Here is a 144,179-nt window from a genome sequence, read left to right as displayed (position 1 = left end):
TTCGGGAGCTAACGTCTCTGCCTGGCTGGTTGCTGGCTAACTAACGTGGCTAATCGTTCCGGGATCTAACGTCTCTGCCTGGCTGGTTGCTGGCTAACTAATGTGGCTAATCGTTCCGGGAGCTAACGTCTCTGCTTGGCTGGTTGCTGGCTAACAACGTGGCTAATCGTTCTGGGAGCTAACGTCTCTGCCTGGCTGGTTGCTGGCTAACTAACGTGGCTAGGCCTGCCGCGATAAGCAATAAATCGATTAATTGCCGCGATAATTAAAATGAATGCAATGATTTTGACGGGCGCGATTAATTGCTATTTGCGCGTTTGTTTTAATGAGGCGGAACCAGTGCCCCTTGCAGTCTCTCTCCGTGTGGGTTGGCCGCTGGCGTTACTACAGAGCACAGCACGGGAGCTCCGTGGGGCAGTAGCAACGCCACATATAGCTTAACTACATTTCTCAATAGTGTTGCTCCTTTTAACCAAGTAGCGTTATTTGTAGTGTAACGTTAGAATAACACAGAATAACGTTAATACAATTACATGCATCATTGTTTACAATGAACGGGTGGGGCTAGTCAAAGGACTGGAGACGGGGACAAGTTAAACATGAATTAATTTATTATAACTGGTCGTTTTCGAGTCGTGCTGCAGTGCCTACGCACCACAGCTATTCTATTATATACTGCTTTGACGCTTCCTCCTCATCGTTGATTGCCTGTAGTAGCTGCATCTAACGTTAGTAGCTAACGTTAAAACTAAAAAACACAACCGGACGAGACAAGTTGTCGGCTAGGATAATCACAACAATACTTCCGGTCCGGTCGGTGGGCTTCAAAATAAAAGTCTTAAACACCGGAAAAGACGGAGCGGTGGGCTTCAAAATAAAAGTTTTGGGAAATAAATTTCTCAAAAAAATTCTCTAACCGGTCGCAATAATATCGCTTATCGCGATATTTTCGGGGGCAATTAATCGCCCAGCAAAATGTGTTATCGTGGCAGGCCTAAACGTGGCTAATTGTTCCGGGAGCTAACGTCTCTGCCTGGCTGGTTGCTGGCTAACTAATGTGGCTAATCGTTCTGAGAGCTAACGTCTGTACCTGGCTGGTTGCTGGCTAACTAACGTGGCTAATTGTTCTGACGGCTAACGTCGGTACCTGCCTGTTTGCTGGCTAACTAACGTGGCTAATCGTTCCGGGAGCTAACGTCTGTACCTGGCTGGTTGCTGGCTAACTAACGTGGTTAATCGTTCTGAGAGCTAACGTCGGTACCTGGCTGGCTAACTCGCTATCGTTCTGTGATTTGTTTACTTGGTAACACGGGTTGCTAAGGAATTTAGGTGCGAGGTTGAAGAAAGTGCACTTTTAGGTTGAAAGAACGGCCCTAATGTCAACGTGTTTCAATATAAGCGTTATGTATGGTGATAACGAGTACCGGTATATTGTTAATTTCAATATAGAATATTTGTTGACGGCCCTACAAGTACAATTAGTTACTGCTAGGGGTGCACCGATATATCGGTCGGGTATCGGTATCGGCCGATAAGTGCCTTGTTGACTGCTATCGGACTATCGGCCGATAAGCTCAAATGTGCCGATAGCAGTCGCCGATAAATACCCATCAATTTGTGTAGCGTCAAAAGGCAAAAAAAAAAAGTTCACTCGCGACCTACCTGCACAACGCCCGCCGTCCCCCACACACACACACAAGCTACTGCATCAAAGTAACTACTTATGATTAACAAGGCATTCGTTTTGTGGCATTAACGTTATATAGTTAGTGTTACACTGACAATAACATCAGCATATTATTATTACCCATAGCAGCAAGGCATTACTCCGAGTCCGTTCATTAGCTACCGGGAGATGCAAGACTAACGTTACTGGTGAAAATGTGATTTGCGTTGGAATACTCCTTTGCCAACTTGCTGTACTTTGCTTGCAGGTCTGCAGCCATTATTGCTGCATTATGAATAGCCCCAACTTTAGCCAAGGTAACGTTATGGCTAAACCTTTAACACTTTGAGCGCCACGCCTGGTTTTCCGTTTTACCGGCTGAATGCCACCATCGGCGCCAATGTTAACGTTAATATCGCCTAATCTATGTTTTAAATTATGGCTATGTGTCTAATCTGCCCATCGCATTATCAAATACTATTTTCCAGTCAGTGCTGTGAAGGCAGATTGTTTTTTTATCGCGTCGTTTCCGTTTCAGAGCAGTTAGAAAAAAAAATTTGATATAAAAAACAGCTCATTCTGGAGCATTCTATGAAAATCGTCTTTTAGTGGAATATTCCACAACGTTGATATTCGTCTGCCTTTTTATGAATCGTTTTCAAATAAACGCTAGATGATCAATATTATACGTGCACGCAAGCACATTACGGCCGCGCACTGATAATCGCTCCGTTGATTTCCTCAGACTTTTACAGTGAAACCGAAAGAGGACATTTCACAAAACAGCTTATAACTTCATCAAACTTACTCTGATTATCCTAACACTGATAACATAGAGTCCTTACCTGACATCAGATGGTATCCAACTGGTATATTCCAATTCCTGATCACCATTCGGAAAAATCGATACGTGTATGGATCCAACGCTATACTGTAGATCTCCATGATCAACGGGGATCTGAGGTTCCAGAATGAACTGTGGTAACCCCGGCTGGATCAGTGAACTGGAAAATGTGGAGTACCGGATTTTTTCCCCCATTCTCATTTTCATTGAGTCCATTCCAAAATCACTTATGTCATCTGGGAGACGACAGGGGGCGCTTTTTTCCAGTGATCGCCGGCGCCCCTCGGCTATACTCGGGTAGGCTCGGGTGATGCAATCATTTTTCAGATGGCTAAAAAAAAAAAAAAAAAAAATCTCGTGAGTGGCTAGCAACCACCTATAAAAAAACCTGAGAAATCTCGTGAGTGGCACTCAAAGTGTTAGTTAGCGCTAGCTTTCGGTTAGCTGTTCAATGCTATTAATAACACAACTCCCCGTCAACACACTCTCTCGGGAAGATGGCATTTAAGAAAGTATCTGCTGTTAAAATGACACAAACATTCGTTTTGTGGCATTAACGTTATATAGTTAGTGTTACACGTTCAATAACAAGCATATTATTTACCCGAAGATAGCAGTAAACAAGGCATTAGTCCGTTCATAGCTCTGTTCCATTCCGTTGCTCATTCCGTACCCAACTACACATTCTGCAATCTGTTAATAAAGTTTTCAAAAAAAATTATTTGTTTTATTATAACATTTGTTGCAGTAAAATCATTATGTCTCATTTGGTCATGCTGTGGAGCGCTGGTCGGCGGGCCGGGCAGCTAACGTATTAGCTACGTTAAGTGTGTTGTGCTCTCGCAAACAGAACAATGGCGGCATGCCCGAAAGTAGAAAATGAATAAACGCTTGCCGATTGGTGGTAAGGACAGCAGGAGGTGGGTGCTAGCGGTGTGGCGTAATTGGCCGAATCGACTGTCAATCAAAATGGTTCCATTGCATTGGTTGAAAGCTCTGGTTGAGAGAATAGTATCCCGCTGCAGGCCGCCAGAATGGTTGCATTGGTTGAAAGCTCTGGTTGAGAAAATAGTATCCCTCTGCAGGCCGCCAGATGATACTGGGAGAGAGATGGTGATACCATAAACATATTTCTTGATGTTTCCTTTTTTTAAGTAAGTAAAGAGGCCTACAAATACAAACATACACATACAAATATACAGTAGTTTCATTAAAAAAATAAATAAATAAAAAAAAAATTACAAATACTTGTATACAAATATCGGTATCGGCCGATAGTGTTAGTTGAACAATCGGTATCGGTATCGGCGGCCAATTTTCATATCGGTGCATCCCTAGTTACTGCACACTAAATCACCCCTGAGTGGAACATGGAAAGCCAAACTTTCCGTACCGTACAGTGGTTTTTGTGTACCGTTACACCCCTAGTAGCTATAGTATATAGCTCAGTAGCTGTAACAGAATAATTGTATTAATTAACTACGGTATTATTCAATAGCGTAGAATAGACATTTGTCTCATTTACATCAGGGTCCCCCATTTTCAATTCATAGTGACATTTATGACATACACAACATGCATGACATGTATACATGACATGACAACAGCTAATCAGCAGGATCTCACTCTCTGTATCTCTCTCTCTCTCTATATATATATTTAGGTAAACATCTATCTAGCGTGTGTACATGTCATTGGAATAACAAAGGAACGACAGACTAGAAATTGGGCCTTTGTTCCACGTGTGAATTGGTCTAGTGACATTGATCACATTGAATTCTGGGAGTATAGTTCTTTCATCAAATAGCTGAATTCACTTGAATCCTTTCAAACCGCTGTGCTGGGATTTAGTTAGGATTTTACCAGAATGTTTCATAGGACATTGATTGAAAACTATCTGCGGAGGAGCATAACTGGCTAGACTTCAGAGGATAACAGGCACCCCCAAAAGTGGCAATTTTTTTTACTTTAACTTGAGGACTGCATACTTTTTTTGCAAACCAAATTACTATACTTTATACTTATAGCACATGCATGAGCCTGGTCTCGTTTGAAAGATGACATTCTGAAGTTTCTGATACAATAAAGAAAATTCACTTTTAGTGCTAAAGAAATGGAGAACTTGAGTTGTAGAAAAACGTGTTCCTCACGTTTTTCTGTAGTAGTTGGTAGTCCAGAAGTAGTATTTCCCCAAAAAATTGTATGGCTGAAAAAACACCATAGCCTTGAAGTCTTGTGTAGTACATGTCCAAATTTCATCTGTTCAGAAATGAGTGATTAGGAGCGGTTTAAAAAAAGGCTGCAGAAAACTATTTCCTCATTGACTCTAATGCATTCCACGAAAATGTCTCTTCCTGTTTGCGCTTGTGACTTTTCACCTAGATCCCTGATTCGCTCATTCCCACATGGGGTATCATTGGAAAGCCCATTGGTTATGACCCTGTACAATAATTTTCGAGATCGCCAAATGATTGACGGAGGTAGAGGCTCGAGAGTCGGGAGTGGTATTTGAAAAGAAAAAGTCTGCTGTGTACTTCGGCACACGCCTCTCATATCGCTATTTCGCCTGAAACGGCAATCGACAGGCAACAAATAGGGCTTTAATTCTATCTATATATTGTATAAAAAAATATGCACACCGAGCCGCTAGAGGTCGGCAAAGTGGCGCGTCGCGCCGGTGGGCAAATCATCCTCAAGAGGGGCCGGGCCGTTGCACGTTAGGTTAGCAGAGTTGCATCTTCACTCCTTTCTCACCCCTATTTTCTATCTTGTAGGGTGTGATTGCTGCCATGCGCGACGGCTTCGGCTTCATCAAGTGTGTGGACCGGGACGCCAGGATGTTCTTTCACTTCAGCGAGGTCCTGGAGGATAGCCAGCTGCACATCTCTGATGAAGTGGAGTTCACCGTCGTGCCCGTGAGTCCTATAATTTCGGTATATAAACGCTAGAGATGGGTAAAACTCACAAAATTGCTCTTCGACACTGGGAACTATTCGAATACTATCGAAAACCACAACCATAAAAGTGATTTATTTTAAGATAATTGCGAACGATAGATGATCAAACAAGCTAGCTAGCGACCTGTACCCAGCATGCCGTTCACCTGTGTAACAGTTAATAGGGTCCCATCTCAATACACTATACAGTGTAGGTGCTGGTAAAAACGAGGGAAAATATATTTGCATCAACTACTAAATTTATTTTATTTAATGACTCCGAAATCTATGCCCATCCCTAATAAACGCAATCTTTTGTCACATGATTAATAGGCAGGCAAGTCATTTGTTATTTTTCTTCATTTTTACCAGCAATGCCCCACCATTTCTGGAACGCCTTTAATTGTATGATACCACTAGGGATGCCCCCCGAAACCAGGTTCTAAATTAGAAAAGTATTCATAAGATCCGACGTTATTGGTTCTGCTATCTGTAGTCTCTCTCTGCCTGCGCGAGGAGCTGTGCTGTGCTCTTACACACACACACACACACTCACTCACTCACACGGGTGCTTCAGAACAACTCAAGTTGTAGGCTACAGACAGCTCTGCTCTCATCATGGCGGACAGAACGAAACGTTAGAAAGTATGGGTATATTTTACTAAAGTCGATGCCGACAACGGTCATTGCAACAAGACATTTGCCAGTAATGTATAAGCACTGGTACTCGTCAGTGTGGCCGGTGGGGGCTCCGGTAGTTGAGTCTCTCGAGTAGAGTAATGGCCGACATTCCGGAAGTAAAAAAATGAAGAGCTTCCGATTGGTGGTAAGAACAGCAGAGGTGGGTGCAAGCGGTGTGATGTAATTGGCAGAATCGACTGTCAATCAACATTTTTCTGTTGTGGTCTACCTACCTGACATGCATTACAAACTCATAACAAGTCTTGAGCTAAACAAGTTAGGTTATGAAAGCCACTGCCAGTGAGTATTGTTTTGACTTCAGCAATAATCATGAGCATTATAAAATAAAACACACATGGCATGGTGGAATACCATAAACATATTTCTTGATGTTTCCTTTTTTCAAGTAAGTAAAGAGACATGTAGCCTATTTATTTAATATTTTATTTATTAATTTTATTATTTTATTTGTTGCCATGCAACTGTTTGTTTGAACTTCTGTTAGCATTTTGCTGTAAAACTAATTGTTTAAAAAAAAATTAATCGTATTTGTTGTTGATTATAAAAAGTCTATAATTCAGACATTTAAAACATTGCTGCTGAAGAAATGATATTTATTTATATTTATATAAAGTTATATAAAAGAATAAAGCAATATCGATTCTGTTCTTAACCCTTTAATCGCCAAGGACGACTTTAGACGTCATTGCTCGCCATGCTTAATCTGCCAATGACGTCGTACAGCGTCTTTGAGATCAATATTTCAAAAATCTGTCATGGCAATCATATTTCACCCACGGAGACTTGAGACTTGCTGTTGATCTCCTCTCAACTCTCCAACGGTTCAAGACCGCCATCTGGTGGCCGATTGGCGAATTGCCAAAACCGCAAGTGAGCGGGCGGAAGTGGTGCTCACCCATATTTCGTCCGGCCACTCGCTATCGCTAGTGGGACTCCAGCTTGATACACTGGATAGCGATCCGTTGCCAATAACTCGATAAACAACATGATTTGGACGTATATAGTATTATACAACCTGGAACTGGACCAACTAGATCGACATCCCATAATAGCGAACGTTCTGCTCCACGCTGATCGCTCAACGCTACGAGGAAGCTGCGGTGAGTTTCAGCGTGTTTGATTATTATTATACATACACACTGCTCCGATCAACATATCACCCATACTAAATAAATGATTTAACGTTGGCCACGGACTTATAAACCCCCCCCCCCCCCCTCCCCCTCCGGTCACCAGCAGATGATGAGGCATGACTTGTAGGACCTTGTACAATTGACATTTTTTATCTGACGTCAATCGGTATCAAACTACCTTTGATGATCTAATATATGTATTTAGGGCTATAACATGTTCTGCAGAATGCTGCAGAAAACGATAAAAACATATTTATACTTTAGACCGTATTTTAGTATGAATATGTGAATGAAAAAGTAGAACGTTGCTACATCCTAAACGATGGATACTTGACGTTGAATGGGCCATAGTAATGTCAATTTAGCAATACAATTTAAAAAATTATAGCCCTGCAAAGAAGGGGAACATCTCCATAGACAAATAGAGCTGGCAGAGGATGGTATAAGGATGGATATAAGCATGGCAGAGAAAGGGTTAATTAATTGGTTTTTCTTGCAAAATCAAAAAGAACCGATAAGAGTATCGATAAGAGTAGTAGTATCGATAAAATCCTAACGACCCATCCCTAGATACCACCATCTTCACTCTATCCTGTAGTCTATAGTATCCATGTGTATTTGTGTAAAGTCTTTTAAATATTTTTTCCCAACATTATAATAGTTGTATAATGCTGTATTGTATGTATCTGTGTATGTGAGAGGGATATGCGCATGTGTTTGTGCATAATGTGGGGGGGGGGGGGGGGGGGGGTAATTTTTTTGTGTAGCTACCCTATATAGATAGGTTTAAGAGGGAAGGTCGCTTATAAGCCCTTGGTTTTTTTTACCTTTCCTGCACATTTTAACTGTTCTTCTATTTACTTATTTTATCTCAGAATGTATGTTTGTAAGTGTAAAGGAATAATAATAATAATAATAATAAAAAAAAAAAAAATGGGAATGAGTCATATGGCTTACACTGCAGCATATACTGGAACTGCCCGTGAACCTGGATCTGGATCGCACAATATAAATCACCATCATCCAGTAGCACTGCTACAAAAAATAAATGTAGTGTAAACCTCAACATTGATGTTTGAAGAACAAACCAGCTAAAGCCATATCTCTTCTCTCTCTATTTGCTAGGACATGCTGTCGGCCCAGAGGAACCATGCGGTGCGCATCAAGAAGCTGCCTAAGGGCACCGTGTCTTTCCACACCCAGTCTGAGCAGCGCTTTGTAGGCGTGGTGGAGAAGGAAGCTGTGTCAGCCGTCGCAAAGAACGCCAGTCCCACCAAGGGCAAGGAGAAGGTATGATGTCTCTAAAGATCATGTATCCAATGGCCTTTTTATTGTACACATTTTACCTTTTCTGCACCTTCCTTTTTGACCTTTTCTCCACCATCCCTGTCTGATCTCTTTTATTATCTTCCCATCATGATGCCAAAGCGCCACTACATTGTTATCTAAAGGGTTACTCCACTCGTTTTAAGAAGCACGTTTGATTTCAGTTCAGTCCACCCAAAAAGCACTTAACACTTTTTAAAGGAATTGCTAATTATTTTGTAGCAATACTATTGCAAATCAATGAGTTTGTAATAATTTCTCTAAGACGTCGCATGTCGTACCTTCCAAATGGCTTTCAACTGTTGTACAACCTAGTTGACTAAAATATGGTTTTATTTTTTAATAGTTTTGTTCTTCAGATATCCTTTTTAAAAGAGAAATGACTTAAGCCCTAGCCCTATTTTCTGAAAATCCGCCTAAAATACATAAGTAAATGGAATATTGCTCCACTTCTACAAGGTCCATTTGCATGTTATTGGTAATGGTATCTAGGGACATCTATGGATCTCAGGGATTGTATTCCCAGTGTCAGAAAATATTGTGTCCGTTACTAGGCTTCAGTAAATTGTGATTAAACAAAGGAGAATATGATTTTTCTTTGCATCTTTGACGGTGAATAACACCATGCTAAAAATTACCAGACTTGGGGCGCCCCAGTGGCGAACCACATAACGCGCTGAGTCGCGGCACGGCCGAACCGGGTTCGATTCCCAGACCTGTCGTTATTTGCCGAATGTCTTCCCTCCCGCCCACTGTCTCCCGTTCCTCCTCTCTCTCTCTACTGGACTGCCCAGTAGTAAAAAGCGATGAACGCAAAAAAAAAAAATCTAAAAATGACCAGACATGGAAAACTGAGCAAATGGACAAACGACAAAAAATCTAAGCAAATGAATAAAGGGAAGATAGATGATTAAAGTTTTCTGAATGGCCCTTTGAATTAAATGATGTTATATGGACCTTCCCACCATCAGAAACAACACGTTTGAAGTTGTTCCCGTCTACAGACTGAGTGAACGCAGAGTTGGATAGTTAAGTAGTTTATTTTTTACCCATAGACGGTGCACATTAATCATCTTCAGTTTCCTCATCAATGTAAATGTGCCAGAATTGGCTAATGAACTAGTTCATCTGTAGTCCCTGCCTACCATGCTTTATGGTGTGGGAGGAAACCCACGCGAACACAGGGAGAACATGCAAACTCCAGGGGTTCAAACCCAGGACCTTTTTGCTGTGAGGCAGCAGTGCTAACCACCGTGCCAGATAGCGCTATATTTCACGTTCAGAAGGAGCTGGATCGACAAAGCTATCATTCAACGTTATTGAAGACCAATACATCCTTAAGATTACTTCCCCTAACCATTTCTTCACTACCACAACCCATACAGATGCATTTTGCGTTACATTTTCATTTATTTCCGGTTATTAATCACGGCACATAATGTGTTTTTAGTGCGTAAAAAAAATCACTTGACAGCCATAGGAAAAATCCATTTACTTCCACTAGCATTGTGGTCAAATGCAAATAATTTTGATAAATAAAAACAAAATAAAGAAGTGCTTTTTTATATGGACTCAAATGCTTCTTAAAATGGGTGACATACTACTTTTAAGACCATTGGTTTCAATGATGGCCAGTTTTAGTTCTAATATTAATTTTTGCTTTCTCCAAACCTCCTCCGACCTCTCATCCTCCTTCTCTTCATTAGAAAAGAGAAAAGGTAGGACATTGGTCTCCTGCATGATGCCATCTCACTCCTATAAATAACAGAGATTCACATGTCTCATTGATAAATAAAGAGATGCACATGTCATTGATGAATAAGATGCACATGTCTCATTGATGAATAAGAGATGCACATGTCTCGTTGATAAATAACATTTAAAATGAATAACAATTGAACATTTCTGCTGAATGTGTGCTGGTATATAGTGCATACATGATGAGCCACACTAACTAGCATAATAAATTATTTCCCACATTATCTAGCACTAACCAATTCGATTTCATGATCTTAAGGTTCTAACATAGATTGAGAGGATATGTAGAATGTGTCCTAAGCTAGACTTTCTAATGGGTGTCTTGTTTCTCTCGTCTCAAGGTTAAAGTTATAGAGAAGGTCAGTGGTTGTGTTCCAGGCTTGATGGCATCTTGGGTTTTCGCCAATTAACCTCAGGAATAGGGAGTCTTGATTCTCAAGCCCCTCCCTCCACTTAAAAAACAAACTATGTATTCGGCCGTCAATTTGCATTACTGAGTCCAACGTATATTTGACATCTTAGAATCTAACACTGATTGCCGTTCGTAGCAGATCCTTTGCTGTGTAGATGAAACTAATGCCGACAGTTGACGCTAACCAAATACTAACTGGGTGCTACAGAACGCCATGGTACTAGTCGGTGTAGCCTAAAGGTTCTCTGCCAATAACCAAACCTTAATACACTACTTGCTTTGAATATGCACCCTGCCTGCCTGGCTTTTATTTGAAGTATCCATACCAGTTTGAGTGAAAACTGTTGCTGGTTTTATACCTGATCAGTCCAGCCAGATCAGGTATTCATTAAAGGGGAATACCACCCATTTTAAGAATTTGCATGTTCTTCCCGTGCCCCTGGACAGTTCAGTCAATATTCGTGAACATGCTCGACTCCTGAATCTAGAAATCTGTGGTTGCTCCATAGACAACGAATGGGGCCATGACTTTGAGGCCATAAAATGTTTGTTCACTGACTGAACTGGCCCGGGCCACAGCTGATGTACATTCTTAAAATGGGTGGCATTCCCCTTTTAGACCAAGGAATGACTAAAATAGAGCCATATGAAATCTGTTTTATTATTTCCCAAATTACATTGAATTTTTTCCCAAATTCCGTTTTAATATTTCAGAATTCTGTATTTACCCCGGTAGCTTTTTATGCTAATTTTACCATCAGAAATGGTGTCTAATAAGTGGGAATGAATAAATGTCCACAATTGAATAAGATATAAGTTAACAGTCCATTTAATGTTTTTAAGTGCTGCAACTCAGAAATACAGTTCAATTTTACACAATATATTTCAAATAATATTGTGACAAAATAAAAATACACATTTCAAGTGTAAACAATAGATACAGCTAGCTACTACTGATGTAACTGAGGGGTACAATTCCCTGACTGTATTAAAGGGTATGGTATATTAAACCACTACTAGTTATGTACTTTAATTACTGGCCATACAGTACATGAATATATATGGTGAACACCCACACAAGAATACGGCAATGACACATAAAGTACTATTTAGAGGGTATTTATTATTATCAAGCAACGTTAGGTTACAGATTGAGAATTATACTCGCGCTTGTATGGCGAAGAACACACGTAAAGTAAGTCAAGAGCGTAAGTCAATGAGAATAGTATGAATACTAGGATGGGTCTAAACTGACGCCACCTGTGGCATAGCAATTACATAGGGCACACTAGTACCAGCTGGAGACACTGGGGGGTTCCCTCCGGGTGTAAGGCCGGCCGGGGTAGAGGAATGTTCGGGTACAAAGTCTGGGTCAACGAGGAATAACGAGGTTCCAGATACAGGAGCCAGTGCATGTACTCCCTTGATCAGTAGACAAAGCAACAGCTATAATCCAGTATGCTTGACAGCATGGAAGACAGCTAGCCAGCCTCTTCCTAGAGGCGGGCTCGAGTGATGATCCTCACGGGGGGTAGATCCCAAACGATAGTGGGGTCGACGGTTCTCTGCTCCAGCAGTCACGGTACCAAAGCAATATAATCCAACCAGAAATGGTTCTGCAGTCGCCGGTGTAGGTTCTCCGGTGTACATATCCAACGGTTCTCGTCTAGGACTCCTCGGGTGGGGGCACGAGTTTAGGCCGCCCAGCCTGGATAAGTGCACTAGCTATATACACGACGAACCGGTGGTAATGCTGGTCACTGAAGAATGGTAGCCGCACGATACACTATAAATGATAGACTATTACTTCACATTAGAATAAGTCGAACTCAACGTTACTGCGTTAAACTCTGACACTTTAGCAATCTATTCGCACGCGGTTCTCAAGGCTCTATTTAGAGGCAAAGTTGCTCACTTCACTGCACGTTGTCTCGTGGTGAAGGCATCAAGGTTTTAGAAGACAAGTGCTGCTGTGTACACCTGCGCTGTATTTATACGTAAGGTGAATTATCTAGTGCCAACCTCAGTTCTGTCTCGTATTACTGCGCAGACCCTGGACATGTTGAGACATGCCTGGAGTTGCCTTTGAACTTGCCGTTGGGGGCTTGGCCGTTGGCGCCTAGGGGTCGCTGTCCAATAGGAGAGCGAATATCACTCTGGTTTGTACCCAGGCAAAGGGATATTCCGTGTATATATACAAATAATATACAAGGGATATCAAACGATATACAAATATTATACAAGGGATCTCAAGCAATAAATATATATATTCGGTTTAATCTGACCCTTTGTAACAACTGACATTATCACAATGACAATGTCAGTAGCCTAGCTATATCTATTATATTGTGATGAAATATAGTAATGCATAATTTAGCCACCTTTAGTTTATAAAGGACAGTGTGTACTGACAATCATTTGCATTAAACAAATGGATGGGTGCACCAGATTTAGCAAGAAGCTAGCATTTCCATCTATAGTCCTATCAGGGCTCCAGAGTGCGACTGTTTTGGTCGCATTTTGCGACCAAATTTCAGTGCAGTGAGACTGGATGTTTTCCAGTATGTGTGTAATGTGTGTAGTGTCTTTTTCCCCGTGGCCCAATAGGGTAGATGTTGGGCTTGCGGCTCTGCAGATATACCCTACTCCCGTGGCCATGTGCGTTCTCAAAAAAAAAAAAAAAATCTCTGCCTTTGATTGGCTATAATAGGGCTGGGCGATATGGCCAAAAACGTTATCGCGATAAAATTATAAAATTATTTTCATATAACTCTATCGATAATTATCGTCGATATAATGTCTGTCAAGTTTAATTAACTTATGCCCGGCGCTGATGGACGGGCTATTAATAGACTTGTTTTTCTGCTGCGAATGTCTCGAGTTGATGTTGTCATCAGTCCTCGCACGTTAGCAGTTAGCCAGAGCGAGCAGTGTATCCCATGACAATGTACTAAATATCCCTAAAATACTCTGTTCCGCCCCAATACATTGCAACGACGTCCACCGTATACCACACACTACTATAACCGTGGCATCAGAATTCACGCCACACACATACTCGGCACGTAAATATATAAAATAGCGCCGTGCAAGCTAATTATCCTAGCCAGCCAAACTATACAATTGCGCCGTGCAAGCTAATTATCCTAGCCAGCCATATTTCCAATGTACTAAATATCCCTAAAATACTCTGTTCCGCCCCAATACATTGCAACAACGTCCACCGTATACCACACACTACTATAACCGTGGCATCAGAATTCACGCCACACACACACTCGGCACGTAAATATATAAAAAAGCTCCGTGCAAGCTAATTATCCTAGCCAGCCAAACTATACAATTGCGCCGTGCAAGCTAATTATCCTAGCCAGCCATATTTCCAATGTACTAAATATCCCTAAAATACTCTGTTCCGCCCCAATACATTGCAACGACGTCCACCGTATACCACACACTACTATAACCGTGGCATCAGAATTCACGCCACACACACACTCGGCACGTAAATATATAAAATAGCGCTGTGCAAGCTAATTATCCTAGCCAGCCAAACTATACAATTGCGCCGTGCAAGCTAATTATCCTAGCCAGCCATATTTCCAATGTACTAAATATCCCTAAAATACTCTGTTCCGCCCCAATACATTGCAACGACGTCCACCGTATACCACACACTACTATAACCGTGGCATCAGAATTCACGCCACACACATACTCGGCACGTAAATATATAAAATAGCGCCGTGCAAGCTAATTATCCTAGCCAGCCAAACTATACAATTGCGCCGTGCAAGCTAATTATCCTAGCCAGCCATATTTCCAATGTACTAAATATCCCTAAAATACTCTGTTCCGCCCCAATACATTGCAACAACGTCCACCGTATACCACACACTACTATAACCGTGGCATCAGAATTCACGCCACACACACACTCGGCACGTAAATATATAAAATAGCTCCGTGCAAGCTAATTATCCTAGCCAGCCAAACTATACAATTGCGCCGTGCAAGCTAATTATCCTAGCCAGCCATATTTCCAATGTACTAAATATCCCTAAAATACTCTGTTCCGCCCCAATACATTGCAACGACGACCACCGTATACCACACACTACTATAACCGTGGCATCAGAATTCACGCCACACACACACTCGGCACGTAAATATATAAAATAGCGCTGTGCAAGCTAATTATCCTAGCCAGCCAAACTATACAATTGCGCCGTGCAAGCTAATTATCCTAGCCAGCCATATTTCCAATGTACTAAATATCCCTAAAATACTCTGTTCCGCCCCAATACATTGCAACGACGTCCACCGTATACCACACACTACTATAACCGTGGCATCAGAATTCACGCCACACACATACTCGGCATGTAAATATATAAAATAGCGCCGTGCAAGCTAATTATCCTAGCCAGCCTTGAGTCCTACCTCTACCCAGAGGTGCAGCGCGGGTCTCCTTCGCTCTCGGCCATCTCCTTCACTGATTGGTTGTTAGTGCGTGTGCTCATATCCAAGCTTGGAAAATCGATGTATCGAAACTGCGACCACGTTTCATGTTTATTTCGAGGAAATAATTTATCGCGATAGTTATCGTTATCGTTTTATCGCCCAGCCCTAGGCTATAACACGTGCAAAAAAAAATCTGCCTCTGATTGGCTCTGATCATCACCCTGAAATTCGCATGGGCTGAATGACAAATAAACAAAATAGCCATCCTGAGCATCAACTTTCCGAATTGAAACTATAAATAGGCACAGTGTCTCATACTGGTTTCACAATACAACGTTTCCGAATGGACGTTTGGATTAAACAAAGTGTATGCAGTCATGCTTTCCCAGCGGAACACAAGCTGCTTAACGTTACACAGGTAAGTTATACACGTTAATTAAGCTATGTAACCAGGGGCGGATTTAGGATTGTAGGAGATCCGGGGCTTGGCCCAGATAGGTGCCCGGGTTAGCGGGTACGGATTTTTTTTTACTTCGACAACACAACCTTTAACTTATACCACCACCTTAAAGCAGACAAAAGGCACTAGAGAATACTTAAATTCACACCCTTTAATTAATGAAGCAAACTATAATAATTTATAATAATAATAATAATAATACACTGTTTGTATAGCACCTTTCATACAAGAATTGCAGCTCAAAGTGCTTCACAGCAGTACAAAAAGACAGGCATAAAATGAGCACAACATTGGCAGATCAAGAGCAATGCATAAAGAGCAGACATAAAGCATAAAATAGATGGCAGTAAAATAGACAAAGTCAAGGTAAGACATAGAACATTAACACATCGTTTTTCATATTAGGATCTAAGATCTAGGGTTAACTCGCCGAACGTTGAGCGGCAGGACCCCCGAAAACCAGAGTATAGTCGGGTTTTCATCGTTGTTTCTTTTATTCGATATTTCCATTCATAAAGACATGCCGGCAGCCTGTGTTATCACATATCTCAAAAGCTATGTTTCTAAGGTGGAAGAATTATGTTTTTGTCAACTTGTTGATTGTGAACCTGTTCCACCCCACGGGGACGGTACCGACCCCTTTTTGACATTATTATCATATATTAATATTTTTATGAGTGATGCAATAAATTAACGTTTTTAAAATCAAACGTTTTCAAGTATTATTATCACTACTATGTCACATACATGTAGAATGTAAAACGTTAGGTTGGCAATAGTTTAGCAATAGGTTAAAAGTGAGTTTATATCATTTTAAGTTTTTATTTTTCACTTGCGTTTTTGACCCGGAAGCGGAAATGGAAATGTTGAACCATGGGAATTGTAGTTTTTTTGCGGCCATTTTGAAGAGCGCCTCGCCAGCTATCTGCCAGCGTCGTAATTTCTCCAATCTACACTTCCTGTGGTCCGCTATGGCGTTTCAAAGTTCAGCGTTCTGAATGAATCATATCAATAATTGTTATGATTCGCGATAATAAGCTACAAAAGGTAACGTTTTTGACAAATATTGAAACGCAGTCAGTTTCTCCACACTATTGTAATCGTGTAGGAATAATTAGATCTGAAATTAGTTACAAAATGGTTACACTGTGGGAGAAATAAAAAAGTACAGTCGATTACATTAAATATCTGTATATGTTATTATGCATGCCTGGTGATACTATATCCAAATTGAACTCGGCCATTTGAAAGATACTATATGTATATATATATATATAAATGTGCGAATTGGCTATAATAAGGTAATGTATAAGCATATATTCTATATTCTATAATAATATTTCAAATTGCATTGTTCCGGATGGGAGAATTCAGTACTGTATATACAAAACCTTCAATTTTATCATCTTCCCTTAATTAATTTCCTTAGATCTTTTGTACACATGATCTCAAGATGGTACTGAATGAGCTCAGTGGCAGTTTTTTTTAAGTTTGGTCATTATTATCATGGTTTTATTCACTGTCAAAGATGAAAAGAAAAATCATAATTCATATTTTCCTTTGTTTCATCAGAATTTAAGCAAGCCTAGTAATAGACACAATATTTCTGACACTGAGAATACATTCATTGAGGTCCATAGATGTTCCTAGATACCAAGAATATGCAAATAGCCCTTGTAGAAGTGGAGCAATATTCCATTTACCTAGGTATACATTTTATGCAGATTTCACCTGGGGTGGATTAAAGCTTAGGTCTGAGTCTACCATAACACCAAGACTTAACTCACTCAAATACAGTTAGCAGCTGGATAGACTACAGATGGAAATTAGCTTCTGCTAAATCTGGTGCAAACATATTTTCATGTAACAATGATTAATTGTAAAAAGAAATAAAAAATTATATATATATATATTTTTTTTTTTGGAAAATAGATTCGGGCCTTTCAGAAAACATTTGGGGCTTGAGCCCAAGTAGCCACCCCCTAGCCCCGCCCCTGTATGTAACGTTAGCGCGCAGCTAACGTTAAGGTAGCAGGAACCGTCGGCCAACAAAGATGTTTCAACAAATGGATTCACAAAATGGATTATCATTCAAACGTTATTGAAGCCTCCCAGTAAGTAGGTAGGACCGCAGCAATGTTCTCTGTGAATTGAAAATGGGGGACCCTGATGTAAACAAGACAAACGTCTTTCTCTGGTCTGCATTCCCTTAACAATTGTGTGTATTGAGCCGTACTGTATTGTACTCATTCTGCAATCTGTTAATAAAGTTTTCATTCATTCATTCGCTATGTGCCTACAGTACTGAACTCGAAAAAACCTGCGAGTAAGTCAAGTACGCTGGAGTGAGGCGCGGACGGAAGTGGCCATAAAATATGCGAGGGAGGTGAATGAATGAATGAGAACTTTATTTAACAGATTGCAGAATGGGTACAATACAGTACAGCTCAATACACACAATTGTTAAGGGGATGCAGACCAGAGAGACTCTCTTATTACTCGGGATAATAAACCACAAAACGTAACGTTATTCGTATATATTGAAGTAGTTAGTTTCTCTTCCCTATTTTTTTTGCATCTAGCAACAATTAGATTTGAAATTAGTTTCAAAATGGTGCCACCCTGGCAAAAATAAAAAAGCTACTGTACATACAGTAGATTTTATTATCTGTTCTTATGCACGCCTGGTGATACTAAATCCAAATTGAACTCGGGCATTTGAAATATAAGATTTGGCACATCCATAAATGTGCGAATTGGCTATAATAAGGTAATTTATAAGCCTGTTCTATATTCTATAATAATATTTCAAATTGCATTGATCCGGATGGGAGAATTCAGTACTGCATCTACAAAACCTTCTGTTTAATCATCTTCCCTTTATTCATTCATTTATGATTCAGATTTTTTGTACACATGATCTCAAGAAGGTACTGAATGAGATCAGTGGCAGTTTTTCATGTCTGGTCATTTTTAGCATAGTGTTCACTGTCAAAGATGCAAAGAAAAATCATAATTCATATTCTTTCATCACAATTTAAGCAAGCCTAGTAATAGACACAATATTTCTGACACTGGGAATACATTCACTGAGGTCCATAGATGTCCCTAGATACCAAGAATATGCAAATGGACCTTGTAGAAGTGGAGCAATATTCCATTTACTTAGGTATGTATTTTAGGCGGATTTTCAGAAAATAGGGCTCCGGGCTTAAGAGGTGGGGTCTTCAAGATGGAAAAGTTGGAGCTGCGCCAGGGAGACTGAAACATTTTAAAGTGACCCAAGATTCCACAATGATTTTGTGGGGACTGGATATGTTTTCAGAAACTATGAATACTACTGTTGGATAAAGATGGTGTCCCATGGATTCCTATGAAGCTGCACCATTTTTTTTTATTGCAGGTTTTGAGCGTTCTCTGGTTTAGAGAGCTGCTGCCTGCTGGTGATCACAAATATTGACTGCACAGTCTCACACCATAGGAGAAGAACTGCACATTCATTTTTGCGTTGATTGGTATTCTCACTGTGTTGGGTTACAGGCCCTAACCCTGGCCACTGATGGTGTTTGTAAGATCATCTAATCCTTTAGTTTGCTGTTGTGTGTCTGTTTCTCTAGGAAGCAGAGGAGGGAGTGGTTGCGTATGAAGACTGTGGAGTGAAGATGACTGTATTATACCACACCAAGGACCTGGAGGGAAATGGACAGCCACAGGTCGGAGATAAGGTATGGAAAATACCCTCAGCTGTTGACTGATTAATCCATAGTCTGAATAAAGAGTGGTTAGTTTGACATTAAATTAATCTCTCAAATCAGTTTTACCACTACAAAACCGAAACCGTGTTGGAAAAGGAGTTTGTTTCCTGTGCAGAAATGACTGCACGTTCATACAGCACTAAATGTAATGTGCTTGCTTGTCCTCTAGGTGGAGTTCTCAATCAATGAAGTGAAGAGGACTGGCCAGCAGAGCGCTGTCTCCATCAAGATCCTCAACCGCACCGTCACCAACTCCAAGAGGCTCCAAGGATTCGTCGCCACACTGAAGGACAACTTTGGCTTCATCGAGACGGCCAATCACGACCAAGAGATTTTCTTCCACTACAGGTAAGAGTTGCGTGTCCTGAACTGGTGTTGTGGTCTGAACTGGAGGTATGGTCAATTAATTTGTTTTAGGCACTGAAAGACATTCGTAACTCATTATGGCAAATAATTTATTATTTTACTTGGATACCATGTCTATAAATATTTATGTAAATGGATGTGAAATGTTTGCTTTTGATGCTCAACTCTCTTGTATAATACACTCAACTCTGTCTGAGATCTCTTTTGTCATGTATTGAAGGGCATTTTATGTCTGAGATCTCTTTTGTCGTGTATTGAAGGGCATTTTCTATGTCTGAGATCTCTTTTGTCGTGTATTAAAGGGCATTTTTTTTTTTTTTTTTTGTCTTTTCAACTACATTTGTACTACATTATTCCCATACATTGTGGTGAATTTTATTAAATCTTTATTTCAACAAACTAAAATAGGTAAAACAATATTAACTTAAGATGTCTGAAAAGGAGTAGGAAGACGTATAAACATATTAAACCTACCCTTTCTCTACTACTCTGTGCTGCTGACGACTCTGTGGATTAAAGTTCTTAGCTTATTCTTTGACCTATTCCAGTCTGTGTAATTGGCCTCGGTGTAAAGACGTGTCATGTTGTGTTCCAGTGAGATGTGTGGAGACCTGGAGAACCTGGAGCTGGGTGACACTGTGGAGTACACTCTGTCTAAGGGCAAGGGTAACAAGGTCAGCGCTGAGAAGGTCACCAAAGTAACAGCAGGTAAGAATGAGCGTTTACATTACAACAGCATTTACCCCTTAGTGCTGGTGTATGTGACTCACTGAATGCTAATTGTGTGCAGGGCTTTCTGGGGAAATAATTTGCCTAGCTTAGCACAATGAATGGAAGCGGACATGACTGGTTAGCCTTCGGAAAAGGTGTTAGTTGGACAATGCCTAGGCTAACGGGTCATGGCCGCTTCCATTCATTGTGCTAGGCTAACATGCAGCCAGATCGCTTTCTACTGAGAGGAAACTGGTATCTATCATCTTGTCTCTCTCAGGAGAAGACAAGCCAGTGAATGTTGGCGTGTTCCTTAAATACCTAGCCATATTTTCAGAAAATGTACATAAGTATATGCAAGATTGCTCCACTTCTACAAGGTCCATTTGCATGTTCTTGGTATCTAGGGACATCTATGGATCTCAGGTAATGTATTCCCAGTGCCAGAAATATTGTTTTACTAGGCGTGAGTAAATTGTAATGAACCAAAGGAGAATATACATTTTCTTTTTTCATCTTTGATGGTGAATAACACTATGCAAAAATTTACCAGACATGAAGAATTGCCACTGAGCTTGTTCAATACCTTCTTGAGATCACGTGTACAAAAAAATCTACCGTAAGCAAATTAATAAAGGGCAGATGATTTACAGGAGATTTTGTAGATACATTACTGAATTCTGCCATCCGGACAGTGGACACATGCAATTTTAAATATTAATATTAGGGATGTTCCGATATTGGCTTTTTTACCTATACCGATATTGTCCAACTCTTAACACTTTGAGTGCCAGCGACGCGTTTTGTCATTAGTTCATGCCGACCTTTGAATGCCACCAACGCTATATAGTGTGTTTATGTCTTTTTTTTATTGACGATTTGAATTCATATTTCATCAATCGAGCCTCACGCTAGTGTTTCAGAGTCTCTCTGAGCTCAATTGGGAAGATACCGCCCCCCTATCGGGGGGGGGGGGGGGGGGGGGGGGCAGTTTCCTCATTTTACTTTTCCGTCAAGCCAACTGAAGAGACCCGAGTTGATCGCCGGCCATCAGAACAGTGTAGATTATGTATTTCCAGCACCCAACGCTGAATCAATAAACGCGATCGATATTTGGAATGGCGATCAGGAATTGGAATAATCTTTTTGGATAACATCTGATCTGAGGTAAGGAATCTATTTTACCAGTCTTGGGGTAATCGGAGCTTTTTTCACAGATATATCAACTTGTCCCATATGTGTGTGTGTGTGTGCCCTGATCAGAAAATGAGAGAATCGATATTTCAGCCCGCTTCTAGCCCGATAATCTAGCGTTTATTTGAAAACTATTCATAAATAGGCCGAAAAATTACAGTTTTTGTGTATGCCAGAATATTCCAGTAAATGCCGTTTATCACTGAATCTATATATTTTCTTGAAAAACGAGGGCTTTTCAAAATGCTATAAAACGAAAATTAACAGATTATATTAAAAAAAAAAAAAAAAATCATTGATAAGCGACGGGCACATTAGACACAGCCATAATTTAAGACTGAGATTATGCATACTTTTGACAATAAATAAAATCTGAATTTGTTCTTACTTGCTTGCCTGGGTAAATGAATGAAAAAATATATATAATTTTTTAATTTTAAACGGATACCGATCATTTCCGATATCACATTTTAATGCCTATCGGCTGATAATATCGGACATCTATAATTAATATGGAATATAAGGCCTATAAATTACCTTTATTATGGCCAAGTCACACATTTATGGATTGGATAGTTCAATCTGGATTTTATACCACCAGGTGCCCCTAATGGGGCAGCAAAAACCGTGAATGAAATCTACTGTAAGTACAGTTACTTTTTTATAATGTTAATTGCTCCACCGTTTTTTGCTAGACGTTCACAGAAAGGTAGAGAAACTAACCGTTCTATTTTATGCCTAACGTTCAGGTTTGTTCCACCCGTGAGTGAGATATGATCTCTAATAATCATTAAAAAAAAGAGAAAAAAATAAAGCTTCACACTAGAAGAGGTGGGAAGTAGTTTTTTGAAATTCGAAAGCCCTGCGTCTCTTCTCTCAAAATAATGCATTCAAGTTAGGTTGCGCCAAGTCCTACACTTAATCATTGGTAAAAAAAAGAAATGTAGTGCTGAAAATATTTGACTGCTGTTTTGATAGGGTTAAGGGTCTTTACGCTTGGCTACATTTGAAAAAGAAACTCAAACGTTCTGTATTGATGGATTTATGGCGTGATATCAATCTCGTACCAGACCGCTCGGGCTTAAGAGGTTAAGTTAACTGCCTTCCAAAACTGAGCCGGGTTTGTGTAGGAACTTGAAATTAAATCTAAGTAGTAATCTGATTTTGACTTTCTCATAGCTGTGGTACATCTGTTTCTGAGCTGTTCGTTGCGCGCATTTGCTTCCTACTTGCCGGGCTAGGGAGCCCTGAAGTCTTTTTTTTTTTTTGATCCACTTTTTCTCCCATTTTTCTAATTTTCTCCCATCCCAATTTCGTATCATCCAATTCAACCCTCCCCTGTCACGAACGCTGTTTCTTGCCTCCCACAAGCCGGCTGCAATGTGGACTAAGTCATACATAGCACAAGTCCCCTCCGGTACTTGAGGTAACAGCAGTCTCATCTTTTCACCTGCGCAGCTCGATCTCTGTGTCGAGGAGTAGCGCGTGGGAGGCTCACGCTGCCCCCGACACTTCCTGATTCTACTGCGCAGGCGCACCAACCGACCTGTAGGAGTCGCTGTCCACAACGCCCGATCCCCACCCTTCAGTTTCCCTCCCCGTAATACGGCCAATGTGTATTACTGTGGACGACCAGCTAAACTGAAAGCAAATGTGGAGCGCTGGGATGGAGCCCTGAAGTCTTATCACATGCTTCCTCCGATACATAGGAGACAGCCAGCAGCCTCTTTTCACCTGGCAGCGAGGACTCTCATTGGGTGAGTAACGCGTGGGAAGGCACACTACCTCACCCAGATCCCTTCCTCGCTGTGCAGGCGCCCTGACTGACCTGTAGGAGTCGCTGTTTACAACGACCAAATTACCACCCACCGGCTTCCCTCCCGCTGACACTGCCAATTGTCAGTATGACGACCGGCCAAGCCGGAGGCACCGCTGACAGCTGGATTCGATACCAGTGTCTCTGCGGTGGTAGACAGACGCTTAGTCCGCTGCGCTACCCGGCCGCCTCGCCACTGATTTCTCAAAACGATTTGATTCTGATTAAATTAGATTCAATGCTATAAAATTTAAATGGTTCAAGGAACCCTCTAACATTGCATTGTTAAAAATATTGATTGATTTTTATTTATCTCAAACAAATGCGCATAACCATCACAACAAATTAATGAAGGCAAAAACAATATACATGTATATATCTATATACATACAAACAACATATGTATATGTACTATACACACACGCGCACACATACAAATAAAAATAAACAAACATAGAATTTGGTTCAAGAAGGGGCAGAAAGAAGCAGTGCTTATCTAGTCCTGCCCCTTCCTTACATCACACAATTCAGATTCTTGCTCCATCTATAGTAAATGATAAAAAGTATTTGCAAGGAATAGAATGTCATAATCGTAAGAAGTAACAGTACTCCTCTAGATTTTCCTCTTTCATGTATTTGTTTAACACTTTCTTTGCCAGGCTTATGTACATCATTATACCATCCTCTGCCAGCTCCATTTGTCTATGGAGAAGTTCCCCTTCTTTGCAGGGCTAAAACTTTTTAAATTGTATTGCTAAATTGACATTACTATGGCCCATTCAACGTCAATTATCTATCGTTCAGGATGTAGCAACGTTATACTTTTTCATTCACATATTCATACTAAAATACGGTCTAAAGTATAAATATGTTTTTATCGTTTTCTGCAGCATTCTGCAGAACGTGATTTATAGCCCTAAATGCATTATATTGATGATCAAATACAGTTTGATAGCGATCGGCGTGAGATAAAAAATGTCAAATGGACGTGCTTCTAGAAGTTACTACTTATCATCTGATGTTGACCGGATGGGGGGGGGGGTCGTTTATAATTCCGTGGCCAACGTTGGATGATTCATCTAGTGTGGGTGATATGATCATTAGAGCAGTTTGTATCGAACACGGTAAAAAAAAAACGCTGAATCTTACCCCAGTCTCCTCGGGCCGTTGGGCGATGAGTGTGGAGCAAAAATATTCCTATTATGGGATGTTGAAATATGCGATCCATCTCCAGGTTGTATAATAGTATATACGTCCAAATCATGTTGTTTATCGAGTTATTGGTAACGGATCGCTATCCATTGTGTCGAGCCCGAGTCCCGGGACCTATAGCGAGTGGTCGGACCGATTTTGGATGAGCACCAGTTTCCGTTTCCGGTTTGGGTGATCTGCCGATCGGCCACCAGATGGCGCTCTTGAACCGTTGGAGAGTTGAGAGGGGATCAACAGTAGATCTCAAGTCTCCGCGGGAGAAATATGATTGTGATCACAGATTTTTGAAATATTGATCTCAATGACGTGTTACGGCGTCATTGGCAGAATTAGCATGGCGGGGAATGACGAGGTAAGGCATCCTTGGCAGCCATAGTGTTAAGTGTTTGTTTATAACTGCTTTTACATTTTCTAATACTTTTACTCATTTGTAACGTCTCATGCAGGTTGTTCCAAAGTGACACCCCACAGACGGATGTGTTGCATGTTAAAAATATCAATGTTTACATTAAGAATTGACTCGAGCAGTTACATGATTGCACTTTTTATTGGAACATTAAGTGGTTTCGTAGATTTGTTGTATTTCCACAATCATTATCTATGTCTGTCACTATAGCCAATGGAAATGCTGGAAATTGTCACATAGGCTGGGATAACCAATGGAAAATGCCTATCCTGAGGCCAAACTTGATTGCAGACCCCTGGTCTACACCCTCCCCAGACTGGCAGTGGGGCAATGCGCGCAATGACCAGGAAGGGAATTGGCATGCATTTCGGAAAATATTACCAAAAACATATCAAACACTAGAAACTGAACGAATGCTATATGTATAACAACGTTTAATTCATTCAAATCAGTACTTGCTTGATCACCTCAAAATGGACGGTCCACACACTATTCCTGGCAAGAATTCAGGAAATGCTCCGGTCTCTCCAAACGTCAACAGACTTTTCAGACCAATCCCTAGCAGCCGTGCCTGGGACTTCCGGAAAACCAAAATTACCATATTAACTCAATCAGCGCCAGAGGACGCTGTGTACTGTGTGGTTAAAAGGCCAGCGTTCTAAAGTATAGGAATACATGGCGGTGTTTGCAGGGCTATAACTATTATATATTATAGCTATGGATACAATACTATTGCCCATTTGACATTGAGTATCTATTGTTCAATATGTGAAAAAAAGAAAATGTCATCCTTGGGGCGCCCCAGTGGCGAACCACATAGTTCGCTCAGCCGCGACAGTTCGCTCAGCCGCGACACGGCCGACCCGGGTTCGACTCCCGAACCAGTCGTTATTTGCCGAATGTCTTCCCCCCCCACTCTGTCTCCCATTCCTCCTCTGTCTCTCTCTACTGGGCTGCCCAGTAGAACAAATAAAGCGATAAAACGCCACAAAAAAAATATATAAAAAAAAAAAAATGTAATCCATACATTCCCGTTTTATACCGTGGTGAATATAAGTGTGGTTTTAGGGTAATTCATGGGAGGCTGGTAATGGTCCCCAACGTGTATTGTACTAAATGCATTGGCGTTCCGTCCCTACACACGCTACAATAAAAAAATCGAATGCATATGATGGGTATTATGTTCCATCATGAATGCATGAAAGGGGGGGGGGGGGGTCGTTTTTTTATGCTTTGATCGTCACCAACGGAATATGTTATGGACTAGCGTTACACACATACGCTTGGATGGCAGTGAAGGCATGCTTTGATCAACGCAAGATTGATATCATATAGCCCTTAGCTTGACTAGGATGTGCCCCAAAAAGAATATTCCAATTATCTGATCGCGAGTCCCAGTATTGGTGTCGATCGTGTCGCCAACATAATCCGCCATACATCATCCATCTGGAGCATTTGATGCTCCTCAAGCCGATTGGGAAGACCGTTCCCCCTTGCCCGACATGGAAAAGTCCGCCCGGATATATATAATCGACGTACAGCCCAAGACACAGAGTTTCAAAGGGTGCTCGATACCGCCGCCTGGTAGGATGCGGCCGGTATTGCACTTTTGCGATCTCAGACTCATTCCCTATGATAACACCAGGCTCCCTGGATGGATAATGAATGGAAATATTGAATAAAAGAAATAATGATGAAAACCCGACTTTTTTCTGGTTTGGCACTCAAGCGTTGGTCCTGAATGAGTTAACACTTTCAGTGCCACCAGGTGGCGCCAGAGTTAGCGCTTGAATGCCCATCCACTTTAATGTTAACGTTAATATCGCCTAATCTATGTTTTAAATTATGGCTATGTGTCTAATCTGCCCGTCGCTTAGCAAATAATCATTTTCCAGTCAGTGCTGTCAAGGCAGATTGGTTTTTTATCGCTTCATTTCCGTTTGAGAGCATTTTGAAAAGCACCCGTTTTGAGGTAAAAAAACAGCCCATTCTGGGCCATTCTGTGTTAATCGTCTTTTACTGGAATATTCCAGAACGTTGAGATTTGTCGGCCTATCGTTTTCAAATAAACGCTAGATGATCAATATTATACGTACACGCACGCCCATTCGAGCCGCGCGCTGATAATCAGCAGTGTTCATTTCCTCATGGATTTTACAGTGAAACCGATAAGAGGACATTTCACAAAACAGCTTATATCTTCATCAAAATTAGTCTGATTATCCTAACACTGATAACATAGATTCCTTACCTGACATCAGATGGTATCCAACTGGTATATTCCAATTCCTGATCACCATTCGAAAAAATCGATAAGCTCAGAGGATCCATAATGAACTGTGGTAACCCCGGCTGCATCAGTTGACTGGAAAATGTGGAGTACAGGATTTTTTTCCCCCATCCATTTTCATTGAGTCCATTCCAAAATCCCTTGTCATCTGGGAGACGATAGGGGGCGCTTTTTTCCACATCTGATCGCCGGCGGCTCTCGGGTAGACTAGGGTAGGCTCGCGTGATGCAATATGATTTCAGATCGCTTAAAAAAAAATTAAAATCCGAGAAATCTCGTGAGTGGCTTTCAACGTAATATTAATAATTCCGAGAAAACTCGTGAGTGGCATAGAAAGTGTTAAAGGGACTAGGGTTGCACGGTATACCGGTACTTTATTTTTATTTTTTATTTATGCATGCGAATGCCTTCCTATTGGAGCACAGCGCTGCTGTCAGTGGTGACGTTGCGCTAGTTTACCGGAAGCAACGTTCTGGAATGAAGAACAACAAACTCTAGTTGAGACGGGAGCTGGCATTGCTCGTCCGGCGAGTGTTGACATCGGTGGCATGACTACAGTACTGATGTGAGCTACTGTCTGTAGCGCATAACGTTAGTTATCATAACCATCGGCAGTCACAGTGGGGATCTTTGTTGATTGGCGTTGGCTGGCTAGCGCATTTTGCGTGGAGTGGACTCGGCTAGAGTTGGCTTGTATAGCTAGCGAGCTATGGTTCTGGTTGGGGCTGGCTGCGATTGTCGATGGTTGTGGTGGCTGATGTTGCGTGCTGCAGTGGCTCCCATCGGTGCTGTGGTCGTGTCGTTGGTGCCAACGTTCGTTGGATGGGCTATGCTAGCTCTTGTGACTACAGTTCCTTATAAGAGCATTAGAAAATGTCCACAATGCTATTCGCAAGAATAGAAAATAAATTGAAAAGCCTAATAATAAGCTATACACAGCCTAAACTGCCATGCTGAAAGCTAGTAAACACAGCATCCCCTGTTTGTTGCCTACCCACAACAGAAATTAATTGATGCACACGTGCATCTCATCTCTATGGCTTAGTCACAAACGTGATTTATACAGACATTTGACAATTGCCCATTAATGGTTCATACATACTGTATAAAGACAACGGAAATCTATTTTATTTTTGTTAAACAGCCTACAATATGACATAACCTAGTTCTAGAATTATGATAAGGCTATAATCAGTCTCACTCATCAAAATGTTTTCTATTTAACTTATGGTATCTCAAACAAATTAGGCCCTCTGCTATGACAAATGTATAATACAACACTTGTATGGACATCTGTATGGACCAAGTTCCAATATATATACAGTTGAGAAAGCTGGGTTCAGAATCCTTGTACAGCAACTGTTTTGAGTGCAAAAAAAGTTATCCAGCATTTTGAATGCCATTGCTTTTAATTAAATTTTATTTTATTCTTGTCATTGTTGTTTTAAAATAAAGAACAATAATGACATCTGAGAGATTTTTCCTGATTTTGAGGAAAAGTATCGAAATTAATATTGGTATAGTATCGAAACTAAAATGTTGGTATCGTGACAACCCTAAAAGGGACAGTTCTTACCTTTTTGAAATTCGTTGAAATGGCACCAATCAAACAAAAAATTAAGGCATGCTGCTAAATTGAATGACAGGAGTGACGATGATGTCTGTTCCAAAGAGTTAAGCAGAGTTGACATCTCATGCGAAAACCAGGGTGCTATTCTCTTTAATTCTGAGTCTCTTGAGGAGCTTGTTTATCTTTCAAGTTGGGTCTAGGTGGTTACGTTATCGCCTGTTAGGTTTAGGTTACCACTGGCTTCCTTTAGGTGAGTTCCTATTTAGCCTGTTCAAGTTAAAATCTCACACCACAAATAGTTCATAATCAGAAAAGCGAGAAATGAGGTTTGCTAGAATGTCTACAGTTTCTGTGCTACACCTATTACAACCAAAAAAATTATATTGAAAAAAATATATATTAAAGTGTTTACATTAATATAAATTAATATTGTGGTTTACATGTTGCAGGCACGTATCCCCTCCCTACTTCCCATTTCCCCATGTGGATTGTACCTGATTGGATAAATAACATGCTGGAGCTGTAGTGTGATATCTTGTGGCTGAATGTCATCTATAGCACCTTTTTAAAACTCTGACAAGTTCTTGTCCCTTTTCTTCCATTCTTGTGAAGAAAAGGATGTTGGAGTGACAGTGATTGTCTTGTTTTCAGTGAACGGTGCAGGGGAGGATGTTGGAGTGACAGTGATGCTGGGGAAGGTAGTTCGTCCTCTGCGCAGCGTGGATCCCTCTCAGACGGACTACCAAGGGCTCATTGAGGTCACAGAGGAAGGTGGGTCTGAAATACTCAAGGACCACTTAAGCAGATTTTCAACTAATTCTATGAACTTGTTATTTTGATTGGTTTCTAGGCGCGTTCAGCCTCATTCAAGTCGCCGCCATCTTTAAATCAAGAAGACGTGGGAATGGGAGAACCGTATTGACACCCATGTTATGACTATGAATTGCATTCATAAATGGCTTGGGGATGGGCACAAGTAATGTTTTCCCAGATCAAGTACACGCATGAATTACTCAAGTCATGGTCGAATAATTGTTTGGGGAAATCTGTTTTTAGAACACATCTTAAAAGAGTGGCAGCAGCAATAACGAAATATTGCACAGTCACACACACACACACGCATTTCAATTAGGGATGCACCGAATGGGAAATTCTTGGCCGAAACCGATACCGAAAATGGGAGACAGTTGGCCGAATGCCGAAAGCCTGAAAATGATTAATATAAATATATATATATAAGGAATTTTTATTTTTATTTTTTTGCTACCCGACTATGGCAAAATACATGATTATGGCAAAACTTGACTTAAATAATATTAATAATCACTATTATGGGCCCATAAAACATTTATTCAGCACTTTTGAATGCATACATTAATTCCAGACTGACTGCTGAAAGATTGTACAATTTAAACATTTTCTCTTTGCATACAACAAAATGTGCATTACAGTCAAGTGCATTTTCTTTTCTCTGTAGGATAACTACAACAAAATGCATTCAGAACAAAGCCAAGGTGCTTTAAAACTGCATAAAGATCTGCATAAAGACACACACACACACGAGAGGTGTTGATGTACTTGATGTTTGTTGTGTTGCATATTTGAAATAAACTTCAATCAAATCAAACCCCCCTTCTTAAAAACGAAAACCTGTGTTTAACCTAGCCATCTATAAAACATCATGCTAAAACTGTGAAACTAATGTCCTACTCCGCTAAAGAAAGAAATACATAGCAAACATGACTCAGTTATGCAATAGTGCTGCTGCTTTTTATTTTGTTAAAATCTTTTAGTTAATGAGACTAAAAGACTACAACGATTTGATGACGGCTTCCTGTCCTCACATTTCCATTTCCGGTTTAACGTAAAATGTTCAACAACAGATTGCTGCTATTTAAACACTTCATGGAAACGGAGTAACGCTAACGTTATGTCGAGTTCATACGTGTAGTGTAGTATGAACTCGACATAACGTTAAGGTTACTCCGTGTCCACTGTTGCTGCCACCGTTGCGTCACAGATGGATGGTACACTGTTAGCTCCGTAGCTAATCCGCTCCTAGAGACTACCGATAGCAGTACCGTTAACGTCGGAGCTTATCACCGGTTTTTCTAATTTAGTTTAGAACCGGGTATCGGGGGGGCATCCCTACTCCCAAGAGGAGTTAGTTATCACAGGCTGTAGAATGCAGGAAGAGCTGCCAAGCTGCTCACGTTACACGTTGCGCATGCTATGTCTGTAGTCGCGTTTTGATTACGTCATCACAACAACACGTTATTTGACATTCGGTCATATATTTTCTGTGCTAAAACCCTTTCGGCCGAAAGAGCCTTTTTAACCATTTTCGGCCGATAATTTTCGGTGGCCGAATTTTTGGTGCATCCCTAATTTCAATGATTCAGGCAGTCATTGTATATACGAATTTGTCAAACTCAGAGAAATCTGTAATTTGGTCTTGTAAACTATTTAATCACTGCAATATTTGTATCTGCAATTTTTTCTATTCATAATGATATGGGCAAAATATATCTATTTTTACACATTTTCACTATCAGTCTTTTGCAATTCGCTTTTTTGTAGCTATTTCTTGTGTTATCATTTCAAAATATTTCTTTCAATAATTTGAATGAATTAAATCCCAATAGCTTTGTTTTTATTTTAAACTACTTTTCATCCTTTTATTTATATCATAAAGATATTGTTTTGTAGCAGTTGCTACAAATGTTTTCAATGCAGGATAGCTTGATCATTTTATCTTGAAATATAGCTGGGATTGGTCAAATGTTCATGGCGTTAAAAATATTGCAGGATTTTCTGTGAATTTGTGTTAATAATATCTTAACATGAATAGGCACTTCCTTATCGTTCCACCCCATCAACAAATATGGTGGCCGTGTGAATAAGGTGAATGGCTCTCAAATGACCCCTGTTCTCTCCCTGCTTGTATAGGTGGAACTAAGGGCCCAAGTTATCCCTTTGGCATCATGGGTATGTCTAATAAGGCAGATTGTCTTCAAAAAGGAGAAGTGGTGAAGTTCCAGATGTGTACGGTGTCTCAAACGGGGCAGAAGATGGCCTGTAATGTGGTGCCCCAGCGCAAAGCCTTGGTGGAGTGTGTCAAAGACCAGGTATTTTAACACTGATGTTCTCAAAACGTTCTTATTTTGGAAACTACTTTCAACATGGAAATTATACAACGTTTTGGTGAAAAGGAATAATATTGCTGTTCAGTCCAATACATGGAACTAGATTACACCTTTGTACATTTGTCATTTCACATAATCTTTATTAACCTCTTAAGCCCCATTTTCTGAAAATCCGCCTAAAATACACAAGTAAATGGAAGACTGCTCTACTACAAGGCCCATTTGCATGTTCTTGGTATCTATGTATTCCCAGTGTCAGAAATATTGTCTATTACTAGGCTTGCTTAAATTGTGATGAAACGGAGGAGAATATGAATTATGATTTTTCTTTGCATCTTTGACAATGAATAACACCATGCTAAAAATGACCAGACATGAAAAACTGCCATTGAGCTCGTTCAGTACCTTCTTGAGATCACGTGTACAAAACATCTAAGGAAATTAATTAATGAAGGAAGATTATTAAACATAAGGTTTTGGATACAGAGCTCTGGATGCCCTGTGCTCATATGACTACAAATCATCATCATTCGGTGACGCCGGCCACTAATTCAAAATGGCGGATCTCCGTGAAAATATAATCACTTTTCAAAAAATAAAATCTCACTAATAACACTTTAACCTATTGGTAAACAAACGTATTGCTGAAAATGACATGGTTAGGATGTTTACTCTTGGATACATTTGGGGGGGGGGGGGGGGGGAAACGCAACATTATGTCATACAGTCTAGACAGATTGATTTATGACGTGATACCATAGTACCCGACCGCACGGGTGACAATTTTACAGCCCAAAATACAAAAAAAGTTCCAGGCGGAATAGGTAACAAAGGGTTGAAGAAATATTGTCTGAACTGTCGGATGCAAACTGGCTGTGTGACATAACCAAGCATCTCGCTCAATTGAATAAGAAGCTGCAGGACGCAAACAAGTCCCACCCAAAACTTGACCAATATAGTTGTGAACTGAGAAAACCCTTATTTTGTTATTTTTGAGTACAGTTACAGTTGTGTGTTCATGCAGACTCATAATAGCAATTTCATTACGAATTGAAAACGGGGGACCCTGATGTAAACAAGTCCAAAGTCTTTCTCTGGTCTGCATCCCCTTAACAATTGTGTGTATTGAGCTGTACTGTACTGTACCCATTCTGCAATCTGTTAATTAAAGTTAATTAAACTATCTTCCATTAGTTGGATGTATGGCCTCTGCAAGGTTGTGTGCAGCCATTTGTTTTTGTAACATCTGCTACATCTGTCCCACGTGTTCTTTGCAGCTCACAGTTGTTAGTTCTGCCCCTCTTGACTGACAAAAAGGTTTTGAACAAACTTAATGTCATAGCTTGTATTTGATGATATTCTTCTTTGTTATTTAGTTGAATGGTTTGATCATTGATTGATTGAGTAATATGGGGTTCTGATCAACAATTTCTTTTGTTAAAATAACATAACATATATTTTTACATCTATGCTAAATGTATAACTTGAATAAGTAATAAATACAGAAACAGCATGTTTAACAATATGTAAATGAGTAGCTACATTTATTTTACATTACATTAACATTTATATGGTCTTTGGCCCTTTGAGGGCAACGATAATGCTGATGTGGCCCTCTGTGAAAATGAGTTTGACACCCCTGTTCTAGATGTTCACAGAAAGGCAAAGAAACTATATACGTTGTATTTTATGGCAATAACGTTAAGGCTTGATTGATTCGTGAGATATAAACACGAAAATCACATCAGAAGAATTTGGTGGAAAATGGTTGGACTTTTTAGAAGCTCATATTTCGCTAATAAGCTCATTTAGCTAATAACACTTAACCTCTTAAAATCATTGGTAAATAAACTTAGTGCTGAAAATACACTTTGACTGCTGTATTGATAGGGTTAGGGTCTTTACTCTTGGCTACATTTGAAAAAGACACAACATTACTTAATACAAACTATTGATCTATTTATGACGTGAAATAAATCTCGTATCGGGCTTAGGAGGTTAAAGAATAATCGACCCGGTCCAGTCATACGTACAAGCCACTATCGGCATACATTATGACTGAAATCTTAAAGATTTTAAAAGGGAACCATTTTGAAATGAGAGCAGTGTAGGAGCCTGTCCTGCTTTTCTCAGGGCATTGGTGCTACCAATATTGAATGATTATGGACATTTAAGGTTGCTGTGTTTTTTTAATCTCCCCCTCAGTTTGGATTCATCACGTATGAAGTGGGTGAGAGCAAAAAGCTGTTCTTCCATGTCAAAGAGGTGCAGGATGGGCTGGAGCTCCAGACCGGGGATGAGGTGGAGTTCTCGGTCATTCTCAACCAGCGCACAGGGAAATGTAGTGCCTGCAATGTACGCAGAGTCAGGTAAGGACCCCACGGGACCAAGCGACTGCTGGACGGGACTATTTGATTTTAAAGGGTCATTGAGGAAACCTCCCATGTCTTACATGTGACCCTGAATGTGGCTTTAACCTCTTCCACCCGACGGGACCGGTACCCGTCCCAAAATGACATGTCATAAATCAATATCCCCAGAATGTTCTACAAAAGTATCCTTTTTTTTGGTCAAACATATTCAAGTATAAACATCATAACCATGTCACAACGAATTTTTTTTTTATCCACTTTCTCCCATCCCAATTTCGTATCATCCAATTCAACCCTCCCCTGTCTCGAACGCTGTTTCTTGCCTCCCACAAGCCGGCTGCAATGTGGACTCGCTGTTTCTTGCCTCCCACAAGCCGGCTGCAATGTGGACTAAGTCATACATAGCACGAGTCCCCTCCGATACTCGAGGTAACAGCAGTCGCATCTTTTCACCTGCGCGGCGCGATCTTTCAGCGTCAGTGGTCTGCGCTTTGGAGGGGCGCCGCCCCCATCGCTTCCTGATTCTACTGCGCAGGCGCACCAACCGCCCTGTAGGAGTCGCTGTCCACAACGCCCGATCCCCACCCATCAGTTTCCCACGTCCCCTAATACTGCCAATGTGTATTAGTACGGACGACCAGCTAAACTGAAAGCAATGTGGAGCGCTGGGCTCGAACAGGCGAACCCAGTGTCGCCAGTATTCGTGGTGAGCGCCTTGCCCACTGCACCACCTAGCAGCCCCTCACAACGACATTTATAATGTATATTATCATCAATACGTTAGTTTAGGAATAGGTTAGTGTTGTTAGATAGATTTTCCTTTTCGAAATGTCTGTTTATTTCGCGAGGTCACTATTTTGGAAAACCTTGAATCATGGGAATTGTAGTTTTTGCTTCTATTTTGTAGCGGACATCCATTCAAAACTACACTTCCTGAAAGGATCTATGGGGTTCATAGTTCTCTATGCATTTTTTTTAATAACTCTTATTATTCTGGATAATATACCACAACCTAACGTTATTGACAAATATTGAAACGCAGTTAGTTTCTCTTCTCTATTTAGCATGTAGCAACAATTAGATTTGAAATTAGTTTCAAAATGGTGCCACCCTGGCAAAAATAAAAAAGCTACTGTACATCAGGGCTCCAGGCTAACTTTTTTCACCACCGTCCCAGAACCGTCCCGGAATACAGTTTTAACCGTCCCAAAGTGAATGTAAACCGTCCCAATTATCTTTTTATATATATAATATATCAACGTCAAACTGTGTACCGTACCTTTTGATTATTGTAAGCACAAAGATAATAAGCAGCTATAACTAGAATGTGTCGATAATATACAGTTCCAATAATAATAATAATGATAATAATAATAGATTAGAATAGAAAAGATAATTTATATAGCGCCTTTCATAGAACCCAAGGTCGCTTCACAATCGGGACAAAAAATAGGGCTAGGGAAATAGGGGGGAAAAAGGGGATGAGGGAAGGTTAGGGATAATGGATAATGGACCTAATCTAAACTAACTGATGGGGAAAAGCCTTGGTCAAGAGGTGTGTTTTTAGAGCAGTTTTGGAGGTGTCCAGGGTTGGGGCGTTGCGGATAACATTACACTTCTGTTATTTAAATGTCCTTACGTTAGAGTCAGGGGTTGTATTGTTGGATGCAGTTCCCTGTTGGTTAGTGTGTGTCTGTTCTCCATCTTCTTCTGCTGTGTTTATCCTCTTCAAATAGCGCAGCATATTTGCGGTGCTCTCTTCACAGAGGATGCCAGTATAGCGTTTATTTTTATAACATTTGATATTTTCGCGGTTCTTGTATAGTGGTCTCGTGCGACTGTCGACTATAATAAATATGGGCTGTTTTAAATTGTGTGAATAGTTTCAATATAATCCGTTTTACCATTCATTCATTATAAACACAGACGTAAGGTGTCCACCGCGCGTCCACCGTGCTTTTTTAAGCTCCGGCCAAAATGCATGGTGACGTGTTGACCAATTTCGGAGGGGGATCCCAATGATATAATAAAAACGTACAGTCAGTTCATGTCCAAGGGATTATGTTCACGCACACAGCAAGTATCACCAGTTCCTGGCATTTTTTAACCTTTCTTTTTCGATGTCGAGATAAATTTGGGGCTGCTGCAGCGCGACCTGTGGTTTGCTGATCAGAATGGTGGGTGGGAGCTTGATGCTGGATTAGCGTATCGCTGCGTTGGGACGGCGGAGATAGTCATTGGATTCGGCAAATCATGCAACGTTTAGACTTCAGTGAACCCCACATGATAATGTTGCCGTCTCTCTGTCAACTAAGTCGGCACGAGACACGCACCGTTTGACAGCAATATGTGCGCGCACTGACAGTCGGCTAATTGACATTTCCTGTGAAAGAAAAAAATCCTCTTCGTCCCGTTTGTGTCCCGGCAATGATTTCTGTTCGCGAATTGGCTATAATAAGGTAATTTATAAGCCTGATATTCTATAATATTTCAAATTACATTGGTTCGGATGGGAGAATTCAGTACTGTATCTACAGAACCTTCTGTTTAATCATCTTTCCTTTATTCATTTCCTTAGATTTCTTGTACACATGATCTCAAGCAGGTACTGAACGAGATCAGTGGCAGTTTTTAATGTTTGGTCATTATTAGCATGGTGTTATTCACTGTCAAAGATGCAAAGAAAAATCATAATTAATATTCTCCTTGTTTCATCACAATTTAAGCAAGCCTAGTAATAGACACAATATTTCTGACACAGGGAATACATTCACTGAGTGAGGTCCATAGATGTCCCTAGATACCAAGAATATGCAAATGGGCCATATTCCATTTACCGTACTTTTCGCACTATAAGCCGCACCCGACTATAAGCCGCAGCAGCTAAATTGAATGATGTGTACATATATAAGCCGCACTGGACTATAAACCGCATGTGTTTTAATGTTTAATTACCATATGTAAGGAGTGGAGCCTGCGGCTTAATTTGACTCAACACGGGAAACCTCACCCGGCCCGCACACGGAAAGGATTGACAGATTGATTGCTCTTTCTCGATTCTGTGAGTGGTGGTGCATGGCCGTTCTTATATTGAGCTTTAAGTTCCCACCTCTACAGAGAATGACTCCCATTGGGACACAATACTGTCGGACAAATAACATTAACTCATTTACAAGTTGTATTAAGTTTAGCAAATAAGGGAACAGATAAATAACATTTCAATGCAGTAAAAAAAGCAATATTTCGATTTTCGGGTTTTGTCCACATATATAAGCCGCACCGTTATATAAGCCGCAGGGTCGAAAAATGGGGGGAAAAGTACCTAAGTCCGAAAAGTACGGTACTTAGGTATGTATTTTAGGCGGATTTTCAGAAAATAGGCTCCGGGGGGCGGCTACGTGGTGCAGTGGGCAAGGCGCTCACCTCCAATGCTGGAGACGCTGGGTTCGAGCCCAGCTCTCCACATTGCTTTCAGTTTGGCTGGTCGTTCGTACTAATACATTTGGCAGTATTAGGGGGTGGGGATGGGTGGGAATCGGACGTTGTGGACAGCGACTCCTACAGGTCGGTTGGTGCGCCTGCGCAGTAGAATCAGGAAGCGACGGGGGCGGCGTCCCTCCAAAGCACAGACCCCTGACGCTGAAAGATCGCGCTGTGCAGGTGAAAAGATGCGATGGCTGCTACCACGAGTACCGGAGGGGACACGTGCAATGTATAGCTTACACGTCCACATTACAGCCGGCTTGTGGGAGGCATGAAACTGCGTTCGAGATAGGGGAGGGTTGAATTGGACGATACGAAATTGGGATGGGAGAAAAATAGAAAATGGGAGAAAAAGTAGATAAAAAAAATAAAAATAGGCTCCGGGCTTAAGATGTTAATTGTAACCAAATCATGTTGTAACTATAATCAATTGTAACCCTACTCCCATAGTGAAGGTCCTAAACCAGTGGCCCTAACCCTACTCTCATAATGAAGGACCTAAACCAGTGGCCCTAACCCTACAGTGAAGGGCCTAAACCAGTGGCCCTAAAACTAACCCTACTCCCATAGTGAAGGGCCTAAACCAGTGGCCCTAATCCTACAGTGAAGGGCCTAAACCAGTGGCCATAAAACTAACCCTACTCCTACTCTCACAATGAAGGGCCTAAACCAGTGGCCATAAAACTAACCCTACTCCATAATGAAGGACCTAAACCAGTGGCCCTAAAACTAACCCTACTCCTACTTCCATAGTGAAGGACCTAAACCAGTGGCGACCCCACGTCCTGACCGTCTCGTGAACCGGCTGAAGAGCATCACCCTGGATGATGCCAGCGCCCCCCGCCTAGTCATCGTGAGGCAGCCCCGTGGCCCCGACAACTCAAAGGTACACCAGTGCAGTCATCTTAACATGTACTGTATATCAGTCTTACAGTGGAATTGACGCCTAAAAAACATATCATTGCTATTTAACATTTTCAATTTGATGTTAGTTGAACCTTTTTTTGTGTCGTTCTGAGTCATCCAAGTTTCAAGCAATTAATTCCTGTGTCTGTCCAGGGCTTCAACGTGGAGAGGAAGACCCGTCAACCCGGTGTGATTGACTGAGCAATATAGAAGCCACCCCATCTGGAGGTGATGGGCCTAGAGTTAAGAAATGCTACCCCAAGGCAGAGCAACGATGAGGGGGAAAAGGGATTTCTGCTTTTGACACACATGCTTGCACCCCTCCACCCCCATACACACTCATACACACAAACCATGCGCACACATCCAGCGATCAGCATGTGTAAACCCTGTCTCTGTCCCACACTTACAAGGGAACCTTTTCATTCCATAATTCCCTGCCCTCCCATGTATGATGTGCTTGATAAAGAGTTCCACACTGCAGTATACATGGGGATCTCGCTCTCTCGTGAGTGAGTGTGTGAGTGATGTATGATTCATCTTACAACCGGTGGACGTTATAGGGCGTACAGGAGGCTATCTGTGTTTTTTCTTGTTTGTTTGAGGGCCTAGTCCCTCTAAATCAGAGTGAGGGTTGTGTGGCTGTGTCTTTGTCCCAGTCTTTTGAAATCGGCTTTGTCTGGAATTCTGCACCTGCAACATGTCTTTATTTTTTTGGTTTGCGTGGGTAAAATGCGTGTGACGTTGGCATGCGTTTTGGTTTGCGTGGGTAAAATGCGTGTGATGTTGGCATGTGTTTTGGTTTGCGTGGGTAAAATGCGTGTTACGTTGGCACGTGTTTTGGTTTGCGTGGGTAAAATGCGTGTGACGTTGGCACGTGTTTTGATTTGCGTGGGTAAAATGCGTGTGACGTTGGCATGTGTTTTGGTTTGCGTGGGTAAAATGCGTGTGAGCGCTGGCATGTGTTTTTGAGCATCGGCTCCCGTTTATTCCTTATTATTTCCCCCTCCCTTTTACTCTCGGAAACTTTCCCCCCTAGTTTCCACTACTGTATGCTTTCCTACAAAACACATAAAGCAAAGCAAAAGTTCCCTCCATAAGGAGGATCATATTTCTCATATGTGCGAGCTTAAACTTGAGGCTACTTTTCTGCTCGGTTTTTTTGAGCAGTTTAAAAAGAAAAAAGAAAAAAAGCGTGAGAGAAAAAAAAAAGCTTTAATCAAGAGCTGGAGTGAAAGCATGGTGTGTGTGTTGTATGTGAATGTCAAAGTAGTTAATCTAATGGGATTTACTTATTCAAATCTGGAGCCTTTTTAGATGCCTTTTCGGTATTCACACGCTCCATTTAAGCAATTTCCCCAGGTGCAGAATTCCTTATGGCATCTTATATCCCGCAGTTCTTTTATACAATGTTTATTTTCCTTGCACATTTTTTTCCCCCTCCGCTTTTTGTTCCATTTGAAACTCGATCTGCTAATTGATTAATGAATACAATGAAGTAAGAATAAGGTGCCTAAAAAAATTATAAAATTTAAAAAAATTAGATGTCTCCTCTGTCCCGAGCCAACCGCCAAAATATTCACAACAATCTTTAGGATGGCTTTTTTTTCTAGTAGAAATAATAATGGTATGTATGCATCCCAAATACCTGTGGGTTGAAATATACTGTATGTAATGTGTGCTTTTTTCTTAGTGAAAGATTCAATCTTCAAGATATAACGAATAAAAGGAATTTAACTAACGAAAGGGGACGGTTACAAAGTATTAGAAATAATTAAGTTAAAAAAGAAAAAAAAAGAGAAAAAAAATAGCATAAGGATCAGGATATCTATTGTGCTCTGGAGACATTGGTTGGTGATCTGTTGTTACAGTCTAAATGAATTTCAACTCTGGAGACATTGGTTGGTGATCTGTTGTGCTTCTATGCACATTAAGTTACAGTCTAAATGAATTTCAACTGGAGATCACTGGGTTCCAGATGAACTGCATACAGAGGTTCTCCTATGTACTTTTGTTAATGGTCTTGAATGAAACAATTGAATTAAAAGTTTTATGAAAATCATGCATGTCAATTTGTTATCGTAGTCTGTAGAAACGTTTGTATACTTACAGTAGCCATATTTTGCATGAACTTAATACTTTTATGATCTATTCTAAATGATTACAAAAGGAGCCATAGCCTATTTATTGCTGATCCATTTTTTCTGAAAGGCTGATGCACCAACACCATGCAACTTTTTGTACAACAGGTTGGCATTATATTAGCCTACATCTCTACCTCTGGTACTCGGCAGTCGGCACCACTTGCGAGCTGCCTGCGGCTCTCTGAAGTCTCCTACCTCACCTGCCAAAATAAAACGAGGTCTGATTGGTTGACAATCATTTGGCCTGCCAAGTGGTGTTCACTGGCTCTCATTGGAAAACTAACACAACCAATCACCTTCCTCGTCAAAGTCCAGTGAGCAACACCACCTGCAGATCGGATGCTGGGAAGTATTTTGATTACATTTCTTTTTATCCAGTTTAAAGTCGCTGGTGCCTCTGGCAACGTGGGAGTCTGGAAAACTTTTGTTGCCAAAGCCCAGGCTAGAAAAGTGATAATAAAACACAAGAATACTTTTGGGGGACAAGTGCTCAACGAAGAAACCCAATCCATTGCCAAAAAGTCTTAACATGCCTATAAATACTCATACTATGGAACCTACACTGAATATATTACATGGCCGATTTCAACAGACCCATGCCCCTTTGATGTGATCTTCAGGTATAATGGTCCTCATGCTCGAACAGATTTAGGAGAAAGTTACAAACAAATTTCTTAACTCCACTTATGAAATTCTCTGATTTTGGCATGATTGAACAGTTTATTTCTGGAGATTCGTTCGTAGCTATGAACTCTGAAAGGCAGTCATAAGTCGGACAGACTGGTGTGGCAGCTGATCCATAGCAGCTGATCCCCCCCCCCCCCCCCCCCTGGTGCAAAGAAGAAAGTATTTTGGATTTTAGACTTCGACTGCTAAAAATATAATTTTTTTTAAATAAATAATAATTACGTAACATCCCCTCCAGAATCGAGAACCAAACATCCCTGCCAAATTGCTTCCAGCCATTTCACAACTGTCGGATTGTGCTTGACTGCACTGAAGTGGCCATCTCTAACACAGAAAGACTGGACACCCAGAGTAATCTGTACAGTCATTACGAAACAAAGGACCCACCCCTTCATATAATAAATATCATTTACTTTTGGAAAACGTTGTTTATTTCGGCCGGGACCTGTGCTTAAAGCACTCACTGACGGGTTGGCTTCACAACAGCCCGGTCCAGTTATTTGTTATTATAGACCTTTGTTTGTTAGTCTGCCAAACATTTTTAAAGTGTGTGAAGAAACTCCAGTTGTGATTCAAGTGTATTGAATATCGGGTGGAAGAGCCTAGAGTGTGTGTGTTACAAGGTCAAGAAGAGTCCATACCACAAGATTACAAGTCCGATGACATCATTGAAGTAAAATGTCCTATGCAGCCAGAACCAAGACCCACCTGCAGGCGGCGGAGAGAAAATATTTTTTTCTAGAACTGGATGAATTCTCTGGCTTACTGAAACTCAAGCAAACTCATAACTGGCATCAGATCCAGGCCAACCTGCACCTGACAGTAGCCAACAATTGTCATCTTGTGGTATGGACTCCTCTTGACCTTGTAATCCTGCTCATCCATAAAGACCCACCATGGTCTAAAAACACTACAATTCTAGAACATTTTTATAAGGATTGTTTCCTACCTCACATTCTGTCACAGATGTAAAATGATTTGTGCATTCATGACCTGTTGTAGCATCTACCCAGGCCATATGAACTTAATAAAAGTCAGTCAAAGCTTGCAAAAGGCTCAAACTGATCTACAAGCCCAAATGGACTAAGAAACTATGTAAACCGTAAACGCCATGATCAAATCTACAATAACAAACCCTGTCAACTTTGGAAATTACTCGACAACCAACTAGGCTGCAGTAAAAAACTAAACCACTCATCACAGACAAGCTGGATGTGGCCAATTACGTAAACATTTTCTTTACAAACAGCCACAACACTGGTTAATAAACTACCCTCCAACTTGGGGCATTTTGGGGTAGAACACATCCTAGCCTTCTACAAAACCTAGGGGTCCGCAAAGACCACTTCAAACTCGAAATGGTAACAACAGATGAGGTGCTCAAAAGACAGCCAACCTAACGAGGCCACTGGCCATGACAATATCCCCTCCAAATTACTCAGAGACTCAGCAGCCACCATCACCCACATAATAAACCTCTCCATAAAACAGGGATACGTCCCCAAAGACTTCAAAATTGCGAGTGACCCCCTGCACAAAAAGGCAGCAAATGAGACCCAGGCAACTACAGCCCTGTTTCTATTCTTACCTCCATCTCGAAAGTCATGGAAAAAAAATTCTATGAACAGGTCGAAAAGTACCTTGCAAAAAAAAAACCAATCTACAAATTCCAATCTGGCTTCAGAACATCCCACTCCACTGACACATGCCTTCTCTATTTGAACGACCATGTCAAACAAGAGGTGGACGTGGGCAAATACTGCGGCATGGTCATGCTGGACCTCCAAAAGGCTTTCGACAATGTCAATCGCTCCATTCTGATTGATAAGCTAAAAGCAATAGCTTTTGATAGTTCATCAGTGAGCTGGATGCAATCCTACCTGGAGGGGAGAGAACAGATGGTGGAGGTAAACGGTACACTACCCCCCCCCCCCCCCTCCCAGTGTTCTACCTTTCGTGTTCTACAAGGAAGCATACTAGGACCGTTACTGTTCCTAATTTATGCAAATGACATGTCATCAGCTTGTGACTGCAACTTGTTCCTGTTCGCGGATGACTCAGCCCTGCTGGTCTCTGACAGGGACAAGTTACAGGTTGAAAAAGCCCTCAGCTCTGAACTCAGCAGAATCTGCACCTGGCTCACTGATAACAAACTATCATTACACCTGGGTAAAACAGTATTCTCTTTGGATCAAATAACAAACTCAGCAAGTCACCATTGTCACAAGGAAAGATGAAATTACCTACCTGGGTTCCATCCTAGAGGCACATTTTCCCTGTGACAATGGCAACCAATGTAATAAAAAAAAGTCAACCAACGAACAAGATTCTTGTACCGGATCTCCTCTCTGGTAAACAAAAATACCTTGAAGACTCTTAACACTTTCAGTGCCAGCAGGGGGCGCACGATTTAGTGCTTGAATGCCCACCATCCACTTCAATGTTATCGTTAATAACGCCTAATCTATGTTTTAAATTATGGCTATGTGTCTAATCTGCCCGTCGCTTATCCATGACTCGTTTTCCAGTCAACATTGTCGAAGCGGATTGTTTTTTTATCGGTTCATTTTCGTTTTTTAGCATTTTGAAAAGCCCTTGTTTTCAAGGAAAATAAAAAGATTCCATAATAAACGCCCTGTACTGGAATATTCTAGAATACACAAAAACGAAATTTTTCTGCCTATTTATAAATCGTTTTCAAATAAACGCTAGATTATCGATAGTATATGTGTACGTATGCACGCTATATAGGCGATCTGAAAAATCGAATCTCTGATTTCCTCAGCCATCGCCCACACACACACATAGGGCGAACGCTGAGAGCTCAGCGAATACAACTCTGATTATCCCATAACTTGTCAAATAGATTCCTTACCTCAGATCAGATGTTCTCCAAAAAGATCATTCCAATTCCTGATCGCCATTCCAAAAATCGATCGCTTTTATTGATCCAACGCTGCATACTGGAAACACATTCCACGCTGTTCTGAGGGACCAGAATGACTGCAATCGGCTCGGGTTACATGCCTGAGAAGTAAAATGTGGATTCCGGATTTTTCTTTTCTCATCCATTTTCATTGAGTCCATTCCAAAAGGGTGCATTACCATCTGGGAGACGATAGGGGTCGCTTTTTTCACATCTGAGCTCCTGATGGGGCTGGTTTCCCAACGAGAGACTCGGTTGATGAAATATGAATTCAGATCGCTAATAAAAAAATAACACGCTAATTGTCGTGGTGGGCATTCAGGGGGCGGGCTGATAACACGTGTTATGTCGTGGTGGGCACTGAAAGAGTTAACAGGAGCACTCATTCAAGGGTACTACGACTATGCTTGCACCTCATGGTACCAAAGGCCCTAAAAACAAGACTACAAACATCACAAAATAAACTGGTCAGACTACTGCTCGACCTTACTCCTACAACAGGGCTATTCAACTAAATTGTTCAGGGGGCCACATTGTCAGAAACCCAAGGGGCCAGGGGCCGGACTGCCACGGCGCCTCCCCGTGCTATGAATATATGTACACTTGACACAACACGCAACCACATTTTCACAACTTTTATTTAACTACCGGTACATTGCAAAAGTAGTATACTTAAAAAAAAAAGTGCTTCATTAATGTGCCACATCTGCAACATCTCCTGCAAAAAGTGCTTCATTTATGACTGTGCAACAACTGCAACATCTCCTCTTCAACATTTCAATATAAAAATAAAATAAAAAACAAACAAGTGCATGATGTGCATCTGAACATTCTAACATCAACACTTGAACAAAAAACACATTTATAGTGCAGCTGAGCTATGGAAAAAGTGCTTCATGTCTGTGCAACAACAGCAAATCACAGCATCTTATTAGCACTTATTGTCCACTCTTAACTCTCAAACATCAGGGGGGGTGGGGGGCAGACAGGCCTAGCCTACATACACACATCTAATGAGAGAGATTGCACTTATTTGACTGGGCAATGGCAGAGAAAGAGGGTTCATAGGAAGTGAGGGCTACCCGCAAACAGTGATGCAAATGCTCATTTGTCAAGGAGGCACGGTTGCTTGTTTTAATGGCATTCATGTGAGAGAAACTGGATTCACAGGTGTATGTTGAGCCAAACATTGTTAGCACAGATATTGCCAGCGTTTTTATTTTGGGGAATGTGTTTACATGAATACACTTTATCCAAAATGTTGTGGTGGATTCATTCTCAAGTGCCTGCTTCAGAGCAGATGATGCTTGCATGTCAATTATTTCAAGTTGCAGGAGACCTTCATCAATGTGAAGTGATGCAAGGAACTCTTGTCCTTTTGTGGAAATAGCAGCTACATTGGCAATTGGGTTGCTCACAAAATGCATCAATTCTCTGGGCATGTCAAATTCATCAAATCGACTTGCAAAGTTTTCCCTCAATTTATCAATGAAATCTGTCATTAATTGAGTGACTTTTGGCTCAATTGTGCGTGTGAACGTTGACATGAAAAGAAAAAAATATATATATATATATTTTTTATTATCATGTACTCTATTGCTGGCCGGTCAGAATCATCCGCCAGTTGAATAGCCCTGTCCTACAACCTAGGATGGCTTAGAGTAGACAACGGAGTACAGCAACTTGCAATGGGACTGGTCTACAAGATACACTACACACCACTAAGATAAGGTACCCATGTACATGTTAAAATACTTTCCAAAGGTCAGTGAATTCCATGACCACAACACCAGAGGGAGTTCCACAAATCATGTTAAACCCAGATTCCGAACAAGGGACTAAACACGTTTTGCAATTATGCCACAACAATGTGGAACGGCCTACCCACAGCCGTAAAATAATGTGAATCCCTACCCTCCTTCAAAACCGCTCTCAAAGAGCACCTACGGGTGGCTGCAATTAGAAACTGGCCCCGGTAAATGTCCAAACCCCCTCCAATGTACAGTTTCTTCCCCTTCGAATGTATATATATTTTCTTATGATCTCTTTCTGTATATTTTATGTCTTGATGAAACAGTACTGTATATCTGTATGTCATAAATGTCTTGATTAATTGAAAATGAGGGACCCTGATGTAAACAAGACGAAAGTCTCTTTCTGGTCTGCATCCCCATAACAATTGTTTGTATTGAGCCCGGCCGTATTGTATCCATTCTGCAATCTGTTAATAAAGTTTTCAATCAATCAATCAAACCCCATACCTCTGTGCAGTAATGCAGGTAAGGCAAAATCATTGCACAGTAGTACAGAGTGTGCAATGAGTTGGGATTGAGTACATGTCTCCCATTACTTATGATTGAGATGCTCTTTGCCATCTTAGCCCTCATATTCTATATGGGGTTTCCAGCATTAGTCCACTACTACACATAAACTTCCTTGGAGGTTTATTGTTATTTAAGTTCTTTGTATGAACTCTGTTATTATGAGATGCCTTTGTGGCTTATTTCAGTTCTATAACACCTCTTTATTGAGTGTTGTCCTGTTTTTTGGAGTTGATTTATTTTCTTACAAACTCATTTTGAGGCTTTCACTAAGGTTGTTTTTTGTTGTTTATTTCCCCCCTTCTCCTTATGTCTGCTTAGCAGTTTAGTGGTTATTCGCTATACGAAAGAGTCTTTATTATTTGCTAGTGACCCATACACCCACAGCCCTCACAATATGTGCAACATTTTTCTTTTAGAGTGTTAGTGAACATTCACTGCTGTATCCCATAGATAAATGTTTGTCCCATCTCTTGACTTGTGATGTTATACCAATGTAAAGAAAATTAACTGGAAACAGATGAAGGATAAATACGAGCAACTCCAGACTGTACAGTGGAGTGACATCACAATTTAGAGTCTTGATTCTCTTGCTTTTCTTCTTGGAAGTCATCTTCACATATACTGACCAGACTGCCCTAAGTCCTAAACATAATGTGTGACTATTTAAATTGAGTGGTATTACCAAAGTGGGTTCACTCTGCTGCCATTTTGATAACAGTGACTAACAAGACCTGACCCCTATGTCTTGAATGGGGAGTTATCTGTATCTAAGAATAATATGTAAGGGATAATGTATAGCTATACTCGGTCATTGTCGCAAAATAATTGACCGACACTGCGTTCTGGAACACCGAGGCTATATATAGCTATACATTATCCTGCTTATTACATGGCTAACTTACTAACAATATACCTAATTCATTTTACACCATGGACAAGACGAGATCAAATGCAGACGCAGTTGTTCTGTGGCTTCTCTGTCATCGCCGGCAGGTGTGCACTTGATTGAACCTGATGTAGTGCAGCTGTGCGAGATAAAGCTGGGAACGAGGTTATAGCTTTCGTGACTGCGATCAAAATGCTTGATTGTGATTGGTCAATAGCGCTCTGTTGCCCCTAACAGCGGTCATTATTGCGCCGTTGACCATAGCAGCGGTCAATTATCGAGAAATAATTGACCGCTGCTAGGGGTAACAGAGCGCTATTGACCAATCACAATCAAGCATTTTGGCAAATGTTAAAACGCCATGTAATAAGTCATACATAATTGTTCTTTCATATTTGAAATCCCTGGTAAATTACTGACCACACAATGGTTAATTTGGTTAAAATAAAAGTACAAATAAAAATGAGGCAATCTTGTGATAGACAGGTGTTATGGGGGGTGTTTCTAGAACCCAAGAACAGAACACAGGAGAATGGAGCGGTTTATAATGTTTAATTTAAGCAGGAGGGGGAGAGGGGCTGGAGGCAGGGAACAAGCAGTGGAGGAGAGACAGGCTGATGGCATGGGCAGGTGAGGTCCAGGGGGGTGCAGGCTGGTGGAATCCGTGGTCGAGGTATAGGCCGGAGGGGTGAGGTCCACGGGAGGCAGGAGTGCAGGCCTCTTATCCTGGTTCGGTGATGGGGTGAAAGCCGGCAGGTGTGTAGACAGGCACAGGTGAGTAGGATGATGGTGAGACGGGAACAGGAAGGGGACCATGTATGGGCATGGGAACCTGCTGACAGACAGGGCAGAGAAAAGCCCTGGCTGTGGCTGTAACAACAGGCAGCTTCTATGCATGCCCATCCAGTGGTTTCTGCCAGAATCCTTAGTTACCATGGCTACCACTCAAAATGCAGTAATTCTACTCAACATGAAATCACATCACATTACATTTCCCCATTCAAAACTACCAGAGTGATATGTCTCCTCATTCCTAATTATATAGACTGACTGGTATTACTACATGATCTCTGTGCTGACACAGTGATATCCATCTGGTACAAGCCTTCTCAACATTCAGCTCACACTTGCACCCCTCAGCTCAGGCTTGTAAGTGTAAGAGTGCCTGGAAGTGTAAGAGTGCCTGGAAGTATAAGAGGTCCTGGAAGTGTAAGAGTGCCTGGAAGTGTAAGAGTGCCTGGAAGTATAAGAGGTCCTGGAAGTGTAAGAGTGCCTGGAAGTGTAAGAGTGCGTGGAAGTATAAGAGTGCCTGGAAGTGTAAGAGTGCCTGGAAGTGTAAGAGTGCCTGGAAGTGTAAGAGTGCCTAGAAGTATAAGAGTGCCTGGAAGTGTAAGAGTGCCTGGAAGTATAAGAGTGCCTGGAAGTGTAAGAGTGCCTTGTAAACCTTTCGAGACAAACCTTTGGATTATTGCTGTATTTCTTCTTCATATACTGTATTTTACAGATTATTACAGATTACAGATTATTTTCCCATTTTACTGGTTGGATCTCCTGCCAGTGTTGGAAGTGACTCTGCAACTCATGGGCAGATTATAGGACTTTTATATTCATATGAACTACTGGACCCAGGAGCTGTTAACCCCCGCCATGCCATATATCTTCACAACATTACCGATGGATATCTTTTGGTGTGATTTATTGTCTAACCAGTGTGGATATTATACTCCGTATAATATAGAGATAGGCTATTTTGTTTATTGTTTTTCATAACAATTGGGGGTTTTGAAAAGAATGAGGAGAACACAGTAATTTGTAGTCTTTATTTCATTGTAATATTAAAGTACAACAATCAAGTAGGATAGATGCCGATCCACCTCTTAGTTGTTCATCATGACCTGCAAGAGAGAAATTATAAAGAAACAAATGATATTAGGTCAAGTTGAAGCTGCAATAATTTACTTTACCACTAGATAGCAGCAATGAGCCACTCTAAACATACCCTTAATTTCTCCCAAAATGAAAGTCTCCTATTTTTTCGCCAAAGTGATTGTTTTAAACACACAATCTTCTAACAAAGACATTACCTGAAAATAATAATAGTTTTCAGGCATGGGTTAATACATCTCACCTACAATAAATAGATATTTCACTTCAGCAGAACTACTCAAGTTTCAGCAGGTACATGTACTTTGGACATCAGATATTTAGTTATGATCCTCAAAATGAATGGAGGAGCCTTACACCTGGGAGGAATGGCAGTGTTGATGACAGCGGTGGTCGTTAGCTTACTTACATTTACATTTAGTCATTTTGCTGACACTTTTATCCAAAGCGACTAACAAGTTCTGTACAACACGTCAGCAGGAAGGGTACAACTCTGGCAGCTAAGGGTAAGTGACATTGTTTGTCAAACAGTGTTGAACTTGAGTGCTACAGACGTACTGTAAGTGCATATTAGCATAGTAGTATAGGCAAGGTAGATTCCTTAGTAGCAGAGTGCATAATAGTAAATTTTTTTATTTTATTTTACTTGTAGATTACTTTAAATAGAGGTATTTTTGACGAGTTATACAAAAGTGAAATATCCCTATAAGAGCCACGCCCACTTACGTTGTTGATCCAGGTGATGTAGGCGCTGACGCGGGTGAAGACGGATGGCTTCTTGTAGTAGTTGCAGCCCATGCTGGAACCGAAGCTCACCACTCCATGGACGTCCCAGCTGCCATCTGCGTTCTGACAGTTCAGGGGGCCACCAGAGTCTCCCTACCGGGACAAACAAAACAAAGAGTAATGCAGTTTAGAGACAATGTAGACAATACTTATATTGTGCTATAATTAACATTCAGCCACTATGTTGCACTAGAGACTAGAGCAACATAGGGTACTACGACTATGCTTGCACCTCATGGTACCAAAGCACCTCAAAGGCACTAAAAAACAAATTACAAACATCTCAAAACAAGCTAGTCAGACTACTACTTGACCTGACTCCTAGAACCCACCTCACCCCTGCCCACTTTGACAACCTAGGATGGCTTAGAGTAGACGACAGAGTACAGCAACTTGCAATGGGCCTGGTCTACAAGATACACTACGCGACCAAGGTACCCATGTACATGTCAAAATACTTCCCAAAGGTCAGTGAATACCACGATCACAACACCAGAGGGAGCTCCACAAATCATGTAAAACCCAGATTCGGATCAAACAAGGGACTAAACACGTTTCGCAATTATGCCACATCAATGTGGAACGCCCTGCCTAAAGCTGTAAAGGAATGTGAATCACTACCCACCTTCAAAAACACTCTCAAAAAACACCTACGTGAGACTGCAATTCGAAACTGGCCCCTACAAATGTCCTAACCTAGTTGTACAGTAAATGACCAAGTAAGGCTTTGTCAATATTCAAATGTACAGTGTAAAATGTGTGTGTGTCCCCTTCCCAACCCCCCCCCCCCCCCCCCCACCTCCAATGTACAGCCCTCACCCAACCCACCCAACCCCACCCCACCCAACCAACCTCCTCCAATGTACAGTTTCTATGCCAAATGTATATACACTCCTTTTCTGGACACTTTTGTATCACAAACAGTACTGTATTTGCAAATCTGATATGTCATAAATGTATAGATGTAGCAGTACTGTCTATCTGTATGTCATGTATGTCATATATGTTATGATGAATTGAAAATGGGGGACCCTGATGTAAACAAGTCGAAAGTCTTTCTCTGGTCTGCATCCCCTTAACAATTGTATGTATTGAGCTGTACTGTACTGTACCCATTCTGCAATCTGTTAATAAACTTTTCAATCAATCAATCAATTCAGCACCAGCATGTCATTTATCCAATCTGTGCGTTCCACGTGGGGGAAATGGGAAGTAGGGAGGGGATATATGCACGCAACATGTAAACAACAACATTCATTTTGGACCAGCCAAAACTATTAAAATGTTAACCTCTTAACCCCTTAAGCCCGATTGGCCCAGTACCGGGTTGAGATTTATTTCACGTCATAAATAGATCAATACAGTGACACCGTATTAATTAATGTTGCGTTTCCTTTTCAAATGTAGCCAAGAGTAAAGACCCTAACCCTATCAAAACAGCAGTCAAAGTGTATATTTTCAGCACTACGTTTGTTTACCAATGATATTAAGTGTTATTAGTGTGTTATTATTTACGTTATTTTCATGAGTATATCATGGGTCAAACAAACCTGAACGTTATTGCCATAAAATACAACGTATATTGTTTCTTTACCTTTCTGTGAACATCTACAAAAAAACCGTGTCGCACTCTGGTGAAAAATGGCAGGGCATGGACATTATACAAAAAGATTTCATTTGCGGTCTTTGCCCTGTAACGGGTGCCTTATGGCAATAACGTTGAGGTTTGTTTGACCCGTGAGATATAAACACGAAAATCACATAAAATTATTACGTGAAATATGGTTGGACTTCTGTTACCGGCAGCTGGTGTGTGCTGGGTAGTGTAGTTTTATGAAATTTTGATGTCCATCGAAAGCCGCGTCATGTCTCATGCCTTCTGCTGTCTTGTTGTACAAAACTTGTAAGTTGCGGGGGCGGTCGGGTGGCGTAGCAGAGATTGCGCTCGTCACCAATGCAAGAGGCTGCGGTCTCGACTCCCGGAGTCAGCATTGCCTGTGGCTTGGGCCGATAGTCATACTAACTCGTTTGGCTGAGTTAGCGGGAGGGAAGCCGTGGGTGGGAATCTGGCGTTGTGGACAACGACGCCTACAGGTCAGGTCTGGGCGCCTGCTCAGCGAAAGGCAGGAAGTGGTGAAGGCAGTGTGACCTCCCACGCGTTACACTTCACCAATGAGAGTCCTCGCTGTCAGGTGAAAAGAGAGCTGCTGGCTGTCTCCGCATTGTCGGAGGAAGCATGTGGTAGATTTCAGGGTTCCCTTGTACCGACCAGTAGGGGGAACATGCGCACAACAACCAGGTAGGGGAGAGGGGGAATTGGCATAACGACTAAAAAAAGAGAGATAAAAAAAATAACAATAATAATAATAAAATAATAAAATAAAATAAAAAAACAAAAAAAACTTGTAAGTTGCTTTGGATAAAAGCGTCAGCTAAATGACAAAATTGAAATGTAAATGAAAGTCCTGGGTCTCCTCTTTCTTAGGACTATAACGATTTCATGAGTGCTTCTTCTCGTGTCTAAATCGTCCGTTTTCTGGTGCAATACGCAGAGATTTTTATAAGCTCATATTTAGCTAATAACACTTCAAATCATTGGTAAACAAACGTAGTGCTGAAAATATACATGTTGACTGCTGTTTTGATAGGGTTAGGGTCTTTACTCGTGGCTACATTTGAAAAAGAAATGCAACATTACTTAATATGGACTGTATTGATCTATTTATGACTATATAAATCTGAGGCTTAAGAGGTTAATCAAAAATGTTTGGTGGGGAAAAGCTTTTATTATTAATACTTTTATTCTGCACTTTTCTAAAAGCTCTGTGGTTGTATTATTATAATAATTGTTTTACATACAAATGTTATCTATATAGCACCTTTAACTCTTTGGACGCCATGCAGTTGAGCATCGTTTGTACTTACCACGCCGACGCTCTAAAAGATAGGAATAAGTGGCAGTGTTTGCAGGGCTATAACTATATTCTATATTATAGTTATGGATACAATACTATGGCCCATTTGACATCGACTATCTATTGTTCAATATGTGTTAAAGAAATAATTGTTTCATCAATACATTCCCGTTTTATACCGTGGTGAATATGAGTATAGTTTTAGAGTAATCCTGTCTAATCCCAGAAAACGACACGATGCAGCAATACGTGCATTTCACTAAAAATGTTGCCGTTTCTCGCCTGTACACGCTACTATTTCTAAATCAAATCTATATTATCGGTATTATGTTTCATCATGAATGCATGAAAGGGTGGGGGGGGGTAGTTTTTTGATGCTTTGATCGTCACCAACGGCACACGTTGTGGAGTAACGTTACACACATATCTTGTGATCGAAGTGAAGTCATGGTTGGATCACAGCAGGATTGATACCATATAGGCCTTACCTTCACTAGGATGTACCCCAAAAAGAATATTCCAATTATCTGATCGCGAGTCCCAGTATTGGTGTCGATCGTGTCGCCAACCCTTGCCCGACAAGGACAAATCTGACCGGAGACTTTTGATCGACGCACAGGCCAAGATATAATGTGTCAAAGGGTGCTCGATACTGCCACCTGGGTGGATGCGGCTGGTATTGTACTTTGGCATTCTCAGGATGATTCCCCATGTTAACCCAGAGTCCGTGTGCCTGTAATGAATGGAAATATCGAATAAAAGAAATAATGATGAAAACCTGACTATACCTGGGTCTGGCGCTGAACGGTTGGCGAGTTAACCCGACTTTACGCACTGATTGATTTAAAGGAACACTCCAACATTTTGGGGAAATACACTTATTTGCCATCTCCCCTAGAGTCAGACAAGAAGATTGATATCAGTTTAATCTCTGTGTCCAGTAACTGCAGAGAAAGTTCCAGGTGTATGCCAGCCTAGCCTACCACAATGACTGGAAGCAGGAGGGAGCAGCTAGCCTACCACAATGACTGGAAGCAGGAGGGAGCAGCTAGCCTAGCTCCATCAAAAGTGAAGAAATACAATTTCCAAACAACTCCAAAACTGACGCACTCCCACAGAGATGAAGTTGATATGGGGCGCCCTGGTGGCGCACCACGTATATAGTATACGCTTGTAGCATAATCGCAATGTCCTGGGTTCTAATCCGGCCCAGGACACGTGTTGCATGTCCTCCCCATCTCTCTCTCTCCCAATTTCTGAACTGTCCTGTCAATAAAATGCACTTAAAAAAATTCCCTAAAAATATCCTTAAAAAAAAGAGATGAAGTTGATATCAATCGTCTCGTCTGAGATATCAATCTTGGAAAGCTCACAACTGATGACACACCCCACTTTAACCCATCGCTGAACACACCTCCCTCTAACCATAATTGTGATTGACCACAGGGGGGAAATTCCCCTTCTCCAGAATTTCCCTGATTGGATTGATTTTTCTTTAGAAGGCAACTTCCAGATCAGTAGAACCCTTTCTAGTCCTGAAACACTCAAGGATGCATCTCTGTCCCATCTGTGATAACAAAGAGTAAAAGACAATATTCAGATAAAATGCTAATAAAAAATCACACAGACTGCAGGTTTAAGATGATATTTTGGATCTCGTAAATAGATAAAAGTAACAACAACAACCTGTTAGCAGCACTAAACTTCAAGGTTTGCTTTTATCCAAAGCGACTTACAAGTTCTGTACAACAAGTCAGCAGGAAGGGTAGGCTACAACTCTGGCAGCTAAGGGTAATAACATTGTTCATCAAACCGTGTCGAAATTGAGTGCTAGAAAAGACATATTAGCAACCGGTATCTCCATTTCTTCATTCCATGAGACGTTAAAGTGAAATAGGAAGTCACTCTGACTCACGTTGCAGCTAGCCAGGTTTCCGTCTCCCCCGGCACAGACCATACTGCTGGTGACCAGGCTGCCCCACCAGTCAGACTTGGTGCACTTGTCGTGGCTGACCACGGGCAGGAGAGCCTGCTGCAGAATGTCAGCGATGGGGCCTCCAGCTGTTGAAGAGCACAGGGCCAACATTCATATTAGTGGTCAGGCCCTCGAGTCTGCAAGGCCGGAATGTCTGTAGTTATTCTACTATACATATTCATTAAAGATTTCCAATAATTGAAAAGAGTCTAGTGTTATTCCAGTATGTGCAGAACTGCTCATTCCCTACAAATCTTTGAGGACAGAGCCTTTAGTGTAGCGGCCCCCACCCTCTGGAACTCTCTCCTAGCTTAAATCTGCTCTGCTACATCCTTGGACAGCACTGAAAAGCCACATCCTTGGGTTTCTTGAAAGGCGCTATATAAATCCAAGCTATTATTATTATTCTTGAAGAGGGCATTTTCTATTACAGACTGAGACAACTATTCTAATTTAGCATTTATTTCTGCGAAAAGGTCCCCTGTCATCACATGAATCAACCTGACTATGCTTTTTTGTATATATTCCTCAAGATATGAAAGGAAAAGGACAAACGATGCCAGCCACCAGTGTTAGCTAACTTACTCCAGAGGCGTCCCCAGCCGGTGACGTAGCAGGGGGAGTTGTTGGGCAGGATATGGCCAGAGGTGGGAAGACAGGCGTGCGAAATGGTGTCAGAGAGGGTGATGGGAGAGGGCAGCTTGATCAGGGCGATGTCATTACTGGAGGAGGGATGTAAACATCACAGCATTAGCAGTTTACAGTAGTGTGTTAAATACAATAAATATACTTTTTAAATATAAATATATAAGCTATGTGGAGAACTGTACAGATTACAGTGGAGGTTAAAATACAATGGAATTTAATTACATGACTGATTAGCCATTGGATTAACATATTAAACGATAATACTCTTGCAAAAGAGATACTTAATCTCTTGTATCATGGTATACATGAATAAATGAGTAACACTCAACAACAAGGATACACTAATTAACATTAGTTAATACAGAAATAAGTATTAATTAACAATGATATAATCTCCAGTAATAATTGATTAATGGTGTTCATGTCATCTGAGGTATTAATTGGTATATTATTCAATTGTTTATAAAGACATTAGTTAATGTTGTAAATTAATTGTAAAGTTTGGGGGGTTGTCACAGATTGGTCCTGCTCCCTAACTGTTTGATCACTTTGATGATCAAAGCCCTTTGAGATTGACAGCTGTTGAGCACGTGATCCAACACAGCTGTGGACTATCATGCAATTATAACAATTTAATTTATTTATTTAAACAAACTGTGTCACTTTGTGGTTGATATGTCTTGGGAAGGTCCTTGTGACCGAAATGTCAACTCACTTGAACAAATCAATGCAGAGATGATATTGTGAGTTGACTTTTCTTTGGATTCTCAAGTTTACAATTACAACATTATCTAACATCTTTATAAACTATTCAAGAACATATAAATGAATGCCTTAGTTAATTTGCACACCATTAGTAAATGATTACTAGACATTTAGTTTACTCTTAATTAATGCATATTACTGTATAAACTTATATAAATTAATGTACCCTTATTGTAAAGTGTTACCAATAAAGGACACTGTCGAGATACACTATGGTATCCTATAGCAAGCTATAACACTGACGAAGGAATATGTAATTCCGAAACATGTTTGTTTCAGGCTGCCATTAAATACTTGAACCTGAGTGTGCTGGTCTAGCTTCACTGCTTCTTTTTTTATATAATACTTAATGGGATTACAGCACCCAGTGTAGAATCTTGAGAGCGCGGTCTAACTTGACATTTGATCCTAGGATATAGGAAATGGCCAAGCCCACCGGATTCTGTAGGAGTCCCAGCTCTCGTGTACGATGATTTTGGCGGGGCTGATGGCAAGGGAGCCGGCCTCGTTCTTATTGTCCAGATTGTGCTTTCCCAGGAGGACCTTGTAGGTGTTACGGCTACTGCAGGGACACCATAGAAAACACACAGACACACACATAGTGTCAGGGTCGCTCAGATTTGGGCGCCATTATCAGTGTGAGCCCAACATCAGTAGAACCACATTGAATGATCAGTAACAAGCATTCAGCTAAAATGGATTATAATGTCTTGTAATTTAGTCATTAGCATTCTTATAATTATGCTAGAGCTCACCATGAAGCTAATTAGAAGCTGCTTTGTCACAGTCACTTCACATGGTTTCGACCTCATAACCTTGTGTCTCACTGAATGCTCAAAATAGAGATTTACGGTATTTTAAAGGAACACGCCAACATGGGAAATGAGCTCACCTTCTTCTGAGTCAGACAAGAAGAAGAGGTGTTTTTGGCCAACAGCTATGGGCTAGCTACGGAAGCCCTAGGAGGCCATACATTCATACATTTTATTTACTTTCTTTTATTTTTTTTTACTCGTTTTCCCGTGATAACGAGTTAATTTAATTTGTTTTCTCGTGATAACGGGATAATTTTCTCGAGATCTCGAGATAACAAAGTCACTTATTATTTCGTTATCTCGACATAACAAAGATCGTTTTCTCGTCATAACGGATTCATTTATCTCATTATCTCGACATAACAAAGATCGTTTTCTCGTGATAACGGATTAATTTATTTCAGGGGGGTACATGACATACAGGTATACACAGTACTGTTACATTTGTGACATACAAGATATGCAAATATACAGTACTGTTAAACAGAGATCCTAACAGAAAATATATACATACGAGGGGGAGGAAACTGTACATTTGGAGGGGGGGGGTTTGGACATACAGGGTGCAACTCGGCCTCTCGTAGGTGCTCTTTGAGAGCTCACTTTGATTGTGCCGCCGGTAAAGCTGAAGCCTTTGCTAACCGTCTTCTTAGATGACGCACACTAATGTGTATATTATCTGTAACAGCAAGGCATAAAGTTATTTCAGCCTGTGTCAGGCCTTGATTGAAGAGATATGTGACGCGGTGATCAATATCCTCCTGCTCCTTAGCCCTGCATCACAGTCACGAAAGGGGCTACCTGCTCCTCTGACATTGCGACACTGAATGATGTTTCCTGCAGTGATTTAATATACACTAGACTATCGTTTTGTTTTCTCGAGATCTCGAGAAAATTATCCCGTTATCATGAGAAAACAAATTAAATTAACTCGTTATCACGGGAAAACGGAGTAAATAAAATGTATGAATGTATGGCCTCTTAGGGCTTCCGTAGCTATCTGATCCATATGCACTTCCATTAATTTGTGCTAAGCTAGGCTAGCCTGCATCCGGATAGCTTTCTACTGAAAGCACGGAGAGGAAATTGGTATCTATCTTCTTGTCTGCCTCAGTCTGAAGACATGGGTCTCATTCTCCAATGGACTTATGACAAAAAGGGCTTTCTCTTAGGGCCATTTGAGACCCTTGCGGGCAGCGTGAATATTAAAGGCAACCAACTTGTGTTCGGCTTTTCTCTGATTGGCCGCGCCCCCCCGCCCCCACGCGCAGGCAAGCGCAGCCGTCCCACGTCCCAAATGAAATCCAAAGAGCAAGCGCGGCAGCGCGGCAGCGCGGGCAACCAACTTCTGTAGTGTTGGGCTGCTGTTCCAACGCACTTGTGTTGGGCTGTGGTAGCAGTGGAGCGTGGAGCGCTGCTGACTGATTATTATGTTTCGCGTTTTTAACAACCAACGGTAGATTCACTCGTCACTGTACATGTATAAACAAAGCCCATACAGTTATGAAATAATAAACACTGTTAGGACTCGCAATAATAAACACTGTTACGACTATATATATACTAGACTAGACTAGACACATAGCCATAATTTAAGATATAGTTTATGTATTCGCAAATATGAGAGCTCTGTCATTGAAGTGGGTGGTGGCAGTGTAACAACGTTCACCCTGATGTAAAGTAGCGATTTTTATTGTTTTGTCATGACAACCCAATTACATAATCCAACATATGTGTAAAGAAACAACATATTCCAGTTAACGGAATATTTTTTAATGATTCATTACGGTATAAATTAGGTTAACTAGAGCCAGCGGGGCAATGCGGTTGTTCATTCACCGGCTTCAGTGCGCCGCCCGCGGCTTGACTCGGTTCAGCGTTCACCCTGATGTAAAGTAGCGATTTTTATTGTTTTGTCATGACAACCCAATTACATAATCCAACATATGTGTAAAGAAACAACATATTCCAGTTAACGGAATATTTTTTAATGATTCATTACGGTATAAATTAGGTTAACTAGAGCCAGCGGGGCAATGCGGTTGTTCATTCACCGGCTTCAGTGCGCCGCCCGCGGCTTGACTCGGTTCAGCGTTCACCCTGATGTAAAGTAGCGATTTTGATTGTTTTGTCATGACAACCCAATTACATAATCCAACATATGTGTAAAGAAACAACATATTCCAGTTAACGGAATATTTTTTAATGATTCATTACGGTATAAATTAGGTTAACTAGAGCCAGCGGGGCAATGCGGTTGTTCATTCACCGGCTTCAGTGCGCCGCCCCCGGCTTGACTCGGTTCAGCGTTCACCCTGATGTAAAGTAGCGATTTTGATTGTTTTGTCATGACAACCCAATTACATAATCCAACATATGTGTAAAGAAACAACATATTCCAGTTAACGGAATATTTTTTAATGATTCATTACGGTATAAATTAGGTTAACTAGAGCCAGCGGGGCAATGCGGTTGTTCATTCACCGGCTTCAGTGCGCCGCCCGCGGCTTGACTCGGTTCAGCGTTCACCCTGATGTAAAGTAGCGATTTTTATTGTTTTGTCATGACAACCCAATTACATAATCCAACATATGTGTAAAGAAACAACATATTCCAGTTAACGGTATATTTTTTAATGATTCATTACGGTATAAATTAGGTTAACTGGAGCTGTGGAAACTATTATCTTAAATGATGGCTATGTGTCTAATATGGCTGTCTCAAACACAAGGACCTGGGGGAGCCTCATGCGCATGCGCGGCTCTCTGCCGCGACTCTCTTGTCTCTCTTGTCTCTCTTGCCGCAAGGCCGCGTGCTAGTGGATTGATTGATTGGCCGTGTGGCCAATCAGAGAAACGCTGAACGAAAAGCTGAACACAAGTTGGTTGCCTTTAATATTCACGCCTCCGGCACACGAGGAGGCAGCTGTCGCATCTTTTCACCTGTACAGCGCAATCTCTCAGTGGCTAAGAGTAACGCGTGGGAGGCTCACGCTGCCCCCGATACTTCCCGATTCTGCTGTACTGGCGCACCAACCGACCTGTAGGAGTCGCTGTCCACAACGTCCAATCCCCACCCACCAGCTTTCCCACCCCTAACACTGCCAATTGTGTTAGTATGAACGACCAGCCAAGCTGGTAGCAACGCCTCGGCTCGAACCAAGCATCTCCTGCGTTAGTGGCGAGCGCCTTGCCCACTGCGCCACTTAGCCGCCCCAACATGTTGGTTTCTTAAAGGAACACGCTAGTGTTATGGGAAATGCACATGGGTCTCATTCTCCAAGGACTTACGACAAAAAGGGCTTTCTCTTAGGGCCATTTGAGACCTTTTCGGCCGATTTTGGGATTCAACAACCGTCCCAATAAAACTTAAAAAATGTATATTATATTATAATATATTGTCTATGTACCGGAGGGGACACGTGATGCAAGGCTTGGTCCTCACTGCAGCCGACCAGTGGGAGGCATAGTCTAGCAACGTTCGAGACAGGGGAGGGGAGAATTGAAGGGAGAATTGGCGAGGCTGAAATTGGGATGGGAGAAAAAAAAATAATAATGAGGAAAAAGTGGATACAAAAAAAAAAAAACCAACATTATTATAGGACAAGTGCAAAAAACATGATCAATTTGATATTGCTTGGCAACCATTTGATGCATGATTTTTTTCCGTAGCCGCAGTTTGCAAAGACGCTCTCTGATTGGCTAGCCCGCGTACAGCGAAGACCCTCTCTGATTGGTTTAGCTCCGAAGGGTCTCTTCTGCCTTGTACATATATATTCTCTGCTTCGAAGTGGTTATGCTTTGGCCCTCTTTCGAAGTGGGTTATGCTTAGAGTTAGGGTTAGGGTTAGGGCTAACCCTAACCATAACTCTAAGCATAACCCACTTCGAAAAAGGGCCAAAGCATAACCACTTGCGTGATTTTTTTCCGTAGCCGCAGTTTGCGAAGACGCTCCCTGATTGGCCAGCCCGCGTACAGCGAAGACCCTCTCTGATTGGTTTAGCTCCGAAGGGCTCTGGGATAGAAATGTCCGCCTTGTACATATATATTCTCTGCTTTGAAGTGGTTATGCTTTGGCCCTCTTTCGAAGTGGGTTACGCTTAGAGGGCCAAAGCATAACCACTTCGAAGCAGAGAATATATATGTACAAGGCGGAAGAGACCCTTCGGAGCTAAACCAATCAGAGAGGGTCTTCGCTGTACGCGGGCTAGCCAATCAGAGAGCGTCTTCGCAAACTGCGGCTACGGAAAAAAATCACGCCCATTTTGATAGTAACTGATTTGTGCAGCTTCCTGGTGACCCGGTTGTACCTGATGCAGTGGGCAGCGGTCATGACCCACTGGCTGGCGATCAGAGAGGCTCCACAGGTGTGGTAGAAGTTGTTGCCACTCTTGTACTGCAGAGACACCTGTGAGACACGGACAACACCAAATACACAGATGACTCGCTGTGGTTACTGTGGACAAACAGTACTCTGGCATTATACAAATACTTTAGTCAATATAGGCCATTACCTGTTGGATTACCATGAAACATTTTGAATGGGAAAAGGGAATTCGATACTAGGATTATAAACGCTGTCAGAATGTTGTACGTCATAAAACAATAGTTTATAACAGGTGTAGATGGTTAACAATACTTCAATTATAGAATGTACATCGGAATAAATTGCCCGTTTTACTGCACATTCTATAGATTTTGGAGACAAAGTAATCAAAAATAAAAATTAGTTTGAGTACACCAGTGACCAATTACAATTTTAAAGGGACTATGTGACTATGTTCTCATTTGGAATGAGAACCATGTACACTCAACCTCATTCAAATAATGTGGAATAAGCTAAAGAAAAAAAAATAACAACATAAAACTAACTTCACCATGGCAAAAATAAATACTATGTATTATGTGCTTCAGATCACAATTTCTTCCTTTTGCCATGCAATAAGATAGCATAAAATGGCTGGTACCTATATGGATTCCTCGTATCGTTTCGTTTTCAATGCTAAATTCACTCCACAAATGCCAGTGACACTGACTGTATCATTGCTTCCTTGAAATTGTTCAAAATCATTTTACAAATAGACAAGTAAACAATAACAAGGAAGCAGTGATATCATCAGTAATAATAACATCATTAGTGGCAACATTTTAAAGCTATAGAACAAAGATAGAGGTATCATTGGAATCTAGACAACTTGATGAATTTGTAGATACCAGACATTTTATGCTAGTCTATCTGAAATTGCGCTCAAAATCATGTAATAAGTGATATTTATTTGACCATGATGAAGTATAGTTTGATGTTGGATTGTATTTTTTGTGCTGATTCCACATAATTTGTATGTGTTTGAGTATTTTTGTATTTATATATTTTTTTTGTATTTATTGGTTTAAAATACAGAGACAGTGCATATTAAGGAACATTTGACTGTAAATATGCCAGTTTAGCCAAGTTGGCTAATTTTCAACTGTAGTCTCTGGGGCAGGTGACATGAGCACAACAATAATTAAAACATAGTACAATCATTAAAACACAGTAGGAATCAGTATAGGTTACAATACACTAAAATACATACAAATAAATACATTAAAATAGAACCCCTCAGTTAAAAAACATAGTACAATAATTAAAACACAGTAGGAATCAGTATAGTTTACAATACACTAAAATACATACAAATAAATACATTAAAATACAACCCCTCAGTTAAAATGGTCGCACACTTGACCATCTCTCAACCATGATTTTAAGTTAGTTTTAAATGAGATGTAACTTTGATACTCCCTGAGCCGTGTTGGCACACTGTTCCAGGTGTGGGCTGCTCTCACGGAAAAGGCTGTCTGACTAAAAGCAGACCTCCTGTTTGGGACTACACAGTCCCCTCTGACTACAGACCTGGTATATCTATCAGCAGATGCTTTCTGTTTTATGAAAGTACAGAGGGGGGGAGGAGCCAAGCCATGTAGGATTTTATAGGTAAGGCAGGCATCTTTGAATTTGACAAGATTGTCCCAGCTCAGTAGGTTCTGGTTTGCTATGCTATAACAATGGTGGTGGCTGTTTGTTTTCCTGTCCAGAACTTTCACAGCCTGATGGTAAACTACCTGTACAGATCGTAATGTTGTACAGGAGGCTTGTGTCCAGCTAGTCAGACAGTATGTTAAGTGTGACATAATAATGGCATTAAAATACAGTGCTGCTGCTTTTGTTGACAGAGAGTTTCTGATGTGACGGAATTTTGATAAGTGAAACTTTGCATTGTTTACTACCGATTTAATTTGTTTTTTAAATGTAAGATTGGAGTCCATTTTTATCCCAAGGTATCTATATTCGGATACAACTGTCAACCTTTCTCCTCTGACATAGACATCAGGTGAGACAGTATTCATCAGCCTCTTTGTAAAAAACATGCAAACAGTCTTTTTGGTGTTTAAATGCAGACATGAGTTAGTCAACCATTCAGTGACCGATGTCAACACCGCTGTTAACTTGTTTGCAGCTTGCTGCTTGGTTTCTGCATGGACATAAATGACCGTATCATCTGCATACATCTGGATGTCAGACTTATTGCATACAGCTGGAAGATCATTAATGTATAAACTAAACAACAGCGGCCCCAATATAGATCCTTGGGGGACACCAAAACCACAGCTAAGGGCAGAGGATAGCTCACCATTTGCCCTTACTCTCTGAGTTCTACCTTCAAGATAAGACTTCATGTATGTGATGGTATTAGGGGAGAAGTTGTACCGAGAAAGCTTGGTGAGCAGGACACCATGATCCACAGTGTCGAAGGCTTTCTTTAGATCTAAAAATGCGGCTACAACAACTCCCCCCTTATCAAGCTTAGATTTAATACTCTCCAGGAGGAAGCAGATTGCAGTCTCTGTTGAGTGTTTTGCCCTAAAACCAAACTGCATGGGGTGCAGTCCAACAGAGCTGGTGCTAAGGTGACTTGTTAGTTGTTCTGCTATGTGTTTCTCTTCTATTTTGGAAATAACAGGTAAAATGCTAATTGGCCTATAGTTAGCTACCTCAGAGGATTGACCTGCTTTGTAGATGGGGGTTATTATAGCTTCTGGGAAAACGCCTTCACTATAGGATCTATTTATGATTGTTGATATTGGTCCAGATAAGCATTCATTAAAAGTTTTTAGTAGCATAGTGTTTAGACCATACACATCCTTGGCTTTGGAGTTCAAGGAATTTATAATTGTTGTCACTTTTGTTACAGTGATTTCACACAGCTCAAAGACAGGCTGATTTTGATCCACTGGAGACATAGTCAGATTAGTAGGGGAGCTCTGTTGCAGAGTCTGCACCGACTCTACAAAATAGGAATTAAAACTTGTTGCAATTTGAGGTCCATCCTGTGTAATATTGCCATTCACACAGATTTCTAGGCACTTTTTTCCCAGTGTGTTTCCCTGTCAGTTTATTCAAGTTCTCCCAGATCAATTTGGAGTTTCCCTTTGCTTGGTCAATGATATTAATAAAGAAATTGGCCTTTGCTTTCCTTATTTCTCTTGCCACCTTATTTCGCAGTCCTATAAACTTATGTTTATTAGTGGTCAGTTTTGATTTTATGGCTACTTTCAGTGTCGCATCACGCTCCCTCATCATTTGAAGTAAAACACCTCCTATCCATGGAAGAGTGTTTTTCTGTCCACATCTAGGTTTTGTTTTCCTCATAAAAGTATTCATTACATTGGTCCTCATTCCAAACGAATAAATATCTTGCACCTCTTTAAGCAGGTGATCGGTAATCTGTACATTTAGAAAATAACCTTCCCTGGACAGTGGACATTAGTGTGGTAATAGACAAGGTACCTGCCAGGGCCAGCTGTGCTCACGGACATCTTCTCCTCCGACCACCCTGTTGACGGTGGGGGGGTAGGTGGATATGCCACACCCGTAGGCTGAAACAAAAGGCACAGTTAGGTTATTTCTCTTCAAATATCTGTGGCTTCTACTGTAAATAATAGTTGTCAACTAAGGTTTTCTTAAAGGTACTAAGTGTAATATTTAACAATTTGGAATGAGTGCACATGGGTGTACTTGAGTGTAGACTACATGGTCCTCATTCCAAATCATTAAATATTACACATAGTACCTTTAAGACAAAATGGTTAACAAATCATTTAGAATTTTTTATTTCATGACTTAACAAGTGGAAATATTAGAGACAGTCTATATAATGAGAAAACAGAGCACTGTGGCTGTTCTGAATGGCAAAGTCCATAACACTAAAGATGGCAGGAACAAACTTTTCACTACAAAACAAACATATTTAGAGAAATTATTAAATGTTATGTTATGTTGAGTAAAACTATTATCTACTTAATCTTGAGGTTAAAGGTGACAAGAATCGTGATCTCTGCTAAAAGGCTGTGAATTGCGCAGAGTGGTTTTTATGGTAACTAAAGACTGGCAGGTGGTGCATAGAAGCTGGTCTAAATAGACCAAATGAACCATTCTGTGTTGTAAAAAAAAAACTATTAAATATGTGACGGATTGTTAGATACGGATGACTCCCCATTCAAAGAGATAGGGGTCATGTCTTGTTAGTCTTGCTAGTCACCGTTATCAAGATGGAGGCAGAGTGAACCAACTTCTCTTTAGACAGACTTTGGAAATATATCATGAAATTATAAGTAACGGCTAATATGTAAGTTACAGCCCACTTCAGGTACATAGACATGGCTAACCTGTACTAACACTAACACTGAAGTTGACTACCTGGACAGATCTTATTAATGCTTACCGCCAGCAACAAACAAAGCCAGGATCACAAACTTCATGATGACTGTAAGAGGTCAGTGGGACTTGCTCCCTCTTATATATCAAGAACAGACCTCAGTTCAGTTCAGTGGCATCTGGGCCTGTTGCAAAACATCTGCAATAACAGGAAACTGTCTGGGAAAAATAAACCTTGGAGATAAGTCTCCTAAAAATATCCCTTGATCCCTTATCACCTCAAGCTGCCCCTCTGAGAAATGAACAGGTGTTATAGACTGTGTTGGTAATCCAACTGATGGGGTGTTTTTCCACAAAAAACACTTGTAACTTTAATCTTAGTTTTGAAGGCAAATTATTATTATTATTATTATTATTATTATTATTATTATTATTATTATTATTATTATTATTATTATTATTATTATTATTATTATTATTATTATTATTATTATTATTATTATTATTATTATTATTATTATTATTATTATTATTATTATTATTATTATTATTATTATTATTATTATTATTATTATTATTATTATTATTATTATTGTTATATCTACTGTAAGCATACACTGTAGATCAAATGTTCAGTCCAAGGAGGTCAAATTCAGTCTAAACACTTAATAAGGGATACCAATGTGAGAGGTTTACACAATATTTACACTTTAGCAATCCACTTAATAATAATAATAATAATAATAATAATAATAATAATAATAATAATAATAATAATAATAATAATATTAAAGTACAGTACAGTGTGTGTGTGTGTGTGACGTGTGTGTGTGTGTGTGTGTGTGTGTGTGTGTGTGTGTGTGTAGGTGTGTGTGTGTGTGTGTGTGTGTGTGTGTGTGTGTGTGCGCGCGCGCGCGCGTGTGTGTGTGTGTTTGTAATGCTCTGCATTACAGAGCCCTGCTTGGTATTGAACTTTGTTTACATTTTTAGTAAATGTATGGGTTGGAGTTGAGTGGGGATTAGGGGAGGGGTTGCTACTGCTGACCACACCGACTGCTGACCAATATAACTGTAAATGTTATGAATATATTATAGCTATAGCTTATTATAGTGTGCATTTCTCCAGACCTCTCTTGGCAGAGTTTGAGGTGTGGCCTATCCCCACTGAACTCTAACCCATATATGAGACCAAAACTAAAAATGTAAACAAAGTGCAGTACCAAGAGGAGCTCTTTTGCAAAGAGACCGATGTTTGATGCGTCATTAAAGCATATATCTACATTCAAATGTTTATTTACAAAGTGCTCCTAAACAAATGACCACATTACATTACTTCACTAGATATCAATGTAGCTTATCAAACCCACTCTCAGGACTCCCTGACTAGAGCACCACAGACTGTTTCTTTTAAAAGAGGACTAAAAACGGACCTCTTCACAAAAGCATTCTCTTAGTTTTAACCTTTTTATACATGCCTTTGTGTGTTTTATTCTTTTTTTCTTTGTATGTTTTTATGCCTTGTTTTTTAATTGCCTATATGTTTTACCCTGTAGCACTCTGAGATTTGGTTTCCAAATGTAGAGTGCACTACAAATTGAATCTATTATTATTTATTATTATTATTACACATTATTACATGTTTCATGGGTCAATTCAGAACTCAGAAACACTGCTTTTCGATTTTGTGCTCCAGACTTGTGGAATAACCTACAAAGCATTTTGAATCAACTCCCTGATAACATTTTAAAGAATTAAATGTTAATGTTTTTGAATGTAAATGCTTTAACCAGGAATTGTTTCAATCAATCTTAATATTTGTGTTGTAATCTTGGCCCTCAATATATTCCAGAGAATTAGGCTGAATGAATGAATTAATATACTACAATAAATGTATAACCCAAAATATTAATATAATGTATAATACAATACATGTAAAACAGGCCTACTTAATTACATCAAATCGTACTGTCATTACTGATGATGTACAATTTGAACAGATTCCCACAAGAGAATGGCAGGTGTACTATTTATACTAGCTGTTTATACTTGCTATTTTGACTATTTGCAATTTCTTAATTCACTCTTCCATGCAGGGTATTGGGATACAGAAATATGTGAATATCCTGCCACCAGACATATGTTTAATCCCTCCATTATAAGTTAATATTAACGCGGTCAAGGGGGTGGAAAAATACTTTTAGATATCCACCAGTTTGGATGTCCACTTAGCTCCACCCTTAAGGGCAGATTCCCAAGGATTTGACACACCTTTGGCCCTCTGACTAACATCACATCACAACTGGAGCAGTATAAATACATCTGAATACAGCACAACATTTTGTAGATACAGACATGATGAAGTTTGTGATCCTCGCCCTCTTTGTTGCTGGCGGTAAGACACTCTTGCACATTAGTTGTAATATACAAACCCTTGCAGGAAGCAATGTGGTGACAGACGATTACTTACATTCATTACCTGCAATTAGTAAAAAAATAAAACAAAAAAAACAGAATAACAGTAGTAGCTGACCCAGTTTTCCTCTGAGGTTTTTCTTTATTCAGTTATGAAAATGTACCATAGATTTATTTTCCCTTGCATCTCTGAGTATCTAATCTGTTTACAAAATGATCTATTGCACCTTTAAGTCTGTCTGTTTGGTTGTCTATCCGTCCCCCAGCCTATGGGTGCGGTCTGCCCACCTTCACCCCTGTGGTAACCAGGGTGGTCGGAGGAGAGGATGCAAGGCCTCACAGCTGGCCCTGGCAGGTAAAACACACACGCACACACACATGCACATGCACATCTGCACACACACACGCATGCGCACGCACACACACACACACACACACACCTACACACACACACACACACACACACACACACACACACACACACACACACACACACACACACACACACACACACACACACACACACACACACACACACACACACACACACACACACACACACACACACACACACTCTTCCCCCTCAAATGTATATTCTATATTCTCTTTTAGAATATCTCTTAAACAGTACTGTATATTTGTATATCTTGTATGTTATAAATGTCTGGATGTAACAGTACTGTATATCTGTATGTCGTGTATGTCATGATAAATGAAAATGGGGGAGCCTGATGTAAACAAGACGAAAGTCTTTCTCTGGGTCTGCATCCCCTTAACAATTCTGCAATCTGTTAAATAAAGTTTTCAATCAATCAAAACACACACATACAGGAGAGAACTATCCAATTGTCACAAGACGAGGTATAACACAACTGGCAAAGGGAATGGACTAATTACGATGCCACAGTTTCATGCTGGTCCTCATCCGTCAGTCTCTACTGTGCTTTGATTCATGCTAATGGTAGTTGTTCTGGCTAGAGTTGCTACATTAAGCTCCACGACAGCAGTAGCAAGGAAATAATCGATACCAGTGAAGTACTAAGAAAAGACTAAATAGCAGTAAAGTATGAATGTCTGACAAGGTGTCTCTGGCTTCCTCAACAGGTTTTTGCATAAAGATCAGAAAGCAAAAACAATATTTGGCGATAACTGATCCTTCAGATGATGCTAATGTATGCATGTATCCTGAAAAGTAGGAAGGCCCAGCTAATTATTTTTGCCTAGGTCCCTGAATGGTTTAGGGTCGACTCTGCATTCACATGTCAAATGATTTGGATTGATAATACAACGGCACATGTTGATATGTTGATTCTTAATTTGAAAAATCCTATTAAATGTTGGTTGTTTTCTCTTCAATTCATTGTATTTTGACAATAATAAAAGTTGAAAAACACAAGATTCTAACAATGACACGTTCCTCCTCAGATCTCTCTGCAGTACAACAGAGAGGGAGAGTGGAGACACACCTGTGGTGGCACTCTGATCTCTGACCAGTGGGTTCTCACCGCTGCCCACTGCATCAGGTACAACTGACTGCAATTTTTCTTGTTCCATGGTGGAAAGGAATCCCAACCTGAGCACGATATAAGAGCACAATGGCCATCGTGTGAATATGGTCAATGTACTCCATATTGTACTAGACCACCTACTTAATGGTTGATAATTGATCATTAAGTATAGCAGAAATAATCTTTTCAGTCAGTAATTGTGTTTGTAGAAGGGTATACTGGCAGTACAGGAATGTGGGGTGCCACAAGGCTCAACATTAGGCCCGCTCTTGTTTTCAATATTTATTAATGATCTCCCCTCAATTTTCACAGGTTGTAATACTCAACTCTATGCCGACGACACAGTGATATATACATCTCTAATTACCTTACCTCAAATTCAGTTATCACTGCAATCAAATTTCAATAAACTCGAATCATGGCTCTCGGCTAATAAACTTTTAATCAACAAAACTAAAACTAATACTATGCTCTTTGGGACCACCCGTAATCTTGCATCCAAAACCATTAATCAACCATTTAATATCACTTGTCTGGACGGTACACAACTGCATAGAGTTGATCACATTAAATACCTTGGTCTATGGCTTGATTCAGAACTCTCATATAAATATCACATAGATAATATTGTTAGAAAAGTCAACTTTAGTGCTGGTGTTCTCTACCGCAACAAAAAATGTTTCACACTCCCTGTCAGAAAGAAACTGGTTCAGCAACTAATTTTACCCATCATGGATTACGCTGACGTAGTTTACCAAACTGCATCTAAAACCAACCTTCTTCCACTAAACACACTATTCAACCGTCTATGCAGATTTGCTCTTGGCTGCCCATATTTGACACACCACTGCACCATGTATGAAAATCTTAATTTTCCAGCTCCCACAGTAAGACGACAGCAGCACTGGTTACAGTTCATTTTTAAATGTATTCACTTCAATTATCCGCAATATCTCAAACAGTATATGGACCCTTTCACCTCTATACATCAACTAAGACACTGTGCACAGCTATTTTTTAAAGTTCCAACAAATGTTACTACCTCAGTTGGCAAAAAAGCATTCATGTTCAAAGGTCCATCTGACTGGAATAATCTCCCAGTTCATATTCGAGCTATAACATCATCACAACTGTTTAAAACTGTGCTGTCCTCTCACCTTGAGATTACTTGTTCATGTTTCCACCAATAATAGTATAACAGATCTTTGAAGCAATCACTTGAATATGTGCTCTGTGTTTTGTTGTTTGGTTGTCTTATGTTCCTCTTGTTTGATGTTGTTTGAACCTGTTTATTATTAATTCTATTTTGTGTTGTGTTTGGTTTTTGTTTGCTTCTTTGTTTTGTTATGTTGAATACATATTAATGTATGTATTCTGTAAGCTGTGGACCCCCTTGAAAACGAGATGGTTCATCTCAAGGGGTAATTCCAAATAAAGAATTTCAATATATAGTATACTGTACAGTATATATAAATAGCGTTAGGATCAGTATGGTATACAGTATGTCTATATTTTCTTTACTGTTATATAATATTAGTATTACAGTATATTATATTATATTAGCAATTTCATTCATACATATAACACTAAAGTAATAATATTAAACATTTTCATATATTTTTAGCCACTCTTTATCACCAATTGATTTAACACAGTAGTGATTCTACCTATACCCAGTTCATGAATATTTTTACATTTGCTGTTCTTGGCTGTTCTAAACACTGGTGTCTGGTAGGACATTCCTGTTCTAAACACTGGTGTCTGGTAGGACATTCCTGTTCTAAACACTGGTGTCTGGTAGGACATTCCTGTTCTAAACACTGGTGTCTGGTAGGACATTCCTGTTCTAAACATTAGTGTCTGGTAGAACATTCATGGTCTAAACACTGGTGTCTGGTAGGACATTCCTGTTCTAAACACTGGTGTCTGGTAGGATATTCATGTTCTAAACACTGGTGTCTGGTAGGACATTCCTGTTCTAAACACTGGTGTCTGGTAGGACATTCCTGTTCTAAACAGTGGTGTCTGGTAGGACATTCCTGTTCTAAACACTGGTGTCTGGTAGGACATTCCTGTTCTAAACACTGGTGTCTGGTAGGACATTCATGTTCTAAACCCTGGTGTCTGGTAGGACATTCCTGTTCTAAACACTGGTGTCTGGTAGGACATTCCTGTTCTAAACATTAGTGTCTGGTAGAACATTCATGGTCTAAACACTGGTGTCTGGTAGGACATTCATGTTCTAAACCCTGGTGTCTGGTAGGACATTCATGTTCTAAACCCTGGTGTCTGGTAGGACATTCATGATTGGGTGCTACACATTGGTGGCGGAGGAGGTGTTTTCCACTCTACATAGTAAAGCAATTTGAGTGTCTAGAAGAGCACACTATATAATAAACTATTTCGTCTTCCAGCTCTGGCAGGCAGTACAGAGTGGCTCTGGGCGAGCACAACCTGAAGGGAACTGATGAAGGCACCGTGTTCATGGGCGCCGCCAACATCGTCGTGCACGAGAAGTGGAACCCCTTCTTCATCCGGTACGGTCGTAGATGACCTTTGACACCACTCTGTTGTGTAATACAAAATTATATCCTGGTGTACAATGTCCTACACTAATATCTTCAACTACTGCTGCAAACACACTAGACTGTACTTAGCGGAAATGTGTACTCAAATTAAACTCAGTCGTTTTAATATTATCATGAAATGTACATAGCCTGTGGCTTTAATTTACCTATCTCGAACCCACCCTCTTTTCTTGATCCTCCGAACACAACCGTCGCTTCCCACACCACAAGGTTTGTCCGAGGGAAGTAACAGTTGTGATTGGAGGATCAAGAAAAGAGATGGGTAAATTAAAAAAAAAAAATATTATTCTCAGCTCATCTTTGCACAGTGCAGTATGTTCTAGTACCTGCTGGCCACCTGGCCACATGTTGTCACTGGTCTTACGGTGTGTCTGTCCTCTCCAGTAATGACATCGCCCTGATCAAGATGGAGGCTCCAGTCACCTTCAGTGACACCATTATGGCTTCCTGTCTCCCTGAGGCCGGATTCATCCTGCCTCATAACGAGTCCTGCTACGTCACCGGCTGGGGACGCATCTCCAGTGAGTGTCTCTACATCAATTCTTCCTATATTATTAATATAGAAACTTTTTGTTATAATATTTTTTTTAACGTTCATTTATCAAGGTATAGGTTCTCTGACCACGGATGCTCTTTTTCAGCAACGCCCTGCTTCACATTCACACAGTTCCATTCACACCTGGGAGCTGCTAAGTACAACCACAATCTGACATTGTTGGCCACTGAGCAACTCCACTGGAGCAATTAGGGGTTACGTGTCTTGCTTACCATGTCTTTACCCAGGGGTGTAAAGTACTTGAGTAATTGTACTTTGTTACAATATTAACTACTGTTTTTGTTTTACTCAAGTATTATTAGGTTTGTATACTTTTACTCAATTACATTTCAGAGAAAAAAAACATACTTTTTACTATTTAAAATGCAGACATACAAAGTACAAAGTACAAATCTTGCAGGTCCAACAATTTTTTTTTATCCACTTTTTCTCCTATTTTCTATATTTTCTCCCATCCCAATTTCGTATCATCCAATTCAACCCTCCCCTGTCACGGACGCTGTTTCTTGCCTCCCACAAGCCGGCTGCAATGTGCACTAAGTCATACATAGCACAAGTCTCCTCCGGTACTTGAGGTAACAGCAGTCGCATCTTTTCACCTGCGCAGCTCGATCTCTCAGTGGCGAGGAGTAACGCGTGGGAGGCTCACGCTGCCCCCGACACTTCCTGATTCTACTGCGCAGGCGCACCAACCGACCTGTAGGAGTCGCTGTCCACAACGCCCGATCCCCACCCATCAGTTTCCCACCCCCTAATACGGCCAATGTGTATTAGTACGGACGACCAGCTAAACTGAAAGCAAATGTGGAGCGCTGGGCTCGAACTGACGAGCCCAGCGTCTCCAGCATTTCGTGGCGAGCGCCTTGCCCACTACGCCACGTAGCCGCCCCAGGTCCAACTATTTTAATTAGTATATTTGTTTCTCTGGCCGAACTAACGTTAACGTTATTAATCCTGCGGCCGCTCTTTATTTAAAAACAGCCAATCAAATCCCCATCAATGGAAAATTAACCCGCCCATACCCATGCTGATTGGTCCTTTTGCAAGACTAGAAAGCGGGGATCTTTGATTAAACACCTGCTATCAGAAAAATAGAAAAAAAAGTTTTTACTTTAACTTTTTAGTACTTAAGTACATTTCAAAGTAGAAACTTTTTGACTTTTACTCAAGTGTGTTTTTAGCCAGATACTCTGACTTTTACTTGAATACGATTTTGAGACGGTACCCTATACTTAAGTATAATTTCTGGGTACTTTTTACACCCCTGTCTTTACCCCAGTTGACTCTTATCTTGTACTCTTCTCTCCTCCCTATACAGCCGGAGGCCCCATTGCTGACATCCTGCAGCAGGCTCTCCTGCCCGTGGTGGACCACGCCACCTGTGCCCTGTCTGACTGGTGGGGCCCTATGGTGTCTGAGTCCATGGTCTGTGCCGGTGGAGATGGAGTTGTGTCTGGATGCAACGTGAGTCTGTGGCTTAATTAAGAAGGACAGCGTCATTTATGGGATTACTGTCAAAATTATTTCACACTTGTAATTGTCATTCTGTATGGAATTAGAGTCTATAGCCATAATGAATTCAACATTGTTTTGATGGCCATTACTGGATCCCAGTGAAGAGCTTCTGATTGTAAAATGTATTATGTTAGTTTTTGCAAGCCACACATTTAGTATAAAAAAATTACTTATATATTAATAACTTAATAAATCACACTGAGGGCAATTCCAAGTTAAAAGGTAACTGCTCAAACAACCCGGTAGTTTATTGCATTGCTGCTTCACAAGCAAGGATTTAGATTCCATTGTGACTCTTGAACCTTGTAGCATGTCTGCCATCTTTCCTGCTCCTTCACACTGTATAATATGTAATAAAAGAGAAATGCCTTAATAATCTAAAAAGAAGAAAGAAAAAAGTAATCTGTCACAGATTATTGATGACCTACCTAGTCTACTTTCAAATGTCATCAGTAACACAATCCATCAGCATACCATACCTCAACTCAGTAATGTAATCTGACTACTACACTCCATTACTCTTGAGTATAACGCAGGGTCGTAGGTTTGATTTCAGCTTTGGTATGGACACTTTTTTGCACTCCTTTGAGCGTGAATGCTGTTTTGTGAGCTACAAAGAGCATCAAATGATCCTGATGACTGTTTCTTTAATTAACCTCCTGAACTGATGCATTTGGCCTACATGTGCACTTGCTGCATACAAATTGATAGCAGAGTTGGTCCACTCATGAGAGTGAGTAGCGGGACCAGTGAGTGGGCGGTTGTGACAGAGCTGGTGAGGACCTCACTGGGACAGAGGGAGGGAGGGAGGAAAGTCCATTATTATTGTTGATTGGATATTGCAGATAATAGGAAAGCTTGCTGATACTGTAGGTTCTTGGTGCAGCTGTCTAACTACACTTTCGCAACAGGTAAAAAGGCGCTGTTTTGCAAGACTGCAATGTTGTTAATTATGATACTAAAATTACAGTTTTCACTCATTTTATTTTGGTAGGGACAATTGGTCTGTGACTTTGGTGGGGACATGTCCTAGTGTCCCTATATAAAGCTATGGTATAATACCAGTTGGTAAACTGATGGTTCTCTCCACAGGGAGACTCTGGTGGTCCTCTGAACTGCAGGAACATGGAAGGTGCCTGGGAGGTCCACGGTATCGTCAGCTTCGGCTCTGGCCTCAGCTGCAACTTCCCCAAGAAGCCGACAGTCTTCACCCGTGTCACCTCCTACATCGACTGGATCAGCTCCGTAAGTACTGCCCCATTCAATAACCTTTTTGTCCATTCATTTATTTTATTTTAGAGCCCTCAGTCGTCCTGTAACACACTATATTCCTGGGAACAGGGTGGAAAGGAACCCAACCTGAGCATGACATAAGAGCAAAATGGCCGCCGTGTGAAAATGGTCAATTATTAGGAATTAATTTCTACCTCTCAAAACGTATTATGCACACATTTCACCACAGGGGTCAGGGTGCAGGTTTAGCAATTTGAAGAACAGGTTGGTGTTTAAGGTTTTGCGAAAGCACAGGGATAAACACATTGGCTACTGCAAGGATCGAACCTGTGACCATCCAGTTACCCGACGGAAAAAAACTCTAATGTGTTGATTGTGACTTCCTGCTCTGTTTGAAAACTGGTTGACATGGTGAATCTAATGTGTTTCTGTCTCTTTTACAGACAATGGTTGACATGATGAATCTAATGTGTTTCTGTCTCTTTTACAGACAATGGTTGCCTATTAAGAGGACCTGCTGTTGTTGAGCCATGTCACCATATGGAAATGTTGTCCCAAAATACATTTAAAAAATAAAGTCATAATCACACCGCCGGTGCCATCTTTCCTTCTTTATTTGATTAGCAGTAGTCCATAAATACAAGACAAGTCCTGATTGACAGCAAAAGCAACACTATTTTAGAATTGAAGCCTCAATCTCTGCTTTTAAATTTTTTACAAGACAGAGTGATAAAGCAATTAACCCCAGAGGAGCTATTAACATGAGTAACTGACTGTTGCATCACTCAGTACTATATGAAAGGGAGTGTTTATGGGAGCATGTTATCACCAAGCACATGTTACACCCTTTTAGCTTGTTTGGTTTTCTGGACGAGCTGCTCAACGTTCACAGTCTCTATCCACACCAAACGTTCCCATATTACTAATACAGATGACTTACTGACCAGATGACTTGGTATCATCACTAGTCTAATACAGATGACTTACTGACCAGATGACTTGGTATCATCACTAGTCTAATACAGATGACTTACTGACCAGATGACTTGGTATCATCACTAGTCTAATACAGATGACTTACTGACCAGATGACTTGGTAATGTATCATCACTTACTGACCAGATGACTTGGTAATGTATCATCACTTACTGACCAGATGACTTGGTAATGTAATGTAGTATATCAGATGTTACCAGTCTTTACCCACAGGTAGTACTCTTCTCTCCTCCCTACAGCCAGAGGCTCCATCGTTGACATCCTATTTATTTATTTATTTCAAATAGGGACAGTACATATTAATGAACATTTTCATGTAAATATACCATATTATAGTCAGGGGCTCATTTCCATCTGTAGTCCCTTTGCAGGTTGATGCAGTGCAGACAAATGACAAATGTACACAAACTTAATAATCACAAGAACAGACACCAGTACTATACATGTACAAGTTAGTAAACTACACAAACTTCACAACCACAATGACAACACAATATGTACGATGTGGCGAGACAAACCAGGAAATATGAAGACTATAAGTTTAAGGTGCTTTAGGTACCAAGTGTTAAAGTGACTGGTGCTTGTGCCAGAGGTTTTAATGTGCTCCTTTTATTGCACTTGGATCCTGCAGCAGTACAGCCTCTCCTGCCTCCTGTACCAACCTGAACTTCCATGAACCATCCTGACATTCAGTATAAATAATAAATAAGTGTGTTCCGAGTTTGTTCTGGACACACAGTCCCGTGTCTCCACACATGAGGTTTGTGGTTCCCGCTGCCCTGGTATATAGCGGTAAGACACTTCTGTTCAACAATTTAAACGCAGACACACCTACCAATTTACAAAAGTACACACACACACACAGCAATTTGGTGGAGAAAATCAATAGCATGCTTATCCCCAAAAAACACACAACCGTTACCTGAAGCTCCTTTCGCACATGCACTGGACTCCTGACAATCTGCACATACAGTATACCCTTTTACACCTACCACTGTATAAATGCATGTGAAAATATCTGTCCAAACACATTCGGTGTAAAATTGGAGGGGTGCGAACGCTGAGTTTATCATAGCAGCACCCAAGTCCTAAATCCGTACTTTGTGCCAAACTGAGCCCATGATGGAACACAAGCAGATTCAAATTCACACAGCAAGCGAGTGGGCGTATTGATTAATGTAAATAAACAATATTGTACAGATGGCTTTTTCTCACTGATAGTTAAATGAAAGTGTATGGCTTTAGTCTCAGCAAGATTTGAGGGAGTATTGCGAGATGTGCCCAATATGTTCCAAACGCGCACCGGGAACAAGACTGCAGATCCGCTATCAACTCTATCTTTAATCTTTCAAAATGTTCAGTTGCTATCGCTATTAGCTCTATCTTTAATCTTTCAAAATGTACCGTTGCTATTGCATGCACTCATCTGTGTTTCACCACACACATGAGTGCATGCTTACCAACTGTCCGTCTGCAACACTACTATCACCAACATCTAAGAAGGGAGATCCCCCCTTGAATGGCCCTTCTTTGATGAACATTGTTGCTCAGCTGATAGAGTTGTGCCCTTCCTGATGGCTTGTCGTACAGAACTTGTAAGTCGCTTTGGATAAAAGCGTCAGCTAAATGACTAAATGTAAATGTAAATGTAAATGTAAGGTTTCTCTCCTCCACACTGCCTGTGGAGCTTTTTTCCCTATTGTTAGGTTTTAGTGAGTTTTTCCTTACCTTCGCGTGGGGTATGTCTGGGAGTGCTTGCATTCTTTCATTTATTTGCATTCATCTAAAAATGTTTGGACCTTATGGTGTTCTTGTTCTGTTCTTGACTTATTGTTATGTTTTCTTCTTGACTTGTTTAAAGAAGACCTGTACGGCCCATGGGGACATTAACGTGTGTTGTCGGGCCCTATAAATAAATTTGATTTGATTTGATTTGCAGCAAAGTTGCACATTATTCTTCTTCTTCTTAAACCCTTTTGCTCTTTGGGGAGCATACTGTAGGTCATTCATGAACTCTCTCCAGCTGGTTCGGTGTTGGGCTATTTTCTCTGCTTCCTTCCATGATGTTCTTTCTTCCTTGAGATCCGCCTCGACAGACCTTCTCCAGCTGTTTCTGGGTCTTCCTGGCTTTCTCTTCCCCTGTGGGTTCCAGGTTAAGGCCTGCCTGGTTGTGTTGGAGGATGGTTTTCTCAGGGTGTGTCGAATCCAGCCCCATTTCCTGCGTTTGATTAGGGTTTCAAGTGGTTCTTGTTGAGTGGTTTGCCAGAGCTGTTTGTTTGTGATGGTGTTTGGCCAGTAGATTCCCAGGATGTGTCGTAAGCATCTGTTTATGAAGGTTTGCAGTTTGTTTGAGGTTACTTTTGTGGTTCTCCATGTGTCTGCTCCGTATAATAGAACTGATTTGACATTGGTGTTGAAGATGCGGAGTTTGGTCTTTGTGGAGATGCGGTTTGAATTATTATTATTGTATTAAAAATGCTGTTCTTGCCTTCCCTATTCTTGCTTTGATGTCTTTGTCGCTGCCTCCGTCCTTCCCCACGATGCTTCCCAGGTATGTGAAGGTGTCCACCTCGCACATTTATATTACATCTATACTTCTCATAGTGTTTAGTCTGTGTGCAACAATTATTAAGTGGTCATAGTTTGTTAAATAGACCAGCTTTTGTTCAATAATGCATTGGAACGTGATATCTTTGAAATATCAAGTCAAGATGATACTGGCCAGTTTGCTCCGCTGTCTGACTGAGGATGAGAGATGTGAAATAAAGTTTACATAAAGTTTCTGAGCACATCATCATTTTACACATTTTTAGATACTATATCTATAGCTGTACATATCCCTTACCCCACTCTTACAGTTAAGCTGCTGGCCAGTGTGACTTGACTACTACCATAGTGTTTCGCAGTATCACTGTACATATTGATATTACAACTCTGTACATACATCTGATTAGCGCTACACTCAGTAGTACTAATTTATATATTTTATACCCAGTTTAATCACCTGTACATTGTATATTACTATTGCATTTTACTGTTACATTTGCACTCTGGTTGGATGCCAAACTTATTTTTGTTGTACTGTAATGACAACAAATTAGAATCGAATCGAATCATTTCACTCTGTATGGAATGCCATTGACCCTAATCAATTACATTTCAAACCTTTATTTTAACCAGAAAAAAGTTATGGTTTCCCTCATTTACAACGATATCTAGTATGCCAGTTAAATAAATATTTAAAATGATATACACAGGCGAATGAGGTATTTTCCCTTTCTGCAATCTTTCGAAACTTAGAAAATGTGTTGTTTTGTGTTATAATTAGCACATATTTGATTTAAATAGAAAATAAACAAAAAAGGGCACTTTTTGACTTGAGGGGAAAATGGCAGGTGTTGTTCAAGCAAAGCAACCTTTGGACGCTATGTACACGTGTCTGTTCCAGGCTCAGTAAGGAGAACCTACACACGTGTATGAGAACGGCCCTGACACCATTTAAAATCCTGGCAGGACTACAGCTCACTTCTCTCACTGAACTACTGAAAGTGGGGGAGTGGGATATAAAAAAATAAAAAAAATAAAAAAAAGGAGCTGTTAAAGCTGTTTAATTGTTAAGATGTGTTGAGATTGTTTATTATAACATTATTTCATTTTTTCGAAAATTAAGAATTTCTTTTAAATTGCACATTTTTCAAAAGCTCTATTATGTATTTAATTTTTTTTAATACAGCCATTGTTTTACTTGAAATAAAACAAATTACATTTATTTATCATTACTTCAGTCCCTCCACTTCAATGTGAAAACCAATAATACATATAGTTTAAATATTAGTGAATTGTACTTTCTTTATTCGATTTGACAGACTACATACAGATGTTGATAAAACTACTAGGCTTTCAATATATATGACACTGAATTATAACGCGAGTCAGACATTATGAGGTTGCAGAGCTTTGCTTGAGGACATTTTCTCTGACTCTTTGCTAATTGAATACCCCTGCTTTAAAGCATATATATCAACATATCAGCACTCCTAAACACATTTCCACATTACATTTCTTCACTACTAGATTTCAATGTATAGGAGCTTATCAAACCCGCTCTCAGGACTGGATTACACTACATATCTCACAGGTCAATTCAGAACTCAAACACTGCTTTCAGATTTTGTGCTCCAGACTCATGGAATAACCTACAAAGCACTTTGAATACAGACTCCCTGATAACATTGGGACATTTTAATGAATTTGTTTCTAAATGTTAATGTTTTTGAATGTAAAGGCTTTACTTTAGGGACAGCGTTAGCGATCTGTTCTGCATCTTTTTCCATTGGGTTTATCTTATTGGGGGGGATAAACCCTTGCGAGCATGGGGAAAACATGCAAACTCCACACAGAAAGGCCTGGGAGATAAGATAAGATATTCCTTTATTAATCCCCTTGGGGAAATTCCAGCAACACACGCATACAGCACATCGTCTCATTAATAATTATAACAATCACAATCATTAAATTTTTACAGTAACAATGGCACAGCATAAATTCAAACAGACATGTACATTTGTTGACACATGTCATCTACAGAATGCCTGAGACATATGCGATAGTCATGGGTACCTGGCAATGCGGCAACCTGGTCCCCAAGTGGGACTCGAACCCAGAACCTTCTAGCTGTGAGGCGACGGTGTTAACCAGTACACCACCATGCCGCTGTTTAGCACTGAGAAATGAAAGTATTAAGCAATCAGATCCAAAGGAGGCAATGCAGCCACTATCTGCACAGATCCATCACTTGTGAAAACATTGATGGGAAAATGCTGTCACCAAGCACATGTTCTTCCCTCACTCCCTTCAGCTTGTTTGGTTTTCTGGATGAGCTGCTCACTGTTCCCAGTACAGTCACTATACCTTCCTGATCTTTCATGAACCATCCTGACATTCAGTATAAATACAAGTGTGTTCTGACTGAGTCTGTTCTGGACACAGTCACGATGAGGTTTGTGGTTCTCGCTGTCCTGGTTGCTAGCGGTAAGACACTTCTGTTCAACAATTTAAACACAGATACAATAAAGTTGAGAAGAGGTGAAAAAAAAAAAAAAAATGTACATTACTTTTGTGTTTTATGGACTAGTACATTTGATTAGTACATAACAAGAGACAGATAAAACGATAGGCCACTCCCATTGCCACACCCCCCTTTAGCCAATTGACATGAACACACACACACACACCTCCATGCCACATTTCAGCCTACTAGGGTGAAACCTGTGGCTGCTAGAGGGTGGGGAATTTTTTGTGGACCAACCATCCAACCAACTGACTGACCGAATGACAGAGTGGCAGCTAAAAAGGTTTTACAGTTTTCCTTACTCTGTTTACCGTTTACTTAGCCTATGGGTGCGGTCTGCCTACCTTTTCCCCTGCGGTGACCAAGGTGGTTGGAGGAGAGGATGCAAGGCCTCACAGCTGGCCCTGGCAGGTATGAGCTAGTACTGTAGCAACATACTGTATATAAAATCATTCTTCCATTGACCGTTGTATAACACTGTTTTCTTTCTACCACTATTGGATATCATACACATCTAATAATTATATGTCAGAGAGAAAAGAGAAAACGTATATAATAGATGTATAATTTACATTTGGTTTGGCTAGTACCATTTACATTTGGCTTGTCATTTCCTGAGATATCATATTACTGATTGGATCCCATGGTGATTAGATAATATAGCCTATTACTACTACTACTACTACTACTATGACTATGACTACTACTACTACTACTAGGAATGTCTAATCACTGAGTGTGTGACTCCCACCTAAACGGACTACAACGTATAATGTATGACATATATCACACCATACGTACCTTATCCATACTGCACCTGTGTATACTGTATACTTACTTACTATTATAGTATATATTTAGATTCTAGTGTCTATTGTAATCATATTTATTGTAATGTATAATATAACTGATAGGGCATACTGACCCTCATCTGCACCTTGATTACACTGCCTACTTACTCATACATATTATATTGTTATTATTATTAGTAGTAGTATTATAATCTAATTATATTGTTTACACTGCCTATCTTCTTTCTTTTCTACTGTACTATAATTTTATTACCTGTATTGTCTTCTACTATTACCATGTACCCGTACCCCCCCCCCCCTTCCCCCATGCTGCCTGAATTTCTAAGAGGAATAGCTTATCTTACCACCACCACCACTACTATTACTACTACCACTACTACTACTACTACTACTACTAATAAGGATAATAATAATATCTCCTTCCTGCTCAGATCTCCCTCCAGGCAGAAGACAGGGGGCGCTGGATGCACGTCTGTGGAGGCAGCCTAATTTCCAACCACTGGGTTCTCACTGCTGCCCACTGCATCAAGTACGTACTGTACTGAACACAGGGGGGGGGGGGGGTATACATATAAATAAATTGGCAGGGAAACCTATAGGTGCAGCATGAAGGGGTTATGAGGCTTGGTTGTCTGAATGGAGGAATACAAATAGTGCAGTGTTTTGTCATTCAACCCTATGCTACATTTACATAGCTTTCTGCTGTTGGTTACCCATTACTGTACATGTGAAATCATTTTAACACTTTACTTCAGTGGACACAAATAAGGGTTAAGTACCTAGGAACTAATGAGGAACTACATGTTAGAAAATACATTCTAACTGATAGTTAAAGGACCATACCAGTCATTTTCACATATGGGTTCCTTCCAAGTCATACAACAATGTGGTCACTACAGTTTGTTCTGCCAATTCACCAATGCCACTGTCTTCCAGTGGATCTGAAACACCACATAAACTGAATAAACCACATTTATTAAAATGCCAGGCTAACATCTTATGCGTCACTTGTTTTCTGAAAGGTTTTGTCATTGTGATATAATATTCGAGGAGGAATTCTTCTTCTTCACCGCATTTTCAACTTCATTGAAACGGGGAAACACATGTGTGTATATGCAGGCTATATAATGCATTCTTAGCAGGCGTTTTAGGTCTAGATGGGTGAAGGCACAATAGAGCAACTTTTCAGGGGGAAAAACTAAAACTCTCACCTACATTATCATTATAAAAAAATAAACATTATTAAAAAAAGCCTTGACAATGTCATAATCAGTTCTTATTTATCCTGTATGAATATTGATATTAAGGGGAGGTATCTTCATAAGAAATGTTTGGCTTCAACCTCTCCTGCACAATGTTTTAACTTGTTCTTATTGTATTTTTATTTATATGTGCAAATAAACTTAAACTCAAGATTTGTACTTAATGGTACAAACTTTTAGACAAGATACAACGCCGCCTGCTCACAGTTTGTAACACCAAGTCCTCTGCCGTCCTACAGAGACAAGTACATCTACAGAGTGCACTTGGGCAAGCACTGTCTGACAGAGGTTGAGGAGGGTTCCCTTGGTGTGAAAGTTGCCAAGATCATCACTCATGAGGACTATAGCAGCCTCCTAAGCCGGTAATGATGCAGAGTTCTTAGTTATAAACATTATAACATCACTCCTCACAGACTTCCGTACATGGTTCAACATGTAAGTAGAAATTTCAGATGATGATTGCCATATATAATGATAGAATAGTAATAGCTTGTGCTGTGATTATGACATAGATGGACTAAATAGTCATTTATAATGATAGGATATTCATTCTTAACACTTTCAGCGCCAGCCGTTTTAGCCATCCTTGTACTCAATGGGCCACCGCTGTAAAAGATAGGGATTTTCACTGTGCGTCGCGGTGTTTGCAGGGCTATATCTATATTATAGCTATGGAGACATACTGTGGCTCATTTGACAGTAACTATCCCTCGTCCAACATGTGAAAAAGAATACATTCTTTCATGTATACGTTTGCGTGTTATACCGTTTCAGAGTGATCCTGGCTAATTCCTGGTAACTGCGTTGTGGAGCGATATGTGAATTTTGCTAAAAGCGTTCGCGTTGCTCGCCTGGACACGCTACTATTTCCAAATCAAAGGTATATAATAGGTATTATGTTTCATCATGAATGCATGACAGGGGGGGGGGGGGTAGTTTTTTTATGCTTTGATCGTTAGCAACGGCATTCGTTTTGAATACTACATACGTTGATCGGCTGGATCGATATGAAATCATTGTAGGATCAAGGTGGAATTGACGTCAGATAGTCCTTACCTTTGATCGGGGTTATTCTAAAAAGAATATTCCAATTGTCTGATCGCAATTTCCAGTATTGATGTCGATCGGGTCCCTGACATGAAGTGGCACAAGATATGCCTCAAGTGTGCTGAACGCGTTTCGAAGTGCTCGGATTGAAGCGATTTACTTGGCTTGGTCTAAATTCTCCACCCGGACGAAATTAGATGCGACACATAAGGTTTCAAAGGGTGGCCAATACTGCCACCTAGCAGGATGCGGCCAGTATTGCACTCTCGGGATCTTAGAATGATTTCCTATGGTAACACAGAGGTCCGTGAGCCTGTAATGAATAAAAAAATCGAATAAAAGAAAAAATTGCCAAAACCCGACTATACTCGGGTATGGCGCTCAACCGCTGGCGAGATAACCCGACTTTACTCGGGCATGGTGCCCAATAAGTTAATGGACCAAAATCTGAAGAAAATCCTAGTCGTCTGCATATGAACATAATGACAAAGTCCAAGTGAAGAGCGTACTTAGCAGGTCACGATTTATGATCTGACTGACATTGATTGATTGATTCTTTATTTATCCATAAGATGTAATATTGTCACCAGCAGCACAAAAATACATGATCATCATCATGATCATCATCATCATCAATATCATCTCCACTGGTTTTCATTGTGTTCTTCATCTCCTGCAGTAATGACATCGCCCTGATCAAGCTGGCCTCTCCCGTCAGCTTCTCTGACACCATCATGCCCGCCTGTCTCCCTGCTTCAGGCTTCGTGTTGCCTCACGCTGCTCCTTGCTACACCACTGGCTGGGGACGCGTGTCCGGTGAGTGACTGCATGCACCTCCATATGTGTAGTATAGAAAAGACAAAATGTTCACTTTGAAAATCTGGAAAATGGGCATTCTCCCCAAGAGACCGATATTAAGCTACTGTAGTAAGTCTAGACAGGCTGCATTGTTTCCACTGCTGCCTTTGTGTGGCCAAAAACCAATGGTCCTCATTCTCGAACGTGTTCGTAAGTACCTTTATAAATATCTTGGTAAAAATGTCATACGGTCAGGGGAGTTGTATTTGGAGTGTATTTCGTGACTGTTGGGAACTAGGCTACACTGGCACACCTACTTCCAGTGAATGACGCTAAGCTAGGCCAACGGTGCGGCTGTTCCCTAAGCCTAATGCATGCACAGAGAAGAAAAGGGTATGTATCTGCTTGTCTAACTCCAGGTTAGATGGCAAATAAGCTAATTTCCCCAAAAGTTGGTGTGTACCTTTAAGGTGGGGAAAATCTCGATGCCTAGGTATTTAAAATGTTCGACTATGGGGATGTCGGCTGGTAGTTGCACCGATCTGGCCAATTCATTCAGAGGTAAACAAGCTGATTTGGGCCAATTAATTTTTAAGCCTGATAGCTTGCAGAATTCGTCAATAATCCTGAATAAATTTGTGGCCGATCGGGAGGGGTCCTTCATAAAAATGTGTAAGTCGTCCGCATAAAGAGCAATTTTGTGTGGGGTGTCTTTAATTGCTATAGCGATGATTTCTTCAGTTTGTCTTATAAATTGGGCTAATGGTTCGAGGGAAAACGCGAAAAGTCTGGGACTCAAAGGACAACCCTGTCTAGAAGATCTAGAGATCAGGAAGAGAGGGGAGCATATTTCATTATCATTGGTGACGGGGGGCGTAAAGTACTTTAATCATTATATTTCTTTCCAAGTCCCCTCCAGTACCGTCCATAGATATGACCATTCTAGTCTATCGGAGTGACGCAGTAGCCTAGTCTTAGTCTATGTATTTTTAGCTAACGTTACTTAGCTAGCAAGTTAACATTACACTCCGTTACACTGTTGCACTGACTAGACAATTCATTTCATCACATTAACGTTACTGTACCTCTGACCTTTTCACGTATATCCTCCTCTTCTTTCCTTATTTTCTGTCACTGAGCACTGGACTGCATTGGTCTTCTCGACATGTTTTATTTTTTAAATAAAATAATAATTTTATTTAAATAATAATGACTTTCTTTTGCATTTTTACAGCTTTTGATCAGGACAGGCAGAGAGTAAAGTTGGGTGAAGATGGGGAGGACATGCAGCATAGGTCCCCGGGCCGGATTCGAACCCCGGACGCGTCTATGCTTTAAGCAAGTGGCTTGTCCTTCCGCGTTCCCGTTTTGCGCTCTGATTGGCCACGCACGTTTCTGGTCATGTGACATGTGCGCCAATCGTGGGACGGCAAGTTCTGCGCCTATTTCCGGGTCTAACAGCCTGCAAACTACCTAACGCCTAGTTTATCACTGGTTAAGCTTAGGCGACTCTTTCGCAATTGGTTAAGGTTAGAGTTTGGAATCAGGGCAGGCGTTCTATCGCCATGCTCTAAGACAAACTCTAACCTTAACCAACTTCGAAAGAGCGCCTAAGCTTAACCGTCCAAAAACTTGCCGTCCCACGATTGGCGCACATGTCACATGACCAGAAACATGCGTGGCCAATCAGAGCGCAAAACGGAACGCGGACGGACAAGCCACTTGCTTAAAGTATAGAAGCACCCCGGACGCTGCGATTATACTGCAAGCGCAGTAATGTGGTGCGCCACCGTGGCGCCCTCTTTTCGACATGTTGATAGCATATAATGCGAGGGTCACGTCAGATAGCCACACGTTACCATTGCCCAGAGAGGGGGGGCGCAGGTAAAGTATATTTGCCTGGCTGGAGGGGGCATGAACTAGGAAATTATAATTTAATAGGCTATGTGGTATAGAGTTATGCTGGTTGTTGTGGGGTTATTTAATATTTCAAAATAACAGTGTTAACTAGTAGTATTAGTAGTATTATATATATAATTTTTTTTTAAATAAGTTTAACTTTCTTTTGTCTCCCCATTTGGGTTGGTTGCACCCTTAGCATTGTCTATACTGCCTACTGTATGCCAAAAACTGGTCTGATCGAAGGCCTTCATGGCGTCTAAAGACATAATTGTGACCAGAGTTATATTGTCCTTACTGTTGTCAATTACATGCAATAATCTTCTACGGTTATCTGCGGCTAAGCGTCCCAGAATAGTTCAGTTTTTTTTTTTAAATCATAGCCCTATTTCTTACTTACCAATAATGTTGCTGATAGGTAGAGTCCTTTCTCAGCTCAGTCCATACTGTTGTTCATACTGGATACCCGCAGCTCTGGATAGTTGCAAGGTTAATGGGGTCATGCTCTTGTCTGTACAGGCCCTGAAAACAATGCTGAAATCTACTTCGAGTGCACCGCAGAGTAGGTTTCAGCGTCGATACCGGGGCTTGTACAGACTGGAGCGTGACCCTGTTGACTTTGCAATAGTTTGTGGCTAACTATAGGTGGATCTGTGGATATCCAGTATGACGAATAGCATGAATTATGCATTTAAGGAAGATCCTTGTTGAGTTGTGTTGGTCTGTTCTCCCCAGCTGAAGGTCTCCTGGCCACTAGGCTGCAGCAGGCCCTCCTACCTGTGGTGGACCATGAGACATGCAGCAATAGGAACTGGTGGGGTGTCCTGGCCACGGACAAGATGGTCTGCGCCGGAGGGGACGGCATGGTGTCCAGCTGCATGGCAAGTTACAATATCTGAAATACTAAAATAATATAACAATAAAATATGTATAATAATGATAATAATATAATAATTATAATAACATAATTACAATAATATAATAATAATACCATATTTATTATAATACAATTATAATATAATAAAAAACAACAAAAAACAACACCTAACCCACGTACTGTCTTTTTACTATTATGTACCCTACTACTATGCTACTATTCTTATACTACTACCTATCTTGCTAATATGTCTATACTACTATGCACTCAGAGTGTAACACTCAAGCTCGTTACTATTTGACAATGCCACTGACCCTTAGCTGCCAGATATGTACCCCTCCTGCTGTCAGCTAAATTACTAAATTGTAAACTGAGTTCGCAGAATGTTCTGTTCTTTTTAAAATAGAAACTCCACCGGAAAGCAGCATTTGGCTCATTATTTTGTTGAACGTAATTGGGCCGTAAAACCTGGACAAAGCGTCTTCCTTTAATTAGCCTATTTATCATGGCATCTAACTTTGGGAAGAGGGCGACGTCACCTTCTTCCTGTAGGACCTTATTTTCAAACGACAACTTGCCAAATGGGACAAGAGTCCTGCTCCACACACTCGAAAAACACCCTCGTAAAAGAGCTCATTATAATGTTAATGTCAGGAGTGTAATTCTTTCAGCTTCAGATGTATGCTGTGATTTGTTTTAACTGTTTAACTGATTTGTCCTCTCTGAGCACAGCCAACTCACAGTATGTTGAGGGGGCGTGGCTCTCTGTTCATTGAAAGGAGATGTCGAGTTAGTATCATAATACATGAAGCTTTCAGATTAAATCCATGGACCTAGTGTGATTGGTTGCTATGATGGCAAATCTGCAGGTGATTACAGTTTTTCACGATTGCTAAAACACAACACACAATTCCCCAAAGCAAATGACCAGTTCCCTAAACACATTCAATAAAACTAGCCCCCATTTGGCATAACCATAAACACATTTCACCTGTAGACACAATCACACAAAACTCAATCCCATTTTCTCTCTCTAAACACATTTTGTCTTGCTAAAACACATGTTGCAAAAATCTCTGATAAAATGTGCACATTGAAGCTCATGTCATGCAAAATGATAGCCACAGTCAGCAAAAGTTGAACACAATGAACACATCTGGTGTCATTTATTAAACACAACGACTCAAAATGTAAGACACTTGTTGCGAATGATGTGACCACACCTATATAGGCCAGTGCAGAGTGCACAGTTTGCTGAAGGTTCCAAAGGATTTTTATTTTCTTCTTTGGGGGCGGGGGGCAAGACTGATGTGTACAAGCTGCATTACTGTATAGTAGGCTATATCGTACATGTATAGGTCATGTTTCCAAATGCAGTATGTATATTTAAAATGTTCAAATTGCTTACAAAAAAACTGTTGAAGGGCCCCCCCCCCCCCCCTTGGTAGATTTTTTTTGTCAAATCAGTTGTACAATAGTCACTTTTGGTGAGTTGTTTCTATACAATTCACTTATGACATTTAGGTAACATTAACTAATTCACGGCCAACCACGACTATAGTCGGGTTATCTCGCCATGCGTTGAGCACCAAAACCAAAGTATAGTCGGGTTTTCGATCGTTTTCATAGTTTTTTCTTTTATTCATTACAGTCTCACGGACCTCAGTGTATCATTGGGACTCATTATGAGACGCAGAGAGTGCAATGCCGGCCGAATCCTGCTAGGTGGCAGTATCGCCCACCCTTTGACCCTTATTTCACACTGTGTGTTACATTATATGGTCCGGGTGGAGAATTTAGACCAAGCCAAGTTAATCGCTTCATCCGAGCACTTTGAAACGCGTTCAGCACACTGCATGCATATTTTGTGCCAGTTCATGTCAGGGACCCGATGGACATCAATACTGGAAATTGCGATCAGACAATTGGAATATTCTTTTTGGGATACCTCCTAGTAAAGGTAAGGACTATATGACATCAATCCTACTTTGATCCAACAATGATTTCACATCGATCGCAACGATCAACATTATGTAGTATTAAAAACTACATCAGAGACGATCAGAGCATCAAAAAACGACCCCCCCCCCCCCTTTTGATGCATTTATGATTAAACATAATACCTATTATATACCTTTGATTTGGAAATAGTAACATGTCCAGGCGAGCAACGCAAACGCCTTTAGCAAAATTCACATATCGCTACATAACGCAGCTTCCACGAATTAGCCACGATCACTCTGAAACTATATTCACCACGGGATAATACGTGAACGTATACATGAAAAATTTCAATTTTTTACATGTTGGACGAGAGATAGTGACTGTCAAATGAGTATAGTATTGTCTCCATAGCTATAATATAGATATAGTCCTGCAAACATCGTGACGCACAGTGAAAGTCCCTATCTTTTAAAGTGTGGCCCATTGACTACAAGGATGGATAAGGATGGCCCCCCCCCGATTCCCATCTCCATCCGAGGGGTGGATGTGGAGATGGTGGACTCATACAAGTTCCTTGGGGTACACCTGAACAATAAACTGGACTGGTCGGACAACACAGAGGCCCTCTACAGGAAGGGACAGAGCAGGCTGTTCTTCCTGAGGAGACTCAGGTCCTTCAATGTGTGCAACAAACTGCTGCAGTCTTTTTACCAGTCTGTTGTGGCCAGCATCCTCTTCTATGCTGTGGCATGCTGGGGAGGCTACATCAACTCAAGGGACACCAACAAGCTCAACAAGCTGGTGAGGAAGGCTAGCTCCGTGGTGGGAGTCGAGCTACCTAGACTTGAGGTGATGGTAGAGAGGGGGATGATAAGGAAGCTGGATGCCATCATGGAGAACCCCTACCACCCCCTCTACGACGAGCTAGTCAAGATGAGAAGCTCGTTCAGCCACAGACTCATTCCCCCCCGACACTCAACTAACCGCCTCGGACAGTCCTTCATACCAGCGGCCATCAGGCTCCACAACAGTGGGCAGCGACTAGCAGCCTCCAGGCTCCACAACAGGGGGCAGCGACAGCGACTGCTACTGTACCAGACATTGACCTGGGACTTATAGGAACCCAAGGAGGACAACCTACACTACCTTAGGCTTACTGCACCCTATGTGGATACTGTGATACTGTGAATAATGTATACTTCAGTGGATACCGTGATACTGTGAATAATGTATACTCAGTAGATAGTAAATTATAACACTACCTCATGCATACTGCACCTTATGTGACACTGTGAATAATGTGAATATTCCTCAGCTAGTAAATTATATTGACCATATTGATCAAATTGTTTACACTGCCTGTGTTGTTTTTTACTACTTGTATACTGTGTTGTTTTACTACCTGTACCCCCCCCCCTCCCCCCCATGCTGCTATGATGCCTGAATTTCCCCAAGGGGATCAATAAAGGAATATCTTATCTTATCTTATCTTAAAACGACTGCCGCTGAAAGTGTTAATGAACAAAGGAGACAACTACAGTATGTAAGTAGTAAACCTATTTTTTTTTTTATTCCAGTCGATCATAATGATCATGATCATACTACGGAGCGCTCACTACGTTCGAGAGAGAGCGACTCATTACGCGCGCGGCGCGAGTCTCGGAGCGTACTGCATTCTGAGAGCGAGAGAGAGAGAGAAAGAGAGAGAGGGAGAGAGAGAGAGAGAGAGAGAGCCGCGGTGCCTTTTATTATCGCGGCTATTTTATTATCTTCTACTTTATTCTATTTACTATCGAAGCGGCCATGGCCAGTGGCCACCCTCATTTCACTGTATGCCTTGTGTATGTATGTGAAAAATACACCTCTTGAATCTTGCCATATTCAATCAGTTTCAGTAACTACAGAACAGTATATTGTTATAGACTCACTTGTTTTGCTGCATCACGTTGGAAGAGCTTCGAGCCGTTGCGTCAGCGTGTCACGCTTAACCCTTCAAGAAGCTTTGTGGTCCGGGCTTAAAAGTGTCCATATAGTGCGGTCAGGTGGCGTAGCGGAGATTGTGCTCGTCACCAACGCAGGAGATGCTGGGTTCGAGCCCAGCTCTCGGCGTTGCCACCAGCTTGGCTAGCCGTTCACACTAATACAATTGGCAGTATTAGGGGGTGGGGAAGCTGGCGGGTGGGAATCTGGCGTTGTGGACAGCGACGCCTACAGGTCAGGTCTCGGCGCTTGCTAAGCGGGGCAGGACTTGGTGGAGATAGCGTGCCCTCCCATGCGTTACACTTCACCAATGAGAGTCCTCGCTGCCAAGTGAAAAGACGTCACTGGCTGTCGGCGCACGTCTCGGAGGAAGCGTGCGATCGACTCGGGACACCCTTGTACCGACTCGTAGGAGAACATGCATACAGCAACCAGGTAGGGGAGGGGGGGGGAATTGGCACAACGACTAATTGGGACGGGGAGAAAATCATAAAAAAAAAATTAAATATAAAGATAAAAAAATAATAAAAAAAAGTGTCCATATAAATCCATTTAGTTAGATCCAACACTATGAATGTACAGTATCTTGTGATTATTATCAATTTCCTAACAACTACTAGCCGAGTGTATGCATGGTGGTATTTTCCTGGTGGACCCTCGACGTGATTCGGGACGTGATGTCACGTGCCACGCTCAGCCAATAGAGTGACTACTTCGAGCGCTAGAGAAAAGCGCCCTCGGATATCGTATTTGAAGACGCTGATTGGATTAAATTTAGTTGCATGTTGCCCTGTGAGTTGCGCACTGACGCTGGCGCTGATGTCTAGTGCCCAAGAAAAGAGAGGGGAGGGGGCCAGGGGGGGTGAATAGGACGCACAAACAATTCTTTCTTCTTCTTCTTTCCACCAGGGGGGGCGCCGCCCTAGCGCCCTCTATGGACCAGCCGCCACTGGTGGAGTTATGTAATTACTGTAATGAAAAACATCACATTGGTTACACACAACAATACATTTTTACATGTATTGTGGTCTGTAATGGATCCTCCGTTGTGTTTACATATTTTTGCATAATTATGTCATAACCGCTGCAGATGGTAGCAGTTAGTTGACCATGGAGATGGTAAAGTACTACAAATGTGAAACATTTGAATTTTTTTTACAATTAAGCTGGGATTGTACAACTTCAAGGCTCCTTTCGAGTGGCGCTGCTGCAATGAAGGAGCAATAAGAGGAAAACAATGTCAACATAATTGTACTTACAGATGTGGTGGTGTCCACAGTCTGATCTCTGTTTCCACAAGAAGAACGTCTTGACTTTACTAGTGATGGGACTAAACACATTTTGCAATTATGCCACAACAATGTGGAACGCCCTACCCACAGCCATAAAATAATGTGAATCCCTACCCTCCTTCAAAACCGCTCTCAATAAGCACCTACGGGTGGCTGCAATTAGAAACTGGCCCTGGTAAATGTCCAAACCCAACCCCCCACCCAACCCCCTCCAATGTACAGTTTCTTCCCCTTCGAATGTATATATTTTTCCTGTAAGATCTCTTTCTCTTAAACAGTACTGTATATCTGTATGTCATGCATGTCATAAATGTCTTGATGAATTGAAAATGGGGGACCCTGATGTAAACAAAACGAAAGTCTTTTTCTGGTCTGCATCCTCTTAACAATTGTTTGTATTGAACCGTACTGTATTGTACCCATTCTGCAATCTGTTAATACAGTTTTCAATCAATCAATCAATCAATCAATCAATCAATCAATCAATCAATCAATCACACAGCGGCCAAACGTTGTGCCCCGAAATTAAATTCACATCACAAGCTATTTAGATGGTGTGAGGACGACGTTCCTTCTCTCTTGAAGATACTTCTCACTTTTATGAACATTGTTACTCAGCTGATAAGAGTTGTACCCTTCCTGATGACTCGTCGTACAGAACTTGTAAGTCGCTTTGGATAAAAGCGTCAGCTAAATGACTAAATGTAAATGTACTTCTCACCCAGCGCCTCACTGTGTGCCCCCTCTCTACAGGGTGACTCTGGTGGGCCTCTGAACTGCCAGAATGCCGACGGCTCCTGGGCTGTCAATGGAGTGGTGAGTTTCGGGCCTCCCACCTGTAACATGTCCCGGAAACCCAGCGTCTTCACACAAGTCAGCTCCTACATCGACTGGATCGACACAGTGAGTGGACACTTCTGCCAGGTGGCAGTATCGCCTACCTTTTGAACTGGGGATATCGGTTGTCTTCCAGTACTAAGTTACCTCCAGCTGCTTCCCCCTCAAAGTGGATCAGGACATAGCAATCGGTCGGGTTCCATCCTAGAGGCAAATCTTTCCTGTGACAAAATGGCATCCAATGTAATAAAAAAAAAAGTCAACCAACAAACTAGATTCTTGTACCGGATCTCCTCTGGTAAACAAAAATACCCTGAAGACTCTGGCAGGAGCACTCATTCAAGGGTACTACGAATATGCTTGCACCTCATGGTACCAAAGCACCTCAAAGGCGCTAAAAACTAAATTACAAACATCACAAAACAAACTGGTCATACTACTGCTTGACCTTACTCCTCGAACCCACCTCACCCCTGCCCACTTTGACAACCTAAGATGGCTTAGAGTAGACGACAGAGTACAGCAACTTGCAATGGGCCTGGTCTACAAGATACACTACACCACTAAGGTACCCATGTACATGTCAAAATACTTCCCAAAAGGTCAGTGAATACCACGACCACAACACCAGAGGGAGCTCCACAAATCATGTTAAACCCAGATTCGGCTCAAACAAGGGACTAAACACGTTTCGCAATTATGCCACATCAATGTGGAATGCCCTACCCAAAGCTGTAAAGGAATGTGAATCACTACCCACTTTCAAAACCACTCTCAAAGAGCACCTACGGGAGACTGCAATTCGAAACTGGCCCTGGTAAATGTCCAAACCCAACCCCCTCCAATGTACAGTTTCCCCCACCCCCCTCTTTTTTTTTTTTACCTAAAACATGCTTTTGTACCGATCCCAGTGTCGTATTTTACCGGACCTAAAACATGCTTTTGGTAACGATCGCAGTTTCGAGGTAAAACGATCCCCCGATTTGATTTGGAAATATTTGGAGTTTCAGGCGAGCAACCTGAACGATTTTGGCATAATGCATATAACACGTCATATCTCGCAATCTAGGAAAAAAGACCGGATTCTTTTGGAAAGGGGCGATGTTTAGCATGGAAAAGCGCACAAACTAAAGTATGTAGAAATGAATTGGTTAGTCAGTGTTGGACTATAAACAATGCCTGTCAAATCCCTGAGCCATACTATTGTCTCCATAGCTATAATACAGAACACACGATGGGTCTGCAAACATCGCTAAAATGGTCAATAACACTGGCGCCATTGAGTAGAGATGGGAAAACAGCGTGGCGGTCAATGAGTTAAGCTGTAGCCCTATTTTCAGAAATTCCGCCTAAAGGTACATGCCCAAGTAAATGGAAGATTGCTCCACTTCTACAAGGTCAATTGGCATGTTCTTGGTATCTAGGCACATCTAGGGACCTGGGGGAATGTATTCCCAGTGTCAGAAATATTGTGTCTGTTACTAGGCTTGAGTAAATTGTGATGAAACAAAGGTGAATATAAATTATGATATTTATTTAGCATCTTTGCCGGTGAATAACACCATGAAAACATTGAGGTTATTTTGATTATGCTCACTGAGCTCATTCAGCACCTTCTTGAGATCAAGTGTACAAAAAAATCTAAGCAAATGAATAAATGGAAGATGATTAAACAGAAGGATTTGTAGATACAGTAATAAATTATAATCCATTTGAATTATAAATTCATATTTGACCTTGAACTTGACCTTATTATGGCCAAATCATCCATCTATGGATAGGGAAAAGGCTCCTCTTTCCAATGGCAGTGTTACATCTGGATGTAGTCATTTCCTCGTGGTTTTACAATAAAAGAGATATAATAATAATTTAGATATAATTTTTGGTAAATCTTAAAAACATTTGTAAAAATGAAAATATACACTTTGACTGCTGTTTCGATAGGGTTAAAGTCTTTACTCTTTACATTTGAAAAAGAAACACAACATTAATAAATCCAAGGGCACATGTGGGCCCTCTTGAGGACACTTCACGACACGCCACTTTGCCAACCTCTAGCGGCTCGGTGTGTATTTATATATTAAAGCCCTATTTGTTGCCTGTCGATTGCCATTTCAGGCGACAAAATCCGTTCAGCGGTTCTCGAGTTACATGACGATATGTGAGGCGTGCGCCAAAGTACACGGCAAAGTACACGACACGTACATGACTCCCGGGGCTCTAATACGGATCTAATACGGTCTCTATTCATCGATTTATGATACAAAAAAAGCAGGGTCCCCCACTTTGAGTGCCACACTTAGCGGTTATCTCTACCGCTAGATGGCCAGCTTGATAGTAGTTTCCGCTGCGTTTCACTATATTTGCAAAGCTGTGTGTGTTCTGCATTATAGCTGTGGAGACAATGGTGTGGCTCATTTGACAGACATTACTTGTAGTGCAACATGGAAAAAATTGTTTGTTTCTAGACACTGTAGTTTGTAGTTTATTACACGCTAAACAATGCACATTTCCAAGATAATCCAGTCTTTTTTCATAGGTCGCGAGATAAAACGCGTTATGTGCAATAAGCATGAATCGTTCTGGTTGATTCCCTGAACCCCCAAATACAAGGTATATAACATGTACCTTCACAAAATCATCAAGGGGGGGGTCGTTTTAACTCAAAACTGTGATCGTGTTTGCCGAGCATGTTTTACGTCCGGTGAAACACAGAACTGTGAGTTAGAAAAACACGTTTCAGATTCGGTAAAATAGACTAGAATATACCATACCTTAGCCAGAAGGTATTCCAAAAAGAATAATTCCAAGTGATCGCATCGCCATCGCGATTACCAGTGTATATGTTTATACACGTTTCGATGGTAAAATACGCTTAGGCAATGGAATTTCGAGGCGATCAATGTGAATATCTGTTCAAGCAGGAGGAGCCCCCTACCAAAAAAAAATAAAAGAAAGGAAGACGTGTATCAACACCAAGCCATTCCAGTTCAGACACAGACGATACTGCCACCTGGTAATAGTCGATCGGCATTGCAATTCAAACATATACAAACGACCCAGGGACAGCTAGAATGATCCGGATGATGATTTCGAACAGGGATCAGAGGAAAAATATCAAAGGATCAAAACTCGAGAAATCTCTGGTCTGGCACTCAAGTTGACTCAACCGCTGGAAAGTTTACCCGAGAAATCTCGGGTCTGGCCGCCAATGTGTTAACAGGTTAAAGAAGCTTAGTCACAAACTGAGAGTAATTTTTTCAGCCCGTCCTAAAATAAGGTATTGCACCATTTTAGAGATATTGGATGCAGACATAATCAGCGTTTGTCAAGTGTCAACAATGCCAATTAAAGTCAATGGGGACTGTCTATAACCACATAAAAAAACTGGTTACAGGTTAACAGAAGCATTTTGTATAAAAGTATTCTGTACTTCTGTATGACAACTATTAAAGAAACTTGAAACTTGAAACTTGAAACAGCTTCCTTTTAACTACATAGAATACATAACATACTGTAGTTAAAGATGCTATAGATAACATTCAGCCACTAGAGCACCAGCACGTCATCCAATCAGGTGCATTCCATGTGGGGAGGGGGGGGAAGAGAGTCAATATTTTTATTCCACACCTTTCTTTTTCTTTTTTTTCACTTTTTCTGTATTTTTTGCTCCCATCCCAATTTAGTCGTTATACCAATTCCCTTCCTGGTTGTTGCGCGCATTGCCCCACTGTCGGCCTAGGGAGGGTGTAGAACTACCACATGCCTCCTCCGATACATGTGGAGTCAGCCAGCCGCTTTTCACCTGACAGCGAGGACTCTCACTGGGGGAATGTAACGCGTGCGGAGGTTCACGCTATTTCCCCCCCGATCCCCTCCCTGCTGAACAGGCGCCCCAACCGACTAGGAACCAACATACCCCGCCGGGTTCCCACCCGCTAACACTGCCAATTGTGTTAGTAGGGACTGACCAAGCCGGAGGTACCGCTGACAGCTGGATTCGATCCCAGTCTTTGCGGTGGTAGGCGAGTGCATTCTCCACTGCGCTACCCAGCCGCCCTATTCCACACATTTCTAAAAGCTCTGTGGATGTATTATTATAATAATGTATTAAGAAAAAACAATAGCTCTACATAAAAAAATTATCTATAGCACCTTTAACTACATATAAGAACTTGGATATATATAGACCATGGTTTGAGCCCCTATTGACTTCCACTAATGCAAATTATTTCTGCCTCCGAAATCTCTGAAACCATGCATGAAATGAGTGACTGAAATGAGTCCCAGCCCTCTTAAAAAAAAAGAAAACAACTGAACTATCCCTAAACTCCAACAAGGAAGGACTTGTTTTGTAACAGTGTTGTGTTTCCTCCCACAGGTTGTGACCAGAAACTGAAGAATTAATAAACAATAATATAAATATAAAATACTGTGTCGTCATTTCAGTTCAGTGTTTACCCATATTTAACCCTTTCACTACCACTACAGGAGGTTAACCTTTCACTACCACTACAGAAGGTTAATATTTCACTACCACACTACAGAAGGTTAACATTTCACCACCACACTACATGTTAACCTTTCACTACCATGCTACAGAAGGTTAACCTTTCACTACCACACTACAAAAGGTTAACCTTTCACTACCACTACAGAAGGTTAATATTTCACTACCACGCTACAGAAGGTTAAGCCTTTCACTACCACACTACAGAAGGTTAAGCCTTTCACTACCACACTACAGAAGGTTAACATTTCACCACACTACAGGTTAACCTTTCACTACCACACTACAGAAGGTTAAGCCTTTCACTACCACTACAGAAGTTTAACCTTTCACACTACAGAAGGTTAACCTTTCACTACCACACTACAAACGGTTAACCTTTCACTACCACACTACAGGTTAACCTTTCCACTACAGAAGGTTAACCTTTCACTACCACTACAGAAGGTTAAGCATTCACTACCACACTACAGAAGGTTAACCTTTCACTACCACACTACAGAAGGTTAACCTTTCACTACCACTACAGAAGGTTAAGCCTTTCACTACCACACCAGTTAACCTTTCACTACCACACTACAGGTTAACCTTTCACTACCACACTAGACATTTAACCTTTCACTACCACTACAGAAGGTTAACCTTTCACTACCACACTACAGTTAACCTTTCACTACAGATGGTTGTGTCAGAATTACACTGCTGGCAACTGCACCTGGTGGTTGGAATAAGGAATCAACCCCCCCCCCCCCCCACGCCCCCAAACACAGAAGCCTTTCCACCTGTGTGAGAATGTTCTTAGTAAGGAAACACAATACCTGAATTGATGATATCAAGCTACTGCTTTTGTTTTTAAGTGGTGAAAATGTCAGCCGACGTCAAGATAAAAAGCAAACTCTGTAGAGGCTTTCAGCGGTCATGTGATGAGACCAAGCTCTTCCTGACTAACTATTACTGGCATATAAACAGGAGAGTCAGGAGGTAAAGTAATGAGTAACATGGGATTCATTACCTGGACAAGTTTTAAAAGGGAACGCTTTTAAACAGTGTATCTTTTCATCAACACCCCACAGGACACAACCACATGTTGTCACTTTTTCCTCTCCTCCAGCGTTCAACTGCTGCATATCAACCAGTCAGACAAGAAGATAGATACCAGTTTCCTCTGAGCGTTCAGAAAGCTATCTGGCTGCAAGCTAGCCTAGCATAGCACAAATGAAATGGAAGCAGATACGGACCAGCTAGCCTAGCTGTTGGCCAAAAACACCTCTCCCGGAGTGGTCCGTATCGGCTTGGTTTAGTACAGGCCATCATTTTACTGATCCTCTCACCAGTCTCCAATCCAATCCAAATCTGGCAGGTTTTAGCCTACAAACACCACGATACATGTCCCTTACCCAAAACAGGAAGCGCACAGTATAATCATATGTTCTACGGAGGAAATGGTTGCAAACCGTGCACCGTACCAAACTACTGCCCAAATCAACTGTCCTATGAAAGTCATTATAATTAATTATGACACAATGTAGGGTTTGCAACCATTTCCTCAGTAGAACATGTAAAGACACGTCTGATTATTGAGATTTAACACGTGACACGTGAGTTTCCTGTTTTGGAAAAAGTATCATGAAAATTGTATCATGGTTTTTGAATGCGAAAACACTCGCCCCATTGGGACTGTATTGTAGTGAAAATACTTAATACTAAAGCGGTCAGTGATATGGCCAGTACTAGTCAACGTCACACCAGACAATGTCTACATAGGCCTTGACTTTGGCTGCCGGAGGTTAAATTCATGATATACCATCTGTTGCCAGCTCTATTTGTCTATGGATAAGTTCCCCTTCTTTGCAGGGCTATAACCTTTTAAATCCTATTGCTAGATTGCCATCATTAGGGCCCATTCAAAGTCCTATATGTATTGTTCATTGTGTAGCAACGTTAAACTTTTTCATTCACATATTCATAGTAAAATATGGTCTAATGTATAAGTATGTTTTCATCTCTTTCTGCAGCTTTCTCCAGAACGTGATCTATAGCCCCAAATGCATTATATTGATGATGAAATACAGTTTGATGGCAATCGGCGCGATATAAAAAATTTCAATTGGACGTACTTCTAGAAGTTTCTACGTATCATCTGATGTTGACCGGATGGGCGGGGGATCGTTTATAATTCCGTGGGCAGCGTTATATCATTCATCTAGTGTGGGTCATATGTTCATCAGAGCAGTTTATATCGAACACGTTCAAAAATAACGCTGAATCTTACCGTATCTTCCTCGCGCCGTTGGACGATCAGCGTGGTGTAGACCGTTTTCGATTATGGGATGTTTATCCAGATGAACCATTTTCAGGTTGTATAATGGTATATACGTCCAAATCATGTTGTTTATCGAGTTATTGGCAACGGATCGCTGTGTGTTGTGACGAGCTCGAGTCCCGGGACATGTACCGAGTGCCCGGAAGTGGTGTGGGTGAATAGCACATCGTCCAAGTGGCTTCCTGTTAGACGATTGCGCCGATCGGCCACCAGATGGCGCTCTTGAAACGCTGGAGGGTTCGGTGGGGCTTTTTGGTGGGTCTCAGGCCAGCGGATGGGAAATATGAATCAGATCACAGATTTTTGAAATATTGATATCAAAGACGAGTTATGGCGTCTTCGGCACCTTGAGCATGGCGGGGAAGGACGCCTAAAAACGTCTTCTGGCAGTTAAAGTGTTTAAAAAAACAAAACACAGATGGTAAGCTACAATTGTGTCAATCAGAAGTAGTTGGAACCTATACACTTCTGCAACCTTATCATCAGTAGGAATATAGACATAAATGTGACTGGCAAGAATAAAAATAAAAAAAGTTAAAATACAAATATTTAGTTTTATTTCTCACAAAATATCCATGAGATAACTCCATTATTGTTCACAAAAAAACACATCCAATTTAAACATAAACATATTACAATTTTATATAAAAGCACATTTTCACAGTACGTATAAAAGAAATATAGACCAGTCGTATAAAAAGGCAATAAGAAATGAAAGAGATGATAAATAATACTAATGCATTTTGAAGGAATGAAACGTCTGGCTCAAGGCACCATCTTCATTATGTACATAGTGATGTAGCTCAGGAGAAACAGCAGGTCTACGTCACACATGGAAGGCTGCACCAACGAACATTACAGAGAGAGAGAGAGAAGTTGAACCTAGAAACGTGACCCTGGATTCAACTCGATAATCAGCGAACATACGTTGTGTGTGAATATATTCCAACTAAAGTGACTCAGGGGGTGGGGATGACTGCACGTTTGGAAAGGAACTGCATGGTTTGACGATAATAATAAACAGTGGCGTTTCGCCGCATTAAAACACTCGCTTGTTGGGGCGTTTAATCCAAAACGTCCATTTGGTAAACAAGAGTGATTAAGAGTAAAAAGCACCAATAAAAGATTTCCTCTTGTGCAACAATAAAAACTAAACAAACAAGCAAACAGCTTTACTTCTGCTCCTTCAGATAACTGGCAGGGTTTGAGGAATGGTCCACATTCCAAAAACGTCTTTAGGTACTCATTACCCTCGACCTTCGTCTGTTCACATATAGTCTAGGCTGAAGGAGTTTCTGGACAGATGACCAGGGTCATTCTGGACACGGGATACCGTCTGGTTTCAATCAGATGATCGTCTCCGGTAAACGATGGCAATTTAAGTGTTTTTTATTGGAAGAGAGCTACTTGATACGGTGACAGTCGCACAGTGCTCAATCTATATGCGTTTCGTTTGGTTAAACAAAAACGCCACATAATGAATCATTTGTGTTTGTAATTTGTTATGGCAAGGGGAGCTCATTTCCCACAGTCGGGAGGCTGCTGAATGAATGAAGAGTTGTGAGAGTGAAGGAACGGTTGCTGGTTTAGAGGCTGAAGCTGGTCTGTCTTCCTTCCTTCCTTCCTTCCTTCCTCTCTCTCTCTCTCTCGCACTCTGTTCATTCTGTGTGTACTTTCCGAGTGAAGACAGTGCTGCGAGTCAGGCCTAAGGTTGGAGAGCGACGGTGACGAATGACTACGGGAGCAATGGCTGCCATTATCTGGCCCCAGCTGCTCACTGAAAAGAGTATTTTCTGTTGCTCCTCACCAAAAAGTACACAAACGAGCAGGGAGATGAGCTGAGAGACTACACTGCTGCCTTCAGAGACCCCTATCACCATGACTACAAGGCAAACTATTCACCAGCGTCCATCCCTTCTCTCTTGCTAACAACAACCCAAACACTGGCATCTTCCAAGTCTGGGTTCAGTGGTCTAGGGCCTGAACTGTCTCGGGGTGGGATAGCAGCGTAGTGACTCTAAAGACAGCGGGGAGTGTAATAATACTTCTATCGAAACAAAAGAACAGTAGCGAGTGATCATCGTTCGGATTATGATGAGACTTAACACAAAGAGGAAAGACAAATGTACAGAATTGATCATTAATTGGGCACTGAAGCGTCGGCTCATAAATATCCAGCAACTTGTCCCAGATATCCAGTGAGAATCCAAAATGTTAAAAATATAAGAACTTTATAAAAAGGTCTTTGACGTTCAATGCTTTGGAGCGGCGCACCTCGATGGGCAGCATTTGGAAAGAGACACCGTCGTGGCAAAGTGCCACCGATTAGATGCTTTACTTTAGTCACATCTCAAGTGACTTCTCCACATCTTTGCATAGCAGATCTGAACAAAGCAGCCCAACCGTGGGTCGATGGCGATCGCAGCAGTACCCTGCTTTGACCCCGAGGGCTTCCGTCTCAAAGCTGGGGCACTTTATCCATCTCAAAGCTGGGGCACTTTATCAGTCTCAAAGCTGGGGCACTTTATCCGTCTCAAAGCTGGGGCACTTTATCCTCGTACTGCGGGGGAGGGGTCAGCGGCTCTATACTGATCCCGGCGGCCGGCTGGGAATTATCCGCGTTCTTCACGTGCAGCTTCTCCGATTTGATCCGGCGGATCTTGAGCGGGAGGAGTTTGCGGCTGGTTTTCGCGGCTCTGCGGTTGGAAGGCACAGCGGCGGGGACAGGGACGGCCGCGGCTGGACCGGCCGAAGTGGGCGCGGGAGGAGGCTGTGTTCCAGCAGGAGAGGCGTCCAACCCCTCGAATTCGTACTGCACCCCGTCCACCTGGACGAGGTCGTCGTAGGACGGCAGCTGGGAAGTGCTGTGCTGCAGGTTGCTCTCGCGGACGGGATACTGCCCACTGCAGACCGCCTCCTCATAGCTGGGCACGGCGAACCTCTCTGCGCGTTCCTCGGCACTAGTGGACATTCGGAGAAAAACACAAGATGTGAATACATAGGATAGAATGATATTTATTGTCATAACTTACTCCCGTTAGTAATACATGATCCATTCCTGGTGCTGTAGTGATGTCACATGTTGTAACCATGGAAATGCTGAGTGTGTCGTTTGATTGGGGCTCAACACTTGACTCTGTATCATACAGATACACCTTATATACCTGTACGGAGCTGTGGGCTCTTTTTTGATGGTGTATATGTTATATCAGGTCCTCCTCCTTATATGCATTGCACGGCTTCTCTCAATAAAAACAAAACAGACCGTACCAGATAAATAGTGTCAGAGAAACAGCAGCAGCTAAAAAACAACCGTTCAAAAGATAAAAGCAGTGTAAATAAATAAGAGGGGCGTAGGTCCAAGATGCTCCCATAGGCTGGGCTCTGTGTCAACACACGTGTGACATGTGCGCACAAACATAGGCACCAGACATATTTACACAGTAAACAGGTAGCAAGGTGTGACATAATACAGGGTATCTTCAGGTTTCAACCAGTTAAATTGAACACTTTCTTAAGATCTTTTAATACCACTTGGAGCTAAACTTTTTTTTTTTAAACTTTGGCCATTCCCCTGGCTCTTTTATACGTTTATCGCATTTATTCTGGTCAAGGATGACCGACAGAAACAGGCTGAAAGGGTTCAGATGGGGGGGAAGACACTCTGGGAAAGGCACGGCTGCAGTCCGGGATTCGAACTCGCTAAACCCCAGATCCGTGACGAGCACGGTTGTCCCCGGCGCTGAAATAGCGCTTGCGGTACGTGGTGAGCTACTGGAGCTCCCCCACTTGGAGCTAAACTTAATACCAATTTCACAACCATACTAGCAAAAAAACTAAAAACATAGCGACACTAAACTGTTGGCTGCACTTTAAATTCAATACCAATTTAAATGATTGCGTGTTCCACACAAGCTCTCGCCAGACGCACCAAGCTCCTGGTAGCCCTGAAAAAAAACTACTTGAATACAGAAGCATTTCATATATTTAATATTATTTCATCTCCTGACAGCCGGGCTTCCCCCCAGAAAATGTAATACATGTGCAAATTAAATGTGTGACTTTGTAATACCTTTTAAGGCCTTAACACTTTCAGCGCCAGCCGTTTTAGCCATCCTTGTACTCAATAGGCCACCGCTGTAAAAGATAGGGATTTTCACTGTGCGTCACTGTGTTTGCAGGGCTATATTCTATATTATAGCTATGGAGACAATACTATGGCTCATTTGACAGTAACTATCCCTTGTCCAACATGTGAAAAAGAATACATTTTTTCATGTATACGTTTGCGTGTTATACCGTGGTGAATATTGTATAGTTTCAGAGTGATCCTGGCTAATTCCTGGTAACTGCGTTATGGAGCGATATGTGAATTTTGCTAAAAGCTTTTGCGTTGCTCGCCTGGGCTACTATTTCCAAATCAAAAGGTATATAATGGGTATTATGTTTCATCATGGATGCATGAAAGGGAGGGGGGGGGGGGGGGGGGGGTCGTTTTTTCCAGCAACGGCATTCGTTTTGAATACTACATACGTTGATCGGCTGGATCGATATGAAATCATTGTAGGATCAAGGTGGAATTGGCGTCAGATAGTCCTTACCTTTGATCGGGGTTATTCCAAAAAGAATATTCCAATTGTCTGATCGCGATTTCCAGTATTGATGACGATCGGGTCCCTGACATGAAGTGGCACAAGATATGCCTCAAGTGTGCTGAACGCGTTTCGAAGTGCTCGGATGAAGCGATTTACTTGGCTTGGTCTACATTCTCCGACCGGACGAAATTAGATGTGACACACAGTGTGAAATAAGGTTTCAAAGGGTGGGCGATACTGCCACCTAGCAGGATGCGCCCCGGTTTTGCACTCTCGGGATCTCAGAATGATTTCTTATGGTAACACAGAGGTCCGTGAGCCTGTAATGAATACAAAAAATCGAATAAAAGAAAAAAACTGCCAAAACCAGACTATACTCGGGTATGGCACTCAACCGCTGGCGAGATAACCCGACTTTATGTGTTAAATGAAGGATTATGAATTTAAAATGTTTTAATACCCCGCAGATACCCTAGTAAGTCTTTGAAGGTTGAAATAATGTGTGTGTGTGTGTGTGCACACAGTCCATGATGTGTGTGTGTGTGTGTGTGTTTGTGTCACATGGTATGAAAGAATAGATCAGCTTTCCTTGGTGAACTTGGAAAGCATGGATTTACAGGGGCAGTGGGCAAGGCAGGAGATGCTGGTATCGAGCCCAGCTCTCAGCATTGCTACCGGCTTGGCCGGTCGTCATACTAACACAATTGGCAGTGTTAGAGGGTGGGAAAGCCGGTGGGTGGGGATTGGACGTTGTGGACAGCGACTCCTACAGGTCAGTTGGTGTGCCTGTACAGCAGAATCAGGAAGTATCGGGGGCAGCGTGAGCCTCCCACGCGTTACTCCTCGCCACTGAGAGATCGCGCTGTTCAGGTGAAAAGATGAGACAGCTGCCTCCTCGTGTACCAGAGGGGATGCAAGGCTTGGTCCTCACTGCAGCCGACCAGTGGGAGGCATAGTCTAGCAACGTTCGAGACAGGGGAGGGGAGAATTGAAGGGAGAATTGGCTAGGCGAAATTGGGATGGGAGAAAAATTGGAAAATGAGAAAAGAAAAGTGGATAAAAAAAAAGCATTGACGTACTTCATTTACTTAATGAAGTATTTACTATTTTCCTAAATATATCGGAATAAAATTTAAAGCAAAACACATCCACCCTAAAATATAAGTCACATAAGTATTTTCTATAATATAGTCCAGGGGTGGCCAACCAGTCAGAGACTAAGAGCCACAAAGATTACTGTGGTACCACAAAGAGCCACACCATATACCAGCGTTTCTCAAGCCATTTCAAAAAAAGAATGTTTATTTAAAAAATGTTAAGCACATATATAGTCAATTGGTCCTGTTGTTCAGCCTCACAATGCTATTTGATAGTAAATGTGTTTATATGTCCCACCCTCTGGCCTCTGAAGTTGCTAATGTCTTTTTAATTTGGGCCTCACAGGGTTAACCTCTTAAGCCCGAGATATACAGTAAAAGTGTATATTTTCAGCATTACGTTTGTTTACCAATTATGTTTACCAACTGTTATTAGTGAAATATAAGATTATAGAAATCTCAGTGCATTGAGTCGGAAACCGGCACATATTGACAGGAGGAAGTGGCACAGCCAAAAGTGAGTGTAGTCTTTTGAAGGAAGAGACTCAGGGCTTTCGAATTTTGAAAAACTACCCTACCCAGCTCACACCAGCCCCTGTCAATCATCTGACTTCTGGATTTACTTTTTTATTTCTCTTATTTTTTGGGATTATCTCCCACAAACCTGAACGTTATTGCCATAAAACAGAACGCAGTTAGTTTATCTACCTATCTGTGAACGTCTTGCAAAAAACGGTGTTGCAATACGATGAGAAATGGTGGAGAAATTCAGTACTGTATCTACAAAACCTTCTGTTTAATCATCTTCCCTTTATTCATTTGCTTAGATTTTTCAGGTCTGGTCAATTTTAGCATGGTGTTATTCACAGTCAAAGATAATATATATATATTTTTTTTAAATAGAATTGATATTCTCCTTTGGTTCATTACAATTTACTCAAGCCTAGTAACATACACACTATTTCTGACACTGATCCATATATGTCCCTAGATTCAGATACCAAGAACATGCAAATGGACCATTTAAAAAAAATTACATTTTTATTCTACGTCCTTATGGAATGAGTGACATAAAAAAAAAGTATATATATAATTTTTTTTTATTTAATTTTTTTCTTTATGGATGGAAGAGCCGCACATTGACGGGCAAAGAGCCGCATGCGGCTCGTGAGCCGCGGGTTGGCCACCCCTGATATAGTCTCTCACGCTGAATGCCAGAAAGGAAAAATGAGTCATCAAGACATAGGGAATCGAGAATTGTAATTGTCAGATTCCTGGAATCGCATGCCTCAGTGACTATCGATTCCTCTTATCGATGCCATGTTTTTCCGACAGTTGCGCATTTGAAAACAATAACGTTAGCACCACGCATGCAGCCATAGCAGACTATTTGATTCCTTGACTAGGAAATCCTAAATGAAAAACGAATGCTTTCACTGTATAAATATTCTCCCATTTAATCCATTTTAGATGATGACAATAGACTGAGGCTGCAGCTAGTGGTTCTCGCGCACCTCAGGAAAATCCTTTCACGCTAGCACAGCAGGGTAAAATTACTCAGGAAAAGGTGAACGAGTGTCACCGGGCAGTCACTAAATTTGTAAGGGCTCGAATTTGCAACCGTTTGGGAGTATTTGTGTGAGTGCAAATAATTGTTCTGGTTCGACCTCCTCCCCCCCTCCCCGTACGTCCCTTTCTTGCGTGCCAGTCATGCTTACCAATCAGAAGTAGCCCAAGGTAGCTAGTATACGCCCATCAACAACAGCTTGTGAAACGTCCGTCCGTATGTGAAGACTTACAGCATAGCTCCAGAGTGCTTATAAGTCCCAGTTTTTTCCCCGCACCGTTTCTATGTGCAGTGAAAACTCTTTGCATCCTAGTCATTCATTTACGTCGGGGTAAACTAACGTTAGCTGCTAACGCTAGCTAAATAACCATGCTCATTGCTCAGACAGAGAACACAGCTGAGCTGAGCTGGAAAGAATGCAGGCTCGGGAAAGGGTGCGGGGCTCGGGAGGGAGCCGTCTCTCTCTCTCCCTCTCCATACTGGTTTAATTAACGTAGCAAAACTTTGCACAAGGAGCCCTTTCTCTGTCTGTCTGTCTGTCTGTCTGTCTGTCTGTCTGTCTGTCTGTCTGTCTGTCTGTCTGTCTGTCTGTGTGTGTGTGTGCGTGCTGGTCTTCTGAAAGACCAGATGACATCAGAGGAGTTTGATTTACTGTATTTACTGAGGATTGCCAGATAATGTTGATATTTACATTTACATTTAGCCGACGCTTTTATCCAAAGCGACTTACAAGTTCTGTACGACAAGTCATCAGGAAGGGCACAACTCTATCAGCTATGTAACAATGTACATCAAAGTGTTGAGTGCTACAGTGTAGGTTAGTATATTAGGACAAGTGCATGACAGTATAGTGTTAGATTATTATAATTTTTTTTTCATTTCAGATAATGGTTGATATAAAAAAAAATCTATTACATATATATTGTTGGTGCTCCTTACATTTTGGTGGGTGCTCCTACATTTTTGCTGGTGCTCCAAACTTTTTGAAGTTGGGAGCACCAGTGCTACCAAGTAAAAAGGTTTATTTCGAGACCGAAGGATGGAAGACTGAGGCGGTGTGTTGAAAGAGAACACTCCATCACGTTAGTAGCTAAAACAGTCTACCTGCCGACAGGAAGGCAACACTCTATAGCGTCCGTGCGGAACCAATATTCCCAACAACAGTTCCGTATCACCACAGGTGAAAGGTTTGCACCCTTATGCCACGGTAGAAGCCTCGGAATTTTAGTAGGTGAATTGCTTTCCTAGATGTTACTCATGTGTCAGTTATGTTTTTACTTTGAACCTTTATTTATACAGGTAGGTTATTGATAACGAATTCTCTTTTGCAATAACAACCTGTTGAATGCAACTACAGTTCAATAGATTTAGTAAACATTCAAAATTAAATAATTCATTCATTCATTAAATTAGTTTAAGAGAATCTGAAATACATTATTTTATTTAAGTATATAGTTATTTTTCTTTTTACAGTTTTTGTATTTTTCTGACATGGGGGCTCAACAATAAATGACAATCAGAAATGTCAAGTTGCATGTTGTTATTCTAACCAGCTTATTTAAATTATAAATTGATCAGGAATCGATAAGGGAATCGATAAAGAAGCTTTGATTAATCAATTAGCTGTGATTTGTGGAGCCAGGAACACTGTACTGCAGAGTTTTGTAAAAGTGTGGGGTAGTCAGGCAGGGAAGGAAATAACTCCTTGTGAGGTTCCCGTTGTGTCGTTCGACACTGGTCTCTGTATCGTACAGCTACACCTTCTATACCTGTACTGAACTGTGGGCCCTTTTCGGCACGGTGGTGTAGTGGTTAACACTGTCGCCTCACAGCTAGAAGGTCCAGGGTTCGATTCCCGCTTGGGGACCAGGTTTCCCGGACCAGGTTTCCGCATTGCCAGGTACCCAGGTGGGGTATCTCCCGGGCCTTTCTGTGTGGAGTTTGCATGTTCTCCTCGTGCTCGCAAGGGTTTCCCCTCCCGATAAGATAAACCCAATGGAAAAACATGCACAACAGAGCGCTAACACATCCCTGACGAAGACAGACAGGAGCACTTGGATTGGTCCCTGGGGCGCTGCCCCACGATGCAGCCCTTATCTGCTCCCGGCTGCCCTTGGGGGGGGAAGGATGACGGGATGGGTCAAGCGCAGAGACTTGGGTGACCCAAAAATTGCATGCATGTGTTCCTGTGTGTGCTGCCCATCGCATGCGTGTGTCACTGCATGATAAATAAAGACTTCTGCAAAAAGTCCAGTTTTTATTATTATTATTTTCTGATGGTGTTTACTATGTTATATCAGGTCCTCCTCCTTTTGCAAAGCCCTAAATGGAACAGGACCAAGCTACATTGCCAATGCTCTTGTTAACTATGAGCCCCCGAGAACATTACAACCATCTACTACTGGTTTATTGAAGATTCCCAGCAACAGCCAAAAAGGGGGATGCAGCCATTGCCAATTACGCACCAAAGCGAACACCTTACCTATGGACATTAGGAGGCTAGCTCACTAAATAATCAAAAGTAAGCTAAAAACGTATCTCTTCACCTTAGCCTTTTAAATCAGCCACTTACTCATTACATCCACACTGTGATTATTGTATTGTAAATGAGCGCTATTTTATTGCACTGGTTTTTCTGTCTATTTTATGCTCATTTTATGTCCGTTTCTACTACTGTGAAGCACTTTAGGCTGCAATTCTTGTATGAAAGGTGCTGTACACAAATACAGTTAATTATTATCCTTATATCAATGTTCTGGTTAGTGGTTAACAGTGAATATCTTCATTAGAGATGGTAACCGTGGTCATTTGGTTGCGAGGAGGACATGAAACGTGTCTCGAGAGCTCGGCTGCATGACGTCAAAGGAGAGCACACTTCTAGCTTAACTGCAGACACCCTTTCCTCAATCATTTATTCAGCTTTCCCCAGGTTGAGCCTCTACTACAGTTGAAAATAATTGAAGAAATAGCGTCTGCAGTTAACTAGAGGCCTGCTGTCCTCCGGGGAACGCATTAGTACGTTTTATGTCACGATTATCGCATATCGACGGCTAGACAGGTGTCTCCAACATTCAGATGAGAGCCATGGCTAGACAGCTGTCTCCAACGTTCAGATGAGAGCCACGGCTAGACAGGTACGAAATTGGCTACGAAAGTGCCAATCGACTTCGTCTCTCCGTGTTCAGGAGACTCAGGCATACAAAAAAAGTCTATTGGGGAGCGGCTGGGTAGCGCAGTGGACTAAGCACCCGCCTACCACCGCAGAGACTCTGGGATCGAATCCAACCGTCAGTGGTACCTCCGGCTTGGTCAGTCGTCCCAACACAATAGACCTATCTCAAACCCTGCCCCTTTTCTTGATCCTCCAATCACAGCTGTCGCTTACCTCTGACTTCCTCGTACAAACTTTGTTTGTACGAGGAAGTCAGAGGTAAGCGACAGCTGTGATTGGAGGATCAAGAAAAGAGGGCAGGGTTTTGAGACAGGTCCATTGGCAGTGTTAGCAGGTGGGAAGCTGGTGGGGTATGTGTCCTGGTCGTAAACTGTGACTCCTATTGGTCTGGTCGGGGCGCCTGTTCAGCAGGGAGGGGATCTGGGGGAAATATTGTGAACCTCTGCACGGCCCGGGTTACGTTCCCCCAGTGAAACTCCTCGCTGTCAGGTAAAAGAAGCGGCTGGCTGACTCCACATGTATCAGAGGAGGCATGTGGTAGTTCTACACCCTCCCCAGGCCGACAGTGGGGCAATGCGCGCAACGACCAGGAAGGGAATTGGCATAACAACTAAATTGGGATGGGTGAAAAATACAGAAAAGCCCAAAAAGAAACAGAAAAAAAAACAATAATAAAGTAGTTACAAACACTTACGTCAAAGCTCAACATTCATTCACCCCCCCCCCCCCCCCATGCCGGGTTAGAATGTTCCATCAGAGGGGGGGAGCTTGTTGTGGTAATGTGAGCAGCTATAGACCACTGCACTTAAATATAAACATCAGTCTACTCAATGAGGTAATTGTAGATGTCGCCATAAGACGCGTCTGGCCATTGAGTGGGATAATTTTTCCATTATCCTCTTCGGCTGAAAGGACACCGGCCACCGAAGCAGGCACAAGCCCGCCCCCCCCCCCCCCCCCCCCCCGCGTCACGCATGTTCAGAATCCGTTGGCAATCTGCGCATGCGTATGGGGGGGGGGGGGGGGGGGGTAGGTGCTGAAAAGGGGACTATAGCTCGGCCGATTTAGTTCTGATCGATTTGGAATTGGTCGCGCCGTGTTCAGGAGACTCAGGCGCATAAAAGTCTATTCGATCATCGGGCGGCTACGTGGCGTAGTGGGCAAGGCACTCGCCACGAAATCTGGAGACGCTGGGCTCGCCTGTTCGAGCCCAGCGCTCCACATTTGCTTTCAGTTTAGCTGGTCGTTCATACTAATACACATTGGCCGTATTAGGGGGTGGGAAACTGATGGGTGGGGATCGGGCGTTGTGGACAGCGACTCCTACAGGTCGGTTGGTGCGCCTGCGCAGTGGAATCAGGAAGTGTCGGGGGCAGCGTGAGCCTCCCACGCGTTACTCCTCACCACTGAGAGATCGAGCTGCGCAGGTGAAAAGATGCGACTGATGTTACCTCAAGTACCGGAGGGGACTTGTGCTATGTATGACTTAGTCCACATTGCAGCCGGCTTGTGGGAGGCAAGAAACAGCGTTCGTGACAGGGGAGGGTTGAATTGGATGATACGAAATTTGGTATGGGAGGAAATATAGAAAATGGGAGAAAAAGTGGATCAAAAAATTCGATCATGTCTCTAGCACCCCCACAGCCGTAGCTGCAACCACTTACATCAAGGCTCTCATCCACATTCAGTAATTTGCTCCCCCCGCAATCTCTGTGATTTCAGAATCCCGGAAGTGTTGCGGTGGTCTATATAAACAACGTCTCGTGTTGATGATGTAGCAGTATGTCCTAGTTGTGTAAAGGTATATAAACAACGTCTCGTGTTGATGATGTAGGCAGTATGTCCTAGTTGTGTAAAGGTATATAAACAACGTCTCGTGTTGATGATGTAGGCAGTATGTCCTAGTTGTGTAAATGTATATAAACAACGTCTCGTGTTGATGATGTAGGCAGTATGTCCTAGTTGTGTAAATGTATATAAACAACGTCTCGTGTTGATGATGTAGGCAGTATGTCCTAGTTGTGTAAAGGTATATAAACAACGTCTCGTGTTGATGATGTAGCAGTATGTCCTAGTTGTGTAAAGGTATATAAACAACGTCTCGTGTTGATGATGTAGGCAGTATGTCCTAGTTGTGTAAAGGTATATAAACAACGTCTCGTGTTGATGATGTAGGCAGTATGTCCTAGTTGTGTAAAGGTATATAAACAATGTCTCGTGTTGATGATGTAGGCAGTATGTCCTAGTTGTGTAAAGGTATATAAACAACGTCTCGTGTTGATGATGTAGCAGTATGTCCGAGTTGTGTAAAGGTATATAAACAACGTCTCGTGTTGATGATGTAGGCAGTATGTCCTAGTTGTGTAAAGGTATATAAACAACGTCTCGTGTTGATGATGTAGGCAGTATGTCCTAGTTGTGTAAAGGTATATAAACAACGTCTCGTGTTGATGATGTAGGCAGTATGTCCTAGTTGTGTAAAGGTATATAAACAACGTCTCGTGTTGATGATGTAGGCAGTATGTCCTAGTTGTGTAAAGGTATATAAACAACGTCTCGTGTTGATGATGTAGGCAGTATGTCCTAGTTGTGTAAAGGTATATAAACAACGTCTCGTGTTGATGATGTAGGCAGTATGTCCTAGTTGTGTAAAGGTATATAAACAACGTCTCGTGTTGATGATGTAGGCAGTATGTCCTAGTTGTGTAAAGGTATATAAACAACGTCTCGTGTTGATGATGTAGGCAGTATGTCCTAGTTGTGTAAAGGTATATAAACAACGTCTCGTGTTGATGATGTAGGCAGTATGTCCTAGTTGTGTAAAGGTATATAAACAACGTCTCGTGTTGATGATGTAGGCAGTATGTCCTAGTTGTGTAAAGGTATATAAACAACGTCTCGTGTTGATGATGTAGGCAGTATGTCCTAGTTGTGTAAAGGTATATAAACAACGTCTCGTGTTGATGATGTAGGCAGTATGTCCTAGTTGTGTAAAGGTATATAAACAACGTCTCGTGTTGATGATGTAGGCAGTATGTCCTAGTTGTGTAAAGGTATATAAACAACGTCTCGTGTTGATGATGTAGGCAGTATGTCCTAGTTGTGTAAAGGTATATAAACAACGTCTCGTGTTGATGATGTAGGCAGTATGTCCTAGTTGTGTAAAGGTATATAAACAACGTCTCGTGTTGATGATGTAGGCAGTATGTCCTAGTTGTGTAAAGGTATATAAACAACGTCTCGTGTTGATGATGTAGGCAGTATGTCCTAGTTGTGTAAAGGTATATAAACAACGTCTCGTGTTGATGATGTAGGCAGTATGTCCTAGTTGTGTAAAGGTATATAAACAACGTCTCGTGTTGATGATGTAGGCAGTATGTCCTAGTTGTGTAAAGGTATATAAACAACGTCTCGTGTTGATGATGTAGGCAGTATGTCCTAGTTGTGTAAAGGTATATAAACAACGTCTCGTGTTGATGATGTAGGCAGTATGTCCTAGTTGTGTAAAGGTATATAAACCAGCTCACGTTTCTCCCGTTCCCGGCTCCCCAGCTGCCGCTCCTCCCAGGCCGGCATTCTGGGCCTCCAGGTGCCTCTGCTCCCTCTGCTTGTTCCTCATCCCCAGACACAGGGCCAGCAGCAGCATCACCACCCCGGAGCCCACCAGGACGAAGGCTACGGACGACGCCTTGTTGCGGTTGCCCGGCTTCACTCCTCCGGCGCCTCCCGAGCTGCTGCTGCTGTTCCCGGCCGCTTCCGCAGGAACCACGCTCCACACGATCATGACCACGCCCAGCGCCACCAGCCCCACACCCAGGGCACACAGTGCATACTGGGAGCCCGAGTTGCCGTTGTTGTTGTTCTGGTTGGTTGTGGTGGTGGTGGTGGTAGTGCCCTGGCTGCTAGGACTTGGAGCCATGTCAACACTGGAGCGCATGTCGTCCCGGGACTCAGGTCAGCTCGGCTGCGCTGCTCCAGAAGGACATAGATTAGACATCTGTATAGATACTATAGAGATAACATCCAGCACAACCTCCATTATCACAAATTGGAACATGTTTTGAACTGTACTGCGAATAGTAGAGTAGTAGGCCTATAATACAAAGACCTTGGCATTTAATACATTCTGCCACTCATTACATCCACACTGTGATAATTGTATTGTAAATAGGGCTGCAATGATGAGTCGACATCGTCAATGACTTTGACCATGAAATGTTGTCAATTTGAATATTAATGACCGACGTATGGCTACTTATGTGCCGTCTTTGCCGTGGAAATGGCAGATGTCAGAAGTCATCATCATGCGCAATGAATCCACTATTGGTGATTCTGCCTAAAGCCAGGACTAGACAGTGCGCGCTTCACTCGCATTAGATAACTTTTCAATGATTTGAAGTAGCCAAACGTTACACTATAAAAACTAACTGGATAGTTGATCATAAATATTTCACTTCATTAGCAGAAATATTCTAAAATAATTAAGTCTGTTAAATAAGCTATTTTCCCTCTCTCTTGTATGTGTGTGTGTGTGTGAGTGAGTGTTATTTGTGTGTGTGTGTGTGTGTGTGTGTGTAAATTTACTATAGGCTACTCTTTTTGACATGGATTAGGCTAATTAGCTTTCAAAATCATGTTTCCTGCGCCTATTTTATTCAAAAGGAAGATATTGATTTACATATGTATACTGTAGTGTATATATCATATTTTTTCAAGTAAAAAAATAGGGGGGGGGCCAAAACACTTGGTTTGCCAAAGAAGGGCCTCACCCCCTTTGAGAACCACTGCGTTACATTAATAACATAAAAGCGTTATAAAAACGTTGCCTTATAAAAACGTTGCCTTTATTTTCTCCATGTATTTTCTTTTGAATGAATGAACATGATCCTAAAGGCCCTTAAATCATCTTGTTCCGTCGAGAATAAAAATCTGAAGAAAATACGTTAGACAACACTTTACCCGGTGCTGCGGCGGTGTTGACATCCCCCACTGAAAAATAAAATAACTGAAAGTTATTTTCTGATTCATCCAATCGCATCAGAATTTATTTTTGACATCTTTCTCAACTTTCCTGCTCAGTCATTCGGGAGGTGCCCGACACCGCTTCACTTTAGGTTAACAGACGCATCTTATCTCTAGGTTAACAGACGCATCTTATCTCTAGGTTAACAGACGCATCTTATCTCTAGGTTAACAGACGCATCTTATCTCTAGGTTAACAGACGCATCTTATCTCTAGGTTAACAGACGCATCTTATCTCTAGGTTAACAGACGCATCTTATCTCTAGGTTAACAGACGCATCTTATCTCTAGGTTAACAGACGCATCTTATCTCTAGGTTAACAGACGCATCTTATCTCTAGGTTAACAGACACATCTTATCTCTAGGTTAACAGACGCATGACGCATCTTATCTCTAGGTTAACAGACGCATCTTATCTCTAGGTTAACAGACGCATCTTATCTCTAGATTAACAGACGCATCTTATCTCTAGGTTAACAGACGCATCTTATCTCTAGGTTAACAGACGCATCTTATCTCTAGGTTAACAGACGCATCTTATCTCTAGGTTAACAGACGCATCTTATCTCTAGGTTAACAGACGCTGCGCAGCTCCTCTCTAGGTGAACAGACACAGCTCCTCTCTCTAGCAGAACAGACACAGCTTATACCTTATCTGTAGGTGAACAGACAGCGTATACCTTATCTCTACAAGAACAGACACAGCTCCTCTAGCAGAACAGACACAGCGTATAGGTGAACAGACACAGCTTATAGCTTATCTCTAGTCTAGGTGAACAGACACTGCACATCTTCTGTTGAGGCGAACAGATGCAGCTTCTCTCTAGGAGAACAGACACAGCTCCTCTAGCAGAACAGACAGTTTGGTGAACAGACAGTTTCAGACGCAGCTTATCTCTAGTGGAGCAGACATGAATGAATGAATGAATGAATGAAATCACGTTAAAAATATAAATAACTTCTAAACCACAGTTTGTGATTCTGTCTAAAGCCAGGTCTCTCTCTCTCTCTCTCCCTCCCCGTTTTTCAGCATTTACAGGCATAGATACATTGTATATAATGATAAACAATGTCATAGTAACTGGTGGGTGTTATATTATTTCAAGATAAAGTAGCTATAATGAGTCAATAGAATAGAAAGCAGTATTACTCACCCTATATGTACAGTAGGCATCCACACTACACAGCATTTACAGACATAAACTTCATGGCTCATTTCCTACTCTGGGTATTTTCAGTAGGTGGTGTCAAAGAGGCAAAGTTTTTGTGACCTAAGGATAGTAGTACTACTGCACTTGAAAAACATGTCAATACATTTTGAAATGTTCAATTGCTCATTTTAATTGTTTTTTTTTTTTTCTGGGAAATGAATCGTTTAAATGAATCGACTAATCGATAAAACAATTGTCCGATTAATCGATAACAAAATAATCGTTAGTTGCAGCCCTAATTGTAAATGAGAGCTATTTTATTGTTGCGTTTTATTACCTGCATTGTTTTTACCCTTTTACTCATTCTCTGCACTGCTTTTATTCTGTCTATTTTATGCTAATTTATGTCTATTTTACTGCTGTGAAGGACTTTGGGCTGCAATTCTTTATTTTGCATCTACTTTTTCCTCCTGCTTTTTTCTGTGATTTTTCTCCCCATCCCAATTTACCTCTCGTGACAATTCTCCCTCCCCTGTCCTGATCGTTGCTCGCATATGCCCCCCACTGGCCGGTTGTAGCGAGGATAGAAGCCTTGCATCACGTCCCCTCCGATACATGTGGAGGCAGCCTGTCACATCTTTTCACCCGCCAGCGCGGACTCTCATTTTGGCCAGGAGTAACGTGTAGGAGGCTCACACTGCCCCCGCCATTTTCCTGACTTTGCTGTGCAGGCGCCCCAACCGACCTGTAGGAGTCGCTGTTCACAACGACCAGACTACCACCCTTCGACTTCCCTCCCGCTGACTCTGCCAATTGAGTTAGTATGACGGCCGGCCCAAGCCGGAGGCAACGCCGACAGCCGGATTCAAACCCGGTGTCTCTTGTGTTGGTGACGAGCGCAATGTCCGCTGCGCCACCCAGCCACCTTTGGGCTGCAATTCTTGTATGAAAGGTGCTATACAAATAAAGTGTATTATTATGTAGTACTCAATGGTTATTCCAAGGTCACTGCTTGAAAAATACATAAATTAATAAACTTACCGCAAAATTCAAGACTAAAACTGTTTATAGGAACAAGGCTAATATCATATGATAAACCTCCCTGAGTCCCTCCAATCCAAGTTCCACATCAAGGAAGAAATGGTATCCTTGAAGATCTCACAGCAAAACCAGCTACTGGTTTCTCACCCGAGCTTTAGGTTCCTTATAAGAATACCAGCGTGTGTTCGTTATCAATTTGACCCCGGAAACTCCTTCGTGATGGGTGTGTTTTTATGGTAAAGGTTTACAGCAAATTTCCCAAGCAGTATTAACAGAATGCCAGTTACACAATGTCAAACTGTTGAAAGGCAATAAGGGAAAGCTGGGAAACCATTCCGTGACTAACAGTGAGCCGCTGCCATATCATAAAGTGAGTTGGTGTAGAATGGCATGCAGCCTAAGCTATATTTCATTGATTTGAAATACTTAGTTTATACATCTTTTCAACTTTAAACAGCACACTTTAGATGGAAGATACATTTGAACCCTAAATTAATAAGCCGTTTATTTATATCTGTGGGATGTATAGTGTAATGTAGTGCTCTTAAACTAGGCCTATACTGATACCAGCCATCTGTCTTTGATTAATCCATACAGTTTGTGTGGAGAGTGCTTGAGTGTGCATGTCCAGGCGTGCCCTTGGAGTGAGAGAGATCAGAGATTGAAAGGCAACAGGGTTCAAGTGAAGCCTGCTCCGAGTCACAATTACCCTCTCACTAAAAGAATGTATGGTATGACCCCTCAAGCTCCACCCTCTTCATGACAACTGTGCACATATCCAAGCTAGTCAATGCAACATTGTACCGGATCTCCTCTCTGGTAAACAAGAATACCCTGAAGACTCTAACAGGAGCACTCATTCTTTTTTTTTAGTCTACTTTTTTCTCCCATTTTCCATTTTTCTCCCATCCCAATTTCGTATATTCGTCCAATTCTACCCTCCCCTGTCTCGAACGCCGTTAGGCTATGCCTCCCACAAGCCAGCTGCAATGTGGACGAAGCCTTACATCACGTGTCCCCTCCGGTACTCGAGGAAGCAGCAGTCGCATCTTTTCACCTGCACAGCGCGATCTCTCAGCGGCGGGGGTCTGCGTGGGAGGGACACGCCGCCCCTGTCGCTTCCTGATTCTGCTGTGCAGGCGCACCAACCGACCTGTAGGAGTCGCTGTCCACAACGTCCGATCCCCACCCATCAGCTTTCCCACCCCCAACACTGCCAATTGTGTTAGTATGAACGACCAGCCAAGCTGATAGCAATGCGGAGAGCTGGGCTCGAACCCAGCGTCTCCTGCATTGGTGGCGAGCGCCTTGCCCACTACACCACCTAGCCGCCCACAGGAGCACTCATTCAAGGGTACTACGACTATGCTTGCACCTCATGGTACCAAAGCACCTCAAAGGCGCTAAAAACAAAATTACAAACATCTCAAAACAAACTGGTCAGACTACTGCTTGACCTTACTCCTAGAACCCACCTCACCCCTGCCCACTTTGACAACCTAGGAATCGGATGGCTTAGAGTAGAAGACAGAGTACAGCAACTTGCAATGGGCCTGGTCTACAAGATACACTACACGACCAAGGTACCCATGTACATGTCAAAATACTTCCCAAAGGTCAGTGAATACCACGATCACAACACCAGAGGGAGCTCCACAAATCATGTTAAACCCAGATTCGGCTCAAACAAGGGACTAAACACGTTTCGCAATTATGCCACATCAATGTGGAACGCCCTACCCAAAGCTGTAAAGGAATGTGAATCACTACCCACTTTCAAAAACACTTTAAAAAAACACCTACGGGAGACTGCAATTCGAAACTGGCCCCTGTAAATGTCCTAACACAACCCCCTCCAATGCACAGTAAATTACCAAGTATGGTCTTGTCAATATTCCAATGTACAGTTTTGCTTGTACAGTTGTACAGTGTCCCCCACCCACCCACCCCTCCTACCCAACCTCCCCCCCACCCACCCAACCACCTCCAATGTACAGTCCCCCCCACCTACCCAACCTCCTCCAATGTACAGTTTCTACATCAAATGTATATACTTTTTTTTTTCTGGACTCTTTTCGTATCACAAACAGTACTGTATTTGCAAATCTGGTATGTCATAAATGTATAGATGTAGCAGTACTGTCTATCGGTATGTCATGTATGATATATGTTATGATGAATTGAAAATGGGGGACCCTGATGTAAACAAGACGATAGTCTTTCTCTGGTCTGCATCCCCTTAACAATTGTATGTATTGAGCTGTACTGTACTGTACCCATTCTGCAATCTGTTAATAAAAATGTCAATCAATCAACCAGGCTTCAGAACAGAGATGAGTGCAACAGTTTGTGTTGAACTAAAAGCTGTGAATGTTGGGATATCATGTTTTGTAAACATACACTGTTCAAACTTGCTATAGTCCTACCATGTATGTGTGAGCTATTCCACAACATCTGCAATGTGTGCCATCATGTCATGAGTTGTGCAATCCAGTTCTGCTTTTCAACCTAGGTGTAGTGTCTTTTGAAATCTGAGTCTGGGTCTCTGACTTTATGTAGCCATAAAATGTTTGTGCGAGCTCTTACATACAAGTTTTTGTTTACGTCTCGTTCTCGCCCTTCTAGCAATGCTAGAATATAAACCTAATTTGAATGTAAGAGCTCACACAAACATGTTATAGCCTCATCAAGTCAGAGCCCCATTCATTGGGGAGCAGCATCATATTTTACCACTATAAAACCAGTGACATCATTGATTGATTAGGGTTCTCTGATTTCTGACTTTATGGGATAGTGATGTTCACCAGTATAGTGTGTTCACCAACACCAACTGTCCTATATGAATTCTTCAAATTGGTGGTATTTTCCTTTAAATAGCCTACTGTGAACACCGATAGCTCACATAAACAGTTCAAATCGTCATCATAAAGTAGCCCCATTCATCTACGGAGCAACCCCAGAGGTTACATCCCGGTGACATGAATGAATGAATGAATGAAAACTTTATTTAACAGATTGCAGAATGGGTACAATACAGTACGGCTCAATACATACAATTGTTAAGGGGATGCAGACCTGAGAAAGACGTTTGTCTTGTTTCCATCAGGGTCCCCCATTTTCAATTCATATAGACATTTATGACATAGGGACATATAGGTATTTAGTACTGATACATTTGTGACATAGGCGGTATTCAAATATACAGTACTGTTACCCCTAGATCCTGACAGAGTATATACATATGATGGGGAGGGGACTGTACATTAGGAGGGGGTGGGTGGGTGGGTGGGAGGGAAATATACATACGGCGGGGAGGGAATATATACATGCGGTGGGGAGGAGACTGTCTATTAGGAGGTGGTGGGGGTTTTGGGCATTTATGGTGGCCAGTTTCGAATTGCAGCCTCCCGTAGGTGCTCTTTAAGGGCGGTTTTGAATGTGGGCAGGGATTCACATTCCTTTACAGCTTTGGGTAGGGCGTTCCACATTGTTGTGGCATAATTGCGAAACGTGTTTAGTCCCTTGTTTGAGCCGAATCTGGGTTTAACATGATTTGTTGAGCTTCCTCTGGTGTAGTGGTTGTGGTATTCACTGACCTTTGGGAAGTATTTTGACATGTACATGGGCACCCCGGTCGTATAGTGTATCTTGTAGACCAGGCCCATTGCAAGTTGCTGTACTCTGTCGTCTACTCTAAGCCATCCTAGGTTGGCAAAGTGGGCAGGGGTGAGGTGGGTTCTGGGGTTCAGGTCAAGTAGTAGTCTGACCAGTTTGTTTTGTGATGTTTGTAATTTTGTTTTAAGCGCCTTTGAGGTGCTTTGGTACCATGAGGTGCACGCATAGTCAGTCATAGTACCCTTGAATGAGTGCTCCTGCCAGAGTCTTCAGGGTATTCTTGTTTACCAGAGAGGAGATCCGGTACAAGAATCTAGTTCGTTGGTTGACTTTTTTTATTACATTGGATGCCATTTTGTCACAGGAAAGATTTGCCTCTAGGATGGAACCCAGGTAGGTAATTTCGTCTTTCCTTGTGACAATATTGTCACCCACTGTAACTGAGAAGCCGTCGGTCTTGCTGAGTTTGTTATTTGAACCGAAGAGAATGGACTCTGTTTTGCCCATGTGTAATGATAGTTTGTTATCAGCGAGCCATATGCAGATTTTGCCTAGTTCCGTGCTGAGGGTTTTTTCAACCTGCAATTTGTTCTTGTCAGAGACCAGCAGGGCTGAGTCGTCCGCAAACAGGAACAAGTTGCAGTCACAGGCTGACGACATGTCATTTGCATAAATTAGGAAGAGTAGCGGTCCTAGTATGCTTCCTTGTGGAACACCACAGCTCACTGTGAGGGGGGGGGATAGAGTACCGTTTACCTCTACCATCTGTTCTCTCCCCTCCAGGTAGGATTGCATCCAGCTCACTGATAGGCTATCAAAACCAATTGCTTTTAGCTTGTCCATTAGAATGGAGTGATTGACAGTGTCGAAGGCCTTTTGTAGGTCCAGCATGACCATGCCGCAGTATTTGCCAGCGTCCACCTCTTGTTTGATGTGGTCGTTCAAATAGAGGAGGCATGTGTCAGTGGAGTGGGACGTTCTGAAGCCAGATTGGAATTCGTAGATTAGGTTTTTTTCCGCCAGGTACTTTTCGACCTGTTCGTAGACTATTTTCTCCATGACTTTCGAGATGGAGGTAAGAATAGAAACAGACATCACAAACTCTATGTTACATCCCGGTGACATCACAGACTCTATGTCTAGCTTTAGGGGAGATTGGCTGCACCGCCCTGTAGGCATAGGGAGAATAATGTGAATGCATTCTTAAAACAGGTTACATTCCTCTCTTTAACTCTTACCGTTTGTATCAAAAGTCGTTCTACGGTATGTTGTGGAGTCTAGACGCACACAAACACGCTGCTACACACAAACTCTAAAATTGTCAAGAACTACGGTGTTTGGAATTAATTGACTAACTGAGAATAGATGGAATATGATTTGTCTCGGCCATCATTAACGTTTCAGTAACATCGTGGTGTAGTGTAGGCCTGTAAAATACAGCGAGTGTCGTTATTATTCAGACAGATGTTACTTCCTAAAAACACTGCCCTGGTATTTTCATTCTTTGTCCCACGAAAATATTCGATCTGTTAGCCGACGCACGGGATATGAAAACTTTCACAACTCGTCCCAACGAAAACAAAAGTGCCCAAAGCATCCGCACCGCAGGAGCTTCTTTAGCGTTACTTCATCTGTTGTAAACTAGTGGAATATCAATCGATGAGTGTGAATATCGGCCTTTACTCACCTTGGCATTGTTCAAAATATCCGAGGTGCCTTGAAAAAAATAAAATAGTGGGCTATCGCTTTTTTTCCTGGACTATGCCTGCGTGCCACAGCCGGGGAAGCAGCCTTGCGTCTGGGACGCGTACATTGACGGTAGAATCAGGACAGTTCTCTCGCTCCCCGTCGCGTCACCCACACGGCACGGATGGGGCCAGAGGCACAATTGAAAACGGTAACTAGTGTATCAAGCCAGCTTAAATAAGGAATTCTACTTCTGGTCTGACATCATGGACTAGAAATATCAAAATAAAAGTCATCATCACAATTCCATTACTAAATGTTTTCTGTGTGAAATGTTATGTATTTAACTAAAGTTAGAAAGAAAGCAACTCAGTGATGAATGGTCTGTACAATAATGATATATTGTATGTAAATCCCAGTTAGACGCCTATAGGCTATATAGGCCTTATAAAAAGTGAACAGAAGACAGCATACAAAACATTATACCATAATACAGGAAGCCCTATTATTTCACAAGGAAGTGGTTATTTAGGCTGCTTTCTAAAGATCTCTGATATGAATTAGAAGCTACTATAGTGTTTATGAAAGAAGAGGGCTTCCTTTATCATTTGGTATATGTTTTGTATCCAAGTCTTCTTTTGTTCACTTTTCGCAAGGCCTATCTAGCCAGCCATAGTCAGTAACAGGCCCTAGTGTATGAATGAATGAGTGAATGAATGAATGAATGAATGCATGAATGAATGAATGAAAACTTTATTTAACAGATTGCAGAATGGGTACAATACAGTACGGCTCAATACACACAATTGCAGACCAGAGAAAGACGTTTGTCTTGTTTACATCTGGGTCCCCCATTTTCAATTCATATAGACATTTATGACATACACAACATACATGACATTTATGGCATAGGGATAAGGTTTAATAGAGAGGGTCCCCAGAGTAATTGTTATTGTGCTGTACTGCCAGACACTTGATCAAATTCATAATAAATTGGTCTCAAGCTCCCTACTTTTACTTTGAAGGCAACATATCCACAGGAAGTCTTAATTAACCTTAATTATGCTAGCTTGACACAGCTAAAACAGCGGTACACCCAGTTTTAACCATTTCCCTCCCAGTCTTTGGGGATGGGTGAAGAGAAGTTGCCCAAATGCCCACTCATAATGATGATGATGACCGATGATCGCGTGTGGGTGTGGTAACATGGCTTATTATAGCCAGTGGGCTAGTCTATACTCTAAAACTCTAACTAGTTTACCAAACTACTAACATTAGCTACTTCACAAGCGCCATGGTGGTGTTGGTGTAGTGGTTAACACTGTCGCCTCACAGCTAGAAGGTCCAGGGTTCGATTCACGCTTGGGGACCAGGTTTCTGCGTTGCCAGGTACCCAGGTGGGGTAGATCCCAGGCCTTTCTGTGTGGAGTTTGCATGTTCTCCCCGTACTTGCAAGGGTACGCCCCCCTCCCAATAAGATAAACCCAATGGAAAAATATGCACAACAGATCACTAACGCTGTCGTGTCCCTGACGAAGACGGACAGGAGCACTTGGATTGGTCCCCGGGGCGCGGCCCCACGCCACAGCCCCTATCTGCTCCCATGGGGGGAAGGACGAAGGGATGGGTCAAGTGCAGAGACTCAATCGCATCGGCGACCCAACAAAAATTGCATGTGTGTGTTCCTGTGTGTGTGCCGCCCATCGCATGTGTGTGTCACTGCATGCCTAATAAAGACCTCTTCAAAGTCCAGTTATTATTATTATTATTATTATGAAGAGACGTTAAACTCCACGTGTTTTAAGAAGAGGACGGGAAGCAGTTTTTGAGATGGAATCAGGAAAATGGGTAATTCCTAGCTATTGGTAACTTTTCAATGTGCTAACTTTTGGGGGGGAAATAACAACATTCTCATGTTTTTAACATTATATCAGGTAAAGTACATGTTTAACCTTCATTAACTTATTATGGGTGGATTGTTCAGACACGGACTGCTCGGGACATAGGTATTGCAAAGCGTTAATCATGTAAATATTCAACAATACTTAGCTTTTCTTGCACCTTATGCATCCCTTATTCCCTTATATATTTTCTTCCTTGAATAATGAAACGAGAATAGTTGAGAATAGTGAATATCAAATTTTTGCACCCAATTTACGTTATTTAAAATTTTTTACTAACAGGGTGGAAAGGACCCTATGTTTTCCTTACATTTTGTAATAGATCTTCCACCCTGTTAGGTTTATATACCAACCTATACGACGCGTTGTCTAGGAAGCGAGCCGAGGCAGAATTTCCCTTTGTAGTCCTGCATTGAACTTTGCATCAAACGGACTTGTGCCGATATGATAATAAATACATTGCGCTGCTTGGTGTACTGCAATAAGTTGGTTGGATAGTTATAGTTATAGTTTTTTTTTTTTTATTATCTTTTTCCCCCTCCTTCTTTTTCCGATTTGTCTCCCATCCCACTGTTAGTCGTTATGCCAATTCCCAACCCCCTTCCTGGTTGTTGCGCACTTTCCCCTACTGTTGGTCCGAGAGGCCGGAGACTGTCACATGCTTTCCTCCGACGCATGTGCAGCCAGCCGGCAGCCAGCCTGGCCGCGCAGATTCTCACTGGGAGAGTGTAACGTGTGGGAGGCCGCACTACCTCTCACCAGATCCTACCTTCGCTGAGCAGGCGCCCCGACCGAACTGTAGGGGTCGCTGTCCACAACGCCCAGGACCCACCCACGGCTCCCCTCCCCCTAACTCAGCCAAACGAGTTAGTATAGCGATCAGCCCGAGCCAAGGCAATGCTGACTCTCCGGGAGTCGAGACCGCAGCCTCTTGCCTCAAGCATTCCATGTGAAGGTATTCTGTATTTTTGCATGTCAACTAAATTAAAGAAACTTGAAACTTGAAACTTGGTGACGAGCACAATCTCCGCTACGCCACCTGACCGCCCTTGGATAGTTATAGTTAACTGTTTGTTAGCTTAGCTAATTGCCGCAGTTGAGCATGACAACTGACAGCTGACAGCTAACAGCTGACCGGCCGGTCAACAGCTGATTGTGCTAACATCAACAACAATGCCACCGAAGAAAGTTCCTACAACTGATGAGATGGACGAGATAAAAAAATCTCTAGACTTTCTTATTGATTGATTGATTGATTGAATGAAAACATTATTAACAGATTGCAGAATGGGTACAGTACAGTACAGCTCAATACATACAATTGTTAAGGGGATGCAGACCAGAGAAAGATCAGGGTCCCCCATTTTCAATTCATCATAACATATATGACATACATGACATACAGATAGACAGTACGGGGAACATTTCGGGGGACATTTCTGCTGTCAGGATGCAACAGAATAATATCCTGGAGTTAGTGGAGGAAGTCAAAGCCTTGAACAGTTTTAAGTACCTCGGAGTCCACATATCCGAGGACTTGACATGGACCTCACACATTGACAGTGTTGTGAAGAAGGCACGGCAACGCCTCTACTTCCTCAGACGCCTAAGGAAGTTCCAAGTCAGTCAGAAGATCCTTAAGAACTTCTACTCATGCACAATAGAGAGCATCCTGACTGGCAATATCACCTCCTGGTTTGGGAATAGCACCGCACAAGACCGTAGCAGACTACAGAGAGTGGCCCGCTCAGCCGAACGCACAATTGGAGGGGGGCTTCCCACTCTCCAGGGCATTTACAACAAGCGGTGCATGGGCAAGGCTAAGAGAATTATCAAAGACTCGAGCCACCCAAACAACTGCCTCTTTGAACTGCTGCGGTCAGGCAAGCGATACCGGAGTCTCATGGCAAGCACAGAGAGACTCAGAAGAAGCTTCTATCCCCAGGCCATCAGGATGCTCAACGAACAATAACACTATGTAACAACCATCAAATGCACTCACAGCACACACATCCAAACGCACACACTCACTTTAAACATACAACTCACTGCAGCACCCACTTTAACCACTTTAGTACACCTAAGCACACTTTATATTTATCGGTAAAGAATTTGCACTACAACCCATACCTCATTACACCTTACTGTAAATTATATTGTACCTAAATTGTACCTCATCCCACTTCTGCTTTGCTTTGCACTGTATAGTATATTGTATGGTAACTCAGTTACTTCTACTCTACATAGACTCATAGAGCATTGTATGTATATATGTATATACTGAACATTTTTGTCTACGTACTTGACTTCTATTTTATACTTGCTATACTTATTTTATTATCTATCTTTGTCTAGCACAGTCTTTGGAGCGAAACAGAAAGAAGCATTTTGTATAAAAGTATTCTGTACTTCTGTATGACAACTAATAAAGAAACTTGAACTTGAGGCTGGAGAACGCGGAGAAGGAGAGAAGGATTGTCTACCTAGAAAGCAGAGTGGCGGACCTGGAGCAATACACTCGAATGAACAACATCATTGTGACCGGCCTGGATATTAAACCCTGGTCATATGCCAGGGCAGTGAAAAGGAAAAATGGAGAAGAGATGAGCGAGGAAGACGCCGAATCGGTGGAGCAACAGGTGACAAGTTTCCTTCGGTCCAAAGGGATTGTAGTGGAGAACAACAACATTGAAGCCTGTCATCCTCTACCATGGAAAAACAAAGAGGTCAAACTGGCCATCATAATCAGGTTTGCTAACAGAAAGCTCCAAGGAACACCAGAAGAGGCCAGGGTATTGGTCATCCGTGATATTGAGGAACTGAACAAATTCTCATGAAGAAAACAACGCAAGGTAATGAGCAAAACTCGCGGTCTGAACACACCACATACAGTTTTGACTGGCAAATGATATGTTGGCCTACGGTCAAAATGAGATAAATGTATCCTACAACATGTAGTATCTAGTATCCCATAAACCTTGGGGTACCTCTCCCTTTGCAAATGGATTTTCCAGCGTTTTACCCTTTTGAGTTGAATACGGACAGTGATGGCATATATGACGAACTATTTAACCCGATCAGGAATCATACAAACTCTAAAAATGCTAAGCTGTCATGTGATTACTACTCTGATGATCAGTTTAATAATCTTACTCATACTCTGTCTCATGGGAATCATCCCTTCTCCACCATGCATTTGAATATCCGCAGTTTGCCTAAAAACTATGATAATCTATTAACTTATTTATCAACCCTAACACACTCCTTTTCAGTCATTGCATTATCTGAAACGTGGTTACATGATGATATTACATGCCTCGACCCTCTGTCTGAATATAATGCGGTTCACTCATGCAGAAAAAAACAAAGTAGGAGGAGGTGTTTCAATATACACGAAAACTAACTTTAATTCCATCCTCAGAGAGGACTTGAGCATTAATTTAGAAATTACTCTTGTGGAATCCGTTTTCATTGAAATTCCAGCCTGCCTTCCCTTCAATGGGAAAAGCATTATAATCGGATGTATGTATAGACCACCTGACTCTGATATATGCACATTCAATGATGCTCTCTATTCCACATTGGAAACTATAACCAAGGAAAACAAGATGTGTGTCCTCCTGGGCGATTTTAACATCAATCTCCTTAAGAGTGAATTGCCATCTACAGCTGACTTTCTCAACACACTTTATTCCACCTGTTTTTATCCATTGATTCTTAAGCCGTCTAGAATCACTAGATCATCAGCCTCGCTTATTGACAACATCTTGTTCAATTGTCTGGAGTTCGAAATTACCTCGGGTTTACTGATGACTGACATCTCTGATCACCTTCCTGTCTTCCAGATTATTCATACCAATGGACATTCAAATAGGCCTACTAAATGTAATAACTCTGTCAACAACCAGGCTACATATCGCAAATTTAACAGAAAGAATATGGAGTCTTTCAAACATGCAATCAGTGCTGTATCATGGGATGAGGTTTTAAAGTTACAAGATGCTAATGAAGCCTACCAGTCATTTTTAGTTATTTTCAACTCTGCTTTAGATAGTTGCTTTCCCTTGACTACCACAAAAAAACAAGAAACAACCTTGGACTACTGAAGAGCTAAAAAAACAAAAATGTGGAAAGCTACAATTAACCCCACCAATATAAATGTGGTAACATATATAAGAACTACAAAAACAAATTAATTCACTCTGTAAGGAAAGCAAAAAAAATTACTACGCAGACAAATTTACTCAAGCGTCTAATGACATTAAGTCTACTTGGAAACTCATCAACCATTTGCTAAATTGGAATAAATCCCCACCAATTGCACCTGCTGAGATGATAAGGAAGGATGGAACTCTTCTCTGCAGCCCGAAAGAAATTGCTGATGGTTTCAATGATTTCTTTGTAAATGTTGGCTCTTCATTGTAGTCGGATCAAAGGTCAATTCTCCTCACTCCCAAGTTTTGATCCTCCTAGTACTAAGGAAGTGTATGAGATAATCATGATCTTAAAGAACTCTGCTCAAGGTCATGATGGGATCAAAAGCAGTCTCTTCAAAGAAACTATTGATTATATCATCCATCCTCTAACTCATATTCTATCATTATCCCTTCAATCCGGTATCATCCCTCACAACCTCAAAATCGCCAAAGTCATACCAATTTATAAATCTGGAGACCCAAAGGATTTTGGCAATTACCGTCCTATATCTATTTTGCCCTGCTTTTCAAAAGTCTTAGAGAAACTGGTATACTCAAGAATCTCTAACCATCTAACTACGAACAACATCCTGTATAACCATCAGTATGGTTTCCGTAAAAAATACTCCACAGAACATGCATTGCTACAGCTCGTCAATAACATCTCCTCAGCACTTGATGACAAAAAATTGCTATTGGTGTCTTTCTAGATCTGAGCTTTTGATACTGTCAACCACAACATTCTCATCTCTAAACTCAATAGATATTGTAACTGAGGGGTACAATTCCCTGACTGTATTGATAAGTATGGTATCATTAAACCACTACCGCTCCATGTACCTTAACTACTGGCCATACAGTACACGATATCTAAATATGATGAACACTTTCCCACAATGAAATCGGTTCCAGACAAAGGTAATAATCAAATATTTAATATAGCAAAAGGTACATATGATATTTACTATTACATTTATGATTTGAATGCACTTGTAAGGCAAATGAGTACTCGTAGGCAAATCAACACTGAATGTCCAATCTCTGGTTACGCAGGAAGCAAGTATACAACCTGGCTCTTAGGGAATTAGATCTATGGTACACTTAATGATATAGCGGGATATTCTGGAAGGGGTCCTCCCGGTTGTAAGCCGGTAGGGGGGGTAGGAGAGCCGTCGGTAGTAGACCGTCTGGTCAACGATATCTAGGGAGACTTCAAGTACAGAAGACAGTGCAGTAGACTCTTGATCCGCAGATGAATACACCTTGGTTCTCTTGTAGGCTGTAGCTCCACAATGAAGAAGAAGCTAGGCGACCTCAGTCTCTCTGAGCGCCGACTCAACTTGACTCCTCTCGGGGGTAAATCCAACACTCACAGGCGTCGGCGATTATCCGCTCCACAAATCACAGTACCAAAGCAAATATATATTCCAGCCGCATAGGGCTCAGCAGTCGTCGGGTAGGTAATCCAGTGTACATGTCCCTCGGTCCTCGCCTAGATCTCCTCGGAAGAAAGCGCCATGTGGTCGGCCCCAGCCTGGATAAGACTCTAGATAACACGAGGAAGCGTTGGAGATGCTGGTCACTTTAGAACTCTAACCGCACGATGCACCATACACGATAGACTATTATTACTTAATAGAAATACGTCGCACTCGACGGTACAGTGCCAAACTCTGACAATTCAGTTATTAATTCGCACGAGGTCTCGATGCTATTCTAAGGCCAAACAGGCCATACTACACCGCACGTGGTATCGTGGGTGAGGCTTCACGTTCTGTTACTAAGTTGGAAGAAGGGTAAAGGACTAAGGGATTTCTACATTTACTTGCGCCATATTTATATGCACGGTGAACAAATAGTGCCACTCTCATAACTCAGGTCCCCTGGCGCCTGGTCCTTTTGTCCAATAAGAGAATGAACTATTATGGGCTATAGTAGGCTAAAGGGATATTCCGTGTATATGTACAAGGAATATACAAGGGATATCAAACGATATACAAATACTATTCAATATATATCCATAAATAAATATATATATTCGGTTTAATCTGATCCTTCGTAACAGCCGCCCCCTAATTAGTCCCACCTAATTAGCTAAGCAGAGACAGATTAACCGCACTGTCCACTACTCAATGTCCGCTGTGAGGGTCAGTCAATTCACAAAGTCATGGGGTCATGGTCGTCATCGATAGTATCAGGGAGCCTTGGCAGTTCTATTAGCCTCGCCACGGGTCGGGTGTAGGTCCGCCCTTGGACGAGCACTTCAGCTGCTCGGACCTTTCCATCGGCACCGGTGATCACTTTGCTTACGCGGCCAGCCGGCCACATAGCTCGGGGTAGTGACTGGTCGATAATCATGACGACTGTTCCTTCTGTCAAATTGTCTCTCTCTTTCACCCATTTCTGGCGGGTCTGTAGAGACGGTAGGTAGTGGAGTAGGAAGCTGTTCCAAAACTTGTCAGCCAATACTTGACTGTACCTCCACATTCTTCGGCCGTTCGCTTCTTCAGGCCTGTACATTGTCTGGGGTAGCGCGGGGTCCAGCCGCCCCATCAAGAGTGTGTTGGGGGTGACTGGGTCGACATCTGCTACATCACTTGAGACGTAACCGAGGGGCTTTGAGTTCAATACTCCCTCGATCTCCGTGAGGACTGTCATTAAGACTTCTTCCGCCACGGTCTGGGCCCCAAGCACGGCGTACAGGGCTGTCTTTATGGAACGTACTTCTCGTTCCCAAGTTCCACCGAAGTGAGGTGCGTTCGGGGGATTAAACTGGAAGTCAATCTGGGATGGAGCGAGGTGGGTCTTAAGTTCTGGGCCCATAGCTTGGAAGCTCTCTCTCAGCTCTCTTTCTCCGCCTTTGAAGTTTGTCCCGTGATCAGACAATAATGTAGACGGTTTTCCTTTCCGTGATGTGAATCTTCGGAAGGCCATAAGGAATGAGTCTGTGCTCATGGTTGGAAGGAGTTCGATATGTATCGCTCTGGTGGTCATGCATTTGAATACAATACCCCACCGCTTCTCGGTTCCTCTTCCTTTCTTTATATACAGCGGGCCGAAACAGTCCATACCGGTGGAGTGAAAAGGCTTGTCGCCGAGTCGGAGGTGACAGGGAGGTAGGTCAGCCATCCGGGGTATACTGGGCTGGGCTCGCCACTTCCGACAGTCTAGACAGGTTCGCTGGAAGCGCCGCACTGCTTCTCTCCCTTGCAGTATCCAATAACGACGTCTGATCTCCGCGAAGACTCTCTCTGCCCCTGCGTGGTGCACATCCTCGTCGTATTTCTTTATGATCAGCTCTGTGACCTTGTGTCGGCTGTTCAAGACTATCGGGTACTTGACGTCATCCGGTAAGTCTGGGGCTCTCCGCAGACGACCACCCACTCTGATGAGATTATGGGCGTCGCTCTCGGGTGCTAGGTGGAGCAGTCTGCTGTCTGATGGGACGGGCTTTGCTCCCTGTAGACAGGCTAGCTCATCGGGGAACGAGTCTCTCTGGGCTCGTTGTAGTAGAAGAAGTTCTGCTTCTTCGTAGTCAGCTGCTGAAATGTCAGTCGTGGGCTGAACCTCTGGGTGGTGCCACAGAAATGTCTTTAGCTGCGCACTCTGTAGGGTGAGGCAATCGTCTATGTCGGGGTCTGTGGAGACGAGTGTGTTCAATCCACAGAACATAGGTTTCTTGTTTTCGGCCTCCTCTTTACTCGCCTCCCGTGGGGTGGGTGTAGGCCACTCTTCTTCGGGGAGCTTGAGAAACTCTGGTCCGTCACTGTAGAGGTTGTGACGGGTGAGGTCATCCAGGGACATTCCCCGGGTGATGACGTCAGCTGGGTTGTGTTTGGTGTCCACATACCTCCAGCTCGCTACTTCTGTTAACTCTTGAATCTCGGTGACTCTGACTCCCACGAAGACCTTGTATCTGCACGAATCAGACCGGATCCATGTGAGTACTGTCGTGGATTCTGACCACAAGATTGTTCTTTGCACCGGGATGGTGAGTTCACGTTGGATTAACGTGGCGAGCTGCGCTCCTGCTAGGGCTGCGCAGAGCTCTAGACGTGGGATAGATTGTTGCTTTCGTGGGGCTATTCTTGAGCGAGCCAGGATGAAAGCAGTATGTATTTCTCCTCCCTCCTCTCGGGCACGCAAGTAGGCCACCGAACCGTAGGCTACTTCGGAGGCGTCGCTGAATACGTGCAGGTCCATCTTGCATGTCTCTGGCCTCACTGTGGGTGGGAAGTAGCTGCGGCGTATATTAACACCTGGGAGTGAGCGGAGTTCCGTCTCCCACTCTCTCCATGTGGATGCAAGGTGTTCGGGTATGGGATCGTCCCAGCCCTGGTCCTTGTCCCATAGCGCTCTTACAATCATCTTTGCCCTGGTGGTGTAAGGTAGAATACATCCCAACGGGTCATATTGTCTGGCGAGTGTTCTGTATACACTCCGTCTGGTGGTCGGTATTGCCGTCGACCTTCCCTGCTCCTTGGTCAGGGGTTTGTGTCTATAATGGAGCGAGTCTGTTTTGAAGCGCCAGACTAGTCCTAGTGTCATTTCTTGGGCTTCTCCTGGGATGGTCGCCATCCAGGTGTCGCTGCTCGCTGCCTTGTCCTCGGGGGAGAGGCTGCGCAGTACTTGCGGGTCGCTGCTGGCCCACTGCCTGAGATCAAAGCCGCCTTTGATCAGGGAGGCGCGGAGCTTGAGTAGGAGAGCCTCGGCTTCCACTGGCGTCGAGACGCTTTGTAAACAGTTGTCCACGTAGAAACTATTTGTCACACTTTGTCGGACCTCTTCATCTGCTGCTGGGTCCTCTGCGACGTGTTTTTGTAGTGCAAACGTAGCACAGCATGGGCTGCATGTGGTTCCGAAAGGGAGGACTTCCCATTGATAGATGGCTGGGTGCTCATCTCCGATCCTCTCTCTCCATAGGAACCGCAGCAGGGGCTTGTCCTCCTCCACTAGTCTCACCTGCAGGAACATCCCTTTGATGTCGCCGCTGATAGCCACCTTGTCCTGGCGGAAGCGTAGTAGCACGCCTAGTAGAGAGGGGCCGAGTGTTGGGCCGGGCAAGAGCTCTTTATTCAGATTTTGTGATCCGATCTGGTAGCTGCAGTTAAACACAATACGATCCTTGCCGTTGTGGTGGACCTTGTGGTGCGGCACGTACCATGATTCGGTCGTCTGATCGGCCTCTTTAATGTCAATTTTCTTTATGTGTCCCGCTGTGATTAGCTTGTTAATCTCAGCGCGGTACACAGCCTCTTGAGCGGGGTCTTTGGCTAGGCGCCGCTCTGTGTTCAATAGATACCGCTCCGTCGCTTCCTTTGTGGCGTGAAAGGTGGGCATTCCCTCGCGCCTCAGGAGTGGAGTTGCGTATCTCATCACTCCGTTGACGTTGACTCTCTTTGTCCCTTGCTCGAGGAGGGCTATAACGTAAATGTCGTCCTTGGAACGAATGTCTTTCTTTTCGTTCTTAAAGGGCATTGTCTCTAGTGTCCATAGCCTCTCGACATGCTGCAGGAGTGTGGTGTCTTCTTCTGTCGCTCTGGAGTGGAGGCAGCTAGTGGCTGCTGTTCGGTTAAGAGACTTGGCGAGGGGGCCTTGTAATGTCCATCCTAGGCGGGTCTCGACTGCTGCAGGACAACCTCTGGGTCCTGTATGGACCCGGTCTATCGGGACTATGAGGTCTGCATGGTCGGAGCCTATCAGCAGGGTCGGGGTGGCACCGTCTATGAGCGGGATAGGTAGTTGACGCAGGTGCACATATTTATCCATCAGCTTGGCGATGGGGTAGGTGTACTGCGATAGTCCTATTTCTTGGCTGGTGAAAGCATTAGTGATCCTATACCGTCTCTCTGGTTGCCCGCTTGCTGCGATAGTGAAGGAGACATTCTCGCCCTTTATCGTCTTTAGATCTCTTCTTATTGTCCGAATCGTCATCTGGTTCTCGCTCCCCCGCAGCCCCAGCTGGGCCGCAGCGGACGCGAGGAGAAGGGTCTTCTCTGACCCGTCATCAAGGACGGCGTAAGTGTCCATGACCTTATCTTGGTAACTCAGTGTTACGCGGACCACCTTTAAGAGCACCTGGGCGCCCCCGCTGCTAGCGGGGTCAATGTACATAACACTTGCCTTTGTGCTGCTGGATGGTGCAGGCTTTCTTCTGTTACTGTCGTGTAGGACATCTAGGTGGGCTCCGTCACACCGACTACACCTCTTCTTTAGGCGGCACTCGGCTGCCATGTGACTGCGCGCACATCGGTAACAGCGCCTGTTGGACTTTATCCATTGACTCACTTCTTCAGCGGTCATCTTCTTGAACAGGTCACATTGTGACTACCAGTGTTCCTTTTCGCAGTACGGGCACACCATCTTCCACTTCTCTTTCATCGAGGGGGTACTGTGGTTCTTGCTGCTCGGTACTGATTCTGATTGGTGCATGACAGTCACCGATCTTCGGCCATCGTTTGCTCTCCTAGGTCCCTCTCTGGAGCTTGGTGTGCTCCGCACGAACGTATCCAACCGTAGGCTGCTGACTTCTCTCGCCAGGAAGTCGGCTAGGTCTAGGAGGGATGGCTCGGGACCGTTAGGATCACGGTGGTCTCTTTGCCGCCTGAAGCGCTCCTGTCGGGCGGGCGGCAGCTTCTCTAAAATCCTCTCGACGTTCGAGTTTGCGTATAGTTCGTGCATACCCTTTTCTCGTTGCGCCCCCAGCATCCCTACCAGGGATTGTACTTTGATAGACAGGTCGTCTAGTGAGCGATTGTCTGTTGCTGGGGGTAGGCGGTCAATATGCCTTATCTCTTGTATTACGTAATCCCATATACGTCCATATCTTTGGTCTAGTGCTGCTAGAGCCGCTGTGTATGGGGTAGTAGAGGTGGCATAGGCCAGCGCTATGTTGTGCGCTCTGGGCACTTTCAGGTGCTTCAATAGGATAGCATACTTGTGGCGTTCATCAGCTACATCCACCATCATTGTCTCTAAGCACATCCGTAGCTCCGTGTACTGTGCTCGGTTCTCATGGGTGAAGTCTGGAAACGTCGGTGTGCCAATGTATGACGCCGTGGATGGCTGGCACATCGGTGAGCGTTGGAAGAGAGGCCTCCTAGGCGAGTCTCCTCTTACGCCTCCCGGTGGGCTGGTACCGGCAGGGTACCATGGCCCGCTGGTCCAGGTACTATTCCTCGGGACTGGTCGTGCGTCATGCTCACCCGTGAATAGAGTCGGGGGTCTGTAGCGCAGAGCCGCGGGGGTATAGCCTGGGCTGTACTGGACCTCCTGGTCCTGTGGAGTAATGTGCTGCTGTCGGGCTTGACTCTCCTCTTCTCCCTCTTCTTCCTCTGCCAGGTCATCTAGATCCTGTAGTCGTCTATTTAGCCTCTCCGCGGTGTACGCCGTTCCTTCCTTGTAGCTGGGTCTCACTGGGACCAGTCGGGGAAGGAGTTCGGAGGGGGGTATAGACTCTCTCTGGTGGTCGGGCTCAGGGTCGCTTAATCGGTTAGGGGAGGGTGCCCTTGACCCGTGTCTTGACGAGGCCCTGGAACCCCTTGTGGAGGGAGGGGGTGTTGCCCTGGCGATCAGCTGCTCCATTAGCTGCGCTTGTAGTCTGTCGCGCTCGGCTTCGCGCTTGGTGAGATCTGCTTCTCTTTGGGCACCGGCAGCGGCACGCTGGGTGTCGGCCCGGTCTCTTGCCATATTCTCTTCCGTCTGAAGGCGTCTCATCTCCAGACGTATGCGCTCTTCGTCGCTCCGTTGCTGCGCTTGGAGGCGTTCTCTTTCAATGGTAGAATGTTCGCGCTCGCTAAGCATCTGTGCTTGGAGTTGTTCGCGCTCGCTAAGCGTCTGTGCTTGGAGTCGATCGCGCTCCGTAGAGGCTGCTAGGCTGGCGAGGAACGCCTGTGCCAGCATCCTGTCCGCCTCGCTGGGGGAAGACGCTGGTTGAGGTGATCCGCTCCTGGCAGTACTCGTTGGGGATGCGTTCCCCTGCGGGGAGTCCTGGAGCTCTATCTCCTCGGCGCTCTCCTCATCTTGTTCCGTACAGAGTTCCATCTCTGGAGGGTTGTCTTCCTCCCGGAGCTCTTCGGGGACTACTTCTTCGGTCTTGGCGGGGGGTAAAGTCGTGTCAGTTCCCTCCTGGTCCCCACCGTGAGCTTGGTCAGTTACATTAGAACCCACTAGGGCCTCTGTGGTCGGGGTATCCTGGTTGATAGGGTCGGACATAATTTTACTTTCTACTTTTACCGCGTTTACCGTTTGTAGAAGGCTAGGTAGTATACTGGCAGCGTAATCCTCTAAGTACTGAGGTGGCTGTCGTCTACGCTGCGGGCGTTCTACTTTAGGAGGACCGTTTCGTGGAGTGTTCATCATAGGCCATTTCAATATTAATACCACTATATTAATATTACACTAATTACCCTCCGGCTCGAAGGACCAATTGTAACTGAGGGGTACAATTCCCTGACTGTATTGATAAGTATGGTATCATTAAACCACTACCGCTCCATGTACCTTAACTACTGGCCATACAGTACACGATATCTAAATATGATGAACACTTTCCCACAATGAAATCGGTTCCAGACGAAGGTAATAATCAAATATTTAATATAGCAAAAGGTACATATGATATTTACTATTACATTTATGATTTGAATGCACTTGTAAGGCAAATGAGTACTCGTAGGCAAATCAACACTGAATGTCCAATCTCTGGTTACGCAGGAAGCAAGTATACAACCTGGCTCTTAGGGAATTAGATCTATGGTACACTTAATGATATAGCGGGATATTCTGGAAGGGGTCCTCCCGGTTGTAAGCCGGTAGGGGGGGTAGGAGAGCCGTCGGTAGTAGACCGTCTGGTCAACGATATCTAGGGAGACTTCAAGTACAGAAGACAGTGCAGTAGACTCTTGATCCGCAGATGAATACACCTTGGTTCTCTTGTAGGCTGTAGCTCCACAATGAAGAAGAAGCTAGGCGACCTCAGTCTCTCTGAGCGCCGACTCAACTTGACTCCTCTCGGGGGTAAATCCAACACTCACAGGCGTCGGCGATTATCCGCTCCACAAATCACAGTACCAAAGCAAATATATATTCCAGCCGCATAGGGCTCAGCAGTCGTCGGGTAGGTAATCCAGTGTACATGTCCCTCGGTCCTCGCCTAGATCTCCTCGGAAGAAAGCGCCATGTGGTCGGCCCCAGCCTGGATAAGACTCTAGATAACACGAGGAAGCGTTGGAGATGCTGGTCACTTTAGAACTCTAACCGCACGATGCACCATACACGATAGACTATTATTACTTAATAGAAATACGTCGCACTCGACGGTACAGTGCCAAACTCTGACAATTCAGTTATTAATTCGCACGAGGTCTCGATGCTATTCTAAGGCCAAACAGGCCATACTACACCGCACGTGGTATCGTGGGTGAGGCTTCACGTTCTGTTACTAAGTTGGAAGAAGGGTAAAGGACTAAGGGATTTCTACATTTACTTGCGCCATATTTATATGCACGGTGAACAAATAGTGCCACTCTCATTTCGGTAGCCGTATCCCTGAGCGGAGCCGGGGCTAGTACGGACATGTCTCGTCGGTACCTTTGAACTTGACGCCAGGGGCTGGTCCCCTGGCGCCTGGTCCTTTTGTCCAATAAGAGAATGAACTATTATGGGCTATAGTAGGCTAAAGGGATATTCCGTGTATATGTACAAGGAATATACAAGGGATATCAAACGATATACAAATACTATTCAATATATATCCATAAATAAATATATATATTCGGTTTAATCTGATCCTTCGTAACAGATATGGTGTTCAGGATATTGCCCTCAAGTGGTTTACTAACTACTTAGACAACAGAGAGCAGTTTGTGTCATCCAATGGATGCTCATCTGTCAAATCAAGGATCCTCTTCGGGGTTCCACAGGGTTCCATTCTTGGCCTTTTATTATTTTTAATTTACATTAATGATTTGACTATGTCTTGTAATACTCTACTTCCATTATTATTCGCGGATGACACCAATCTCTTAGCTCATGATTTCAAGTTTCAAGTTTCTTTAATAGTTGTCATACAGAAGTACAGAATACTTTTATACAAAATGCTTCTTACTGTGTCGCTCCAGAGACTGTGTTAGACAAGATAGTATGAAATAAAAATAAAAATAGTATAGCATGTAAAATATAAGTGAAAATAGAGGTCACAGTGTTCAGTATAGACATATGTACAATGTTCGATGCAGAATAGAAGTAACTGAGTTACCATACAATATACAATATACTATGCAATGTACTAATATACAATACTATATAGTGCAGAGCAGAAATGGGATGAGGTACAATTTAGGTACAATTTACAGTAAGGTGTGCGAGTTGTAGTGCAAATCCTTTACCAATAAATATAAAGTGTAAAGTGTGTTTAGGTGTTCTAAAGTGTGTAAAGTGGGTGCTGCAGTGAGTTGCCCGTTTAAAGTGAGTCTGTGCGTGTGGATGTGTGTGCTGTGTGCATTTGATGGTTGCTGCATAGTGTTTATTGTTCCTTGAGCAGCCTGATGGCCTGGGGATAGAAGCTCCTTCTGAGTCTTTCTGTGCTCGCCTTAAGACTCCGGTATCGCTTGCCTGACCGCAGCAGTTCAAAGAGGCAGTTGTTCGGGTGGTTGGAGTCCTTGATGATTCTCTTAGCCTTCCCCCTGCACCGCTTGTTGTAAATGTTCTGGAGGGTGGGAGGCCCCCCTCCAATTGTGCGTTCGGCTGAACGTGTCACTCTTTGTAGTCTGCTACGGTCTTGTGCAGTGCTATTCCCAAACCAGGAGGTGATGTTGCCAGTCAGGATGCTCTCAATTGTACATGAGTAGAAGTTCCTAAGGATCTTCTGACTGACTTGGAACTTCCTTAGACGCCTGAGGAAGTAGAGGCGTTGTCGTGCCTTCTTCACAACACTGTCAATGTGTGTGGTCCATGTCAAGTCCTCGGATATGTGGGCTCCGAGGTACTTGAAACTGTTCACTCTCTCAACCGGTGCCCCGTCGATGCTGAGGGGGCTGTAGTCCTTGACCCCCGACCTCCTGAAGTCCACAATCATCTCTTTTGTTTTGCTGACGTTCAGGGAGAGGCAGTTCTCCTGACACCACTGTGACAGATTCTCTACCTCTTCCAGGTAGGCCCTCTCGTCGTTGGCAGAGATCAGGCCCACCACTACTGTGTCATCAGCAAATTTGATGATTGTGTTGTTGTTCCGCTGTGCCAAGCAGTCATGTGTGTACAGGGAGTAGAGGAGGGGGCTCAGAACACAGCCCTGGGGGGCCCCTATGTTGAGCGTGATGGATGGGGAGGTGCAGTTGCCTGCTCTTACCACCTGGGGTCTGCCCGTCAAGTCCCTGATTGTATGCGTGAATGAGGAACTTGTAATTGTCTCTAACTGGTTTCAATGCAACAAGCTTACTCTAAATGTCAAAATGTTTTACTTCATGGTCTTCTGCAACAAAAATAAGTACTACCCTAAAGAAGAATCTAAAATATTAATTAATGGAAATGAAATTCACCAAGTGCCTTTCACAAAATGTTTAGGAGTTACTATAGACAAAGGGTTAAATTGGCATAATCACATTGACAATGTCTGCAACAAGTCAATGCTGATGCTTGGAATTTTGAAAAAGGTCTGCCCCATGATACATCCCTCTGCCCATCTAACCTTGTATTATAGCTTTTTATTTCCTTACCTTAACTACTGTAATATAGTCTGGGCTGCAACATATCCATCATATCTTAACAAATTAGTCATAATCCAGAAGAGGTTCCTCAGGATGATTTCCCACTCTACCAGATATAAACCATCTGCACCTCTGTTCCGCAAATATTCACTACTATCAATTGACAAACTTAATACCTTTCAAACATGCTCATTCATATTCAAGTTCATTAACAATAGGCAAGATCTTCCTGATACCTTCCATAGTTTCTTCATCTTTTCATCAGAATTGCACTCATATCAGGCGGTTAGGTGGCCGAGCGGAGATTGCGTTCGTCACCAACCCCGGAGCTGTGAGCTGGATTCGCCTGTTCGAATCCAGCTCACAGCTCCGGGGTTGTCACCAGCTTGGCTGGCCGTCTGCACTAATACAATTGGCTGTATTAGAGGGTGGGAGAAGCTGGCGGGGTGGGTCCGGGTCGTTGTAAACAGCGACTCCTACAGTTCGGTCGGGGCGCCTGCTAAGCGCGGATAGGACTTGAGGGGGATAGTGTGATCCTCCCACACGCTACGCCCTCTCGATGAGAATCCGCGCTGCCAGGTGAAAAGAAGCGGTGATTGGCTGGACGTGTGTCGGAGGAAGCACGTGGTAGCCTCCACTCTCCCAGATGATCTGACTGTGGGGGGTAAGTGCGCAGCGATCAGGAAGGGACTGGGAATTGGCATACGACTAACATTGGGATGGGAGAAAAATCGGAGGAAAATGGAGGGGGGAAAAGATCAATAAAAAAAAAAAAAATTGCACTCATATCCAACAAACCATATAGCAATAAACTCCACTTACCTTACTGTCGGACAACTATAGTTAGCCATCAATTCAACATTAGCTTTAGAGGTCCTAACCTCTGGAACACTCTAAATTCATCATTGAGGTCAACAACCTCCTTATCCATATTCAAAAAACAATTAAAATCTAATTTAATTTCATCATAAATCACCATCACATTAAGTTACTCCTGTGTCATCAGTGTTACTGTACATCTACTGTTAGTATGACTGCTTGTTTCCTTTTCCTCATTATATACCGTTAATATGTTATTCTCCTCTTCTTTGCCCTCTTGTACAAAAAAAAGAAAATAAATTGTTCTTGTTACTGACTCGTGTCAATCTTCCATGTTTTCGCTATAATGTCTGCCTTATGTCTCTGTTCCTGTTTTGTAGTTTATCTTGTAGACCATGCTACACATGTAATTTGGTCATATTGTTTATGGACAATGAGATGGGAGTGGAACTTTGTACAAGCCATTTGGGCTTCGTTCCCTCCTAGCACTGTTTTTATTTTTTTTAAATAATGTGCTAAATAAATAAACTAAACTAACAGGCTGGAAAATCTAGAATCGTGACCGCGCCTACTTTTGTGGAAATTGACCGTCATTGTATTTGTCATGTCGGCAGGACACTTACATTGTTTGAAACATTTGTTTTGTTAGTGCATCTTGTTAAGTTAAGCAATTACTTTCCAACACTGGCCACCATTGAGCGTTCACACCATTGTGAAAAGTTACCTTTGATCTGTTTTCAGGCCTATTTCCCAGCTGCAGGATATTTCCT

General features: G+C 42.1%; 5 protein-coding genes across 14 annotated transcripts in view; 3 read left to right on the top strand and 2 right to left on the bottom strand.

Annotated features, from left to right (window-relative positions):
- The window catches only part of csde1 (cold shock domain containing E1, RNA-binding), a 65,977-nt gene extending 24,987 nt beyond the window's left edge, over window positions 1-40,990 (top strand). For 8 of the 9 annotated variants that reach the window (XM_084333715.1, XM_084333718.1, XM_084333717.1 and 5 more), the window contains 10 exons: window positions 5,285-5,425; window positions 8,407-8,571; window positions 19,319-19,426; window positions 19,626-19,804; window positions 20,418-20,530; window positions 29,673-29,792; window positions 31,971-32,149; window positions 34,373-34,536; window positions 38,776-38,908; window positions 39,082-40,990. In XM_084333715.1, the coding sequence (XP_084189841.1) occupies window positions 5,285-5,425; window positions 8,407-8,571; window positions 19,319-19,426; window positions 19,626-19,804; window positions 20,418-20,530; window positions 29,673-29,792; window positions 31,971-32,149; window positions 34,373-34,536; window positions 38,776-38,908; window positions 39,082-39,129 (1,350 nt within the window). In that variant the 3' untranslated portion in view covers window positions 39,130-40,990. The remainder of the gene's footprint in view (window positions 1-5,284; window positions 5,426-8,406; window positions 8,572-19,318; window positions 19,427-19,625; window positions 19,805-20,417; window positions 20,531-29,672; window positions 29,793-31,970; window positions 32,150-34,372; window positions 34,537-38,775; window positions 38,909-39,081) is intronic. The other variant, XM_084333719.1, reaches the window with a different exon arrangement.
- An 8,782-nt stretch (window positions 40,991-49,772) lies between these two features.
- LOC311244025 (chymotrypsin-like elastase family member 2A) lies at window positions 49,773-66,484 on the bottom strand (the record flags this gene model as incomplete). Its single annotated transcript, XM_084333434.1, has 8 exons — window positions 49,773-49,790; window positions 50,506-50,658; window positions 55,396-55,541; window positions 56,041-56,177; window positions 57,305-57,430; window positions 61,993-62,090; window positions 65,514-65,602; window positions 66,448-66,484. The coding sequence occupies 8 exons, from the start codon at window positions 66,482-66,484 to the stop codon at window positions 49,773-49,775; spliced, it is 804 nt and encodes a 267-aa protein (XP_084189560.1).
- A 2,248-nt stretch (window positions 66,485-68,732) lies between these two features.
- LOC311244024 (chymotrypsin-like elastase family member 2A) lies at window positions 68,733-76,700 on the top strand (the record flags this gene model as incomplete). The annotated part of the gene is made up of 8 exons (XM_084333433.1): window positions 68,733-68,772; window positions 69,059-69,147; window positions 70,218-70,315; window positions 72,715-72,837; window positions 73,273-73,409; window positions 74,763-74,908; window positions 76,052-76,204; window positions 76,683-76,700. The coding sequence occupies 8 exons, from the start codon at window positions 68,733-68,735 to the stop codon at window positions 76,698-76,700; spliced, it is 804 nt and encodes a 267-aa protein (XP_084189559.1).
- Window positions 76,701-82,182: 5,482 nt separating this feature from the next.
- Window positions 82,183-99,406, top strand: LOC311244022 (chymotrypsin-like elastase family member 2A; the record flags this gene model as incomplete). The annotated part of the gene is made up of 8 exons (XM_084333431.1): window positions 82,183-82,219; window positions 82,582-82,670; window positions 83,515-83,600; window positions 84,573-84,695; window positions 86,060-86,196; window positions 88,813-88,958; window positions 94,924-95,073; window positions 99,389-99,406. The coding sequence occupies 8 exons, from the start codon at window positions 82,183-82,185 to the stop codon at window positions 99,404-99,406; spliced, it is 786 nt and encodes a 261-aa protein (XP_084189557.1).
- A 3,060-nt stretch (window positions 99,407-102,466) lies between these two features.
- LOC311244284 (transmembrane protein 51-like) lies at window positions 102,467-124,950 on the bottom strand. 2 transcript variants are annotated; one of them, XM_084333725.1, is made up of 4 exons: window positions 124,790-124,950; window positions 117,231-117,260; window positions 115,799-116,240; window positions 102,467-104,800 (listed from the first exon to the last, which is right to left on the bottom strand). In XM_084333725.1, the coding sequence occupies exons 3-4, from the start codon at window positions 116,206-116,208 to the stop codon at window positions 104,374-104,376; spliced, it is 837 nt and encodes a 278-aa protein (XP_084189851.1). In that variant the 5' UTR covers window positions 116,209-116,240; window positions 117,231-117,260; window positions 124,790-124,950; the 3' UTR covers window positions 102,467-104,373. The 2 variants fall into 2 exon arrangements, with proteins under 2 accessions (XP_084189851.1, XP_084189852.1); XM_084333726.1 differs by lacking the exon at window positions 117,231-117,260.
- Window positions 124,951-144,179: the final 19,229 nt, after the last annotated feature.

The sequence above is a fragment of the Notolepis coatsorum genome (genome assembly GCF_963971535.1).
Source record: "Notolepis coatsorum genome assembly, chromosome: 17".
Taxonomy (NCBI): Eukaryota; Metazoa; Chordata; class Actinopteri; order Aulopiformes; family Paralepididae; genus Notolepis; species Notolepis coatsorum.
The sequence above is the reverse complement of the archived record's forward strand: the minus strand, read 5'-3'. Positions and strand labels throughout refer to the sequence as shown.

Coding starts and splice junctions, on each gene's coding strand:
- LOC311244284 (XM_084333725.1), bottom strand. CDS start 116,208: ATGCGCTCCAGTGTTGACATGGCTCCAAGTCCTAGCAGCCAGGGCACT. Junction 104,801..115,798: donor GAGCCGGGAACGGGAGAAAC/GTGAGCTGGTTT, acceptor AATGTCCACTAG/TGCCGAGGAACGCGCAGAGA.